The sequence below is a fragment of the Gorilla gorilla genome, chromosome 20 (assembly GCF_029281585.2).
Source record: "Gorilla gorilla gorilla isolate KB3781 chromosome 20, NHGRI_mGorGor1-v2.1_pri, whole genome shotgun sequence".
Lineage (NCBI taxonomy): Eukaryota > Metazoa > Chordata > Mammalia > Primates > Hominidae > Gorilla > Gorilla gorilla.
Window position 1 is genome coordinate 27550966 of NC_073244.2, and position 144179 is coordinate 27695144.

At 40.0% G+C, this 144179-nt stretch overlaps 1 protein-coding gene across 1 annotated transcript; it reads left to right on the plus strand.

Moving 5' to 3' along the window:
• The first annotated feature begins 15472 nt into the window (after positions 1 to 15472).
• LOC115931567 (zinc finger protein 91-like) lies at positions 15473 to 117151 on the plus strand. Its single transcript, XM_063701186.1, is given in 12 exon segments — positions 15473 to 15683; positions 31533 to 31659; positions 32164 to 32259; positions 50197 to 51599; positions 52031 to 52217; positions 75333 to 75628; positions 76972 to 77064; positions 99271 to 99397; positions 99820 to 99939; positions 100508 to 100603; positions 115569 to 116919; positions 116921 to 117151. Coding segments are annotated over 12 exon segments (3987 nt in total). The 5' UTR covers positions 15473 to 15680; the 3' UTR covers positions 117009 to 117151.
• The last annotated feature ends 27028 nt before the right edge of the window (positions 117152 to 144179 follow it).

Consider the following 144179-nt stretch of genomic DNA (forward strand, 5'->3'; position numbering starts at 1 on the left):
TAAGGGAGTGTCAACTTTTGTCAAACTTTTCTTCTGCAGCTATTTCTTTCTTTTTGTACTTTGCATCTATTTAAATGTTAGAGTTGTGAAATCACAATAAATCCTACATAGACAGGAAAAATCCTCAGAGACTACTATGAACATCTCTATGCCTGCAAACTAGAAAATTAGGAGAAAATAGATTAAATCCTGGATACACAAACTTCCAAGATTGAGCCAGGAAGAAACAGAAGCCTTGAACAAAGCAAAAATGTATAAAATATATAATGAAATTGAATTAGTAATAAAAAACCTACCAAGTGTGATTCAACATGTAAAGATAATAAAACCAAAAAAGATACGATTAACACAATAGATGCAAAAGAAAGCATTCAAGAAAGTTCAACATTCATGAAAATATTCTCCACAAAGTGGGCATTGATGAAACATACCTCAAAATAATAAGCCATCTATGACAAATCCTCAGCTAACATTATACTTAAGCAAAAGCTGGATGCATTCTCCATTAGAATAAAAATAAGACAAGAATATCCACTTTATCTCTTCTATTCAACATAGTTCTGGAAGTCCTAGTCAGAGCAATTCAACAAAATAAAGAAATAAAAGGCATCTAAAGCCTGGCGCAGTGGCTCATGCCTGTAATCCCAGCCCTTTGGGAGGCCGAGGCGGGCGGATCACCTGAGGTCAGGAGTTCGAGACCAGCCTGACCAACATGGAGAAACCCCATCTCTACTAAAAATACAAAATTTGCTGGGAGTGGTGGCACGTGCCTATAATCCCAGCTACTCAGGAGGCTAAGACAGGAGAATCACTTGAAGCCGGGAGGTGGAGGTTCCGATGAACTGAGATCATGCCATTGCACTCCAGCCTGGGCAACATAAACGAAACTCCATCCCCCCACCCCACCCCCCCAAAAAAACTCATCTAAATAGAAAGAGAGGAAGTTAAATAATCTTCACTGATTATATAATTCTCTACCTAGAAAACAAAAGATTTTGGGCCAGGTGCAGTGGCTTACGCCTGTAATACCACACTTTGGGAGGCCGAGGCGGGTAGATCACTTGTGGTCAGGGGTTCAAAACCACCCTGGCCAACATGGCTAAACCCCATCTCTACTAAAAATACAAAAGTAGCTGGGTGTGGTGGCGCATGCCTGTAATCCCAGCTACTTGGGAGGCTGAGGCAGGAGAATCATTCGAACCTGGGAGGCAGAGGTTGCAGTGAGCTGGAATCACACCGTTGCACTCCAGCCACTCCAGCCTGGGTAACGAGTGAAATTCCATCTAAAAAAAAAAAAAAAAAAAAAAAAAAAATTCACCAAAAGACTCCAAAGCTTAATGAATGACTTTAGCAAAGTATCGGGATACAAAATTAATATACACAAGTCACATTTTTGTATACCAATAACATTCAAAATCAAGAACAGTTTTATTTTATTTATTTTTGAGATGGAGTTTCGCTCTTGTTGCCCAGGCTGAAGTGCAATGATCTCGGCTCACTGCAACCTCCGCTTGTGGGGTTCAAGCAATTCTCCTGCCTCAGTCTCCCAAGTAGCTGGGATTACAGGCGCGCACCACCATGCCCGGCTAATTTTTTGTATTTTTAGTAGAGACGGGGTTTCACCATGGCCAGGCTGGTCTTGAACTCCTGACCTCAGGTGAGCCGCCCGCCTCGGCCTCCCAGAGTGCTGGGATTACAGGCATGAGCCACCGTGCCCGGCCAAGAAGAGTTTTATTTTGAATAACCACAGACAAAAAATAATATACCTACATATACACTAAATCAAAGAGGTAAAATATCTCTACAAGAAGTACAAAACACTACTGGAAGAAATAAGAGACAATGCAAATAAATAAAAAAGCATTCTATGCTCATGGATTTGAAGAATGAATGTAATTAAAATGTCTATGCTGCCTAAAGCAGCCTACAGATTAAGTGGTATTTCTATGAAACTATCAATGACATTTTTTATAGAATTAAAAAAAGAAGGCCGGGCGCAGTGGCTCACACCTGTAATCCCAGCATTTTGGGAGGCCAAGGCGGGCACATCCCAAGGTTCAAGAGATCAAGACCATTCTGGCCAACATGGTGAAACCCTATCTCTACTGAAAATACAAAAATTACCCTGGCGTGGTTGCGCGCGCCTGTAGTTCCAGCTACTCAGAAGACTTTGAGGCAGGAGAATCGCTTGAACCCAGGAGGCGAAGGTTGCAGTGAGCCGAGATTGTGCCACTGCACTCCAGCCTGGCGACAGAAGCAGACTCTGTCTCAAAAAAAAAAAAAAAAAAAAAAAAAAAAAAGCCGGGTGCGGTGGCTAACGCCTTTACTCCAGCACTTTGGGAGGCCGAGGCAGGTGGATCACAAGGTCAGGATATCAAGACCATCCTGGCTAACACAGTGAAACCCCATCTCTACTAAAAATACAAAAAATTAGCCGGGCATGTTGGCATGCGCCTGTAGTCCCAGCTACTCGGGAGGCTGAGGCAGGAGAACAGCTTGAACCTGGGAGGCGGAAGTTGCAGTGAACCAAGATTGCGCCACTGCACTCCAGCTTGGGTGACAGAGTGAGACTCCGTCTCACAAAAACAAAAACAAACAAACGAACAAAACAAAAAAGCTATTCTAAAATCTATATGGAATAATAAAAGAACCCTAATAGCCACGGCAACTTTATACAAAATGAATAAACCTGTAGGCCTCCCATTACCTGACTTTAAACTACTAGGAGTTGCAGTAACCGGTGTAACATGGTTCAGGTACAAAAATATACATATAGACCAATATAACAGAAGAAAGAGCCCTGAAATAAAGCTGCACTTTTACAGCCAACTTATTTTTGACAAAGTCAACAGAAATAAAGGGGAAATAACTCCCTGTTTAATTAATTGTACTGGGAAGACTGGTTAGTAATATGCAGAAGAAAACTGGACGCCTACCTCTTCCCATATAAAAAATGTAACTAAAGACATATTAAAGACTTATCTGTGAGTCTTCAAGCTACAAAAATTCAAGAACACCTAGAAAGTGCTCTTCTAGACACTGGCGTCTGAAAAAAAAAAAACTTAAAACTAATAAAAGTGAGTGCAACAAACATAAAAATCAAAAATTGGCATCTAATTAAACTAAAGAGCTTCTGCAAAGCAATAGAAACTATCAACGAAGTGAACAGACAAGCTACAATATGGAATAAAATATTCGCAAACTGCATACAACGAAAGATTAATATATAGAATCTATAAGAAATAGCCAGGAGCAGTGGCTCACACCTGTAATCCTAGCACTTTGGGAGGCTGAGGCAGGTAGATCACCTCAGGTCAGGAGTTCGAGACCAACCTGGCCAACATGGTGAAACCCCATCTCTACTAAAAAAAAAATACAAAAATTAGCCGGGCATGGTGACGCATGCCTGTAATCCCAGCTACTTGGGAGGCTGAGGCAGGAGAATCATTTGAACCCCAGGAGATGGAGGTTGCAGTGAGCCAAGATCGTGCCACAGCACTCCAGCCTAGGCGACAAGAGTGAAACTCCATTTCAAAAAAAAAAAAAAGAAAAAGAAAAAAAGAAATTTAATGAGAAAAAGGGCGGCGAATGATATGAATATGCATTTCCCAAAGGAAGACGTGAGAGCTGCCAATAAACATGCAAAAATTGCTCAACATCCCTAATCATCAGAGAGATGTAAACCAAAGTGACAATGTGATACCATTTCACAGCAGTTAGAATGGCTGTTATTAAAATGTCAAAAATTGGCTGGGCGCGGTGTCTCATGCCCGTAATCTCAGCACTTTGGGAGGCCGAGGCTGCTGGATCACCTGAGGTCAGGAGTTGGAGACCAGCATGGACAACATGGCAAAAGCCAGTCTCTAATAAAAATACAAAAATTAGCCAGCGTGGTGGTGGGCATCTGCAGTCCCAGCTACTTGGGAGGCTGAGGCAAGAGAATTGCTTGAACCTGGGAGGCGGAGGTTGCAGTGAGCTGAGATCGCACCACTGCACTCCAGCCTGGGTGATAGAGTGAGACTCTGTCTCAAAAACATAATAAAAAATTTAAAAATTGAAAATGTTGAAGTTGCGAAGAAAAGGGAATCTTTATACACTGTTGGTAAAAATGCAAATTAATTTAGCCTCTTTAAAAAGCAGTTTGGAGATTTCTTAAAAAACTAAAAATAGAGCTGCCATTTGACCCATACACCTCATTACTGGGTATCTACCCAAAGGAGAATAAATTATTTTTCTAAAAAGACACCTGCAGTCAGCCAGGTGCGCTGCTTCACACCTGTAATCCCAGCACTTTGGGAGGCCGAGGCGGGTGGATCACGAGGTCAGCAGTAAGAGACCAGCCTGGCCAACATGGAGAAACCCCGTCTTTACTAAAAATACAAAAATTAGCCAGGTGTGGTGGCAAGTGCCTGTAATCCCAGCTGCTCAGGAGGCTGAGGCAGGAGAACTGCTTGAACCTGAGAGGCGGAGGTTGCAGTGAGCCGACACCACACCATTGCACTCCAGCCTGGGTGACAGAGCGAGATTTCGTCTCAAAAAAAAGACACCTGCAATCAGATGTTTATTGCATCACTATTCACAATAGCAAAGACACAAAAGTAAACCAGGTACTCATGAAACTTAGATTGAATAAAGAAAATGAGGTCCTTATACACCTTGCAATACTATGCAGCCACATTAAAAAAATGAAGTAATGTCCTTTGCAGCAGCATGAATGCAACAAATGGCCATTATTATAAGCAAATTAACACAGATCAGGAAAACAAATACTACATGTTCTCACTTACACGTGAGAGGTAAACATTGGATGCACATGGAAACAGATGGGAACAATAAACACTGGGAATTCCAAAAAGAAGAAAGAAGGAAGGGAAAACAAGCCCTGAAAAACTACGTATCTACAAAATTAGCCAGGCGTGGTGGCACATGCCTGTAATCCCAGCTATTCAAGAAGCTGAGGCAGGAGAATCGCTTGAACCCAGGAGGCGGAGGTTGCGGTGAGCCGAGATCGTGCCATTGCACTCCAGCCTGGGCAACAAGAGCAAAACTCCATCTCAATAAAAAAAGAAAAAAGAAAAACTACATATCAGGTATAATGTACATAAGTACATAACTTGGGCAATGGGATTATTAAGTGCCCAAATGTCGGCATCATGCAGAATACCTATGTGACAAATCTGCACGCATACCCTCAAATGTAAAATAAAAAGAATAAAATGCTTTGGGCTATAACAACATCACATTTTTCTAGCTCTTGGTTAATAGCTGGAATTAGGGGTGAAAGACACGGAATTATATCCCCTTTGGGCATGGGGTGAATGTTTCTATTCCAGGTCACCCCAAATTTTATGAGCTAACATCTGTAAAAGCTCTTGGCCTATAGCCCAAGGTTTTCTTCTCAAGTATGCAGTTAAAATAAATGACTCTACATCTTTATTTTTTATTAACTGTACGTTAGACTATAGAGTTAATGTGTCACTCTGCTCTTTGGGGAATAAATATTAGTATACAACCTGTATTACTTTAATAAAGAAATTATTTCTTTAGTTTTGATTCTTCAGGATGATTCAATTCCCTGGTGAGAGAATAACTTACTTATTAAGGTAATAGATGTAGGGAAGACTCATTACTCTTAACCAACATCTCCCCCACCACCAGCCCCAGGCAATCATCATTCTACACTTTGCTTTTATTAGTTTGAATTTTTTAATATTCTACATAAAAATGAGATAATGTAGCCAGGCGTGGTGGCTCATGTCTATAATCCCAGTTACTTGGGAGGCTGAGGCTGGAGAATTACTTTAACCCTGGGAGGTAGACATTGCAGTGAGCTGAGATGGGGCCACTGCACTCCTGCCTGGGTGACAGAGAGAGACTCCATCTCAAAAAAAAAAAAGAAAGAAAGAAAACAAAACAAAAAACTACAACTACATAAACAACAAGGCACTTAACATGATCTTCAGAATTTGTGGGGGCCCCACAGATGTAACTTCCTGTTGGGGGTCTGGGTGCAGCTAGTTGTTGTAAGTTTCTGTGCTGCCCACTCATCCTCATGGAAACTGTGAAGCTGGGATGGAAATTTAAAGGGTAAGATGAAACATGATGACAGCAAGAAAGCTGAAGCTCTTAATAATGAATATTTTTTAAAATAATAAAGCCATAAAATAGTAAGGTGGCTAAATTACTTGCTGTAAACAAACTCACAATTTGAAAATAAAATTAATTTTTTGCCCATTTCAAGATAGTTGAGCAGGAGTTTCTGAATGTATGTGCTTGCTAGGTCTAGTTGGCATATTAAAGCCAACAATTTTTTTTTTTTTTTTTTTTTTTTTTTTTGAGGCAGAGTCTCGCTCTGTCACCCAGGCTAAAGTGCAGTGGTGAGATCTTGGCTCACTGCAACATCCATCTCCCAGATTCAAGTGATTATCGTGTCTCAGCCTCCCGAGTATCTGGGATTACAGACGTGTGCCACCATGCCTGGCTAATTTTTGTATTTTTAGTAGAGATGAGGTTCCACCATGTTGGTGAGGCTGGTCTGGAACACCTGGCCTCATGTAATCCACCTGCCTCGGTCTCCCAGAGTTCTGGGATTACAGGCGTAAGCCATTGTGCCCGGCCAAAGCCAACAATTCTTATTGAGAACTTTCTACTTCTGCCATTAACTGTCATTTTATGCTTTATATGTTGGGATTTTTGTTAGGTACAAATATATTTACAACTATCATATTATCTTGATAGATTTACAATTTTTTCAATATAACATGTCATTTGTCAGTTAATTACAACACTTTTGTCTTAACACCTTTTTTTTCTAAGTGTAGCCACCCCAGCTCTCTTTTGGTTACTATCTGTATGAAACCTTTTCATCTAACCTTTCATTTTAAAACTATTTGTGAGTTTAGAACTAAAGAGAGTCTCTTGTAGATAACATAAATTTCTCGAATCCGGGTGCAGCGGCTCATGACTGTTATCTTAGTACTTTGGGAGGCTGAGGTGGGCAGATTACCTGAGGTCAGGAGTTCAAGACCAGCCTGGCCAAGATGACGAAACCTCGTCTCTACTAAAAATACAAAAATTAGCCGGGTGTGGTTGCAGGTGCCTGTAGTCCCAGCTTTACTCAGGAGGCTGAGGCAGGAGAATCGCTTGAACCCAGAAGGTGAAGGTTGCAGTGAGCCAAGATCATACCACTTCACTCCAGCCTGGGTGACAGAGCAAGACTCCATCTAAAAAAATATAAAATAATTTTAAAAAAACATAAATTTCTCTTCAATTTATTTTATAGTCCCTCTCTCTATTAATATTTTCTATTTGCAGCATATTTAGGATAGGTAATTTAGATTTTCTAGGCTTTCTAATGCCTAGGCTTCCTCTAGGACTTTTTCTGTTCGTATCTGTTACTTATTCATAGGCCATATTTTCTTATTTCTTTGCATGCCTTGTATCTTGTTGCTGAAAACTGGACATTGTTCTACTATAATATAAAAACCATAAAATCTTATGTACTCTTATCCTTTGGGTTTTTGTTCCTGCTTATTTTAACTTGTACTTTTGTGCTTAGTTTTCAAAATTATTATTATTAGTATTATTATTATTTGAGATGGAGTCTTGCTCTGTCACTCAGGCTGGAGTGCAGTGGTATGATCTGGGCTCACTGCAACCTCTGCCTCTTGGGTTCAAGCAATTCCCTGCCTCAGGCTCCTGAATAGCTGGGATTACAGGCATCTGCCACCACGCCTGGCTAATTTTTGTATTTTTAGTAGAGATGGGGTTTCATCGTCTTGGCCAGGCTGGTCTTGAACTCCTGACCTCGTGATTCACCTGCCTCAGTCTCCCAAAGTGCTGGGATTACCGGCTAAAAGTTAATTTTTTAAAAATACTGTTTTTTGTTGTGTTTGGCAATAAAAATCTGTTTCTTTAGCTGAATGCGAACTAGTGATTTGAAAGAGATTTACCTCAAATGCCTGCTCACCTCAAATGTACATTTCCTAATTCTTGCAGCTGGGTTTACACAGCTAGGAAGATTACAACTTTGCCACTTTCTTCTCTTCTTGCATGTTTAGAGATTGAGGGTAAAGCAGAGATGAGAGAAAACATCTTCTTAGGTCTTTCTGAGCATTTGCCTGGCCTTTGACTGACCCTGAACATGCTTATGAGCTTCTAGATTCCTAGAAATATGTGGACAATTTTCAAAGCCCTAATCCTACAAGCACCTCACTCCTCAGTTTTTTCTCATATATACTACATGAGTTTTGCTTGCCCAAACTGATATTCTTTTTCCCAGGTATAATGAGTAGTTAATTTGTCCTTAAATATTTTTGCCAAAAATTCGGTTATTGATTCTAAATTGTTGTTTATGTTTTATGTAGGTGTTTACTGCTATGAATTTCTCTGAACAGTTTGCTGCATCTCATATGTTTGATAGGTTGTGGCTTCATTTTCATTCATCTGAAAATATTTTCAAATTTTTTTTTTCTTTGACACATTAGTTACTTAGAAGTATGTTTTATTTCCACATATATGTGAGTTTCTCAAACTTTCCGCATTTATTTATTTTTACTTTCTTTCTATGAAAGTCAGAGAACATACTTTGGGTTATGTTTATCCTTTTAATTTATTGATGTTTCCTTGCTGTATGGCCTACCATGCAATCTATCCTGAAGAATAACCTATGAGTACTTCTCTTTTTTTTTTTTTTGAGATGGAGTCTCACTCTGTCACCAGGGCTGGAGTGCAGTGGCACAATCTCAGCTTGTTGCAATCTCTGCCTCCTGGGTTCAAGCTATTCTCCTGCCTCAGCCTCCCGAGTAGCTGGGATTACAGTCGCCTGCCACCATGCCTGGCTAATTTTGTATTTTTAGTAGAGATGAGGTTTCATCATCTTGGCCAGGCTGGTCTTGAACTCCTGACCTCAGGTGATCCACCCGCCTTGGCTTCCCAAAGTGCTGGGATTACAGGCATGAGCCACCGCACCCGGCCACCTATGTGTACTTCTAATCCTGAGAGGAGATTTCTGTAGAAGGCTATTTATATTTGTTAACAGTTTTGTTCATGTGTTATATTTTCTTGCTGATATTCTGTCTAGTTTTTCTATTATTTAAATTCAGGTAGAAAAGTTTCTGATCTGACAACCTCGGCCATTGGATTTAATTATTTAACCCATTCATAGCCAATGATATTATCAATATAGTTGGATTTACACTGGCCATTATGCTTTTTGCTTTTTTTCTTTTTGAGATGGAGTCTTGCTCTGTCACCCAGGCTGGAGTGCAGTGGTGCTATCTCCGCTCACTGCAAGCTCCGCCTCCCAGGTTCATACCATTCTCCTCCCTCAGCCTCCCGTGTAGCTGGGACCACAGGTGCCCGCCACCACACCCGGCTAATTTTTTGTATTTTTAGTAGAGACGGGGTTTCACCGTGGTCTTGATCTCCTGACCTCGTGATCCGCTCGCCTTGGCCTCCCAAAGTGCTGGGATTACAGGCATGAGCCACCGCACCCGGCCTTTTTTTTTTTCTTTTTCTTTTCTTTTTTTTTTTTTGAGACAAAGTCTCACTCTATCACCCAGGCTGGAGTGCAGTAGCGTGATCTCCACTCACTGCAACTTCCACCTCCTGGGTTCAAGCACTTCTCCTGCCTCAGCCTCCCGAGTAGCTGGGATTACAGGCACCCACTAGCATGCTGGCTAATTTTTGTATTTTTAGTAGGGACAGGGTTTCACCATGTTGGCCAGGCTGGTCTCGAACTCCTGACCTCAGGTGATCCACCCACCTCAGCCTCCCAAAGTCCTGGGATTATAGGCGTGAGCCACCGTGCCCAGCATATTTTTATTCTTCCTTTACTGCTTTCTTTTATATTAGATACTTCCCATATAATATTTAAATTTCTATAGTGATTGTTTATGTTTTTGCAGTTACTTTCTTTTTTTTTTTTTTTTTTTTTGAGACGGAGTCTTGCCGTGTCGCCCAGACTGGAGTGCAGTGGCTTGATCTTGGCTCACTGAAACCTCTGCCTCCCGGGTTCAAATGATTCTTCTGTCTCAGCCTCCTGAGTAGCTGAGAATACAGGTGCCTGCCACCACGCCTAGCTAATTTTTTTTTATTTTTAACAGAGAGGGGGTTTCACCATGTTGGCCAGGCTGGTCTTGAACTCCTGACCTCATGATCTGCCCACCTTGGCCTTCCAAAGTGCTGGAATTACAGGCATGAGCCACTGCACCCAGCTACTTTCTTATTTTCTCTAGGCCTTATAACATAGATCTCATTATAATCTGCTTCATGTTTATATTAACTTAATTCCAATGAGATATAAAAATATTACCTCTATATGATTCTTTTGCCTTGATTTAGACTGAATTTAGTTTTTATCAAAATGTATAGGGTAAGCCCTAACCTGCAATGTGATTCTTTTTTTTTTTTTTTTTTTTGTATTTTAGTAGAGATTTCACCATGTTGGCCACGATGGTCTTGATCTCCTGATCTCGTGATCTGCCTGCCTCAGCCTCCCAAAGTGCTGGGATTACAGGTGTGAGCCACCGTGCCTGGCAGAGAACAGCAATTTTAGAAAGTGATTAAGGTTAAGTAAGTTTATATGAGTTGGATGGAAAAGCCATAGGCACTCAATGCCAGCTTGTGAAAGCAGCTGCAGGGGCTGTACTCTGCAGAGCCACAGGGGTGGAGCTGCCTAGGGCCTCAGGAGCTCACCCGTTGCATCAAAGTGGCCTAGATGTGAGACACCAAGTCAAAGGAGATTATTTTGGAACTTTAAGATTTAATGACCGCCCTGCTGGGTTTTGGAGTTTGATAGACCCGGAGCCCTTTTGCTTTGGCAAATTCTCCCTTTTGGAAGAGGAACATTTACCCAATGCCTGCACATCCATTGTATCTTGAAAGTAACTAACTTGTTTTTGATTTTACAGACTCATAGGTGGAAGAGGCTTGCCTTGTCTCAGACAAGACTTTAAATTGGACTTTTGAGTTAATGCTGAAATTGGTTAAGAATTTGGAAGACTGATGTGAAGGGATGATTGTGTTTTGAAATGCGAGAAGGGCATGAGGTTTGGGAGGGGCCGGGGCAGAATGATATCGTTTGACTCTGTATCCCCACCCAAATCTCGTGTCAAATTGTAATTGTATTAATATAGGTAGGGGTCCAGTTGTGTTCTGCATATGATCAGCCTTAAACTTTATTTTTAAAACAAAAAGCCAATTTTTAATGATAAATTATTTTGCTTCTTATTTTTCAGTTTGGAGAACCTCTAGTATATTTATAATATTTTATAATTTATTGAATTTATGATATCTTAATACATGAGATAATTTAAATACTTTATAATATTTCAAGTGTCATTTTTTCTTATTTCGTTATGAAAATTGCTAATAGATATATTTTTTTCTGGTTATCACAAAACTATCTGAAAATGTGACATTTGCCATTTATCAAATCTTCATTGTTAATACTTTACCTGAATGGGGGCTTGTAATATGTATTATAATTTTTCATGTTGTCTTAAATTAATTCAGTTTTATTATTTTATTTTAAAAAGCTAAACTTATAAAATTGGTTGTATATTAGTTTAGGTGAAATTGCTTAGTGATGAGAGAAAAATAATTTGCAAAATATAGAGACTGGATAGTTTTTTTATTTTTTATTTTTTTTTGAGACAGAGTTTTGCTCTGTCACCCAGGCTAGAGTGAAGTGGCTCGATCTCAGCTCACTGCAAGCTCCGCCTCCTGGGTTCACGCCATTCTCCTGCCTCAGCCTCCCGAGTAGCTGGGACTACAGGCGCCTGCCACGGCGCCCGGCTAATTTTTTGTATTTTTAGTAGAGGCGTGTTTTATAATTTATAATTTAGTGTTAGCCAGGATGGTCTCGATCTCCTGACCTCGTGATCTACCCGCCTCGGCCTCCCAAAGTGCTGGGATTACAGGCGTGAGCCACCGCCCCCGGCGGATAATTTTTTATAATAAAAATGTTCTTTATGTTTGCCCCTTACCATTTTTTTTTTTTTTTTTTTTTTGAGAGGAAGTTTTTGCTCTTGTTGCCCAGGCTGGAGTGCAGTGGCGCAATCTCGGCTCACCACAACCTCCACCTCCCAGGTTCAAGCGATTCTCTTGCCTCGGCCTCCTGAGTAGCTGGGATTACAGGAATGCGCCACCACGTGCGGCTAATTTTGTATTTTTAGTAGACGGGGTTTCTCCACGTTGGTCAGGCTAGTCTTGAACTCCTGACCTCAGGTGATCCACCCGCCTCAGCCTCCCAAAGTGTTGGGATTACAGGCGTGAGCCACTGTGCCCAGCTGCCTATACCATTTTCTTTGAAAGTTGAAGTTGTAACTCCCTAATTAGAAAACATTCATAAATGTGACTTGTAAATACTGAAATTTATGTTTGCTTTTTCTGCCTTCAGTAGAAATGGTGTTTTCTAGCATCTATGTCTTTTTAAAATAAAAGAGAGGATGGAAGCAGAATAGGTTGAAAATGCTATTAACAAAATGATGTTGACAGAGATGATCTATCTGGTCTACCAGGACATAAAAATTTCAAAAATCATAATCAGTACAAAACCTCTATGTCCGTTAATATTACAGAATATTGCTTGTGTTAAAATCATTTATGTTGGCCGGGCGCGGTGGCTCACGCCTGTAATCCCAGCACTTTGGGAGGCCGAGGCAGGCAGATCACAAGGTCAAGAGATCGAGACCATCCTGGCCAACATTGTGAAACCCCGTATCTACTAAAAATACAAAAAAAAAATTAGCTGGGCGTGGTGGCACGCGCCCATAGTTCCAGCTACTTTGGAGGCTGAAGCAGGAGAATCGCTTGAACCTGGGAGGCGGAGGTTGCAGTGAGCCGAGATCGAGCCACTGCACTCCAGCCTGGGTGACAGAGCGAGACTCCGTCTCAAAAAAAAAAAAAAAAAAAAAAAAATTATGTTAAAAACTCTGCCTCGCCGAGTGCGGTGGCTCACGCCTGTAATCCCAACACTTTGGGACGCCAAAGCGGGCGGATAACGAGGTCAGCAGTTAGAGACCAGCCTGGCCAACATGGTGAAACCCCGTCTCTACTAAAAAGACAAAAAAGTAGCCGGGCGTTGTGGCGGGCGCCTGTAGTCCCAGCTACTCCGGAGGCTGAGGCAGGAGAATGGCGTGAACCCGGGAGGCGGAGCTTGCAGTGAGCTGAGATTGTGCCACTGCACTCCAGCATGGGTGAGAGAGCGAGACTCCGTCTCAAAACAAACAAACAAACAAACAAAAAACAAAACAAAAAAACTCTGCCTCTCATGCATTTAGTAGAGATAAAGTCAGAGGGCAGAACCCTCCGCTGATCCTTATCAGGACACCTGAAGTACAGATGATATATTTCTGTTTTCTCTCAAACTCCATATTGGATACAGTTATTCTGCTTCTAATCCATATTATTACAGTAATGCACAGACACGGGATCATAAAAGAACTTGCAAGCTTTTTAAAAAAGTATTATATTTTACACATGTGTGTATGTATTTGTAGACAGCTCTGTCATCTTGGCCAGAGTGCAGCTCAATCAAACCTCAAAATTCTTAGCTCTCAGCCTCCTTGGTAAATGGGACTTCACGTACACACCACTACAGTGGCTAATTAAATTTTTTTTTTTTTTAGAGATGGGGTCTTATTATGTTGCCCAGGCAGCTCTTTTTTTTTTTTTTTTTTTTTTTTTTTGAGACAGAGTCTCCCTCTGTCGCCAGGCTGGAGTGCAGTGGCGCGATCTCGGCTCACTGTAACCTCCGCCTCCCGGGTTCAAACGATTCTCCTGCCTCGGCCCCCTGAGTAGCTGGGAATACAGGCGTGCGGCATCACACCTAGGTAAGTTTTTGTATTTTTGGTAGAGACAGGGTTTCACCTTGTTAGCCAGGATGGTCTCGGACTCCTGACCTCTTGATCCACCCACCTCGGACTCCCAAAGTGCTCGGATTGCAGGCGTGAGCCACCGTGCCTGGGCAATTCTATTTTATTCGTTGATCTTTTGTGGTGCTTTTACAATTTTACATCTATATATTATAAATCCAGTAACAGAGAGTCACAATTGTTGCTTTTAATAGTGATAGGCTGCTTTAAAACTGAAGGGTACAATTTAGTCAGATACTTTGGTGCTATGCAAATACAATGCTTATTTTTTAAGTGTTATTTACAATTTTTACAGTCCTCAGTTAACCTTGGATACAATAATAACTGGTGGTTTTGTGATGGTTTCTTTAGCATTTTATCTATGTTGATTAGTATTTGGAATTCTGTAAAAAAAAATTTCCCTATCCTTTTTTCTTTTTTATTTATTTAAAGTTTTTTGTGTATCAGTGTAAATGCATGGGTATTTATTTATTTGACTTGATTTATTTTATAGGTCAGTGCTCTAATTATTCATTTGGATGCTTACATTGTTCCAGGATGGACCATTGGGAGTTCTTTCAGGCTGGCTCCCTTTGACATGTTCCCATCATTTTTTAAAATTAAAAAAAAAAAAGAAAAAACATTTTGAGGCTGGGTGCGGTGGCTCACGCCTGTAATCCCAACACTTTGGGAGGCCAAAGCGGGCAGATCACCTGAGGTCAGGAGTTCAGGACCAGCCTGGCCAACATGGTGAAACCCCGTGTCTACTAAAAATATAAAAAATTAGCCGAGCATGGTGGCGCCCGCCTGTGATCTCATCCAGCAGTGCTTTACCTGTAATTATTTTATTCCTGCTGCCGTCTCCTCTTTCTTTGGCCACTATCTGTTCCACCCCCGGAACTGAAGAGAGATGTCGGTAGGGAGAGGCTCTTCCTTCACCTCTGGCAGAAAAGGTTTGCTTGGGCCCTTCACACCGCTGACATCAGAGCTGCACTTCAATGTGGCAGTTATTGGCCATGTGTGGCGCCTGGTCTGAAGTGCGATGCTAGAAAGGTAAAATACAGAGTTAGTTTCAACGATTTAGTTCCAAATATTTATATACTTTATTAATAATTACATATTTCTCACACATTAAAATGAAAATTTTTTTGATATATTGGGTTAATTAAATTGTTACAATCAATTCAACCTGTTCTTGTTTCTTTTTCAAGTTTGGCTACTAGAAAACTTAAAATTCATATATGGCTCACATTTTATTTCAGAGGATTACCTCCTTTCTAAAATCTCAGCCTGCCTGCTCAAAGACCAGAAAGAAGCCAGGAAGGTCATAAAATCTGAAATTTTAAAATAATTGTTATTATAAAATTATATTTTTTCCTTTGTGAAGAGCCATATATTATTTATAAATGCATATGACTTTACACACAAGTTTAAAGGCAAATTCTCTCTGGGGTGGGCCTGGCTCAGCTCTGGGAGGAAGCCCTACCTGAGAAGACTGCAGCCTAGGCTGTCACCCTTTCTTCACTCAGCCCAGCATCTGATCACATCTTCTGTCACTCAGGGCACGAGAAGGTGGGGTTTTAAACGTTATCCAATCAGCGACGCTGGGTTGGGAACCGTCCAATCAGGCCTGCAGCTGGAGCGGACAGGACGGCTTCGGGGATGTGGCGGGGCCTTTGTCTCTCGCTGCAGCTGGAGCTGCAGGTCTCGCCTTCACTGCCCTGTGTCCTCTGCTCGCAGAGGCCCAGCCTCTGTGGCCCTGTGACCTGCAGGTATTGAGAGATCCACAGCTAAGACGCCAGGTCCCCCGGAAGCCTAGAAATGGTGAGAGTGCCGGGTCCGACATCCCGAGAGAGGGGAAGGGGCGGGTTGTAAGCGGTGGGAAGTGGCTGTGGTGGGACTTAGGCCTCCCCGCAGTCAACTGTACAATCTGCGCCCGGAGTTCTCCTTGCTCAGCTCGGCCTCAGTCCCCTTAAGCCATAAGATGGCGGCTGCGCTGACTGCGGGACCCCGGGCGTCCTGTCTTTTCCCTGCGCAGTGACTGGGCCCTGACCTGGAGTCCTCTCAGGGCAGCTCTGGACCCTCAGCGGCGCGTCTCTCCCGGATTGTGCAGGGACCACTGGAGGGTCCCCGGGGGAGAATCCTGACTCGGGGTGCGGGTTTATGAATGGGAAGAGCTTTGGTCCGTGGGGTTCCCAGTTCCTCTTCTGTTGAAAATGTATGGGAGTCACCGTTAAAACACTAAAGCATTTAATCAAAGAGTGATTCAAATATTGTGGAGCACCCAGCTGTGGTTTGTAATTTATGGTTTATGGGCGGGGCTTGAAGTAAAGACTTTTATAAACAGCATGATGAAGAAAACCAAATTCAGTAATTGGTTAGGTTCAGATACATAGTTTCTTAATTTGTAAAATAAAGGTGAAAATTTCCTGGTTATGTAATTAGATGTTAATTGGCAGTTTATAGTTGGTTAAGGATGAATTTTGTTTCTCTCAATGTAGTAATTTACTAAAAATGCACCTCAGTTAGATTTTTTTTTTTTTTTTTAAGATGGAGTTTCGCTCTTGTTGCCCAGGCTGGAGTGCAATGGGGCGATCTTGGCTCACCGTAACTTCTGCCTCCCGGGTTCAAGCGATCCAATGCCTCAGCCTCCCAGGTAGCTGGGATTACAGGCATGCGCCACCACGCCCGGCTAATTTTGTGGTTTTAGTAGAGACGGGTTCCTGCATGTTGGTCAGGCTGGTCTCGAACTCCCGACCTCAGGTGATCTGCCCTCCACGGCCTCCCAAAGTGCTGGGATTACAGGCGTGAGCCACCGCGCCTGGCCAGATTTTTTTAAAAGTAGGAATCCAGGGACTAGAGACACCTCAGTCTAATTTCCCGCCGCTTAATTATTTTCACACTCCATGGGGAACTGATTTTCTGGTGCATTTTTCAACTGTGTCCCAAGCATGTCTTAAATCTAACCTCCCGTCCCCCATATCTCCAGCCTCACTCTGGCTTGCAGTAAGATATTAAATTTCCAGTTCCTCCTGGCATTCCCTAATGCCAGCTTTTCCTCCCTAATTCACGTTATCACCTGTTTGTCTTTTAGTGTACTTTTCTATACCGTATTTTAATTAATTATTTTTTGGCAAAGCTTTAAATGACGCTTTTTAAAAGGTTTGTTACCTGTTTGTAACTTTCCCATGAGAAGAAAGCAAAGAATAATCCCCTGACACTGTATTGTAAAATCTCTCTGTGCCTCTTCTTGTATCTTCTCTAGGTACAAAGATCTTGTAAGAATGTTTTTGGGTCAAGGTATTCCTTTGAAACCTTTATGAGGTGATGTGTCCTCAGCCACCCTTTAGTTTTTTTCTGGTCGTGGATTTCAGTACTGTCTGGGGATCAACCAAGATATCCACCATGGTTATGTCAGCTAAAGTGCCTAGTGAATATCAGCTTCTGGTTTATTTTCTTCCATAGGACGACCTGAGGTCTGGAGTGTATCCTCTCAAGGGAGCAAGTGGATCCCTGGGGCAGAGAGGAAGCTTCTAGTGTACTCTTACTTTGAAAAGGTAATCAGATGCTGGTACTGAGGGGAAAACACAGAAATAACATCTGCCTCCTGGATTGTCTAAGGGGGCAGAAATATAATGAAATAAATATAGTGAAAGAAAAAATAGTGTTAAAAAGAAAAAGAAATTGTGACAGAAAAAATAGTATCCCAAAAGACCAAAAAAGAAAAAAAAAAAATCAACCAAAAAAAAAAAAAAACACAAAAAACCTGACTCCAGCAGTCAGGATTTTTTCCAGCAGTTCCATTAGCACTTAAGTTTTCCCTTTTGGAGAAGAAAAAGATCCCCATGTCCTATGGTCTTGTAGATGCCTAATTCTGTCACCCATAGCCATCAGCAAGGTTAACTGAGATGGTGTAAGAACTTGCAAAGTAAAATGCCTCTGGAGCAGCCACCGAGAAATACTGCAGTGTCTCCTGAATGGGTGCTTCTTGAGCACATAAGTGAGCAGGAGTGGGTGGAAGAATCTCTCAAGTGACTGAATGGCCTGACTTGAAACATGAGTCACACACATCTGTTATTTAACCATGATTGCCACTTCTGGATTTGTCACCTTGAAGAGATTTGTTCACTTATTTTGACCTCAGTTTTTTAGCTGTAAATTGCATTATATTAGTAGGGCTTGAAAGGTAGGAAATTTTTTTTTTTTTTTTTTTTTTGAGACAGTTTCACTCTTGTTGCCCAGGCTGGAGTGCAGTGGTACGATCTCGGTTCACTGCAACCTCCACCTCCTGGGTTCAAGTGATTTTCCTGCCTCAGCGGGCCAGGCTGGTCTCAAACTCCTGACCTCAGATGATCTGCCCTCCTTGGCCTCCCAAAGTGCTGGGATAACAGGTGTGAGCCACCACGCGCGGCCAGCAGGAAAATATTTACAAAGGGCATAAAAGAGATGGGTTTTAGAAAAAGAAATTAATGCTTAATTATATATTCCATTTGTTAAAAATTTTCTTTTACCTTTTTCTTTCCCAGAGTGAATTTAAAAGGTTTCTCAGGTGTGTTTGTTTTTTATGCCTAGGTGAATTCAAACAGAATTTCAAGGCTTAGCTTTTAGAATGCTAGCTACCGAGGAAAAGAATAGGGAAAATCTCTATTCTATTTTGGCTGTAGAAAATGAATACATGTCCATAAGAAAATGTGGTAGATAATTGGTGAGTAAACATAGATTCATGAAAACATCAGTTCCTCTCTCTGCAGGATAGGATTTTTGACAGTGAATATCTGTGTTCACATCCTGTTATCTTGATTTCTGAGTTTCATGCTACATTTTATGAGATGAAACTTGGTACCACCTAGAAGTGTTCCCATATGACTAATTGTTTACTACATGATTTTTAATGAAAACAATACAATAATAGATATATTATCATAAAGGAGTAGATACTTTTGCTTTTCTTATTGAGGTATAAAATGTAAGTACCTTAAAATTTCCTTCCCTTATATGAACACTGTGTTTGAGTAATTTTGCTGGATTTTTCAAACACGTAGTTTCAAAAACCAAGTGAGTAACTCTAACATGGAAATTAAAGCTTGAGCCCAGTGTCTCAGAGCTAAGGCTAATATTGAGCCTACAAAAGGAGGTTATTAAAGGACCAGCTAGTTTATTTATGGGGGATGCTCCCCTGCAGATGTCCAGTCTGCTCACCCCAGCCATGGAAGAAGCCTTTCTGCTGACAGAGCCCTGGAAAGCTGGGGACCCACAGGCAAATGCAGTTAAGGTTAAGATGAAAGGGGACTGAGAGGGTCTTACTGATGATAAAGTTGTTATTGTTTTGAGGCAGTTTCTAGGCTTTGGAATATCAAACAAAATTAGGTTTATGTAAAAAAAAAAAATTGAATTCCAAAGGAGTATTGCAACAGGAAAAAGTACCAACTATAAAAATTTTAAGGATTGCATAGTTTAGGCCAACAAGGGCTTTCTTTCCTAGGGAGCAGCAAACAAGATTAGAAAGAAGGCGGGAGAGGAATGGCAAATGAAGGGTGAAAAGTCAGATTTTAAATCAGAGAATGTTTTACCATGAAGTCAGCGTGTTCTTAGAAGAGACATAAAATGAGGTTTTATGTTGACTCAGAATAGTTTAAAGTTCTGGGGCCTGTGAAAAATTTTATTTAGACCACTGAAGACAAATTCAGCTGAATCTTTTAATGGGAAAAAGAAGAAAATATGCAGAGTTCTTACTAGAACAAGGTCCCAATTCAAGCCCCACAAGAGGGTTCTTGATTTCGCTCAAGAAAATATTCAGGGTGAGTCCACACAGTAAAGTAAAAGGAAGTTTATTAAGAAAGTAAAGGAATAAAATAATGGCTTACTCCATAGGCAGGGCAGCACCGAGGGCTGCTGGTTGCACATTTTTATGCTTATTTCTTGATTATATGCTAAACAAGGGGTGGATTATTTATGCCTCCCAATTTTAGACCATATACAGTAACTTCTGATGTTTTCATGGCATTTGTAAACTCTTACGACGCTGATAAGAGTGTAGCAGTGAGGGTGACCAGAGGTCACTCTCGTCATATCTTGGTTTTGGTGGGTTTTATTTGACTTCTTTACTGCAACCTGTTTTATCCGCAAGGTCTTTAAGACTTGTATCTTGTGCTGACCTTCTATCCTGTCCTGTTACTTAGAATGCCTAACCATCCAGGAATGCAGCCCAGTCAGTCTCAGCCCTATTTTATCCAGCCCCTATTCAAAATAGATTTGCTCTGGTTCCATATGCCTCTGACATCTCCCCCTTCTTTTTAACATGGGCACACTTAATCCTAAGAGTTGTAGAGGGATGAAGATTCATTTTCTGTAACTACTTCATGCTGAACAGGGGTGATGATATTTTTGCCTAACTAGTCAGAGTCTTCTTGACCCTGAAAAACAAAACAAAGGATCAGTGACATTTTATGCAAAGTCAAAAAATATAACTTCAGTCTTCTATTAGTTCAGTCCATTCAGTTAATTCCTATTCTGTTTGATAGTCATGAACATTTCAGTTCTCCATGAATACTGAAAGTTTTTTCTGTATTCTAATGTCACAATTTCTAAAGTTACAACAAACTTTCATTTGAGAACATCTGTCAAAGTCTTAAGTTAACTATAAATCATCTTTTGAAGAGGATCAACACAAGATGATTGTCTGGATGGGAAAGTCTTAGGGCAGTCTCAGCAAAAAAAAAAAAAAAAAAAAAAAAACATGATCGACAAGGAAATTTGGTTAGCTCTGTGGCATAAAATAATTTTATGTAACAATTGTGATTATTAATGATATACACTTAGTCATTAGAATTACAGGAGTTTCCCATAATTTTGGAACACATACCAATAACATATTTACAAAAACAGTCCAAAAATAGTCAAACATGATTTCACATTTGACATGTTTTTATGTGATTTTTTATACTAAATGAGCCAAATTTTACTATTATATTTGTGTATTATTAATGTCAAACCCAATTCTTAATCTTTATAGACAAACCTATCCAATTTTAGTATTTGACCGTAAGGTAATATTCTTATAAACCTTTTATAACTCTTTACAAAGTCCTTGTTGTTAAAGAGTAGATCAGTGCTTTAAGAGAAACCTGTTGTTTTTATCTCAATGTTCAATTTATAGAAAAACTGAATAATACCCATTTAACTTTATATGTTCACACACAGAATCTCTTTTGCAATTAAATTTTAGCAAATCTTTCACAATTTGTTTAAACCTTCAGTTTTATTCTAATTTAAAACAATCCTTTAACCTTTTAATCCAGGCAAAAAACTCCACATTTCCATGTCTTCTTATAATCTTTTATCAAAAACACATTTCACTTTCTCTGCATACCTTGCATGTAAAACTGTTTTTTAGTAGTCAAAGTTACATGTTACAATGTTAACTCTTAACAACTTTTACTTTTGATGAAACCCTTGGTAAGTAAAGGACTTTAATTACGTACTAGGTGTGGAGTCCAGGACACAGACACAAGTGTATATAAGGTCTGACTCCAGTGTATTAATAGTTAGGGGGTGTGGCTAACTTGATGTGTCCCAGGCCTTACCTAGCCGTAAAGCAGGCAAGTTGTGCAGTGAACAGTGATAGTGGCATTTTGAGGAGTCTTTAAGAGGCCTAGTAACCTTTAAATTGTACAACATTTCTTGCATAAATTTCCTTTAGTGAATTATTTCATGACTTATACAGACCATCTATAATATGTTTGGACTCTCTGATTTGTCCTAAACATCCATCTTTTTAAATAACCAGTCATTTTATTTTAGAACAATAATTTACTATACAACATCTTTTCTTATATAAAATCTCTTTTCTTTATAACCTTTGTATATTTAGGGGGCATGGCTAATTCCATATGTCCCAAGGCCTTATTTGGAATCTACTGGCTTCAAGATAGGTAAATTGAACAATTTTTAAAAGTCAAAGAACCAATTTATGACCTTAAAGTATTTGGCAAATCTAATATCTGACCTATATAATTTAGATCAAATGGTTTATATTTTGAAGACATTTTTATTTTCCCAATGATCTTTAAAACTGTTTTTATTTCAAAAAGATTACTTGTCACATGAACTAAAAGGCATTGCACTTTTTACTTTTCTGGTAAAATATTTGATTTAAGCTCTTATTATTTTTAAACCAATTAATCAGGGTTCTTTTATATCATACACACAGACAGAAGATTCAGTAGTTGTAAGGTTTTTCTTTGTCAGTTTCTTAATTGGATTACTAGCCCACGACCAGGAAAGCATGTAGTTTCCATGGCTTAATAAGTAAACAGAGCTGGACAACAAAATGGATCCCCCTAAATTAAGGCTCCCATTTTTACATCAGATCTTGGATCTAAAAAGGAGAGAATCGTTCATCCCAAGGGAAGTCTTATTTCTCAGTGGGACATGGGGACACCTCCATACTTCCTAAGTGGTCCAGAGTATGTTTCTCTGATCCAAATGTGAAGAGCTGAGTTTTTCCCCATAATTGCCCTTAGCCATTCCAAAAGTATATTTCTCACCCAGTTATTACATGCCAAAGTTCTTTTATAATGTGAAGTAATTCCTGATACCCCCAAAAGTAAAAAACATCAGATAATGCAATGCAAAACAGAAGAGAAACTTAGATTTTGAGAAGGATCTATTCACTTCCAATTCCTGGGGTTTCATAAGGAAAAAGAGGTGTTTCCCAAAACAGGGTCTATAGTGTCTCTTCTGTTTTTCCCAAGGAGTCCCAGGCTGCTAGAGCTTGAATATCTGCATTTAATTAAGCTGACTTTTAACCATAGTGCTCTTTTAAAAAGTGCTTTTAAATTTCTTATTACCAGACTTCAGTCAGGTCAAACAGCCAATATCTCTGGCTTTTGAATTTTACCAAAAGTAACTTTACAGGTGTTCTGAAAAAGGAAACTTCAAGGTGGTTCCTGGAGGGGAAGAGAATCAACAAATGGTAAAGCTTACCCAAATATCAAACAAGAAAGTACTCATTCCCTAAGTTGAGAGTGGAACCCTGAACCTGGGCCACCATTAATGATGGTGGAGACCAAGAGAAAGTACTATCATGTGGTCACAAGGTCAAGCGTCCAAGGACATGACTGAGCACTTTGCTGGGCCATCCTGAACAGCAGCCTTAAAGGGTCCTAGGCCTGCATTCTATCCTAAGGTACCCCTCTTAATGACAGAACCATACAGAAAGACAAATTTATAGCACAGAGTACAACAGATTTGTTACAGCTTAAGACTAACCTCACAAATGCATCTCCAAATTAATTAGAACTTTACATAGGAGATAAACAGTAATTTTTTTTTTACCATTCATTCCATCAGTTTACATAGAGAGAGGCCAGAAGTCTGGTAAGAAATTTGTACCCTTTTGCCAGCATGCCAGGCTTCTGGGCTTCCTTTCCCTGGGTTGCCCTAGTGACGTGGCTGGCTGCACCACAGCCCTGGGGGCCAAGCCACAACACAAAGGAAAATTATCTTTTTCTATTCTGGCAATAGCAAAATATGTGTGACAACACAGACATTAGCTACTCTCCTTAGCAACCAATATCAAATGCAACTCTTAAACTTGGCCCCAGTTGGGCCCTGTCATATTAATTCAACCTCTGATCAGGAGTTTCAACTTGAGGCCTCTGGGCAAGATGGTTACTCTGAGTAATAGAAAAGATAAGAAAGGGAAAAGAGAGAAAAAGCATTGCCTGTGGCAGGGTGGGGAAGGCAAAGAGCTCAAGGGGCCAGAGAAAGACCTACCGATTGCAGTGATAATAAAAAGTTGAGGTGGCTGCTTCTTGGTAGGAAAGATTTTTTCCAGCCGTCCCAGTAGCACTTAAGTTTTCCTTTTTGGAGAAGAAAAATATCCCCATGTCCCATGGTCCTGTAGATGCCTAATTCTGTCACCCATAGCCATCAGCAAAGAGTGCAAGATAGATTAATCCAAAGAGAATAGCAATGAATATCCTGTAGTGTCAAACCAGTTCTTGCTGAGATGGATTTTACTGAGAGGTTTACCCAGGTATATGCACCCCACTCACCCAAAGTCAGCCATTTGGTGCACACAGATGATTTTCCTTTGGGTCAGAGTACAGTCCCTTTGTGGTTGCCAGAAAGTTGTTACTGGAAAGAAGTTCTGATCCAGACCCCAAGAGAGGGTTCTTGGATCTCGCTCAAGAAAGACTTCAGGGCAAGTCCATAAAGTGAAAGCAAGTTAATTAAGAAAGTAAAGCAATAAAAGAGTGACTACTCCATAGGCAGAGCAGTCCTGAGGGCTGATGGTTGCACATTTTTATGGTTATTTCTTGATTATATGCTAAACAAGGGGTGGAATATTTATGCCTCTCCTTTTTTTTTTTTTTTTTTTTTTTTGAGACAGGGTCGTGCTGTTTCGCCAGGCTGGAATGCAGTGGCATGATCTCAGCTCACTGCAACCTCCGCCTCCCGGGTTCAAGCGATTCTCCTGCCTCAGCCACCCAAGTAGCTGGGACTACATGCACGTGCCACCATGCCCAGCTAATTTTTGTGTTTTCAGTAGGACGGGGTTTCACCATGTTGGCCAGGATGGTCTCAATCTGTTGACCTCGTGATCCACCCACCTCAGCCTCCCGAAGTGTTGAGATTACAGGCATGAGCCACCACATCTGGCCTATGCCTCTCCTTTTTAAACTGCTATAAGATAACTTCCAGATGTTGCCATGGCATTTATAAACTATCATAGCACTGGTGGGAGTATAGCAGAGAGGAAGACCATAGGTCACTCTCATCGCCATGTTAATTTTGGTGGGTTTTATCCAGCTTCTATACTGCAAACTATGTTATCAGCCAGGTCTTTGTGACCTGTATCTTATGCTGACCTCCTATCTCACCTTGTGAGTTAGAATGTCTAACCATCTTGGAATGCAGCCCAGTGGGTCTCAGCCTTATTTTTACTCAGCCTCTATTCCAAATGGAGTTGCTCTGGTTCAATACGCCTCTGACAGAGTCTGTGTCTGGCTATGTGATAAATAAGAAAAGAGAGCACCATCTAAGTCATAATGGGAAGGGTGTTTCTTTCCATAAACTATTTCTAGAGAACACAAAGGATGAAGGATTTTATTAATCACAGCTATTTACCTAGATTATGTATGTGCTTCATTGTTCCCCACCTCTTTTCTTTGTCATGTACATTTCTTCCATTTGACTTTTCCTGGGTTTTACTTTTTATAATAAACTAGTAAACATAACTACAGTGTTTTGCTGCGTTCTGTGAGTAGCTTGATCTAATTATTGAACTTGAGGAAGTTTGTAGGAGTCCCCAGTTTTTAAACAGTAGCTCAGAAGCATAGATAGGCATATGCGGTTTGTGACTGGCATCTACAATGAGGGCAATGTTGTGAGACTAAGCCCTGAATCAGGGTCTGTGCTGACTCTGGGTGGTGTCAGAATTCAAATGTTAGACATTGAGTTGCTGTTGGAGAATTGCTTGGTGTTAAGCTAACTCTACAGATTTGGTGCCAGAAGAAAGATATCACAGAGGCCTGTCCTGGAATAAAACTCTTGGTATCTGGAAATGGGAGGCTCTGCTCTCCTGTACACAGGCTTTCACACTGCCCATTGTCCTGGGATCCCAGGCCTCCTCCCAGGGTGAGAGAGGATGAAAACTTAGAGGAAAGGAGCTCTGATGACAGACTCCCTTTTCCCACAGCTGCCACCACAGGATTCCCACCCACTCCCTAACATGCCCACTAGACATTGACATGTGCACACCACTCCCAGGACTAGGCACCACCCTCAGGAATTTCACCACAGCATTGTTGATTTTAGTGTTTCTTGACAAAAAGCCACAAAAGTGTCAAGTCTCCTGGCATATCCCAACCCCCAGACAGTGAATCTGCAGCAGCAAACTATTTTCCCCAGCAACCTAGAGTTCTGGGCCTCCTGTTCCTAATCTCATTTAACTGCATGGGCACAGAAATAAATCAGAGTCCAGCCCCACCTGGGCCACTATCTGTAAAACAAACAACTCTGTCCACTTACATTGCATTCTTCCCCACGCATGGATTTTTTTTTTTCTTTCAACTTTTCTTTTTGGTTCAGGGATCCATGTGCAGCTTTGTTATATAGGTAAAATTGTGTCATGGGGTTTTGGTGTAGATTATTTTGTCACTGAGGTACTAAGCATAACACCAAACAGGTACGTTTTCTGTTTCTTTTGTTCTTTCATTGTCTATTCTCAACTAGGCCTCAGTGTCTGTCGTTCTCCTCTTTGTGTCCATGTGTTCTTATTATTTAGCTCTTATCAATGAGAACATGCATTTGGTTTTCTGTTTCTGTTTTAGGTTCCTAAGGATAATGGTCTCCAGCGTCGTCTATGTTGCTGCAAGTAACTTAAACTTTTTTTTTTTTTTTTTTTTTTTTTTTTTGAGACAGAGTCTCTCTCTGTCACCCAGGCTGGAGTGCAGTGGTGCGATCTTGGCTCACTGCAAGCTCCGCCTCCCGGGTTCATGCCATTCTCCTGCCTCAGCCTCCCGAGTAGCTGGGACTACAGGCGTCTGCCACCACGCCTAGCTAATTTTTTGTATTTTTAGTAGAGAATTTTTAGTGTTAGCCAGGATGATCTCAATCTCCTGACCTTGTGATCCACCTGCCTCGGCCTCCCAAAGTGCTGGGATTACAGGCATGAGCCACCACGCCCGGCCTTGCAAATAACTTAATCTTGTTTTTGTTTAATTTATTTATTTTTTGAGATGGAGTTTTCACTCTTGTTGCCCAGGCTGGGTGTGATGGCGCCACCTCAGCTCACCACAACCTCCGCCTCCTGGGTTCAAGCAATTTTCTTGCCTCAGCCTCCCGAGTAGCTGGGATTACAGGCATGCGCCACCACTCATGGCTAATTTTATATTTTTAGTAGAGATGGGGTTTCACCATGTTGCCCAGGCTGGTCTCAAACTCCTGACCGCAGGTGATCCGCCCATCTCAGCCTCCCAAAATGCTGGGATTACAGGCTGAGCCACCACGCCCAGCTTGTTTTTTTTTTGTTTTTGTTTTTTTGTTTTTTTACTGGCCACATAATCTTCCATCATGTTTATATACCATACTTTGTTTTTATTAAATCTTCTATTTTATTTAATTAATTTATTTATTTGGAGACAGTGTTTCACTCTGTCACAAAGGCTGAAGTGCAGTGGTGCAATCTTGACTCACTTCAGCCTCAACCTTCCAGGCTCAAGGCACCCTCTTCAGCCCCCTAAGTAACTGGGACTACAAGCATGCACCACCATACCCAGTTAACTTCTTTTTCTATCATTTGTAGAGATGGGGTTTTGTCATGTTGCCCAGGCTGGTCTTGAACTCTTGAGCTAAGGTAATCCACCTGCCTCGGCCTCCCAAAGTGCCGGGATTACAAGTGTGAACCACCTCACCTGACCATACCTTATTATTTTAATCTAGTCTACATTAATAGGCAATTAGATTTGTTCCATGTGTTTGTTTTTTGTTTGTTTGAGATGGAGTCTCACTCTGTTGCCCAGACTAAAGTGCAGTGGCACCATCTCAGCTCACTGCAACCTCTGTCTCCTGGGTTCAAACAATTCTCCTGCCTCAGTCTCCTATGTAGCTGGGACTACAGGCACATGTAACCACACCTGGCTAAATTTTGTATTTTTAGTAGAGATGGTGTTTTGCCATATTGGCTAGGCTAGCCTCGAACTCCTGACCTCAGGTGATCCACCAGCCTCAGCCTCCCAAAGTGCTGGGATTACTGGCATGAGCCACTGCGCCCAGCGCATGTCTTTGTTATTGCAAACAGTGTTGTAATAAACATGCATATGCATGTGTCTTTATGGTAGAATAGTTTATATTTCTTTGGATATATACTCAATTTGGAGGTTGCTGGGTCAAACAGTAATTCTGTTTTCAGTTCTGTGAGGAATCACCACACTGCTTTTCACAATGGTTGAACTAATTTACCCTCCCACCAGCAGTGTATAAACATTCCATTTTCTTTGCAACCTTACCAGCATGTTACTGACTTTGGTTTTTGAGACAGTCTCACTCTGTCACCCAGGCTGGAGTACAGTGGTGTGATCTCAGCTCATTGCAACCTCCACCTCCTTGATTCAATAGATTCTCATGCCTTAGTTTCTGGAGTAGCTGGAACTACAGATGTGCGCCACCAAGCCTGACTAATTTTTGTATTTTTAGTCAAGATAGGATTTCTCCATATTGGCCAGGCTGCTCTCAAACTCATGACCTCAAGTGATCTGCCTGCCTTGGCCTCCCAAAGTGCTGGGGTTACCGCACCCAGCCTGTTACTTTCTAACAACAGCCATTCTGATTGGTGTGAGATGGTGTCTTATTGTGGTTTTTGTTAGTTTGTTTTTGGCATTTCTGTAGTGATTAGTGGTGAGCATTTTTTGCACATGCTTGTTAGCCACATGTTTGTCTTCTTTTGAAAAGCATCTGTTCATGTTTTTTGCCTACTTTTTAATGAAGTTTTTTTTTTTCTGTAAACCTGCCTAACTTCTTTATGAATTCTGGATATTAAACCTTTGTCAGGAACATAGTTTGCAAATATTTTTGTTTATTTGGTATGTTGTCTGTTTACTCCATTGATAGTTTCCTTTGCTGTGAAGAAGCTCTTTAATTAGGTCCCTGTTGGGAAAAAGCTGGGTGTTGGGAGGGAAACTGAGGCAGGGCTTGCATAGTGTCCTCTGGAATGTGTCTAGACCTGCTGGCGCCTTGCTTCTAGCTTTCCTAGGTTCTTATTCCCATTATCTCAAGTAGCAGAACATGTTCCTTATAATGCTAAACCATCACAGCTGTAGATCATGCGCCTGCTCTTTTGACCTCCACGTTCTCACCACCTGTTTCTTTGTTGGATTATCAGTAAATACCGTGGGCTCCCAGAGCTCAGGGCCTTCACAGCCTCCATAATGGTGATGGCCCCCTGGTGTTCCATCTTTTTTTTTTTGAGACGGAGTCTCGCTCTGTCACCCAGGCTGGAGTGCAGTGGTGTGATCTCGGCTCACTGCAAGCTCCGCGTCCCGGGTTCACGCCATTCTCCTGCCTCAGCCTCCCGAGTAGCTGGGACTACAGGCACCCACCACCACACCCAGCTAATTTTTTTTTTGTATTTTTAGTAGAGATGGGGCTTCACCGTGGTCTTGATCTCCTGACCTCGTGATCCGCCCACCTCAGCCTCCCAAAGTGCTGGGATTACAGGCGTGAGCCACCGCGCCTAGCCTGGTGTCCCACCTTTATATCTCAAACTGTCTTTTTCTCAATCCTTTGACTCCGCCGGACTTTGTCACCCCCACGACCTGATGTTGGGTCTGATCACCCCAAGAGGTCCCATTTGTCAATTTTTGCTTTTGTTGCAGTTGCTTTTGTTATCTTCATCATGATACATGTAGATACGTGTGGTAAGACAGTGAAACTCCAGGGCCTCATATGACTCTATGGTGAGGCCAGAATCAAGTATGAGGGCTTCAAGATACATTCCTGAGAGTTAAGTGCCACATTTGCACTAAAAGGTGGCTTCAGGACCTGTTCTGTTTGGGTTTGGTAGGGACAGGGCAGTGGCCCATATTCTCATATTTTCATTACTGTAGTAGAAATTGTTGGTGTCTGTGGCAGGGGAGGGCAACTGTGGACGGTAAAAGAGGAACATATATTTTTATTTCCGTGGAGCAACTCATTGTTCCTGAATCTCTTCTGTTATAAAGGAGAAAGATGAGTGGACTTTTTGGTCTTGGTCCTTCTGTCTGTGAGTGTGAGGCTAGTAGGTAAGCAGGTGGTGCTGATGCCTTTAAGGGACTTTTCTCAAGATGAAGTGTTACTTGTCCAGAGAATTTTATCTGAAAAGGATTTCTAGAGGAGGAGAAAGAGGAAAAATGCTTCTTTTCAGCTAAACATATCTCAGATCAAGAGCTGTGTCCACTCTGCCTCCTGGAGTGCCATGCGTTTAGTACTTGCAAACCTTTACTTCTCTACTTGTGTTTTCCCTCCCCAATGATTTTGTTTCACATACTTTTAAAAATTCTTGTGATAGTCAAGGATCTCTAAAAAATATTTCTATCCTATGTACGAGAGCCTTCTCTACATCATGGCTTCTTATATGCAATGCAGAATTCCTACCATGAATTTATGATCTGCCATATTAAAAGTGTTCCTTTTGTGGCTGCTGAACATGGGAAGATGTGGATACTCAAGATTCCTATTGGGGGAAAGCTGGGGTCCTTAGTAAAGATGGAGAACATATAATGTTGAGGTGTCGCCTGTGTTCTCCATTAGCTCTATGCAGAACAGGATTAAGAATACGCTTATTTAAACAGGATGGCATTTATTTATTTATTTATTTATTTTTATTTTTTGAGACAGAGTCTCGCTCTGTTGCCCAGGCTGGAGTGCAGTGGCGCAATCTCAGCTCACTGCAAGCTCCGCCTCCTGGGTTCATGCTTTTCTCCTGCCTCAACCTCCCAAGTAGCTGGGACTACAGGCGCCCACCACCACACCCGGCTAATTTTTTGTATTTTTAGTAGAGATGGGGTTTCACTGTGTTAGCCAGGATGGTCCTGATCTCCTGACCTCATGATCCGCCCGCCTCAGCCTCCCAAAGTGCTGGGATTACAGGTGTGAGCCACCGTGCCCGGCCTGTTCAGGATGGCATTTATTACCCAGGAAGTTCTGGAGAAAATTATCCAGAGATACCTGCTTTCTAGGATGCTAAAGAAGGACTACTTAAAATCATTACTAAAAATTATAGAACATGGGAGATATCTTGACCTTCGCATAAAACTGATTTTTCTTTATGGTTAAATTCAGTCTGTAATTGACTTTTTGAGGGGCAATATCTCAGCAGTGATGTTGTGTTCTTCTGTGTGCATCAGCACATCATAAAAATTTATTCTAGTGTTGTTGATGTTAATAATTTGCTTGGTTAAAGAGCTCTCTGACTTTTTTTCACTATAGAGTTAATTGTTTTTCTCTTTATTGTTAAGTATCTTTATGTAGCTAATAAACTATCACATTTAATCTGGCACCTGCCCTTTTTTCTTAGGTTTTTTTGTTTGTTTTTTGCACATATGTGTCTTTGGAAAATGAAGGCTCTTATCTTTGTTTACAGACCAAAAAAGTTGGGAAAAACACAATTTCTTTCACTTACTGAATGTCTGACAAAATAGTCTTCTGGGGTCAAAAACATTGGCATTGCTAGTAACCTTGTTAGAATTTTAAAAACTCAGACTTTATTCCAGATCTTCTGGGGAAAAAAAAAAAAAGCTTCACAACAGGATCTCCAGTTTATTGTACATATTTAAATTTGAGAGGTACCATCTAACTCAACATGTCTTTTTTTGTCTGAAAAATATACACAACTCATTATGATGTAAATATAGCACTCAAAAATGTATACGTTTGTGTCCTTAATTATATTCTTTATCATCCAGAAAAGTATTATATATGCACTGGTGTTGTGGATCTTATGCCATTCTCTGCCCTCAGAGTAATACATTTGAGAATATTTCTGTGTTAAAAATTATTGGATAATTTCAGTTATTCTTATAAGTCAGAACCAATTCTCTTTACTCTCTCATTTCACCTTAAGTCAAATAATAAATTCTGCCCATGGCCACTTGGTAAATATATGTGTGTCTCTGTGCTTGTGTTTTTCAGGAGACGTTGACATTTAGGGATGTGGCCATAGAATTCTCTCTGGAGGAGTGGGAATGCCTGAACCCTGCTCAGCAGAATTTATATATGAATGTGATGTTAGAGAACTACAAAAACCTGGTCTTCTTGGGTGAGAATAACTTTAATACATAAGTCTTAATATACCCTAAACGTTTTATGTCTCTTTTTTTGTAGAATTTTCTTTGGTAATTTATGCTTTGTATAAATGAGTTTCTGATCCCAGTTTTCAAGAAAATCTTGGTGATTTGTCTCTGTAGAAAAGAATTTCTTCAACATGTTTCATCCTGACCTGAACTTTCCACATTCCTGAGCTGATCTGCATCCTTCACTCTAGATTAGTGGTAATTCCAGGAATTTGGTGGCATAAAATATTGCCCGTATCTTAAAATCTATTTTCCACTGTCAATTTTTGATTCATGAGTACCAGGTAGTGAAATTAAGGACCTACAAATTTAAAATATTTTCTAAGTAGTTAGAGATGTGTCTCATTAATTAGTATTTTAGGATTAATTTTCTAAAATATTCTTATTATATCCTTTTTACTGAGCACAGTACTAGGTTGGTAACTAGAGAATGTAAGCAAGATTTATGCTATTTACTTTTAATAAAGCAGGTATTGCTGTCTCTAAGCAAGACCAGATCACCAGTCTAGAGCAAGAAAAAGAGCCCTGGAATATGAAGATATGTGAGATGGTGGATGAATCCCCAGGTAAGTGAGAGTGAACACAACAGATGACACAGATGAGAGGTACAAAGGTAAAAAAAAAAAAAAAAGCAAGCCAGCCCTTACAATGTGATTTGGGAAGCTGTGTTGCAAAGTATATAGTTTCTGGGAAGACTGAATATTTTCTTAAAATTTTCTCTCACTAAAGGGCATCTTCTGTCTTATGCTTTTAAATTCTCTAAGAATTTTCCTTTTCCTTGGGTGAACACACAAATATCTGCATAATTTTGAAAAACACTGTTTTTTGTTTTGTTTTGTTTTGTTTTGTTTTGTTTTGTTTTGTTTTGTTTTTTGAGACAGAGTTTCACTTTGGTTGCCCAGGCTGGACTGCAGTGGCGTGATCTCGACTCACTACAACCTGTGCCTTTTGGGTTCGACGATTTTCCTGCCTCAGTCTCCTGGGTAGCTGAGATTACAGGCGCCTGCCACCACACCCGGCTAATTGTTTTGTATTTTTAGTAGAGACGGGTTTTTACCATGTTGGCCAGGCTGCTCTTGTACTCCTGTCCTCAAGTGATCCGCGCACCTTGGCCTCCCAAAGTGCTGGGATTACAAGTGTGAGCCACCGTGCCCAGCTGGAAAACTCTATGTTACATTATTTTTTAGTTCTCTTTTTGCATCCTGTCTGAAATATGTGAGAGTAGTGGTTTCTGTTCCATTAGGGGTTTCTTGTTAATTTTTCTGCATAGTCCATCCTGTTTTTATTACTATAGTCTTAAAATATAGTTTGAAATTATAAATTATGATGTCCTGTCCCTCTGCTTTGTTCTTTTTTTTCTCAAGAATGCTTTGGCTATTTGAAGTTTATTGTAGTTTCTTGTAAATTTTAGAATTGTATTTTCTATTGTGAAAAAAATGCCACTGGAATTTTATTAGGAAGTTTATTGAATGTGTAGATGACTTTAGATAATATGGCACTTTAACAATATTTATTCTTTCAATCCATAGACATGAAATTTTGTGTTGTTGTTGAGACAGAGTCTTGCTCTGTCACCCAGGCTGGAGTGCTGTGGTGTAATCTCAGCTCACTGCAACCTCCACTTTCCGAGTTCAAGTGATTCTCCTGCCTCAGCCTCCCTAATAGCTGGGATTACAGGCATGTGCCACCACGCCTGGCTAATTTTTGTATTTTTAGTAGAGACGGGGTTTCACCTTGTTGTCCAGGCTAGTCTCGATCTCCTGACCTTGTGATCCGCCCACCTTGGCCTCCCAAAGTGCTGGGATTACAGGCGTGAGTCACCATGCCCAGCCGACATAAAATATTTTTAAATTTATTTTTGTCTTCTCTAATTTCTTTCATTGATATCTTATATATTTCATTGTAAAGATTTTTTACCTTGGCCAGCTGCAGTGGCTCACACCTGTAATCCCAGCACTTTGGGAGGCCAGGGAGGGTGGATCACCTAAGGTCAGGAGTTCGAGATCAGCCTGACCAACATGGAGAAACCCCATCTCTACTAAAAATACAAAAGTGGCTGGCCGTATTACAGGCATAGATTACATGCCTGTAATCCCAGCTACTCAGGAGGCTAAGGCAGGAGAATCGCTTCAACCCAGGAGGCAGAGGTTGTGGTGAGCCAAGATGGCACCATTGCACTCCAGCCTGGGCAGCATGAGCAAAACTCCATCTCAATAAAACAAAAAGATTTTTTTACCTTCTTGGTTAAATTGGTTTTCAGAAATTTATTATTTTAATACTATTATAAATAAGATTGTTTTCTTTATTGTATCAGATAGTTTAAGTGTATGGAACCATAACGTATGTTAATTTTATATTTTGCTAATTTACTGACTGTATTTATTAGTTTAGACAATTTTTTTGTTGTTGTTCAAGACAGAGTCTCACTGTGTCACCCAGGCTGGAGTGCAATGGCGCGATCTTAGCTCACTGCAACCTCCACCTCCTGGGTTCAAATGATTCTCCCGCAGCCTCTCAAGTAGCTGGGACTACAGGCGCCCACCACTACACCTGGCTAATTTTTTTTGTAGTTTTAGTAGAGACAGGGTTTCACTATGTTGGCCAGGCTGTTCTTGAAGTCCTGACCTCGTGATTTGCCCGCCTCGGCCCCCAAAAGTGCTGGGATTACAGGTGTGAGCCACCAAGCCCGGCTTTTTAGACAAATTTTAATGTACTGTTTATGGTTTTTTATATAATAAGATCATACGATCCACAAAAAGCAACTTTTTACTTATTTCTCTTCAATTCCAATGGCTTTTTAAAAATGTTTTTGACTAATCCTCGTGCCATACACTTTCAGTGCTACATTAAAATAGAAGCATTGACAATGGGCACAATATAGTTTTATATTGATATCTGTGAATTTGAAGGAGCAAACAACTTAAGCTTTTATTATCTGGTTTCAGGAGGTAAAGATCTTTTTCTGTTGTGTCCCTAGGGTAATGGGATGCCCTCTGGGTTTGTAGTGAAGAGGGGTTGTAGCTTGGTCACAAGACTGCTCAGTCTGCACTAGCATCCACCTTTAGATGGTTTGTTACAAAGGGCTTGGGTAATCGTAATTTCCATTTTATTTCTGGACAGATTATTCCTTAAGACTTTGATCTCTGTAGGGCAGACACGAGGGCAGTGTCTGCAGTTGGCTCCATATATAATGGCCCTTATATCAGGATGTGAATGGGTTTGCCTTTCACTGAGTACCAGAGAGGATTTCCTCAGGTCACTGTGTGGGTTTCTACTTAAGCAAAACTGGTCATGAACTGTGGCTCAGAGAGCTGGAACTGAGTCATTAAACTACTTCAGGGACTACAGTAAAAACCAAGGCCTGTAGGCCTGTCTGAGTGGCTGCAAATGGGTGTCTTCCTCCAGGTCTCTGGAAGGGCAGGACCTCTCTTAGATTGTAACTGGGAGGAGTTTGGGATGGTTACAGAGTTAACTTCAGAATTCTCTGTTGGACCAAGTTGGGTGGGCCATTTCTTGGTCTGTAGCCAATACCAGGGGTCCTGTAGTTTCTCACATGAATAAGTGCCTGTCCTCTGAAAAAAACACTCCTCAATCTTGGGCTTTAGCAGAGTTTCACAACTCCCTCCCTGGGTCTCAAAGCTCTTCTAAAGGCACTTACTTGGGAGATGGGATCTTGTTTATCATCCAGGCTGGTCTGGAAATCCTGGCCTGCAGCAATTCTCCAACCTCAGTGTACCATGTAGCAGTCATTACAGATGTGAGCCATGATGCCTGGCTGTCTCATAAAGGCATTTTTTTGTCAGGGATGACTGAAAAACTTTTTTGCTGTGGTGAGGATAATCAAATAGAGCACCTTTTATTTTTTCATGTCACTGATGCTACTCTTTCTATACATTTTTACTTTCTATTTTCCATTTCAAACTTGTCTGTAATTTTAGATTTGGACATTTAGGACAATATGCTAGAATTTACATGTTATGCCTAAAATAAATTAGATAATTGATAGGGACTCCATATTACTAGAATGGTTACTTAAATTTAAGTTTGCTGCAGGTAAAAAGGAATTATAGGATTTTCACCCACTTTCTTCAGCATATATCTAAATGATAATTTACTTGTAAATATTTGTTTTACATATCAGAGGCTCTAACCCTATTTTGAAAAATATAAGTTTTAATTTAGCAATGTAATGCTGTTCTTTGCTTAAGTTGGATTACAGCAGTTTCATTTTGTGTAAGAATAGCATATATTTAAAACATAAAAATTATCACATTTCTTTTACATGCTTATTAAAAGTTTCTCATTAGTATGTTCTATTTATAATTATACTGCATATTCTGTGAAATTTTACTGCCACATAGTGCATGCCAATTATTGGAAATACCTGCCTTCCATGAGTACACAAATATTGTAGTTATCCAGACAATTCTTTTTTAAAGGTATATTAATGTTGCATACCAGATTTGATGAGTAAACATGTCTCTTACTGTTGTGCAGTTTTCATGTTACTGTTTTTTCAGTGTAGGTTTCTTAACATCAGCTTATTGTGTTTTTTAGTTTTTCTTATATAATTTTAGCCAATTTGCAGTTCTGTTTGTATACTTTAAGTCAATGTGATGTTTAATTAAGAGAGAAATCAGCCATACATCTATCACAATCGGATTATATATGTGTGTGTGTTTATCTATAAATATGACCCCAATATTGGTTATGGCTTATCTTGTATATATTCTTTCTTAGCTGATTTTCAGTGGGTATTTTATCTTGTCTAAGCGAGTAGTCATGGAAATACTTTCATTATGTCTTATTATCTCCATGTGTCTAATGATGAATATATATTTCCTTTGTGTGAGAGAAACACTTTTTGTGATTTGAAGGTAATTTTTGAGAAGATTTGTAATTTAGTATTTTTTCCATTTTTCCTTTAGAAAAAGTAATTGTTGTAAAAACACATAACAGGCCTGGCTCGGTGGCTCACGCCTGTAATCCCAGCACTTTGGGAGGCTGAGGCAGGCAGCTCACTTGAGATCAGGAGTTCCAGACCAGCCTGGTCAACATGGTGAAACCCTGTCTCTACTAAAAATACAAAAATTAGCTGGACGTGGTGGCCTACGCCTGTTATTCGGGCTACACAGGAGACTGAGGCAGGAGAGTTGCTTAAACCCAGGAGGCAGAGGTTGCAGTGAGCTGAGATCACGCCACTGCACTCCAGCCTGGGTGACAGAGCGAGATTCTGTCTCAAAAAAATGAGAAGAAAAAACAGTAAAAACATATTAAAATTTAGCATCTTAAGTCTATTTAGGTGCACATTTCAGGGCCAGACGTGGTGGCTCACATCTGTAATCCCTGGATTTTGGGAGGCCAAGACAGGAGTATCATTTGAGCCCACCTGGGCAACATTCGGAGATTCCCTCTCTACAAAAATTTTTAAAAATATCCAGGCATGTTAGTGTGCACCTGTGGTCCCAGCTATTTGGGAGATTGAGGGGAGGATTACTTGAGCCTGGGAGTTTGAGGCTGAAGTGAGGCATAATTTTGCCACTGCACTTCAGCTTGAGTGATAGAGTGAGACCCTGTCTCAAAAAGAAGCTGTACATTTCAGTCATGTTAAATATGTTCACATTGTTATGCAAAAGACTTCTAGAAATTTTACATCTTGTGAAACTGAAACTCAATACCCATTTAAGTAACAAGAACCCATTTTACCTTCTCCCTGGCCCTTGACAAACACCGTTCCACTTTGTTTTTATGAGTGTGACTGCTTAAGATATCTCATATACATAGTGGAATCATATAGTTTTTATCATTTTGTTATGGGCTTATTTCCCATGACATAATTTCAAAGTTTATCTTAAAATGTGACAAGATTTCTTTGATTATATTTGATTTAATTATGATAATATTTGATAATCTTTGATTTCTGTGATATTTCATTGGATGTATATGTTACATTTTTTATGTGTTTGTAAATTAAGAGACACCTGGGTTGCTTCTGCCTTTTGGCTTTTGTGAATACTGGTACAATAAACATGGATGTTCAAATTTGTGTTCCAGGCCCTGTGCTTCATATTTTGGAAATATATTCATAAGTGAGATTGCTATATTTGATGATAATTCCATTTTTAATTAAGAAGCATTTATAACTTTTAAAATAATGGTTGCATCTTGTTTTCTACCAACAGTCAACATAGTTTTATTTTCATTGCATCATCAACAGATTTGGTGTTTTAAAAAAAGGTATAGTGGCCATTGTAATGAGTGTGAGGCAATTTTGTTTTTTCATTTTATTTATTTATTTATTTATTTATTTATTGTGATGAAGTCTTACTGTTATCACCCAGGCTGGAGTACAGTGGCGCAATGGCTCACTGCAACCTCCGCCTCCTGGATTCCAACAATTCTCCTGCCTCAGCCTCCCGAGTAGCTGAGATTACAGGTACCTGCCATCATGCCTGGCTAGTTTTTGTATTTTTAGTAGAAACGGGGGTTTTCACCATGTTGGCCAGGCTGGTCTTGAACTCCTAACTTCAGGTGATCCTACCTGACTTGGCCTCCCAAAGTGCTGGGATTACAGTCGTGAGGTGAGCGCCTGGCCTCATTTTTATTTTTATATGTTTCTCTGCAAATCATCAATTCTGCTTTTCTTTTCAAATGTTTTATCCCATTTGGGTATATTTTTTGATGAAAATTATTTTTTCATTTCTTTCTTTTTTTTTTTGAGACGGAGTCTCACTCTGTCTCCCAGACTGGGGTGCAATCGTGTGATCTTGGCTCACTGCAAACTCTGCCTCCTGGGTTTAAGTGATTCTCCTGCCTCAGCCTTCTCAGTAGCTAGGATTATAGGTGCCTACCACCATGCCTGGCTGACTTTTGTATTTTTAGTAGAGTTTCACCATCTTGGTCAGGCCAGTCTTGAACTCCTGACCTTGTGATTCACCCGCCTCGGCCTCTCAAAGTGCTGGGATTACCTGCGTGAGCCACCGCGCCTGGCCTTACTTTTTCATTTCTAAATAAAGTTATTCAACTTTATTGTTCAGTTTTAAGAGTTGTTCATATATTCTGAATATTAACTACTTTCACTTGTGAGTTCCATATATTTTCACCCACTTCCTAGATGGCATTTTCAGTCTATTGAATTTTTTTTAATGTGCAGAAATTCTGAAGTATAGTGTAGTTAAATATTTCTGTTCTTTCCTTTGTTGCATATGCATTTAATGTCGTATCTTAGGTAATGGTGCCAAGACCCATGTCAAGTTTTTTTTTCTAAGAGATTCGCTAGTTTTTTGTTTTTTTGTTTTTCTGTTTTTTCTTTTTATGTCTAAGCATTTTATTTGAAATATTTTTTGGCCAGGCGCAGTGGCTCATGCCTATAATCTCAGCACTTTGGGAGATGGAGGCGGGTGAATCACCTGAGGTCAGGAGTTGGAGACCAGCCTGGCCAACATGGTAAAACCCCGTCTCTACTAAAAATACAAAAATTAGCCGGGCGTGCTAGTGCATGCCTGTAGTCCCAGCTACTCGGGAGGCTGAGGCAGGAGAATTGTTTGAACCCAGAAGGTGTAAGTTGCAGTGAGCCGAGATCATGCCACTGCACTCCAGCCTTGGTGACAGAATGAGACTCCATCTCAAAAAAAATAAATAGGCGGGGTGCGGTGGCATATGCCTGTAATTCCAGCATGTTGGGAGGCCAAGGCGGGAGGGTCATGTGAGGGTCAGGAGGTTGAGACCAGCGTGGCCAACATATAGTGAAACCCCATCTCTACTAAAAAATACAAAACTTAGCTGGACATTGTGGCATGTGCCTGTAGTCCCACCTACTTGGGAACCTGAGGCAGGAGAATCACTTGAATCTGGGAGACGGAGATTTCAGTGAGCTGAGGTCGCACCACTGCACTCCAGTCTGGGCAACAGAGTGAGACTCCGTCACTCCAAAAATAAATAAATAAATAAATAAAATAAAATCGGGCCGGGCACGGTGGCTCACCCTTGTAATCCCAGCACTTTGGGAGGCCGAGGCGGGAGGATCACGAGGTCGGGAGTTCGAGACCAGCCTGACCAACATGGTGAGATCCCATCTCTACTAAAAATACAAAAATTAGCTGGGCGTGGTGGCAGGCGCCTGTAATCCCAGCTACTCAGGAGGCTGAGTCAGGAAAATCACTTGAACCTGGGAGGCGGATGTTGTAGTGAGCCGAGATCGTGCCACTGCACTCCAGCCTGGGTGACAGAGCAAGACTCCGTCTCAAAAAAACAAAACAAAACAAAACAAAAAAAACAAATATTTTTTGTATATGGTTCAAGGAAATGATTCAACTTTATCAGTGTTGTTATCCAGTTTATGGCATTATTTTTTGAAAAGATTATCTCTTCTCTGTTGTGTGCTCATGGCAACTTTGTGGAAGATCATGTAATCATATACAGAAGGCTTCATTTCTGGGCTCTCCACTCTTTTCTTTCATCTGTTTATCTGCCTTTGTGTCAGTACCATACTGTTTTTGCTATTTTAGCTTATGTATGTATGTATGTATGTATGTATGTTTTGAGATGGAGTCTAGCTCTGTCACCAGGCTGGAGTGCAGTGGTGCGATCTCGGCTCACTGCACCTCTGCCTCCCGGGTTCAAGCGATTATCCTGCCTCCAGCTCCTAAGTGGCTGGGCTTACAGGCACACGCTGCCACACCCCGCTAATTTTTGTATTCTTAGTAGAGACGGGATTTCACCATGTTGGCAAGGATGGTCTCGATCCCCTGACCTCGTGATCCACCCACCTCAGCCTCCCAAAGTGCTGGGCTTACAGACATGAGCCACAGTACCTGGCTTATTTTAGCTTTTAATATGTTTTAAAATTTGGAAGTATAATGCCTCTTTGTTCTTTTTCCTGGGCGTTTGGCTGGTTATAGTTCCAAATCAAATTTTTAAATTTGAGACAAGTTTTCTTTTTCTTTTTTTTTTTTTTGAGACGGAATTTTGCTCTTGTTGCCCAGGCTGGAGTGCAATGGCGCAATCTCGGCTTACCGCAACCTCCACCTCCCGGGTTCAAGCAATTCTCCTGCCTCAGCCTCCAGAGTAGCTGGGATTACAGGCATGTGCCACCACGCCTGGCTAATTTTGTATGTTTAGTAGAGATGGGGTTTCTCCATGTTGGTCAGGCTGGTCTTGAACTCCTGACCTCAGGTGATCCGCCCGCCTTGGCCTCCCAAAATGCTGGGATTGCAGGTGTAAGCCACCACACCCAGCCATAGACAAGATTTCTATAATGAAACTGTACTTTTGGGATTTTTAAAGAGCTTATATTGAATTTGTTTCCCACTGTAGTTTGTATTGACATCTTAACAAAATTAATTTTATTGACCATTGAACAAAAATACGTTGAAGAGTGTCTTTTATTTTTATTTTATTTGTTTTAGAGACAGGGTTTTCTTATGTTGTCCATGCTAGTTTTGAACCTCTGAGCTCAAGCAATCTTCCTGCCCAGCCTTCCTAAATGCTAGTATTGGAGGCATGAGCCACCGTACTCAACCCGTGTGTTTTATTTTTAGATATTCTTGGATTTGCCAGTTTTACTTTTTAATTTCTAGTTTTATTCAGTTTTGGTCAGAAAACAAAGTGTATGATTTTGGTCTTCTTATTTATTGTCGTTTTGAGACAGGATCATATTTATCACCCATGCTGGAGTAGATTGACATAAATTTGACTCACTGCAACCTCAGCCTCCTTGACTCAAGCGATCTTTCCACCTCAGCCTCTTATGTAGCTGAGACTACAGACATGCACTACCATGCCTCACTAATTTTTTTGGTTATTTGTAGTAATGGGTCTCACTAGACAGGGTCTCACTGTGTTACTCAGGCTGGTGTCAATCTTCTGATCCCAAGTGATCCTCCCACCTTCATCTTCCAAATTATTGGGATTGTAGGTACCAACCACACATCCAGCCGGTATTTAATAAGACTTATTATGTGTCCTAACAGAATACATCAGGTGCAAATAAGAACATTGTGTTGTTTCTTGCTTTTAACTGAAAAGTTTTGTACCTATCTGTTAAGACTAGTTGGTCTGTGGTATGGTTTGGATGTCTATGTCCTGCAAACCTCATGCTGCAATGTAATCCTCAATGTTAGATGTGAAACCTGGTGGGAGGTGTTTGGGTCATGGGGACAAATTCTTCATGAATGCCTTTGTGCTATCCTGGTCATGAGAAAGTTTTCACTCCATTAATTCAAATGAGAGCTGGTTCATTTAAAGAAACTGACTCCTTCACCTCACGCTTGCCATCTCTTACCATGTGATATGTCCAGTTACTCTTTGTCTTCCACCATGATTGTAAGTTTCCTGAGACCCTCACCAGAAGCAGATGCTGTTACACCCTTCTTGTACAGTCTGCTGAGCTGTGAGCCAAATAAACCTTTCTTTATAAGTTATACACTCAGGTATTCCTCTTTATGCAAAATAGTTAATACAGTCTATAATGTCTGTTTTCTGTTTTCTCATTGATCTTTTATCTGAATTTTCTATTTATTATTGCAAATGATGTCTTGATCTCTACAATTATGTTGCTATGTATTTCTTGCTTCACCTTTGCCAAAATTTGCTTTGTATATTTTGGAAACCTCATGTTATATATACATATACATATACATATAAATAGATATGATAGTTATAGATTCCTGGTAAATTGACCCATTTGACCATTATGTAATACTGTGTTTGTCCTATGCTAGTACTTGACTTAAAATATATCCAATATAATTATTACCACCTCACCCAATTGTGGTTACTATTTGCGTGGAATATAGTTTTTTTCCATTCTGTTACTTTCAACCTATTTGACTTAATGCTAAAATGAGTCTCTTATAGACAGCAAATTGTATGCTTTTTAACTTAAGCCACTAAGCCATCTTATTTTTTTCTTTTTATAAATTTATTTATTTTTGAGATAAAGTCTCACTCTGTCAACCAGGCTGGTTTGCAGTGGCATGATCATGACTCACTGCAGCCTCAACCTCCCAAACTCAGATGATCTCATTTTAGCTTCTTGAGTAGCTGGGTTGCAAATATTTGCCATCCCAAGCCCAGATAGTTTTTTGTACCTTTTTCTGTAGATACAGTTTTTTGCCCGGTTGTCTAGGTTGGTCTCAAACTCCTGAGGTAAAGTGATCAGATTCCTCAACCTCCAAAAGTTCTGAGATTACATTTTTTAAATAAGTAGTTTAATTAATTTATATTTAAAATGACTGCTTAAAGATATAAAGTTACTATTACCAGTTTCATTGTTGTTGTTGTTTTTTAAATTTAATTTAATGTAATTTAATTTTATTTCAGGATACATGTGCAGGATGTGAAGGTTTGTTACCTAAGTAAACGTGTGCCATGGTGGTTTGCTGCACTTATTAACCCCTCACCTCGGTAATAAGCCCTGCATGCATTAGCTATTTATCCTGATTCTCTCCCTCCCCTGCAACAGGCCCCAGCGTGTGTTGTTTCCCTCCATATGTCCATGTGTTCTTATTGTTCAGTTTCCACTTATAAGTGAGAACATGTCATGTTTGGTTTTCTGTTCCTGTGTTAGTTTGCTGAAAATAATGGCTTCCAGCTCCATCTCTGTCTTTGCAAAGTACATGATCTTGTTCCTTTTTTATGGCTGCATAGTAGTTTATGGTGCGTATGTACCACGTTTTCTTTATCCAGTCTGTCATAGATGGGCATTTGGGTTGATGCCATGTCTTTGCTATTGTGAATTGTGCTACAATGAAGATACACATCCATGTATCTTTACAGTAGAATGATTTATATTCCTTTGGTATATACCCAGTATAATGGGATCGTTGGGTCCAATAGTATATCTGGTTCTAGGTCTTTGAGGAATCGCCATACTGGCTTTCACAATGGTTGAACTAATTTACATTCCCACCAAAAGTATAAAAGCATTTCTATTTCTCCATAGCCTCACCAACATCTGTTGTTTCTTGGCTTTTTAGTAATCACCATTTTGATGGCATGAAATGGTATCTCATTGTAGTTTTGATTTGCATTTCTTTAATGATCACTGATGTTGAGCTTTTTTTCATGTTTGTTGGCCACATAAATGTCTTCTTTTGAGACGTGTTTCTTCTTGTTCTTTGCTTTTTAATGAGGTTGTTTTATTTTTGTAAATTTGTTTAAGTTCTTTGTAGACTCTGGATATTAACCTTTGTCAGATGGATAGATTGCAAAAATGTTCTCCCATTCTGTAGATTGTCTGTTCACTCTGATAATTTATTTTGCTGTGCAGAAGCTCTTTAATTAGATACCATTTGTCAATGTTTACTTTTGTTGCAATTGCTTTTGACGCTTTCATCATGAAATCTTTGCCCATGCCTATGTCCTTCCTGAATGGTATTGCCTAAATTTTATTTTAGCGTTCTTGTAGTTTTGGGTTTCAAATTTAAGTTTTCAATTCATCTTGAGTTAATTTTTTATAAGTGTAAGAAAGGGGGTCCAGTTTCAGTTTTCTGCCTATGGCTAGCTAGTTCTCCCAGCACCATTTATTAAAAGGGAATCCTTTTCCCATTTCTTGTTTTTGTCAGGTTTTTCAAAGATCAGATGGTTGTAGATATGCAGTCTTAGATTTCTGAGTTCTCCATTCTGTTCCATTGGTCTATGTGTCTGTTTTTATAACAGTACCAGGCAGCTTTGGTTACTATAGCCTTGTAGAATAGTTTGAAGTTGGATATCATGATGCCTCCAGCTTTGTTCTTTTTGCTTAGGATTCTCTTGGCTATATGGGGTCTTTTGGGGTTTCATATGAATTTTAAAATAGTTTTTTTCTAATTCTGTGAAGAATATCAGTAGTAGTTTAGTCAGAATAGCATGGAATCTATAAATTACTTTGAGCAGTATGGCCATTTTTACAATATTGATTCTTTCTGTCTTTTTGTTTGTGTCCTCTCTGATTTTCTTGTGCAGCGGTTTGTAGTTCTCCTTGAAGAGGTCTATCACTTCCCTTGTTAGCTGTATTCCTTGGTACTTTATTCTCTTTGTAGCAGTTGTGAATGGGAGTTTATTCATGATTTGGCTGTCTGCTTGTTTATGGTTGGTGTATTGAAATGCTTGTGATTTTTGCACATTGATTTTGTATCCCGAGACTTTGCTGAAGTTGCTTATTAGATGAAGAAGCTTTTGGGCTGAGACAATGGGGCTTTCTAGATCTAGGATCATGTCTGCAAACATGCCGTCTGCAAGCTTCTGCAGACAGAAGTTTGACCTCCTAATTGAATACTGCTTATTTATTTCTCTTGCCTGATTTCCCTGGCCGGAACTTCCAGTACTATGTTAAATAGGAGTGGTGAGAGGGCATCCTTGTCTAGTGCTAGTTTTCAAGGGGAATGCTTCCAGTTTTTGCCCTTTTAGTATGATATTGGCTGTGGGTTTGTCATAGATAGTTCTTACTATTTTGATGTATGTTCCATGAATACCTAGTTTATTGAGAGTTTTTAACATGAAGCAATGTTGAATTTGATCGAAGGCCTTTTCTGCATCTATTGAGATAATCGTGTGGTTTTTGTCTTTAAATCTGTTTATGTGATGAATTATGTTTATCGATTTTTGTATGTTGAACTAGCCTTGCATCCCAGGAATAAAGCTGACTTGATTGTGGTGGATAAGCTTTTTAATGTGTTGCTAGATTCAGTTTGCAAGTATTTTATTGAGAATGTTTGTATTAATGTTTATCAGGGATATTGGCTTGAAGGTTTGTTTTTTTGTTTGTTTTTGTTATATCTCTGCCAGGTCTTGATATCAGGATGATGCTGGCCTCATAGAATGAGTTAAGGAGAGGCCCCTCCTTTTCTATCATTTGGAATAGTTTCAGAAGAAATAGTACTCTTTGTACCTCTGGTAGAATTTAGCTATAAATTCATCTGGCCCTGGACTTTTTATGGTTGGTAGGCTATTGGCTATTTGTTACTGCCTCAATGTCAGAACTTGTTATGGGTCTATTCAGGGATTCAACTTCTTCCTGTTCAGACTTGAAAGGATGGATATGTCCAGGAGTTTATCCATTTCTTCTAGATTTTCCAGTTTTTGTGCACAGAGGTGTTTATAGTGTTTTTTGAAAGTTGTTTTTATTTCTATGGGGTCAGTGGTGATATCCCCTTTATCATTTTTTATTGTCTATTTCATTCATCTCTCTTTATAGCTAGTGTCTATTTTATTAATTTTGTCAAAAAAACAGCTCCTGGATTCATTGATTTTTTTTTTTTTTTGAAGGGTTTTTTTGTGTCTCTGTGTCCTTCACTTCCAGTCTGAATCTGGTTATTTCTTGTCTTCTGCTAGCTTTAAGGTTTGTTTGCTCTTGATTTTCTCGTTCTTTTAGTTGTGATGTTAGGGTGTCCATTTGAGATCTTTCTGGCTTTTTCATTTGGGTATTTAGTGCTATAAATTTCCCCATGAACACTGCTTTAACTGTGTGCCAGAGATTCTGGTACATTGTCTCTTCATTCTCATTGGTTTCAAATAGTTTTTTGATTTCTGATTTTTTTTTTTTTTTTTTTTTTTTTTTGTGACAGAGTTCGTCTCTTGCCGCCCAGGCTGGAGTGCAGTGGCGCAATCTCGGCTCACTGCAACCTCTGCCTCCCAGATTCAAGTGATTTTCCTGCCTCAGCCTCCCAAGTAGCTGGGATTACCAGCACCCACCACCATGCTGGGCTAATATTATGTATTTTTAGTAGACATGGTGTGTTTCACCATGTTTGCCAGGCTTGTCTCGAACTCCTGACCTCAGGTGATCTGCCCACCTCGGCCTCCCAAAGTGCTGGGATTACAGGTGTGAGCCACCATGCCCAGCCAAAGCCTACAGCACCCGGTATTCCCAGGTGGTCTCCCCTCCAAGTCCCAGCAAGGCCCAACCCTGCTTAGCTTCCGAGATTGGGCACGGTCAGAAGGGTGTGGCTGTGGATGCCAGCCTCTGATTTAATTTTATTATTTAGCCAGAAGTCATTCAGTAGCAGGTTGCTCAATTTCCATGTAGTTGTGTGGTTTCGAGTGAGTTTCTTACTCGTGAGGTTTTTTGTTTTGTTTTTGTTTGTTTGTTTGTTTGTTTGAGACAGAGTGTTACACTGTCACCCAGGCTGGGGTGCAGTGGCATGTTATGATTTCAGTTCTTTTGCATTTGCTGAGAAGTGTTTTACTTCCAATTATGTTACAATTTTTTTTCTTTTCTTTTTTCTTTTTTTTTTTTTTGAGACCGAGTCTCACTCTGTCACCCAGGCTGGAGTGCAATGGCACAATCTCGGCTCACTGTAACCTCCACCTCCCAGGTTCAAGCGATTCTCCTGTCTCAGTCTCCTGAGTAGCTGGGATTACAGGCACATACTGCCACGCCTGGCTAATTTTTTTTGTATTTTTAGTAGAGACGGGGTTTCTCTGTGTTCCCCAGGCTGGATTTGAACTCTTGAGTTCAGGCAATCCACGCACCTTGGCCTCCCAAAGTGCTAGGGTTACAAGCATGAGCCACCATGCCCAGCCATGTGATCAATTTTAGAGTAAGTGCCATGTGGAACTTAGAAGAATGTGTACTGTGTTGTTTGTGGCTGGAGAGTTCTGTAGATATCTGTCAGGTCCACTTGACCCACAGCTGAGTTCAAGCCTTGTTACTTTTCTGTCTCAATGATCTGTCTAATATTAACAGTGGGGTGTTAAAGACTCTCACTATTATTATGTGGAAGTCTAAGTCTCTTTATAGTTCTCTAAGAATGTGTTTTATGAATCTGGGTGCTCCTTGAATTGATCTCTTTACCATTATGTAACGCACTTCTTTGTCTTTTTTGATCTTTGTTGGTTTAAAGTTTGTTTTGTCAGAAACTATGATTGCAGGCCGGGCTCGGTGGCTCACGCCTGTAATCCCAGCACTTTGGGAGGCCAAGGTGGACAGATCACAAGGTCAGGAGATCGAGACCATCCTAGCTAACACAGTGAAACCTCGTCTCTACTAAAAATACAAAAAATTAGCCAGGTGTGGTGGCAGGCGCCTGTAGTCCCAGCTACTTGGGAGGCTGAGGCGGGAGACTGGCATGAACCCAGCAGGTGGAGCTTGCAGTGAGCTGAGATCGCACCACTGCACTCCAACCTAGGTGACAGAGCAAGACTCCATCTCAAAAAAAAAAAAAAAAAAAGAAACTATGATTGCAACCCCTGCTTTTTTTTCTGCTTTTATTTGCTTTGTAATTTTCCTCCATTCTTTACTTTGAGCCTACATTTGTCTTTTCATGTGAAATGGGTCTCTTGAATACAGCACACAAATGGGTCGTGACTCTTTATCCAGCTTGCCCTTCTATGTCTTTCAATTGAGGCATTCAGCCTATTACATTTAAGGCTAATATTGTTATGTTTGATTTTGATTCTATCCAAGTGGTGCTAGCTGCTTATTTTGCAGAGTCGTTGATGTAGTTGTTTTATAGCATCATTCATCTTTGTACTTCACTGTGTTTTTGCAGTGGCTGGTAATGGTTTTTTTCTTCCCATATTTAGTGCTTCCTTAATAGCTCTATCTAGCAAGGCAGGCCTGGTGGTCATGTATTCCTTCAGCATTTGCTTCTCTGAAAAGAATTTTATTTTTCTCCAGTTACAAAGACTTAGTAATGTTATTTTATTGTTTTATTTGATTCTTGTATCTTTGTTCCTCATTTTCTCTTTTTCTGTCTCTGTGTCTTTTTTATACTGATCTTGATATGCTTTTACTTCTTTCTTATTTTGTTTCGTGTATCTATTCAGATATATTCTTGGTGGTATATTGGGAATTACATAATACCTCTAAAAGATAAAACAGTGTATTTTAATCTGGTAAAAAATGAACTTCAGCTGGATTCATAAATTTTTTCTCATTATATCTGCCCTCAAATTTGTCATTGATGTTGCTAATCATATATTTTATGTTGTATATCATTAACAAATGTTTATAATGATTTCTATTCTTTTACCTTTCAAATTTTAGAGAATAATTAAAAATGTTTTTTGTGCCATTATTATAATGCTAAGAAATTCCATTTTTGTGTATGTGCATTTTTCCCTAGAAAATAATGTATTTTATATGATAAAATTATTATTTATAAAATTATTTTATTTAATCATATTATTTTCAGTAGAAGCAACTGCTTTCAGCATCTTTTATGTTTAGGGCATATGAAGTGCCAATATTTTTTCAGAATTTGGTTATTTTTGAAGGTTTTTTTCTTTTTATTGGGCAGGACTGGTATTATTCTCACTTGATAGCTATTTTTTTTAGGACTTTGACTATATCACAGTTTCCTTCTGGCCTGCAAAGCTTTTGTTGACAGTTCACTGACTATCTTATAAGACTGTGCTTGTAAATGACATGCCATTTTTATCTTGCAGCTCCATTCTCTTCTTGTCTGTGGTTTTTGAAATTGTGCTTACATATGTGTTTGTTATAAATATCTTTGTGTGTATCCTAATTGTTTGTTGAGCTTCTTCATTTTGACAATATTTTTTCTTTCAGAATTTTTGAGTTATATTTTCTTTTGATATTTTTTACCTTTACAATTTCTGTTTTTTGGATATTTTAAATATTTTTTTCTTATCAGTTTTTTCTGGTTTTCTATAGTTCTCTGTATTCCTGTTTTACTCATTGAGTATTCAATTTGTTTTTAATTTTTAAAATTAATATATACATCTTTTTTATGGTTTCTTTCTGAAAATTTTATAATATTTTTGATAAACCATTTTGCCCTATTTTGTATTCATTGTAATCTTTGATTAAAATTTAGACATTAAATAAAGCTACCTGACACAGTTTTTATCATGTAGCTTTCTCCAGGCATAGTCTGAAAACAATTATCTTGGTTAGAGATCCTGGTAGACTCTCAAACATGTTCTTAGAATGTATCTTGTCTAAAATTTTGTGTTTACTTTTTAGTTAAAGGAGTTTATTTCTGCTTCATCTTAATCAGTAACCATTTGCTCTGTTTTCTGTCTGTTGTACTGCAGTCTCTCTGCTGCTGTAACAATTACCTTTGGTCTCAAGACCCAAACTATAACTCCAAAATATACCACCATTTTTTTCAGCACTTTATGTTATGGGAGACCAGTTTCTGGAAAGGCCCCTAGAAGCAAGTAATATAGATGTATGTGCCAGTATTTTACTTGTTTATTAAAAAAGAAACCAAAAGTTAGCAATTTACTTTGAAAGGCAGTATGTTATATTGTTGAGTAGGAAGAACTGTGTTGGGCAAAGGTAATGGACTTTTCTTTTTCTTCTGTGTCTTTGCATTCCTGTGTACTCATCTATGTACTCACCTGGGGAACTTTACATGCTTATTTGTAAGTTTTCCTTATGTATTTTGGTCAGTATGCTTTTATTACATTTATATGTCTATGAAGGATTTAGGGCCTGTGGTATTTTATTATGGCATCTTGCTTATGTAGTTTGTATAATATAGGTTAGATTTGTAAAGTATGTTTATCAGAGTCTAGTAAGTTGAATAATTTGTTGTTTTTATTTCTTTCAGCTATGTGTTCTTATTTTACCAGAGACCTTTGGCCAGAGCAAGACATAAAAGATTCTTTTCAACAAGTGATACTGAGAAGACATGGCAAATGTGAACATGAGAATTTACAGTTAAGAAAAGGCTCCGCAAGTGTGGTTGAGTGTAAGGTGCACAAAAAAGGTTATAATGAACTAAACCAGTGTTTGACAACTACCCAGAGCAAAATATTTCCATGTGATAAATATATAAAAGTCTTTCATAAAATTTTCAATTCAAATAGACATAAGACAAGACATACTGGAGAGAAACCTTTCAAATGTAAAAAATGTGATGAATCATTTTGCATGCTTTTACACCTACATCAACATAAAAGAATTCATATTAGAGAGAATTCTTACCAATGTGAAGAATGTGACAAAGTGTTTAAGCGGTTCTCAACCCTTACTAGACACAAGAGAGTTCATACTGGAGAGAAACCCTTCAAATGTGAAGAATGTGGCAAAGCTTTTAAGCACTCCTCAACCCTTACTACACATAAGATGATTCATACTGGAGAGAAACCATATAGATGTGAAGAATGTGGCAAAGCCTTCTACCATTCTTCACACCTTACTACACATAAGGTAATTCATACTGGAGAGAAGCCCTTCAAATGTGAAGAATGTGGTAAAGCTTTTAACCACCCTTCAGCCCTTACTACACATAAGTTCATTCATGTTAAAGAAAAACCCTACAAATGTGAAGAATGTGACAAAGCTTTTAACCGATTCTCATACCTTACTAAACATAAGATAATTCATTCTGGAGAGAAATCTTACAAATGTGAAGAATGTGGCAAAGGCTTTAACTGGTCCTCAACCCTTACAAAACATAAAAGAATTCATACTGGAGAGAAACCCTACAAATGTGAAGAATGTGGCAAAGCCTTTAATGTGTCTTCACACCTTACTACACATAAGATGATTCATACTGGAGAGAAACCCTACAAATGTGAAGAATGTGGCAAAGCCTTTAACCACTCCTCAAAACTTACTATACATAAGATAATTCATACTGGAGAGAAACCTTACAAATGTGAAGAATGTGGCAAAGCTTTTAACCAATCCTCAAACCTTACCAAACATAAGATAATTCATACCGGAGAGAAACTCTACAAATGTGAAGAATGTGGCAAAGCTTTTAACCGATCCTCAAACCTTACTACACATAAGAGAATTCACACTGGAGAGAAACCCTACAAATGTGAAGAATGTGGCAAAGCTTTCAACCGATCCTCAAACCTTACTAAACATAACATAATTCATACTGGAGAGAAATCTTACAAATGTGAAGAATGTGGTAAAGCCTTTAACCAATCCTCAACTCTTACTAAACATAGGAAAATTCAGCAGGGCATGGTGGCTCATGCCTGTAATCCCAACACTTGAGAGGACTAGGTGAGCAGATCGTGAGGTCAGGAGTTCAAGACCAGCCTGGCCAACATGGTAAATCCCCATCTCTACTAAAAATACAAAAATTTGCTGGGTGTGGTGGCAGGCGCCTGTAATCCCAGCTACTCGGGAGGCAAAGGCAGGAGAATCGTTTGAACCTGGGAGGCAGAGGTTGCAGTGAGCCAAGATCGCGCCATTCTACTCCAGCCTGGGCCACAAGGCAAGACTCTGTCTCAAAAAAAAAAAAAAAGAAAAAAAAGGAAAAGAAAATACATACTGGAAAGAAACCCTACAATTGTGAAGAATGTGCCAGTGCTTTCCAACCAGTCCTCGAACCTTTTTAAGAAAATAATTTATACTGGAGAAAAATTCTACAAATGTGAAGAATATGGCAAAGCCTTTAACCAGTCTTCAACTCTTACTAGGCATTAAAAATTCATACTGTACAGAAACCCTACGAGGGTGAAAAACATGGCAAAGCCTTTAACAAGCCCTCAATTCTTAACAGACGTAACGTAATTTATACTGGAAAGAAACTCTGCAAACCAGAAAGATCTGGCAATGCTTTTGACAACACCTCAAACTTTTCTAACCATAAAAGAAATTATACTGGTGAGAAATCTTAGAAATCTGAAGAATGAGACAAAGCCTTTAAATGGTTGTCACACTTGATTGTAGGTAAGATAATTCGTACTGGAGAAAACACCTACATGTGTGAACAATGTGGCAAAACTTAACCAGTGCTCACACCTTATTGCACAGGAAAGCATTTGTACTTGAGATAAATTATACAAATATAAAGACTGAAAAAGCCATTAATGTATGTTCATATCTCAACACCAGATAGTTCATACTTAATAAAAGCATTATAAGTACAATTACTGTCAAAAGATCTTTCAGAAAATACAAGCTTTTGACCAGGCATGGTGGCTCAGGCCTATAATCCCAGCACTTTGGTAGGCCAAGGCAGGTGGATCATGAGGTCAGGAGTTTGAGACCAGCCTATCCAAGATGGTGAAACCCCATCTCTACTAAAAATACAACAATTAGCCGGTTGCAGTGGTGGTGCCTGTAATCCCAGCTACTCAAGAGGCTGAGGCAGGAGAATCACTTGAACTTGGGGAGGGAGAGGTTGCAGTGAGCTGAGACTGCACTCTAGTCTGGGCCACAGAGCAAGACTCCATCTAAAAAGTAAAAAAAAAGAAAATATGAACTTTACAATGAAGAATATTTATTTTGAAGATGAACGTTACAAATATAAAGTGGGTAGTAGTGCCTTGTATCACAGATCTTATTGTAGACATTTTTTGTAGAGGAAAAACTCTGAAGCACTTTGACACTTTGTTCAATATCAGGGAATTTATATTGAAGAAAAATCATGCAAATGTAGTAAATTTGGAAAAACACTTTTTCAAAAACTACAGCTTAGAAAACAGAGTTCATACTAGAATATATTTTTGCAGATGCAGTAAAAGTTAAAAAAAATTTAATCCATAAGTAAGTCTGTGTAAATATCAGAATTTATGGTAGAAATACTTAAGGCACTGACAACATCAGATATACTAAATCAGAGGGCTGAGTATAGAAAATTAAAGTTGGTAGAAAAATTATTTGTATATAACTTTAAGAGGATCAGAAGGTTTTTTGCAGTTATAATTACATTCAAAGTATACTTTATTTCTTGAAAAATATTACAGATTTTTTGAAAAGTGAATAATGATGTCATTCAACTCTGAAATTCCTGCCGTTTCTTCATTCCTATTGGATTCACATGTGAAAGCATGGGATCAATTATTGCTGTATCAAAGATATGAAAGATTCTTTCTTTGTTTTGTTCTGTTTTTTTGAGAGGGAGTTTTGCTCTTTCGTCCAGGCTGGAGCGCAGTGGCCTGATCTCGGCTCACTGCAACCTTCAATTTCCAGTTTCAAGCGATTCTCCTGCCTCAGCCTCCTGAGTAGCTGGGATTACAGGTGCATATCACCACGCCCAGCTAATTTTTATATTTCTAGTACAGACAGGATTTCATCATGTTGGCCAGGCTGGTCTCAAACTCCTGACCTTGTGATCCACCCACCTTGGCCTCCAAAGGTGCTGGGATTACACAGGCATGAGCCACTGCTCCTGGTAAGAGATTATTTTTATTAGGTGGGCATTATTTGTGATCTTTTCTATTGAAAAGTAAAGACATTAGAATGTAAGATGCATAATGAAAATGTAAGTGGAGAGGTTCTTTGGGGTTAACTTATAATATTGAGTGGTGCATGAGGTTGGTGTTCAGAGTAATATTCTGCATTATGAAAAAACATTTAATTTTATTTAAAATTTAGTAGTATATTATCATACTAATTGTACTTTTATATAAGATGCAGTACATTTTTAAAATTTTAGATTGTGTGAAGTTAATAGTTTAACATTTTTAACATGTTAAATACTATTGTGCATTCAATGAAGCATTATTATACCACAAACTTTACCCTGTTCCACCTTACTCAAGGGTATAGGTAAAAGATGGTAACGATATACTATTTAGTAACATAATGGATTAACATCTCTAGTAATTTTTTTTGCCAGTGGCTTTAAACTGCAAATAAGTTAAAGAATATTGTTTCTGTAGGTTAAATTTTTATTTTGTTTTTAATCATTTAAATTTAATTTTGGTGGGTACATAATATGAGTATATATTGATGCACTTTATATGGCATATTTTAGTACAGGAATACAATATATAATAATAGCATCAGGGTTAAGTGAGGCATCCTTCACCCATAGCATTTCTCCTTTGTTTTACAAACAATCCAAACCTACACTTTAAAAAAATTTTTTTTTGTTATTGTTCTTGTTGTTGAGATGGAGTCTCGCTCTGTCGCCCAGGCTGGAGTGTGCAATCTCGGCTCACTGCAAGCTCCACTTCCCGGGTTCACGCCATTTTCCTGCCTCAGCCTCCCAAGCAGCTAGGACTACAGGTGCCCACCACCATGCCCGGCTAATTTTTTGTATTTTTAGTAGAGATGGGGTTTCACCGTGTTAGCCAGGATGGTCTCAATAACCTGACCTCGTGATCTGGTCTCGATCTCCTGACCTCATGATCTGCCTGCCTTGACCTCCCAAAGTGCTGGGATTACAGGCATGAGCCACCGTGCCCGGCCACTTTTTTTAAATTTTAAAATGTACAATTAAATTGTTATTTACTATAGAGTTATTTTTATGGTCATAATACAAATTATATATGAGTATAAATAAAATTCATTTCTAAACTCTTAATATTTTTTCCAAATTGTTATATATATATTTTTGAACATGTGGCCTGTCTGCCTGCAAACATGCAGACTTTTTGATTCACATAGAGTTAAATATGTATTAGTCTAAAGACAAACTTTAGGTGTAAGAAAATTATGGAATAAGTGTGTGTGTGTGAGTATGAGTTTGTACCTATTTTCAGAAGAAAAGAACAATATGGGAATAAAAATCATTTTAATAAGGTGGCTACTATAAAACTAAAAACCTTAAAAAATACTGAAAGCAAATGTATACTTTGTGCTTTGTATTGAATTTATTACTGTACAATCCATGACTTACAGTTCTGAACCTTTTCATGCAAATTCTCTATATATACTTGCCTGGTACTCATGCTAGACCCATACTTTTTTTGTTTCTTACATATTTTTTTGTTTTATGGTTTAGGAAGTATTCATTATATGAGCTGGTCTGTGATTATAAGAATTTTTATGAAATTTAGTGCACACAAAATAATTTTTAGATGTAATTCCAAAAGTAGTGTATTAAGTTACATTTTATTTAGTGAGAGCACTCCATTTTGTTCTTTTAAGGGGAGAACAATATGTAAGTTTTCTTTTCTTTAGTGATTGTTGCTTTCACTTTTTATAATTGACATAAGTATGTTTATTTATTGAGTCAATTTGTTCAGGTAAGTACTGGGGGGCTTCATAAGTCATGAGGATGTTTTTATATATAAATGTAGCAAACATACATTACAGTTCTTACTGTGTAATCGATGCTCCATAATAATTCCCAAATATTCCTGCTGGAGTTAGTTTGTAATTTCAAGTCACAAATGAAAAATATCAATGGTGAAGAAATAAGATTGATTCTTCATATGGAGTGGACATTTTTTCCAGACTATAAAACTGAATCTTGCTGAATTTAAAGAGAAATTCTGGCCGAGGCAGATGGATCACCTGAGGTTAGGAGTTTCAGACCAGCCTGGTGAAACCCGGTCTCTACTAATAAACTACAAAAATTAACTGATTGTGGTGGCATCCACCTGTAGCCCAGCTACTCAGGAGGCTGAGGCAGGAGAATTGCTTGAACCCAGGAGGCGAAGATTGTGGTGAGCCGAGATTGTGCCATTGCACTACAGCCTGGGTGACAGAGCGAGACTCATAAAAAAAAAATAAATTCTGCTTCTTTTATTTTCTACTTCTCTTCAGATTTGTTTCTTGTATGTATTTTCCAACTATGTATGCATCACAGCCCTTCTGAGTTATAGCTACAGTTTTCTCACTGTTCTCTTCACGCCATTTCATTTCACATGGTACTTTGTAGATTTTGATGACAAAATTCTATTTTTAGTGCACTTAAAAATGGATTTTAACTGGTGAGTTCGCTTATCAATATAACATTCAGATTAGTTAATTAAGATAAAAGCCAGGTGTGGTGGCTCACGCCTCTAATCCCAGCACTTTGGGAGGCCGAGGCAAGTGGATCACTTGAGCTCAGGAGTTCGAGACCAGCCTGACCAACATGGTGAAACCCCGTGTCTACTACAAATACAAAATTAGCCACATGTTGTGGCGCATGCCTGTAATCCCAGCTACTCGGGAGGCTGATGCAGGAGAATCGCTTGAACCCAGGAGACAGAGGTTGCAGTGAGCCGAAATTGCTCCATTGCACTCCAGCCTGGACAAGAGCAAAACTCTGTCTCAAAAAAAAAAAAAAAAGATTAAAGGCGCACACTGTCCACAGGTAAGAGGATTAAATTAGCATTGAATTTCTTTGTTTTTAAAAGAAAAATCTTATTAGATTCTTATACAAAGTGTGGCAAATATAAAACTTGCTTGAAAATATGGAAATTAAATTTTTAAGAGAGTTAATAGTAAGTAAACGAATTTAATTTTCTTCTTTTATTTTTTAGAGACAGAGTCTCGCTCTGTCTCCGAGGCTGGAGTGCAGTGGTGTGATCTTGGCTCACTGCAAGCTCCGCCTCCCGGGTTCACGCCATTTTCCCGGCTCAGCCTCCCGAGTGGCTGGGACTACAGGCGCCCGCTACCGCACCCGTCTAATTTTTTTTGTATTTTTAGTAGAGACGGGATTTAACCATGTTAGCCAGGATGGTCTCAATCTCCTGACCTCGTGATCCGCCCGCCTCGACCTCCCAAAGTGGTGGGATTACAGGCATGAGCCACAGTGCCCGGCCACGAATTTAATTTTCTGTGATATAATTACAGCACAATTTACATTTCCATGCAGAATCTTTTAAGTGTGGTGGTAAAGATTGCAAAATAATAAAATGAACTCTGAATTTAAAATTTAGAAAAATATGTCTTTTCTATATTGATTTTACAATTTGGAGAAATTTGTCTTACTTTTTATATTTTTTCTTTTAGTGGGAGAAGTTTAGTCTACGGTTTTTATTTTTAGTCACCAAGCTGTAGCCAACTCCTGGGTCATTTTCTCTGAAAAACATTTAGAGATCATGACAAGTTTTGGATTAAAACATTCTGTTATTTTGCATGCAAACTAGTTTACTGTGTTCACAGACTGGCCAGTCATGGGACCATAAGCAACACCTGCCCCTTTAGTGGCTTTCATACCATTACCATCAGCACCAGAAACTCCAGGTGCCCCAAGCTTAAAGTAAAAATCCTAAAGTACATTGGCTTCTCCCATGCAATGTGCTGGGTCCAAACCATGCTGTTAAATATCAGAGTTCCTATGGTTATGACTGACAAATGACAATAGCCCCAAAATACATATTTTTGATACTATTTAGCCAAGATTACCACAAAGATACAGTATTTGACACATTCTTATTCTTCTATAACGTTTTGAAAATATTTTCTCTTGACAGATAAAAATGTGTACTTTTTCTGTAAATATTTTGAACATGCTGTTAAATATCAGAGTTCCTATGATTATGACTAAAAAATTAAATGACAATAGTCCCCAAACTATGTATTTTCATACTATTTAGCCAAAATAATCACAAAGACACAGTATTTGACACATTGTTTTTTTTTATGTTTTAAAAATATTTTCTTTCAACTTGACAAAATGTGTGCTTTTTCTGTAGAACATATTTTGAAATATATATACATTGTTATTATTTCTAGGTAATTAATACCTCACATAGTTAACATTTTTGTGGTGAGACCACATGACATTGTCTTATCATTTTTCAAAAATCCAAATACATTATTATGAACTATAGTCACGATGTTGTACAATAAATCTCTTGAACTTATTTCTCCTATTTGACTATAATTACGTATTATTTGACAGACTTTCCAAACCTCCATTTCTTCTAAATACCTTGCCATCTGATGGTCACCATTTTACTCTGTACATCAATAGGATTAAGATTTTTGGAATCCATGTATAGGTGAAATCATGAAATATTAATCTTTCTGTGCCTGGCCTATCCCAACTAATATAATGTCCTCCAGCTTAATCCATGTGATTTAAAATAATATAATTTTTTTCTTTTTTTTTTTTTTTTTTTAAGGCCAGGTGTGGTGGCTTACACCTGTAATCCCAGCACTGTGGGAAGCCAGGGCAGGTGGATTGCTTGAGCCCAGGAGTTTGAGACCAGCCTGGTCAACATGGAAAAACCCCATCTCTACAAAAAAAAAAAAAAAAAAAAAAAAAATATCAGCTGGGCATGGGCATGGTAGTGCATGCCTGTAATCCCAGCTACTCCAGAGGCTGAGGCATGAGAATCCCTTGAGCCAGGGATGCAGAGGTTGCAGTGAACTGAGATCGTGCCACTGCACTCCAGCCTGAGTAACAGAGTGAGACTCGGTCTCAAGAGAAAAGGAATTTTCTTATTTTAAAAATAATATTCTGTCGTGTATATCTACCACATTGTCTTCATTTACTCATTAGATGTTAAACTGTTTATTCTGTATTTTGGCAATTGTGAAAAGTGCTACAAACAGAATTGCAAATGTTTCTTCATTCTGATTTTATTTGTTTTGGATATATATCCAGTAGTGCAATTGCTGTTATGACATGGTAGTTTAAGTTTTTTGAGAAATCTCTATTTTGTTTTTCATAATGGCTGTCTTCATTTACATTCCAAACCAACAGTGTGCAAGCCTTCCCTTTTCTTCACATCTTTACCAACACTTTTTCTTTTTAATAAGAGTCATTCTAACAGGAATGAGTTGATATCTCCTAGTTTTGTTTTTTCTTTTTTGGCTTGCCTTTTTGTGATAATTGACATTGAGCATTTTTAAATATATCAGTTGGCCATTATGTATGTGTGTTCTTGAAAAATACTTATTTCAGCTACTTATTTTTAATAGTTACTTATTTTTGTTGTATTGTCATTTGAGTTTTTTTTATATTTTTGATATTAACCCCTTGTCACATGTATAATTTGCAAATATTTTCTCCCTTTTTTTAGTTGTCACATTCTGTTCATTGTATCAGATTCTGTGCAGCAGCTTTTTAATTTGAAGTGATCTGACTGACTTGTTCTTCCTTTTGTGTCCTGGGATATTTAGGTTAAATCAAAAAACTTGCTGCCCAGACCAATGTTATAGGACTTTCACTCTATTTTTTGGTAGTAGTAGTTTAAGAGTTTTAGGCCTTACATTTAAGTGGCTAATTTATTTTGAGTTTATTTTTACATATGGTGTGAGATGAGGGTCTCACTTTTTTTTTTTTCTCTGCATGTGGACATAAAGTTTTCTAAACATCATTTATTGAAGATACTGTTATTTCCCTTTAAAAAAAAGTCACCTGTATTTAAAATCAGTTAGCTGTAAATACACTGATATATTTCTGCTCTTTTTTTCTTCTGCTCCATTGGCCTATATCTCTGTTTTTATTCAAGTGACATACTGTTTTGGTTACCATAGTTTTGTAGTGTATTTCAAAGTCAGGGTGATACCTTCTTTTGTCTTGATTGCTTTGGCTATTCAGGGTGTTTTGTGGTACCATGTGAATTTTAGATATGCTTTTTAAAAATGTCTATGAAGTATGTCACTGGTATTTTGATAGAGGTTGCATTATATCTGCAGATCATTTTGTGTAATACAAATATTTAACTATTAAAAATGCCAGTTCATGAATGAGTAATATTATTCCATTTATGTGTTACTTAATTTGTATAATGTTCTTTAGAGTAGAATATAAGGTGTTTCAACTTTTTGGTTAAATTTATTTCAAACTATAGTTAGGTAGATGGAATTTTTTTGAATTTCATTTTGAGATAGTTACTAATGTATAGAAATGCTATGACTTTTTGATGATGTTTTTGTATTTTGAAAGTTTAATAAATTTTGTTTGTTTGTTTATTTTTTGTTGTTGTTGTTGTTTCAAATGGAGTCTCAGTCTATCGCCCAGGCTGGAATGCAGTGGTGCATTTTACTTTGCAAGCTTTTACACTGTCTCACTGGAGTCAGTTTGTTGTTGTTTTTGTTGCTTGTCTTTTGGGATACTGTAGCAGGATTGATAAGAAATCAGAGAGACTGATGGGGTTGTGGAGGATATTTATTGTTTAGGTGCACTGGCCTAGTCGGATTAACATCCAAAGGACTGAGCCCTGAACAAAGAGTTAAGTTACCCTTTAAGCATTTTGTGGGACGGCAGGGGGAGATCTGTGCAGGGAGAAGCATATTACAGAAGCGAGAAACAAAGACAGTTATTCAATTAATTGTGACATGCATTACATAATTTTTTACTTTCCAAGGAAAAACGTGTTTTACAACTTGAGTTTATCTATCTAGTGACCTTGCAGCTGCACAGCTAGAGAAACAGGGTCTTCAAAATGCCTGGGAAAGGAGGAGAGATAAGGCTTGCTAGCCACAGAAAAGCAGGCCGTTAATTTTTAAAGGACTCCAGCTCTTTCTCTTTCTCAGGAGGAATTGGGTTTTCTTACATACAACTGAGTTTCTGCTTACACATTCTTTAATTTCTTTTAATTTCTGTTCCAATACTATTTTTTTGGTCATAAATTTTTCACTTTTTTTTTTTTCTTTGAGACGGAGTCTCACTCTGTTGCCCAGGCTGGAGTGCAGTGGCGTGATCTTGGCTCACTGCAAGCTCTGCCTCCCGGATTCATATCATTCTCCTGCCTCAGCCTCCTGAGTAGCTGGGGCTGCAGGTGCCCACCACCACACCTGGCTAATTTTTTGTATTTTTAGTAGAGACTGGGTTTCACTGTGTTAGCCAGGATGGTCTCAATCTCCTGACCTCGTGCTCTGCCTGCCTTGGCCTCCCAAAGTGCTGGGATTACAGGCATGAGCCACCGCGTCTGGCCCCATTTTTTTTACTCTTTTTCTTTTACTATATTTATTTCACTGTTCTTCTGTCCCCTTACAGAATCCAGGGGGCAGAAATTATGTCTGTGTTGTCCCCTCATTATCAGCATCTGATTGGCTGACCAGCAATTTGTCTTCAAGAAATGAAAGCTGGGTTAGGTGAAGGCAATTTTAACAGCTTTTCAAAGTTAGAGTACACCAGAAGATTCCTCTTAGCCCCAGGGTATCCACTTGCTCCCTAGAAAGGATACACTCCATACTTCAGGTCATCGTAAGGGAGAAAATAAACCAGAAGCTGATATCCACCGGACATTCAAGCTGACATAAGCATGGCAGATATCTTGGTTTATCCCCAGATAGTACTAAACCCAGGACCAGCAAAAAACTAAAGGGTGGCTGAGGACACATCACCCCATAAATTTTCCAAAGCAGAACTTTGACCCAAAAACATTCTGATAAGATCTCTGTGCCTAGAGAAGATAAAACGAAAAGAGACACAGTTTCTACAATACAACATCGGGGGATTATTATTTGCTTTCTCCTCATGGGAAATATTTACAAACAGTCAATACAACTTCTTAAAAGCACCATTTAATGCTTTGCCAAAAAATAATTAATTAAAATATGATATAAAAAAGTACACTAAAAGACAAAGAAGTGATAATGTGAATTAGGAAGGAAAAGTTGGCATTTAGGAATGCCAGAAGAACCTGGAAATTTAGTATCTTACTGCAAGCCAGAGTGAGGCTGGAGATATGGGGCATGGGAGTTTAGACTTAAAAACCCTGCTTGGGACACAGGTGAAAAATGCAGCAGAAAATCAGTTCCCCGTGCTGTGTGAAAATAATTAAGTGGCAGGCAATTAGACTGAGGTGTCTCTAGTCCCTGGGTTCATACTTTAAAAAAAACTAACTCAGGTGCATTATTTTTAATTACTACATTCAGAGAAACAAAATTCAGGCTTCACCAACTATAAACTGCCAATTAAGCTCTGATTACATAACTGGGAAATTTTCACCTTTAATCTATTGAAGTAGGAACTTAAGAAAATAACAGAATAATAGCATAAGTAATAATAGTAAAGATTATAGTAATAGTAAGAGAAATAACAATAGCTCGTAGAATGAATTGCTGTATTAACCAAGGCTAAAAAGAATTTAAGTAGCCCCCTTGAAGTTAGAAGAGAATATTTACTGTCTGTCCCAAGAAACATTAACCATATCTACCTTCCACATATTTTGTAGGCTCTGTAAACTCTTGCTTCTTTCTTCCTTGCACAGCTGCAAGGTCACAAGACAGATAAGCATAAGCTGCAAACCAAGTTTTCCCAGAGATGTAAGACATGTTGCAAAAGTGTCACAGCAGCCTTTGTTCTCGTTTCTGTAAGCCTGCTTCCTGCTTCACACAGTGCCCACCTCAAAATGCTTAAAGGGGACTCATTTTCTTTGCTCTGGGCTCAGAGTTTCAGGACATGTGTCCGCTGTGCCAGTGTATACCTTAAACAAACACTTTCCTTCACTCCATTTCGTCTCTCCAGTTCCTTACTTTCCCACAGCAGTACAAATTAAGAAACCACGTAATTGTACCTAACCAATTACTAAATTTGGTTTTCTTCATTATGCATTTTACAAAATGTCAAGCGCATCCAGGTGAAGAGACCACCAAACGGGATTTGTGTGAGCAACAAGCCTGTTTATTCACTTGGGTGCAAGTGGGCTAAGTCCAGAAAGAGAGTCAGCAAAGGGAGATAGGAGCGGGGCAGCTTTCTCGGGAACAAGTCATAATGGTAGAATGTCATAAGGTGGGTTAACTAGTTAAGGCAGGAACTGGCTGTTCCACTTCTTTGTGATTTTTTGGCTGCTCCAGACTTCTTGGCTCCTGCAGGCCATCTGGACATATATGTGCAGGTCACAGGGGTTATAATGGCTGAGCTTCAGCTGAGGCCTGACATTCCTGTCTTTTTATTTTTAAAATATAAAGTTATAAGAAAAGATAAAGAAAATATAACTTTTTAGTGAGAGTCATTGGGGTAGGGGTGATATTTCTCAGGACTGCCTCAAGCATGACCAGGGACTGTGTGGACACCTTAAAGAAAATTTTATTACGAGTTAGTCCAGTAAGTTTCAGGTCTAGGGTGCATTTTTTATGTGGCTAAAAAGGTGCCAGTTAGCATATTTTTTAGCTTGGAACTGCCCTAAGAAAATAAGTTCTCTAAAAACAGTAATCAGGCATATTAGCTTTAATGTAGGTGGCGATGAGTTTTTAGACCAAGGAAGGAATAATGTTTTATGTACCAAAGCTTTTTGTCCCTATTTTCCATCATATGAATAGGATTCCCTGTTGTTAAGCCAACGACCTATTATATTACTTTTTTTCCATAGGTGTGGGTGGCAATGTGAATGGAGAAGTTCAATAGTTGTGATTGCAGATCCTATGCAGGAGAGATAATAAGTAAAATAATCTTTGTCTCCTGGATAAAGCTGAGGAAGAATAAATTTTTCATGATCTAAGAGCCACTTGACCTGAGTTGGAAAGACTGGTAGAGCAGGTTTTCAGAAGAGGAGTAGGTGGGGGTGATAGAGGAGAAAGAAAAATATTGGCCTTTTGGAGTGAGGGCTGGAATATTTGTGGGTGTGGAGGCATTTGCTGTTTCTTTTGCTGTTCTGTCAGCATAGGCATTTCCTTTAGCAATAAGATCAGTTGGTTTCTGGTGTCCTTTACAATGAATGACCCCAGCCTTGGCTGGCAGGAGAGCAGCCTTAAGGAGAGCCTTTATTAGAGAGGCATTGATAATGTAAGAGCCTTGTGTGGTGAGGAAACCTCTTTCAGCCCACATAACAGCATGGTGGTGCAGGATATGGAAGGCATATTTAGAGCCAGTATAAATATTGACGTACAGTACCTTTGCAAGAGTGAGGGCCCGAGTTAAGGCAATGAGTTCGGCTCGCTGAGAGCTACTGAAGTGGTGCAGAGCAGTAGCCTCAATGAAAGATGTGGAAGAGACTATAGCATAGCCTGCCTTTGCTGGTGAGTAGCAATTAGGCCTGGTGGCCTAATAAGTTCTCTTATTAGGCCAAGACATTTTAACAAAATTATCCACTACCCTGACTATTCCTGGAATACAGCCGCATCTCATTGCCGCCCTTCTTCCCAACCCAAAGCCTGTTTTGCATCCTCCCCTTGTATCTCTCCACCTTAATCTGCAAGTATGGGATACCTCTACTCCCTCTTTGGCAACTGACCATGCACCCCTTACCATTCCATTAAAACCTAATCACCCTTACCCCACTCAATGCCAGTATCCCATCCCACAGCAGGCTTTAAAGGGACTGAAGCCTGTTATCACTCACCTGCTACAGCATGGGCTTCTAAAGCCTACAAATTCTCCTTACAATTCCTCTGAATTACAATTCAGAGGACTATGCTGAGAACTGCCATCAATAAACCAAGTGTGATCAGGGTGAGGAATAGGAAAGATGGAAATATGGGGAAATGGAGTGAATGCCAGGTGGATCAGAGACATACAGTCATGGGGGTCAGGTGTAGTGTCAGGAATAATGTGGAAGGCTGGACTGAAGTCCGGGCCAGGAACAAGGGTAATTATGGGAGACTCAATAAAGAGCGAGTATAGCCAAAGAAGCCAGGGGGCAGAAAGTATATGCATCAGGTGTGAGGAAGAAAACAGATTTTGAATGTTATGAGACTTGTGGAGAGTGAGTTGAGCATAGTTTGTGATTTCGAGGACATCTTGAGCATAGTTTGTGATTTTGAGGACCTCTAAAAGTATTAGAGTGGTGGCAGTCACTGCACACAGACATGAGGGCCAGGCTAAAACAGTAAGGTCAAATTGTTTGGACAAAAAGGCTACAGGGCATGGTCCCGGTCCTAGTGTAAGAATTCCGACCGCACAGCCCTGCACTTTGGCTGTGTATAATGAAAAGGGTTGGGATGAGTCAGGGAGAGCTGGTGTGGGAGCAGTTTTTAGAGCTGTTTCTAAGGAATGGAAAGAGGAGTGGGGAGAGGATTTGGGATCTGTGGGGTCAGCTGTGTTTTCCTTTGTGAGTTTATATGACGGTTTTGTTAGGATGGCAAACCCAGGTATCCAAAGGCGAAAGTATCCAACCATGCCTACAAAGGAAAGGAGTTGATGCTTTGGTGGTGGGGAGAGGGGTCTGCAAGATTAACTGAACACAGTCTGTAGGAAGAGTGCATGTATGTTGACAAAGGACTATGCTGAGATATGTAACACTAGGGGAAGAAATTTGAGCCTTAGAGGGGGATAGTTGGTACCCCTTTGAGTAGAGATGTTAAAGAAGTAGGATACTGTTCTGATGGGAAGATTGGTAAGAGGAGCTGCAAAGAAGAAGGTCATCAACATATTGAATAAGGTGAGAAGCAGAGGGGTGGAAAGAAAGTCAATCATGAGAAAAGGCTTGGCTGAAGTAATGAGGGCTGTCCCTGAAGCCTTGTGGCAGTACAGCCCAGGTAAGCTGCTGGGACTGATGGGTGTCAGGGTCAGTCCAGGTAAAAGCAAAGAGAGGCTGGGATGAGGGGTGCAAGGGAATAGCGAAAAGGGCATCTTTAAGATCAAGAATGGAATAGTGAGCTGTGGAGGAAGGTATTGAGGACAAAAGAGTGTACGGGTTGGGCACCACAGGGTGGACAGGCAAAACAATTTGGTTGGTAAGGCACAGATCCTGAACTAACCTGTAAGACTTGTCCGGTTTTTGGACGGTAAAATGGGGGAATTGTAAAGAGAATTTGTAGGCTTTAGAAGCCCATGCTGTAGCAGGCGAGTGATAACGGGCTTCAGTCCCTTTAAAGCCTGCTGTGGGATGAGATACTGGCATTGAGTGGGGTAAGGGTGATTAGGTTTTAATGGAATGGTAAGGGGTGCATGGTCAGTTGCCAAAGAGGGAGTAGAGGTATCCCATACTTGCGGATTAAGGTGGAGAGTTACAAGGGGAGGATGCAAAACAGGCTTTGGGTTGGGAAGAAGGGCGGCAATGAGATGCGGCTGTATTCCAGGAATAGTCAGGGTAGTGGATAATTTTGTTAAAATGTCTTGGCCTAATAAGGGAACTGGGCAGGTGGGGATAACTAAAAAAGTGTACATAAAAGAATGTTGTCCAAGTTGGCACCAGAGTGGGGGAGTTTAAAGAGGTTTAGAAGCCTGGCCGTCAATACCCACAATAGTTATGGAGGCAAGGGAAACAGGCCCTTGAAAAGAAGGTAATGTGGAGGGGGTAGCCTCCATATTGACTAAGAAGGGGACGGACTTACCCTCCACTGTAAGAGTTACCTGAAGCTTGGCATCCATGATGGTCCAGGGGGCTTCCGAGGCGATCGAGCAGCATCAGTCTTGCCAAGGAGATCTGGGAAGGAGTCAGCCAGAGAGCTTTGAGCCAGAGCTCCAGGGGCCCTAGAAGTGGCTGCAATATTAGTTGGACAGTTTGATTTCCAGTGGGGTCCTGCTCAGATGGGACACGGCTTAGGAGGAATCCTGGGCTGTGGGCAGTCCTTGGCCCAGTTTTGCGGCACTTGAAGCAAGGTCCATGAGGAGGTTTTAAAGGAGTGCCCAGAGGCTGCGGTTTGGTTGTTCTGCAGTTTTTGTGTGCCAAAGGCATGGCTGGAGTTTGTCTTACAGTGGAGGCAAGCAGTTGCAGCTCTGAAAGATGTTGCCACTTGGCTGCCTCTTGTCTATTGTTGAACACCTTGAAGGCAAGATTGATAAATTCTTGTTGTGGGGTTTGAGGGCCAGATTCCAATTTTTGAAGCTTTCTTTAATGTCAGGAGGTGACTGGGTGATAAAATGCATATTGAGAATAAGATGGCCTTCTGGCCCTTCACAGTTTAGGGGCTGTAAAGTGTCTAAGGGTGGCCGCCAAATGGGCCATGAACTGGGCTGGGTTTTTATATTTGATGAAAAAGAGCCTAAATGCTAACTGATTTGAGAGAGGTTGGATAAAGAAAAAAGGAGAATTAACCTTGACTATGCCTTCAGCTCCAGCCATCTCTCTATGAGGAAATTGTTGGGCAGGTTGGGGAGGGCTAGTCACAGAATGAAACTGTAAGCTGGACCAGGTGTGAGGGGGGATAGAAGGATTATAGGGTGGGGGAGTGGAGGCTGAGGAAGAATTGCTTGGCATGGGGAGGAGCAGCCTGGGGAGGAGGGAAAAGTTCAGATGGGTCCATAGAAAAGGAGGATTTAAAGGACCCAGAGCTTGGGGTGGAGACTGAAGGTATAGACAGGAGAGAAAGAAGAAAGATTTGAGATGAGTCACGTTGGGAGCAGAGACTAGGGAGGGACCAATGTGTAAAGAATGCCTGGACGTCAGGCACTTCAGACCATTTGCCCATTTTTTGACAAAACTTATCTAGGTCTTGTAGAATGGAGAAATCAAAAGTGTCATTTTCTAGCCATTTAGAGCCATTTTCAAGTTTGTACTGGGGCCAAGCAGTGTTGCAGAAGAAAATAAGATGCTTAGGTTTTAGGTCAGGTAAGAGTTGAAGAGGTTTTGAGTTTTTTAGAACACAGGTTAAGAGGGAAGAAGGAGGAATGGAGGGCAGATTGCCCATAGTAAAAAGGTAAGTTTAGAGAAAAGAGAGGGTAGAGACACAGAGAGAGAGGGGTGGTACTTGCCACCCACAGGAGGTGGTACTTGCCACCAAGGTGAAGGATCAAGGCAGGCATCCCCGCGGTGATCAAACACATCTAGAATGTGGGTGAATAATCAGGCAGGCATCCCCGCAGTGATTAGACACCAAGGGAAGACTGTCTTCCCGAGTCTGTGACCAGCACTGGAGTTTTGGGTCCATGGATAAAACGCATCTCCTCTGTCTCTACCAGAAAGGGAAAGGAAATGAAGGGAAAGGAGAGATTGAAGGGTGGTGCCAAAATTGAAAGGAGAAAGAGGTTGAGGGATAGCAAGAGAGGTTGGAGAAGAGAATAAAAAGATGCTGCTTACCCGATTTAAAATTGGTGAGATGTTTTTTGGGCCAGTCTGAGGACCCGAGTTTGTAGGTGGATTTTCTCATGGAGCAAAAGGCAGGAGGACAGGAGATTCATTTCCCAAGGGAGGTCCCCCGATTCGAGTCATGGCACCAAATGTCAAGCACATCCAGGTGAAGAGACCACCAAACAGGCTTTGTGTGAGCAACAAGGCTGTTTATTCACTTGGGTGCAATTGGGCTGAGTCCGAAAAGAGAGTCAGCAAAGGGAGATAGGAGAGGGACAGCTCTATAGGGCTTGGGTAGACAGTGGAAAGTTACAGTTAAAAGTAGTTATCTATTGTTAGCAGGGGAGGGGGTCACAAGGTGCATGGTGGAGAGATCATGGGACTCATTGTCCAGAAGAATCACAGGACAATCACAGGGTCGATTGATCAGTTAAGGTGGGGCAAGGAAAAGTCACAATGGTGGAATGTTGTAATGTTGGTTAATCAGTTAAGGCAGGAACTGGCTGTTTCACTTTCTTTGTGGTTTTTTGGCTGCTACAGACTTCTTGGCTCCTGCAGGCCATTTGGACATATATATGCAGGTCACAGGGGTTATAATGGCTGAGCTTCGGCTCAGATGCCTGACACAAAACACTTTCCTTCAAGCCTCTCCCATAGACCACAAACTACAAACCATAGCTGGGTGCTCTACAATTCTAAAACCACTCTTTAATTAAATTCTTAAATATTTTGGAGTGACCCCCATAAAGTTTTAATAGGCAAAAGTAGAAGCTGGGAACCCCACAGAACAAAGTTCTTCCCATTCCTGGCACTCTCATCATTTCAAGGCTTCCGGGGGTCCCAGCGTCTTAGCTGTGGATCTATAGGGGAAGAAGACACAGAGCAACGAAGATGAGACCTGGAACCCAAGCTGCAGTGAGAGACAAAGGCCCCACCAAACCTGGAAGTCGCCCTGCTGGCTCCAGCTGCATGCCTGATTGGACAGTTCCCAGCCCAGAGTCACTGATTGGATAACTTTTGTTTTGTTTTGTTTTGTTTTGAGACGGAATCTCACTCTGTCATTCAGGCTAGAGTGCAGTGGCATGATGGCTCACTGCAACCTCCGCCTCTCAGGTTCAAGCAATTCTTCTCCCTCGGCCTCCTGAGTAGCTGGGACTACAGGCATGAGCCATGGCGTCCAGCCTGTATAACATTTAAAACCCCACCCTCTCAGGCCCTGAGTGGCAGAAGATATGATTAAATGATGGGCTGCAGCCCTCTCAGGCAGGGCTTCCTCCCTGAGGTGAGCTAGACCCACCCCAGAGGATATTTGCATTCAACCTTGCGTATAAGGTCATACACATTTGTAAATAATATATCATATGGCGGCCAGGCACGGTGGCTCATGCCTGTAATCCCAGCACTTTGGGAGGTCGAGGTGGGTGGATCACGAGGTCAGGAGTTCAAGAGCAGCCTGGCCAACATGGTGAAATCCCATCTCTACTAAAAATACAAAAATTAGCCTGGCATGGTGGGCAGCACCTGTGGTGCAGGTGGCACATGTGGGCTGCAGGAGCCAATCTGCTACTCTGGAGGCTGAGGTAGAGAAATGCCTGAACCCGGGAGGTGGAGGTTGCAGTGAGCAGAAATCATGCCACTGCACTCCAGCCTGGGCGACAGAGTGAGACTCCATTTCAAAAAAATATACATGGCTATACACAAACGAAAATAACATAATAACACATGTTTTAAAATTTCAGCTTTTTTTGGCCAAGCACGGTGGCTCATGCTTGTAATCCAAACACTTTGGGAGGGTGAGGCAGGAGGATCATGAGGTCAGGAGTTCCAGACCAGCCTGATCAACATGGTGAAACCCCACCTCTACTAAAAAATTAACTTTGGGAGGCCAAGGCAGGTGAATCACCTGAGTTCGGGAGTTTGAGACCAGTCTGACCAGCATGGAGAAACCCCATCTCTATTAAAAATACAAAATTAGCTGGGTGTGGTGGCACATGCCTGTAATCCCAGCTACTCGGGAGGCTGAGGCAGGAGAATTGCTTGAATCCCCGGGAGGTGGAGGCTGCAGTGAGTTGAGATTGCGCCATTGCACTATAGCCTGGGCAACAAGAGCAAAACTCCATCTCAAAATAAATTAGCCAGGTGTGGTGACGTGCGCCTGTAATCCTAGCCACTCAGGAGGCTGAGCCAGAAGAATCACTTATACCTGGGAGGCAGAGGTTACAGTGAGCTGAGATCATGCCACTGCACTCCAGCCTGGGTGACAAAGTGAGACTCCGTCTCCATGAAAAAATAAAAAAAAAAAATTTCAGCTTTTTTACCTTCCTGGTTTACAGTCCTTTGAATAGGCAGCCTGAGATTTTAAAAAGGAGGTAATCCTCTCAAATAGAATGTGAGACACATGTGAATTTTGAATTTTCTAGTAGGCAAACTTTAAAAAGAAACAAAGAACAGGTTGAATTGATTGTAAGAATGTAGTTAACCCAATATATCCAAAATATCATTTTAATGTGTGAGGAATATGTAATTATTAATGAAGTATATAAATATTTGCAACCAAATTTTTGAAAATAACTGCATATTTTACCTTTCTAGCACATTGCAGTTCAGACCAGGCACATTCCAGGCAGCCAGGAGCCACACATGGCAGCTCTGATGTCAGTGGTGTGAAGGGCCAGAGGTGAAGGAAGGGCCTCTCCCTACTAACATCTGTCTTCAGTTCCGAGGGTGGAACAGATAGTGGCCATAGAAAGAGCTGAGACCAGCAGGAATAAAATAACCACAGGTAAACCACTGCTGGCCACCTGTTGCCCACCTTCCTTTTAGAGATTAGGCAGTGAACAAAGGATGATGGGGCCACAGGAGAAAAAAACTCTACGTCTTCAGTTCTGTCCACACTCTTGAACTCCAATGTTTAGATATGGAGAAAATAGATTAAAGGCATTTATTTTGCTATTTGGCCTTGGCCCTAATTGTCTGGCTGTGGTTATCGGTTTTCTTGAGTGGTGACTGCACTCCTGTGCACTCCTGGAGTGACTGCACAGAACTTCAGGCGATCTGCGTGCCTCAGCCTCCTGAAGTGCTGGGATTACAGGTGTGAGCCACCACGCCCAGCCAAAATCTTCTACATATAAGTGTATGCCATGAGTGCACACAAGAGGCCTTTTTTGATTTCTGTCATTTGTAGAGCCATAAGAAAAAACAGTGAACAAAGAGTGTATGATAGCAAAGATGTCCTGATTTTTGATCTTATAAAAAAAAGTCTATCTGGGCCAGGTGCGGTGGCTTATGCTTGTAATCCCAGCACTTTGGGAGGCCGAGGTGGGTGGATCACAAGGTCAGGAGTTCGAGACCAGCCTGGCCAATATGGTGAAACCCCGACTCTACTAAAAATACAAAAACTAGCTGGACATGGTGGCACACGCCTGTAGTCCCAGCTACTCGGGAGGCTGAGGCAGAAGAATCGCTTGAACCCGGGAGATGGAGGTTGCAGTGAGCCACCACCACACCACTGCACTCCAGCCTGGATGAGAGAGCAAGGCTCTGTCTCAAAAAAAAAAAAAAAAAGCTGTCTATATCAATGTTGCCATCCACTTTTGAGAAGAAACTTTACTGGTTAGCTTTACCTTAAGATCTCCAATGGATATACAATTGCAAATGTTTGGAGGGGCCCTTCTGAGTCATGAGATTATTAACCCAAGGTTCAGGGTCCTGAAGTCTTGCTGCAGTGTGGATGACAAGCAGACTCAATCTCTGGGTTATAGATTATAAAGAGTTTTACTGTCCTCAGTTAGTAGACCATTAAAAGTATTCTTTACCTGGTGAAAATATGCTTTGCCGTAATGCACTGAAGTTTTGCTGCATTTGATCATATTAGACTTCAGTAGCAGAAGATACATGAGGTTCTATTATCTGGTGCATAAGACATCCAATGACTATTTTATAATAGTCAACACATTTTTTTCACTCTCAGTGAATCTGATTGTCATCAGTCTCAATTACAAAAACAATCCAGTCCGTTTAGTTAGCTTTGCTTAACACTATTTTATCAGGGCTGGGTGCAGTGGCTCGCTCCTGTAATCTCAGCACTTTGGGAGGCTGAGGCAAGTGGATAACCTGAGGTCAGGAATTCAAGACCAGCCTGGTAAATATGGTGAAACCTCGTCTCTACTAAAAATACAAAAATTAGCCAGGCATGGTGGCAAGTGCCTATAATCCCAGCTACTTGGGAGGCTGAGGCAGGATAATGGCTGAATTCGAGAGGCGGAGGTTGCAGTGAGTCGAGATGGCACCATTCGATTTATTTATACATAAATAGACTGTAACTTATTATTGTACCAACCACTGTGTTTTTAGCAATAAAATAACATCAAGTGTTCAAGCCATGTTCAAATAAGGCAAATCCCAAGCTGTAGTCAATCTGGCTGTTTCTACACCTCATGTTTATTTTCTGTATGTCCCTTTGCTTTTTCTGTCCATAAATCTGTTTTCATCATGGGGCTGTGCTGCAGTCTCTCTGACCCTGTTCTGGATTCACAGGCTGCCCAATTTGCAAATTATTCTATGCTCAAATAAACTCTGTTAAATATAATTTCTCTAAAGTTTTTTTCTTTTAGGCTGGGCACGGTGGCTCACACCTGTAATCCCAGCACTTTGGGAGGCCAAGGCGGGTAGATCACGAGATCAGGAGTTCAAGACCAGCCTGGCCAACATAGTGAAACCCCGTCTCTACCAAAAATACAAAAAAAATTACCTGGGCATAGTGGCGCGCACCTGTAATCCCAGCTACTCGGGAGCCTGAAGCAGGAGAATTGCTGAACCCAGGAGGCAGAGGTTGCAGTGAGCAGAGATTAGGCCACTGCACTCCAGGATGGGCAAAAGAGCAAGACTTGGTCTCAAAAAAAAAAAAAAAAAAAATTTCTTTCTCTTAAAAGTTTTCAAATTTTTTTATATGATGAAAAATAAATAATGTGTTGTTGGGCCTCGATTTCCTAAACTCATCCCTCAGCTATTTCCTTAAATTATTCTATGTCTTTTCAAAATGCTTCTTCAATTTCTTTTCTTTTTTTGAGACAGGGTCTCACTCTATCAACCAGTCTTGATTGCAGTGGTGTAACCAATCATGGCTCACTTCAGCCTTCACCTTCCTGGCTCAAGCAATCCTCCTGCCTCTGCCATCTAAGTAGCTGGGACTACAGGCATGCACCACCATGGCTGGCTAAATTTTATTTTATTTTATTTTTCATGGAAACAGCATCTTATTATGTTGCCCAGGCTGCACCGGAACTCCTGAGCTCACGTAATTCTCCCATCTCAGGCTACTAAAGTGCTAACAATACAGGTGTGAGCCAGCTAGTGCTTCTGCAATTTCTTGAGATGATTATTCCCAGTGATAAACAGTACTGAGCACAAATCTGAAAGGAATCTGGTTTCTTCTGTACAAGTGTCACTCTCCAGGATTTCAAGGGTCTAGGGCAGGGCAGCTACTTTGTAGTGTGATCTATGGAGGTACATGGGCTTTGGAGTCAGACAGAGTTAATCCTGAGTCTCAGCCCAGCCACTTAGTATCTGTGGGTCTTTGGACAATTTTCTTGATGTGAAAGAGTTCTATGAACCACATATGGAAAAGAGGTAGATTGGTACTAATTGCAAAATGGTGGCAATTTTTTATCTCTTCTGTATCCATGCCCATTGCCAGGTGCTTTTACAACTGTTTCCATCAAGATCCAGAATCTGTTTTCCAAACCCTAGATCTGGCTGGCCTTATTGGCTCAGAGCGGTAGAAACTTGTGAACATGACAGTGGGCTAGTTTGGGGCCCAGGCTCAAATGGTCTTGAATGCTTCTGTTTTTCTTTCAGGATGCTGCCATCTCCATGAATAAAGCCATGTTAGCCAGCTGGAAAATAAGATACCATGGGAAGGAGAAGCAAGGTGTCCTGTTGACAGCCCCAGAACTAGAAGCTCACCCCCAGAAGCACAGCTGGCTAGTCAACAAGCAGCTGATGATACATGTCTCAAAGAGCTCAGCTGAGACCAGAAGAACGGCCCCACTCAGCCTAGCCTAAATGGCTGACCATCTCAATTACGAACTAATAAGTTTTGGATGATTTGTTATGCTACAATAGCTAACTAATACATGCACCCAGTGCAGATAGGACACCAGGATTCAATGACAGGTTGATTACTAGTTACCTTCTAACAGTGGGCACCCTATAGGTACTGATTTTTTCCCCTGATTTAAAGTTGGGTGACTTGTAAGAGAATGTCGAGTAATGCAGAAATACACGTAGACATGTATGCATGTGATTGGTGCTTATACCCACACAGTCCCACACACCACAGGAGAAAACAGATAACTACGGCCTGACCATTAGGGCCAAGGCCAATAGCAAAATAAGTTTTGCCTTTAATCTGTTTTCTCTATATCTAAACATTTGAGGTCAAGAGTGTGGACAGATCTGAAGACACAGAGTTTTATTATCCTGTGGCCCCAACATTCTTTGTTCACTGTCTGATCTCTGGAAGAAAATGGGCAACAGGTGGCTATCAGTGGTCTCCTTGTGGTTATTTTGTTCTTGCTGCCCTCTGCTCTATCTATGGCCACTATCTGTTCCACCCTCAGAATTGAAGGGAGGTGTTGGTAGGGAGAGGCTTTTCCTTCACCTCTGGCAGAAAAGGTTTGCTGGGGCCCTTCACCTCCCGACATCAGAGCTGCACTTCAATGTGGAAGCTTTGGTCATGTGTGGCTCCTGAGTGACTGGAATGTGGCTGGTCTGAACTGCGATGTGCTAGAAAGGTAAAATACAGAGTTAGTTTCAAAGATTTAGTTTCAAATATTTATATGCTTTATTAATAATCACATATTTCTCACACATTAAAATGAAAATTTTTGATATATTGGGTTAATAAAATTGTTACAGTCAATTCAACCTGTTACTTTTTTTTTTTAAGTTTGGTTACTAGAAAATTTAAAATTTACATATGGCTCACATTTTATTTCAGAAAATTACCTCCGTTCTAAAATTTCAGCCGGCCTGCTCAAAGACCAGAAGCCGGGAAGGTCATAAAATCCGAAATTTTAAAATAATTGTTATTATATTCTTTTCATTTGTGAATAGGCATACAGTATGTTATTTATAAATGCATGTGACTTTACACACAAAGTTAAATGCAAATTCCCTCTGGGGTGGGCCTGGCTAAGCTCTGGGAGGAAGCCCTGCCTGAAAAGACTGCAGCCTAAGCTGTCACTCTTTCTTCACTCAGCCCAGAATCTGTTCGCATCTTCTGTCACTCAGGGCCTGAGAAGGTGGGGTTTTAAACGTTATCCAATCAGCGACGCTGGGCTGGGAACCGTCCAATCAGGCACGCAGCTGGAGCGGACAGGACGGCTTCCGGGATGTGGCGGGGCCTTTGTCTCTCGCTGCAGCCTGAGCTCCAGGTCTCCCCTTCACTGCACTGTGTCTTCTGCTCCTAGAGGCCCAACATCTGTGGCCCTGTGACCTGCAGGTATTGGGAGACCCACAGCTAAGACACCGGGACCCCCTGAAAGCCTAGAAATGGTGAGAGTGCCGGGTCGGACATCCCGAGAGAGGGGAAGGGCTGGTTGTAACCGGTGGGAAGTAGCTGTGGCGGGACTCAGGCCTCCCCGCAGTCAGCTCCACAGTCTGCGCCCCGAGTTCTCCTTGCCCAGCTCGGCCTCAGTCCCCTCCAGCCATAAGATGGCGGCTGCGCTGACAGTCGGGACCCCAGGCGTCCTGTCTCTTCACTGCACAGTGACTGTGCCCTGGCCTGGAGCCCTCTCTGGGCAGCTCTGCACCCGCAGCGCCGCGTCTTTCCCAGATTGTGCAGGGACCACGGGAGGGTCTTCAGGGGACAGTTCTGACTCGGGGTGCGGGTTCATGAGTGGGAAGAGCTTTGTTCCGTGGAGTTCCCAGTTCCTCTTGTCTTCTGTTAAAAATATATGGGAGTCACTACAAAAACATTAAATAATTTAATCAAAGAGTGATTCAAAAATTGTGGAGCACCCAGCTGTGGTTTGTAATTTGTGCTTCATGGGCGGGACTTGAAGAAAAGACTTTTATAAAAAGCATGATGAAGAAAACCAAATTCAGTAATTGGTTAGGTAGAGTTACATAGTTTCTTAATTTGTACAATAAAGGTGAAAATTTCCTGATTATGTAATCAGAGGTTAATTGGCAGTTTATAGTTGGTTAGGGCTGAGTTTTGTTTCTCTCAATGTAGTAATTTACTGAAAAATGCACGTCAGTTAGATTTTTTAAAAATAGGATCCCAGGGACTAAAGACACCTCCGTCTAATTGCCTGCCTTTTAATTATTTTCACAGTCCATGGGGAGCTGATTGTCCGCTGCATTTTTCACCTGTGTCCCAAGCAGGGTCTTAAGTCTAACCCCCATTCCTCATTTCTCCAGCCTCCCTCTGGCTTGCAGTAAGATACTAAATTTCCAGTTCCTTCTGGTGTTTCCAAATGCCAGCTTTTCCTCCCTAATTCACGTTATCGCCTATTTGTCTTTTAGTGTACTTTTCTATACCGTATTTTAATTATTTTTTGACAAAGCATTAAATGACGCCTTTTAAAAAGTTTGTTATCTGTAAATATTTCCCATGAGAAGAAAGCAAAGAATAATCCCCTGATACTGTATTGTTAAAACTCTCTGTGCCTTTTCTCCTTGTATCTTCTCTAGGCACAGAGATCTTGTCAGAATGTTTTTCGGTCAAGGTTTTCCTTTGGAAACTTTATGGGGTGATGTGTCCTCAGCCACCTTTTAGTTTTTTTCTGGTCGTGGGTTTCAGTACTGTCTGGGGATGAACTAAGATATCCACCGTGGTTATGTCAGCTAAAGTGCCTAGTGAATATCAGCTTCTGGTTTATTTTCTTCCATAGGACGACCTGAAATATGGAGTGTATCCTCTCAAGGAAGCAAGTCGATGCCCTGGGGCTGAGAGGAATCTTCTAGTGTACTCTTATTTTGAAAAGGTAACCTCTTGAGACATTAAAATTGTCTACGTCCAACCCAGCTTTCATTTCTTGGGGACACATTGCTGGTCAGCCAGTCCGATGCTGGCGCTGTTGGGAAAACACAGAAATAATGTATGCCCCCTGGATTGTCTTAGGGGGCAGAAAGATAATGAAATACATATAGTGGAAGAAAAATAGTGTTAAAAAGTGAAAAATTTGTGACAGATAAAATAGTATCCCAAAAGACCAGAAAAAAACAAAAACAAAAAGACCTGACTCTAGTGAGATGGTGTAAGAACTTGCAAAGTAAAATGCACCTGGAGCAGTCACCGAGAAATACTGCAGTGTCTCCTGTATGGGTGGTTCATGAGCACATAAGTGAGCAGGAGTGGGTGGAAGAATCTCCCAAGTGATTGAATGGCCTGACTTGAAACATGAGTCAGACACACATTTGTTTTTTAATCAGCACTGCCACTCCCTGGGTTTGTCACCTTGAAAATATTCGTTTACTTATTTTGACCTCACTTTTTTAGCTGTAAATTGCATTATATTAGTAGGGCTTGAAAGGTAGGAATTTTTTTTTTTTTTTTTTTGAAACAAGTTTCACTCTTGCTGCCCAGGCTGCAGAGGGATTGATCTTGGCTCACTACACCCTCCGTCTCCCAGGTTCAAGCAATTCTCCTACCTCAGCCTCCTAAGTAGCTGAGATTACAGGCACACACCACCACACCCAGCTAATTTTTTGTATTTTTTTTTTAGTAGAGACAGGGTTTCACCATGTTGGCCAGGCTGGTCTCGAACTCCTGACCTCAGATGATCTGCCTGCCTCAGCCTCCTAGAGTGCTGGGATTGCCGGCATGAGCCACTGTGCCTGGCAGGTAGGAAAATATTTACAAAGGGCATAAAAGAGGTGGGTTTTAGAAAAAAAAATAATATCTAATTATGTATCCCATTTGTTAAAAATTCTCATTTACCTTTTTCTTTCCCAGAGTGAGTTTACAAGTTTCCTCAGGTGTGTTTTTTTTATGGTTGGGTGCATTCAAACAGAATTCCAAGGCTTAGCTTTTAGAATGCTAGGTACCAAGGAAAAGAATAGGGAAAAATCTCTATTCATTCTGGCTGTAGAGAATGAATACATTTCCATGAGATAATGTGGTAGATAATTGGTGAGTTACATAGATTCATGAAAACATCAGTTGCTCTTTTTGCAGGGTGAATTTGTGACTAAATATCTCTGTTCAAATGCTGTTATCTTGATTTTTGAGTTTCATGCTACATTTTATGAGATGAAACTTGGTATCACCTAAAAGTATTCCCATATAACTGTTTACTACATGGTTTTTAATGAAAACAATAAAATAATAGATATGTTGTCTGAAAGGAATGGATACTTTTGCTTTTCTTATTTAAGTACAAAATGTAAGTACCTTAAAATTTCCTTTCCTTATATGAACACTGTGTTTGAGTAATTTTGCTGGATTTTTCAAACACATAGTTTTGAAAACCTTGTGAGTAACTCTAACATGGAAATTAAAGCTTGAGCCCAGTGACTAAGAGCTAAGGCTAATATTGAGCCTACAAAAGGAGGTTATGAAAGGCCCACCTATGTGGTGGCTCACGCCTGTAATCCCAGCACTTTGGGAGGCCAAGGCGGGTGGATCACGAGGTCAGGAGATCGAGACCATCCTGGCTAACACGGTGAAAGCCCGTCTCTACTAAAAATACAAAAAAATTAGCCAGGCGTAGTGGTGGGCGCCTGTAGTCCCAGCTACTTGGGAGGCTGAGGCAGGAGAATGGCATGAACCCGAGAGGCGGAGCTTAGGGTGAGCCAAGATCACGCCACTGCACTCCAGCCTGGGCGACAGAGCGAGACTCCATCTCAGAAAGAAACAAAGAAACAAATAAAAGCCCAGCTAGTTTTTTTCTGGGGATCCTCCCCTGCAGATGTCCCAGTCTGCTCAACCCAGCCATGGAAGAAGCCTTTCTGCTGACACAGCCCTGGAAAGCTGGGGACCCACAGGCAAATGCAGTTAGGATTAAGATGAAAGGGGACTGAGAGGATCTTACTGATGATGTTGTTATTGTTTTGAGGCAGTTTCTAGGCTTTGGAATATCAAAGTTAGATTTATGTAAAAAAAAATTCCAAAAGAGTATTGCAACAGGAAGAAGTACCAATTATAAAAACTTTAAGTATTGGAAAGTTTAGGCTGACAAGGGCTTTCTTTCCTAGGGAGGAGCAAACAAGATTAGAAAGAAGGTAGGAGGGGAATGGCAAATGAACCGTGAAAAATCAGATTTTAGATCAGAGAATGTTTTACCATGAAGTCAGCATGTTCTTAGACGAGACATAAAATAAGGTTGTATGTTGAATCAGACTGAGGATAGTTCAAAGTTCTGGAGCCTGTGAAAAATTTTATTTAGACCACTGAAGACAAATGCAGCTGATTCTTTTAATTGGAAAAATAAGAAAATGTGCAGAGTTCTACCAGAAAGAGGTCCCAATCCAAGCCCCAAAAGAGGGTTCTTGGATTTTGCTCAAGAAAAAATTCAGGGTGAGTCCATACAGTAAAGTGAAAGGAAGTATTAAGAAAATATCACAAGGTCAGGAGTTTGAGACCAGCCTGATCAACGTGGTGAAACCCCATCTCTACTAAAAACATAAAAATTAGCCAGGCTTGGTGGTGCACACCTGTAATCCCAGCTACTCAGGAGACTGAGGCAAAAGAATCACTTGAACCTGGGAGGCAGAGGTTGCAGTGAGCCGAGACCGTGCCACTGCACTCCAGCCTGGGTGACAGAGTGAGACTGTCTCAAAAAAAAAAAAAAAAAAAGAAGAAAGTAAAGGAATAAAAGAATGGCTTACTCCATAGGCAGAGCAGCCCAAGGGTTGCTGTTTGCACATTTTTATGGTTATTTCTTGATTATATGCTAAACAAGGGATGGATTATTTATGCCTCCCAATTTTAGACAATATAGGATAGCTTCCTAATGTTTCCATGATGTTTGTAAGCTGTCATGACACTTGTGGGAGTGTAGCAGTGAGGGCAATCAGAGGTCACTCTCATCACTTCTTGGTTTTGGTGGGTTTTATTTGACTTCTTTATTGCAACCTGTTTTGTCCACAGGTCTTTATGACTTGTATCTTGTGCTGACCTTCTTTCCTACCCTGTTACTTAGAATGCCTAACCATCCAGGAATGCAGCCCAGTCAGTCTCAGTCCTATTTTACCCAGCCCCTATTCAAAATAGATTTGCTCTGGTTCCTCTGACATCTCCCCCATCTTTTTCACAAGGGCACACTTAATCCTGAGGGTTGTAGAGGGATGAAGATCCATTTTCTATAACTACTTCATGCTGAATAGGGGTGATGATATTTTTGCCTAACTATTCAGTTTTCTTGACCCTGAAACAAAGGATCAGTGACATTTTATGCGAAGTCAAAAAGTATTACTTTCATCTTCCATTAGTTCAGTCCCTTCAGTTAATTCCTGTTCTGTTTGATAGTCATGAACATTCCAGTTCTCCATGTATACTGAACGTTTTTTCTCTATTCTAATGTCACAATTTCTAAAGTTATCACAAACTTGCACTTAAGAACATCTGTTGCCAGGCACAGTGGCTCCTGCCCATAATCTCAGCCCTTTGGGAGCCCAAGGCGGGTGGATTATCTGACGTCAGGAGTTCAAGACCAGCCTGACCAACATGGTGAAACCCTGTCTCTACTAAAAATACAAAAAAAATAGCTGGATGTGGTGGTGGACACCTGTAATCCCAGCCTAGTTTGGGAGGCTGAGGCAAGAGAATTACTCGAACCTGGGAGGCAGAGGTTGCAGTGAGCTGAGATTGCATCATTACACTCCAGCCTGGGCAACAGAGTAAGACTCCATCTCAAAAGAAAAAAAAAAATAGAACATCTGTCAAAGTTAACTATAAATCATCTTTTGAAGAGTACCAACACAGGATGATTGCCTGGATGGCAAAGTCTTAGGGCAGTCACAGTGAAAAAAAAAAAAAACCATGATTGACAAGGAAATTTGGTTAGCTCTGTGTCATATAATAATTTTATGTTAACAATTGTGATTATTAATGATGTTTTACCATGAAGTCAGCATGTTCTTAGAAGAGACATAAAATAAGGTTGCATGTTGACTCAGACTGAGGATAGTTATATTATCATATTAGTTATATTAGTCATATTAGAATTACAGGAGTTTCCCTTAATTTTGGAACACATACCAATAACATATTTACACAAATATAGTCCAAAAATAGTCAAACATGATTTCACAGTTGACAGCCTTTTCTGTGTGATTTTTATACTAAATGAGCCAAATTTTTACTATTTTATATTTGTGTATGATTTATGTCAAACCCAATTCTTAATGAATTTTTTTTAATTTTTTTTTTTTGAGACAGAGTCTCGCCCCATTGCCTAGGCTGGAGTGCTATGGCAGGATCTCAGCTCACTGGAACCTCTGCCTCCTGGGTTCAAGTGATTCTCCTGCCTCAGCCTCTTGAGTAGCTGGATTACAGGCGCACACCACCATACCTGGCTAATTTTTTTGTATCTTTAGTAGAGACTGGGTTTCATCATGTTGGCCAGGCTGGTCTCGAACTCCTGACCTTGTGATCGGCCCGCCTTGGCCTCTCAGAGGGCTGAGATTACAGACATGAGCCACCATGCCTGGCCTCTTAATGAATCTTTATAGACAAATCTATCCAATTTTAATGTTTGACCATAAGGTAATATTCTCATAAACCTTTTATAACTCTTCACAAAGTCCTTGTTGTTAGAGTAGATCAGTGCTTTAAGAGAAATCTGTCATTTTTATCTCAGTGTTCAATTTCTAGAAAAAATAATGCCTATTTAACTTTAGTCAGTATGTTGACACACAGAATCTCTTTTGCAATTAAATTTTAGCAAATCTTCCACAATTTGTTTAAACCTTCAGTTTTATTCTATCTAATCTAAAACATTCCTTTAACCTTTTAATCTAGGCAAAAAAATCCACATTTCCATGTCTTCTTATATAACCTTTTATCAAAAACATATTTCACTTTCTCTGAATTCCTTGCATGTAAAACTGTTTTTTAGTAGTCAAAATTAGATGTTACAGTGTTAACTCTTAGCAACTTTTACTTTTGATGAAAACCTTGGTAAGTAAGGAATTTTAATTACATACTGGGAGTGAAGTCTAGGACACAGACACAAGTGTATATAAGGTCTGACTCCAGTGTATTAATAGTTAGGGGGTGTGGCTAACTTGATGTGTCCCAGGCCTTACTTAGCTGTAAAACAGGCAAGTTGTACAGTGAACAGTCATAGTGGCATTTTGAGAAGTCTTAATTTAAGAGGCATAATGACCTTTAAATTGTACAACATTTCTTGCATAAATTTCCTTCAGTGAATTATTTCATGACTTATACAGACCATCTACAATATGTTTGGGCTTTCTGATTTGTCCTAAACATCCCTCTTTTTAAATAACCAGTCATTTTACTTTAGGATAAGAATTTACTATACAACATCTTTTCTTATATAAAATCTCTTTTCTTTATAACCTTTGTATATTTAGGCGACATGGCTAATTCCATATGTCTCAAGGCCTTATTTAGAATCTACTGGCTTCAAGATAGGTAAATTGAACAATTTTTAAAAGTCAAAGAGCCAATTTATGACCTTAAAATATTTGGTAAATCTAATATATGACCTATATAACTTAGATCAAATGTTTATATTTTGACGACTTTTTATTTTCCCAATGATCTTTAAAACTGTTTTTATTTCCGAAAGATTACTTGTCACATGAACTAAAAGGTGTTACACTTTTAACTTTTCTGACAAAATATTTGATTTACGCTCTTACTATTTTTAAACCAATTAATCAGAGTTCTTTCATATCACACACACAACACATGTAAATACATGTGTGACATGTATTAACTCCTGCTCGAAGGACACGTCGTCTCTTAATGAGGATGTCCCCTTTGTCAGCAGCTTTCTTCTCGGCCCGGGCCAACAGCCTCTGCTTCTCCTCTTGCTTTGTCTCTGGTCTGTACTTGTAGGCCAGCTTAAGCAGCTGAGTAGCTGTTTGGTGGTCCAGGCCCTGGGTGAACTGGTTAATCACAGAAAAACACTTTCAGCCGCCTATAGAGGATGGCTCTTTGCTGCTGCAACCTGATATAGTGGGGCCATTTCGGGTGAGGTCCCTTTTGGGCTGGATGTCCTGCCCAGTGCCACAATTCTTAGGCCTTTTCTCAAACAGGAAATTCACCACTTTCTTGGCCTCCTGCTTCTTCACAACAGCAGGGGTTGGAGCCACCTTCTTCCCCTAGGCCTTCTTTCCTTTTGGCATCTTGGGTCGGGGGAGGAGAGCTTCTTTGTCAGTTTCTTAATTGGATTACTAGTTTCAGCGTGGAGCCCAGGGCCAGGAAAGCATGTCGTTTTTATGGCCTAAGAAGTAAACAGAGCTGGAAAACAAAACAGATCCTCCTAAATTAAGGGTACCATTTTTAAATCAGATCTTGGATCTAAAAAGGAGAGAATTAGTTAATCCCAAGGGAAGTCTTATTTCTCAGTAGGGGTTGGGGATACCTCCATATTTCCTAGGTGGTCAAGAGTATGTTTCTCTGATCCAAATATGAAGAACTGAGTATTTCCCCATAATTGCCATTAGCCATTCCAAAAGTACAGTTCTCACCTAGTTAATACATGTGAAGTATCTTTTATAATGTGAAGTAATTTCTGATACCCCCCAAAGTCAAAAACATCAGATAACGCAATGCAAAACGAACAGAACCTTAGATTTTGAGAAGGCTCTATCCACCTTCAATTTTTGGAGTTTCATGAGGAAAAAGGGGTGTTTCTCAAAACAGGGCCTGTGGCACCTCTTCTGTTTTTCCCAAGGTGTCCCAGGCTCTGTTAGAGCTTGAATATCTGCTTTACTTAAGCTGACTTTTAACCACAGTGCTTTTTTTTTTTTTTTTTTTTGGAATGGAGTCTCGCTCTGTCGCCCAGGCTGGAATGCAGTGGCGCTATCTTGGCTCACTGTAATATCTGCCTCCCAGGTTCAAGTGATTCTCCTGCCTCAGCCTCCTGAGTTGCTGGGACTACAGGCGAGTACCACCACACTAGGCTAATTTTTTGTATTTTTAGTACAGATGGGGTTTCACCATGTTAACCAGAATGGTTCTATCTCCTGACCTTGTGATCAGCCCACCTTGGACTCCTAAAGTGCTGGGATTACAGATGTGAGCCAATGACCACAGTGATCAATGCTCTTTTAAAAAGTCCTTTTAAATTTCTTATTACCAGACTTTAGTCAGGTCAAACAGCCAACATCTCTGGCTTTTGAATTTTACCAAAAGTAACTTCACAGGTGTTCTGAAAAGAAAATTCAAGGTGGTTCCTGGAGGGGAAGAGAATCAACAAATGGTAAAGCTCACCCAAATATCAAATAAGAAAGTACTCATTCACTAAGCTGGGAATTGAATCCTGAACCTGGGCCACCATTATGATGGTGGAGACCAAGAGAAAATACTGTCATGTGGTCACAAGGTGGAGCTTCCAAGGCCATGACTGAGCACTTTTCTGGGCCATCTTGAACAGCAGCCTTAAGGGGTCCTAGGCCTGCATTCTATCCTAAGGTACCCCTCTTAATGACAGAACCATACAGAAAGACAAATTTATAGCTCAAAGTACAACAGATTTGTTACAGCTTACGACTAACCTCACAAATGCATTCCCATATTAATTAGAACTTTACATAGAAGATAAACAGTATTTTTTTTTCACCATTCATTCAATCAGTTTGCATAGAGAGGCTAGAAGTCTGGTCAGAAATTTGTACACTTTTACCAGCATGCCAGGCTTCTGGGTTCCATTTTCCCGAGTGGCCCTAGTGATGTGGCTGGCTGCACCACAGCCCCGTGGGCCAAGCCACAACAAAAAGAAAAATTATCTTTTTCTGGCCAGATCAAAATATATGTGACAACATAGACATTAGCCACTCTTCTTAGCAACCAATATGAAACTGGCAAGACTTAAACTTGGCCCCAGTTGGGCCCTGTCATTGTTAATTCAACTTAATAATCAGGAGTTTTATCTTGTGGTCTCTAGGCAAGATGGTTACTCTGAGTAATATAAGAAAGAGAAAAGAGAGAAAAAGCATTGTCTGTGGCAGGGTGGGAAGGCAAAGAGCTGAGGGGTCCAGAGAAAGACCTACCCATCGCAGCGATAATAAAAAGTTCAGGTGGCCGCTTCTTGGTAGGAAAGAGATTTTTTTTCCAACAGTCCCATTAGCACTTAAGTTTTCCCTTTTGGACAAGAAAAAGATCCGCATGTCCCATGGTCCTGTAGATGCCTAATTCTGTCACCCATAGCCATCAGCAAAGAGTGCAAGACAGACTAATCCAAAAAGAATAGCAATGAATGTCCCATAGTGTCAAACCAGTTCTTAGCTGAGACGGATTTTACTGAGAGGGGTCTCTAACTTTCTAAATCTTAGGAAGGAATATAACCTTTCTAAGCTCGGCCTCAAATCCAAGTTCAGTCAAGCATCCTTGTCTTTTATTAAGAGGAGCCTTTAACCCACTGTGTCTTAGGAGAGACTCTAATTCTCCTAAGTTGTGCCTCTAACCCAATCCCATCCTTTACTCAGGTATATGCACACCACTCACCCAAAGTCAGCCGATTGGTGCACACAGATGATTTTCCTCTGGGTCAGAGGTCTCTTAAGTATAGTCCCTTTGTGGTTACCAGAAAGATGTTACCGGAAAGAAGTTCTGATCCAGACCCCAAGAGAGGGTTCTTAGATCTCGCTCAAGAAAGAATTGAGGGCGAGTCCGTAAAGTGATAGCAAGTTAATGAAGAAAGTAAATAAATAGAAGAATGGCTTTCTCTATAGGCAGAGCAGCGGCTGCTAGTTGCACATTTTTATGGTTATTTCTTGATTATATGCTAAACAAGGGGTGGAATATTTATGCCTCTCCTTTTTCAACTATTTTAAGATAACTTCCAGACATTGCCATGGCATTTATAAACTATCATAGCACTGGTGGGAGTATAGCAGAGAGGACAACCACAGGTCCCGCTCATCGCCATGTTAATTTTGGTGGGTTTTATCCAGCTTCTATACTGCAAACTGTGTTATCAGCCAGGTCTTTATGACCTGTATCTTGTGCTGACCTCCTATCTCATCTTGTGAGTTAGAATGTCTGACCATTTGGGAATTCAGCCCAGTGGGTCTCAGCGTTATTTTTACCCAGCCTCTATTCAAAATAGAGGCTGCTCTGGTTCAATACACCTCTGACAGAGTCTGTGTCTGACTATGTGATAAATAAGAAAAGAGAGCACCATCTAAGTCATAATGGGAAGGGTGTTTCTTTCCATAAACTATTTCTAGAGAACACAAAGGATGAAGAATTTTATTAATCACAGCTATTTACCCAGATTGTTTGTGATTCATCATTCCCCACCTCTTTTCTTTGTCATATACATTTCTTCCATTTGACTTTTCCTGGGTTGTACTTTTTATAATAAACTAGTAAACATAACTACAGTGTTTTGCTGAGTTCTGTGAGTATCTTGATCTAATTATTGAACTTGAGGAAGGCTGTGGGAGTCCCCATTTTTTTTCTTTTTTGAGACAAAGTTTCGCTCTTGTTGTCCAGTTTGGAGTGCAGTGCCGTGATCTTGGCTCTCCGCAACCTCTGCCTTCCGAGTTCAAGCGATTTTCCTGCCTCAGCCTCCCTAGTAGCTGGGATTACAGGCGCCCACCACCATGCCCGTCTAATTTTGTATTTTTAGTAGAGATGGGGTTTCTTCATGTTGGTCAGGCTGGTCTCAAATGCCCGACCTCAGTTGAGCCACCTGCCTTGGCCTCCCAAAGTACTGGGATTACAGGCATGAGCCGCCGCACCCATTGGGAGTCCCCAATTTTTTTTTTTTTTATTATACTTTAAGTTTTATGGTACATGTGCACAACGTGCAGGTTAGTTATATATGTATACATGTGCCATGTTGGTGTGCTGCACCCATTAACTTGTCATTTAACATTAGGTATATCTCCTAATGCTATCCCTCCCCCCTCCACCCCACAACAGGCCCCAGTGTGTGATGTTCCCCTTCCTGTGTCCATGTGTTCTCATTGTTCAATTCCCACCTGTGAGTGAGAACATGCGGTGTTTGGTTTTTTGTCCTTGCGATAGTTTGCTGAGAATGATGGCTTCCAACTTCATCCATGTCACTACAAAGGACATGAACTCATCATTTTTTATGGCTGCATAGTATTCCATGGTGTATATGTGCCACATTTTCTTAATCCAGTCTATCATTTTTGGACATTTGGCTTGGTTCCAAGTCTTTGCTATTGTGAATAGTGCTGCAATAAACATATGTGTGCATGTGTCTTTATAGCAGCATGATTTATAAACTTTTGGGTATATACCCAGTAATGGGATTGCTGGGTCAAATGGTATTTCTAGTTCTAGATCCCTAAGGAATCGCCACACTGACTTCCACAATGGTTGAACTAGTTTACAGTCCCACCAACAGTGTAAAAGTGTTCCTATTTCTCCACATCCTCTCCAGCACCTGTTGTTTCCTGACTTTTTAATGATCGCCATTCTAACTGGTGTGAGATGGTATCTCATTGTGGTTTTGATTTGCATTTCTCTGATGGCCAGTGATGATGAGCATTTTTTCATGTATCTGTTGGCTGCATAAATGCCTTCTTTTGAGAAGTGTCTGTTCATATCCTTTGCCCACTTGTTGATGGGGTTGTTTGTTTTTTTCTTATAAATTTGTCTGAGTTCATTGCTGATTCTGGATATTAGCCCTTTGTCAGATGAGTAGATTGCAAAAATTTTCTCCCATTCTGTAGGTTGCCTGTTCACTCTGATGGTGGTTTCTTTTGCTGTGCAGAAGCTCTTTAGTTTAATTAGATCCCATGTGTCAATTTTGGCTTTTGTTGCCATTGCTTTTGGTGTTTTAGACATGAAGTCCTTGCCCATGCCTATGTCCTGAATGGTATTGCCTAGATTTTCTTCTAGGGTTTTTATGGTTTTAGGTCTAACATTTAAGTCTTTAATCCATCTTGAATTAATTTTTGTATAAGGTGTAAGGAAAGGATCCAGTTTCAGCTTTCTACATATGGTTAGCCAGTTTTCCCAGCACCATTTATTAAATAGGGAATCGTTTCCCCATTTCTTGTTTTTGTCAGGTTTGTCAAAGATCAGATGGTTGTAGATATGCAGCATTATTTCTGAGGGCTCTGTTCTGTTCCATTGATCTATATCTCTGTTTTGGTACCAGTACCATGCTGTTTTGGTTACTGTAGCCTTGTATAGTTTGAAGTCAGGTAGCATGATGCCTCCCCCTTTGTTCTTTTGGCTTAGGATTGACTTGGCAATGTGGGCTCTTTTTTGGTTCCATATGAACTTTAAAGTAGTTTTTTCCAGTTCTGTGAAGAAAGTCATTGGTAGTTTGATGGCAATGGCATTGAATCTATAAATTACCTTGCGGAGTCCCCAATTTTTAAACAGTAGCTCAGAAGCATAGATGAGCCTATGGGGTTTGTCACTGGCATCTGGAATGAGGACAATGTTGTGGGACTGAGATCTGAATCAGGGTCTGTGCTGACTCTGGGTGGTGTCAGAATTGAAATGTTAGACACTGAGTTGCTATTGGAGAATTGCTTGGTGTTCAGCAAACTCTACAGATTTGGTGGCAGAAGAAAGATATCCCAGAGCCCTGTCCTGGTATAAAACTCTGAGTGTCTGCAAATGGGAGGCTCTTCTCTCCTGCACACAGGCTTTCCCACTACCCATTGTCTTGGGATCCCAGGGCTCCTGCCAGGATTGAAGAGGATGAAAACTTCAAGGAAAGGAGCTCTGATGACAGACCCCCTTTTCGCAAAGCTGCCACCACAGGATTCCCACCCACTCCCAAATATGCCCACTAGACATTGATGTATCCACACCTCTCCCAGCACTAGGCACCACCCTCAGGAATTTCACTATAGCATTGTTGATTTTAGTGTTTCTTGACAAAAACCCACAAAAGTGTCTACAAGTCTCCTGGCATATCCCCACACGCAGACGCTGAATCTGCCACAGCAACCTGTTTTCCCCACCAAGCTAGGGTTCTGGGCCACCTGTTCATAATCTCATCTGCCTACAGGCACACAGAAATAAATCAGAGTCTAGCCCCACCTGGGCCACCATCTGTAGAACAAACAACTCCTTGCACCTACATTGCACTCTTCCCCACGCATGGATTTTTTTTTTCTTTTAACTTTTCTTTTTGGTTAAGGGGTCCATGTGCAGCTTTGTTATATAGGTAAAATTGTGTCATGGGGGTTTGGTGTAGATTGTTTTGTCACTGAGGTACTAAGCGTAAAACCGAACAGGTATTTTTTTCTGATCCTTTTTGTCCTTTTGTTCTGCATTCTCAACTAGGCCTCAGTGTCTGTCGTTCCCTTCTTTGTGTCCATGTGTTATTATTATTTAGCTCTTATAAATGATAGCATGCATTTGGTTTTGTTTCACTTTAGCTTTCTAAGGATAATGGTCTCCAGCATCATCTATGTTGCTGCAAATAACTTAATCTTGTTTTTTTTTCTTTTAATGGCCACATAATCTTCCATGATGTTTATGTACCGTACTTTGTTTTTATTAAATCTTCTATTTTATTTAATTAATTTATTTGGAGACTGTGTTTCACTCTGTCACAAAGGCTGAAGTGCAGTGGTGCAATCTTGACTCACTTCAGCCTCAACCTTCCAGGCTCAAGGCACCCTCTTACTTCAGCCCCCAAAGTAGCTGGGACTACATCCATGCACCACCATGCCCAGCTAACTTCTTTTTCTATCTTTTGTAGAGATGAGTTTTGCCATGTTGCCCAGGGTGGTCTTGAATGCTTGAGCTAAGGCAATCCACCTGCCTCAGCCTCCCAAAGTGCTGAGATTACAAGTGTGAACCACCTCACCCAACCATACCATATTATTTTAATCTAGTCTACCATTAATAGGCAATTAGGTTTGTTTTGTGTCTTTGTTTGTTTGTTTGAGATGGAGTCTTACTCTGTCAGCCAGACTAGAGTGCAGTGGTACCGTCTCACCTCACTGCAACCTCTGCCTCCTGGGTTCAAGCAATTCTCCTGCTTCAGCCTCCCATGTAGCTGGGACTGCAGACATGTGCCATCATGCCCGGCTAATTTTTGTATTTTTAGTAGAGACAGAGTTTTGCCATGGGATTACTGTACGCAGCCTATTATTGACTTTCTAATTACAGCCATTCTGATTGGTGTGAGGTGGTATCTCATTGTGGTCTTTTTTTGCTTGTTTGTTTTTTGCATTTCTCTAGTGATTAGTGGTGAGCATTTGTTGCACATGCTTGTTAGCCACGTTTGTCTTCTTTTGAAAAGCATCTGTTCATGTTTTTTGCCTACTTTTTTTTTAAGACAGAGTCTTGCTCTGTCCCAGGCTGGAGTGTAGTGGTGGGACCTTGGCTCACTGCAACCTCCGCCTCCTAGGTTCAAGCTATTCTCCTGCCTCAGCCTCCCGAGTAGCTGGGATTACAGGTGTGCACCACCACGCCTGGCTAATTTTTTTGGATTTTTTTAGTAGAGATGGGGTTTCACCATGTTGGCCAGGTTTCGAACCCGACCCCATGATCCGCCCGCCTTGGCCTCCCAAAGTGCTGGGATTACAGGTGTGAGCCACCGCACCCGGCCATTTGTCTACTTTTTAATGAATTTTTTTTTTTTTTTTTGCTCTGTATTCTGCTGCCTTGTTCTGTGAGTCTGTTTTTGTACCAATACCGTTCTGCTTTTGTTACCGTAGCCCTCTAGTGAATGTGGTTTGAAGTGGGGTAATGTAATGCCTCCAGCTTTGTTCTTTTTGCTTAAAATTGCCTTGGCAATTCAGGCTCATTTTGGTTCCATATAAATTTTAAAATAGTTATTTTTTAGTTAACAGTGTTTTGGTAGTTTGATACAAATAGCATTAAATTGGTAAATGTCTTTGGGCAGTTTGGCCATTTTAATAATATTGATCTTTTCTATCTGTGAGCATAACATGTTTTTTTAATTTGTTTATGTCATCTCTGACTTTTGTTGTTGTTGAGACAGAGTCTTGCTCTGTCACCCAGGCTGGAGTGCAATGGTGCGATCTCAGCTTACTGCAACCTCTGCCTCCCTGGTTCAAGCTATTCTCCTGCCTCAGCTTCCCAAGTAGCTGGGATTACAGTCACATGCCACCATGCCTGGTTAATTTTTTTTGTATTTTTAGTGAAGACAGGGTTTCACCATGTTGGTCAGGCTGGTCTTGAACTCCTGACCTCATGATCCGCCCACCTCGGCCTCCCAAAGTGCTGGGATACAGGTGTGAGCTACTGGGCCTGGCCACCTCTGACTTCTTTAAGCAGTATTTTGTCATTCTTGTTATAGAGATCTTTCACCTCCCTGGGTAGCTGTATTCCTAGATATTCCATTCTTTTTGTGGCAGTTGTGAATGGGATTATGTTTTTGATTTGGCTTTCGGCTTGGATGTTGTTGATGTAAACGGATGCCATTGATTTAGTACCCTGAAACTTTGCTGGAGTTGTTTATCAGTTTAAACAGCTTTTTGCTGAGACTATAGGGTTTTGAAGATATAGAATCTTGTCATCTGGACATAAGGATAGTTTGACTTCCTCTCTTCTTTTTTGGATGTCTTTTATTTTAATCTTTTTCCTGATTGCTTTGGCCAGGACTTCCAATTCTGTGTTGAATAGGAGTTTTGAGGGAAGGCATTCTTGTCTTGTGCCAGTTTTCAAGGAGGAATGCATCCAGCTTGTGTCCATTCAGTATGTTGGCTGTAAGTTTGTCATAGATGACTCATTATTTTGAAGTAGGTACCTTCAATGCCTAGTTTGTTGAGGGTTTTAAACATGAAGGATGTTAAATTATATTGAAAGTGTTTTTAGCATCTATTGAGATAATCTTGTGGGTTTTGTCTTTAGTTCTGTTTATGTGATGAATAATATTCATTAATTGTTGTATGTTGAAAAAACCTTGCATACCGGAGATACAGCCTACTTGATCACACTGGATTAACTTGATGTTCTCCTGGATTTGGTTTGCCAGTATTTTGTTGAGAAAGTTTTCTTCAGTGTTCATCAAGGATATTGGCCTGAAGTTTTCTATTTTTTGTTTTATCTCTGCCAGGTTTTGGTATCAGAATTCTATATAGAATTATGATATATATATATAGTATACAAAAAGAGTATACTATTCTTTTTGTTGTTGTTGTTGTTGGAGGCAGAGTCTCACTCTGTTGCCAGGCTGGAGTGCAGTGGCGCGATCTCGGCTTACCACAACCTCCACCTCCCGAGCTCAAGTGATTTGCCTGCCTCAGCCTCACGAGTAGCTGGGACTACAGGCCTGGGCCACCACACCCAGGTAATTTTTGTATTTCTTGTAAAGATGGGGTTTCACCATGTTGGCCAGGATCGTCTTGATCTCTTGACCTCATGATCTGCCCGCCTCAGCCTTTCAAAGTGCTGGGATTACAGGCATGAACCACCGCACCTGGCTGATGCTATTCTTATATAATGAGTTGAAAAGGAGTCCCTTTTACTCAGTATTTTAAAATAATTTTGGTAGAATTGATACCAGCTCTTTGTATATCAGGTAGAATTCACCTGCAAATTTGTCTGGTCCTGTTCTTTTTTTGGTTATTAGGCTATTTATTACTAATTCAATTTTGGAACTTGTTGGCTTATTCAGGGATTCTGTTTTGTTGCTGTTGTTATTGTTCAGTCTTTGGAGGATGTATCTTTGCTCCAAGGTTACAGTCCTAAACTTGGCCCAAATGAACTCTCTACTTATATTCATGTTGCCTCAGCCTTTTTTTTTTTTTTTTTTTAGGTAGACATATTACTTAGAGTATGCTAGAACAGCCTCTATGAGGAGATTTTTCCTTTGATTGTACTTTACTTGATGTAACACCCAAGGATGCAAGCCAGGTTGATCCCACCTAGAATCTGCACATAACATCTTGCTTCTGCCTGGCATTCACAAGACAGGGCCAGACTTTGGATTGAGAATATACAGAAAACCAATAGGAGGCATTTTCTGCATTGTGAGATGTCAACATAGACATCTGAAACCCCCCTTTGAGAATGTGGCTTTTTAAGCTTTTTAGATCTTGTTCAATGACCTGTTACAGTTATGTAAGAGGCTCCAGGTGTAAATAGAGTCTGATGACAGAATCTTTAAGTTTAAACAAGCATCTTAAGAGTGAGAGATCAAGGCCACAAAATATCCAGAACCATGACAACCACAACTATACCTACGTGTAAAATGTCATGCTGGAGCAGAGTATTCTTGTCCTTCCTCTTACCCAAAAGTGAATGAATCAGGATAGGTGATCCAGGTTCTGGAGCTCCGCCAGAGTAGTTCCATTTTCTATTTAGAATCAGCCTGAGTCTCTCCATCCTGGCTTATCAGTGGGCCCTCAGCCGTGGATCACTAAGAACCGTCTCACAATCACCTAGGCATCTTTGAGACATTTGAGGATGTCCAGGGCAGAACTGTGTCAGGCTGACAAGAGTGATTAATTCTGCTTCTCTCAGTATAAGAGAAAGAAGTAATCCTGTGTTTTTTACTCCCTTCATATAAGAGGTCACTTTAGTTGATACCAAGATGAGAGTTTCTCTAGTTTCCTAGTACTTAGGTGAAAGACAAAGAGGAGGTCTTGTGACAAATAAACTAATTGCTTCCATTTCATATGGTCATTCAAAACATAGATGAACCAGGTGCGGTGGATCATGCCTGTAATCCCAGCACTTTGGGAGGCCAAGGTGGGTGGATCACGAGGTCAAAACATCAAGACCATCCTGGCCAACATGGTGAAACCCCATCTCTGCTAAAAATACAAAAATTAGCTGGGCTTGGTGGCACGTGCCAGCTACTCAGGAGGCTGAGGCAGGAGAATCTCTTGAACCTGGGAGGTGGAGGTTGCAGTGAGCTGAGATCATGCCACTGAACTCCAGCCTGGTGACAGAGCAAAGTTCCATCTCTAAATAAATAAATAAATAAAGCAGTCATGATCCCTACCATCCAGGAACTTTTAGTCTAGACTAGCAACTGGGTACATGGTTGAATTAAGTATCGTATGGTTAGTACAATGAATAGATGTGTACAAAAAAACTTAAGCTTTATTTGGGCCACTTTTTTTGTATTGTTGTGACTTCTGATATCATCTGAAGGGATATTTATGGACAGGAGAATTGTTATTATTATTCGTGTTTCTTTTACCTTGCTAAGAATACATATATATCATCTGATAAAATTATCCTAGAAAACCTTGAGAGATTTGTTTAAGTTGCTTATTATTATATGTTATAACATTGAAAGGGCAGATTAAAGTTACATAAACTCTGGGATTTTAGTTTCTCTCAGGTAAGCTTAGGAAAAACTGAACTGGAAATACCCCAGTGGCATAGAGAACAGAATTCTACAGAGGGTCCAGTGCCTAACCCAGGTCTGTTTTGTTTGTTTGTTTGTTTGTTTGTCTAAGATGGAGTTTTGCTCTTGTTGCGCAGGCTGGAGTGCAGTGGCGCAAGCTAGGCTCACTACAACCTCCACCTCCCTGGTTCAAGTGATTCTCCTGCCTCATCCTCCCGAGTAGCTGGGATTACAGGCTTGTACCACCATGCCTGGCTAATTTTTGTATTTTTAGTAGAGATAAGTTTTCTCCATGTTGGTAAGACTGATCTCGAACTCCCGACCTCAGGTGATTTTCCCACCTAGGCCTCCCACAGTGTTGGGATTACAGGCGTGAGCCACCACACCAAGCGTTCGCCCCTTGTTTTTTGCTTTTTTCAGTTGGAGTCTTGCTCTTGTTTCCCAGGCTGGAGTGTAGTGGTGCAACCTCGGCTCACTGCAACCTCTGCCTCCCAGGTTCAAGCAATTCTTGTGCCTCAGCCTCCCAAGTAACTGGGATTACAGGTGCCTGTCACCACATCCAGCTAATTGTGTGTGTGTGTGTGTGTGTGTGTGTGTGTGTGTGTTTTCTTGAAATGGAGTCTTGCTCTGTCGCTCAGGCTGGAATGCAGTGGCATGATCTTGGCACACTGCAACCTCCATCTATGGGAGTCAAGCGATTGTCCTGCTGCAGCCTCCTGAGTAGCTGGGATTACAGGCACCTGCCACCATGCCCATCTGATTTTTGTATAGTTAGTAGAGACAGGGTTTCACCGTGTTGGACAGGCTGGTTTTGAACTCCTGACCTCAGGTGATCCACCTGCCTCACCCTCCCAAAGTGCTGCGATTACAGGCATGAGCCACTGTACCCGGCAATTTTTGTATCTTCAGTGGAGACAGGGTTTCACCATTTTGGCCAGGCTGGTCTTGAACTCCTGACCTCAGGCGACTCATCCACCTCAGCCTCCCAAAGTACTGGGATTACAGGCATGACCACCACACCCGACCAGATTCACCCTTTTTGGAGCCCTTATTTAGGTCTGGCCCCACCCTGGAGTCTTGCATCACAAAACTGATTTAAAAAAATGAGAGTTTTGGCTGGTGAATCCTGCTGCCTTTCTAGAGCTGGTGCTCACAATTTCAGAAACCCAAAAGCAGGTAAATGAGAAAAATAAACTGTATATATTGGGATCCTAATTTTTAAATTTTGTGTTAAAACCAGTGCTTACAGAAATATTCCATTTAGCAACTTGTTTTCTATTCCTGCAGATCCAGTAGTTGCTCCACAAGTAACAAAAAAGTAAATATAAACACAATAAAAATTTCTCTAAACTACATTAAATTCTTTCATTCTGTATCCCTCCTATCTGTCTATATTTAGCTTTTATTCTATACATTTTATTTTTAAAAATGACAGAGAAACAGATGAAGAAATAAAAATGCTGAACCCTTTATCTAAATCCTGGGAATTATTGAACACTTAGAGTCAACTTCCAGGGTGTTATGAGGATTAAATCACATAATGTGTTATTCCCCACATAGTGCTCTGTAACATACTCTTGAGCAGATAGTACCTGCTTAATAAACATTGCATTATTACATGTTTACATGTTGTTTTTCAAATGCAGAATTATTCTGAAATTGCTGCTTTCTGTTTCCTCTGTAAACTTTAAAGAGCCAGCAAAGAATACGAAACGTTTGGATGGAGATTGGTTGTCTCCATTTGTACCAGAAATATTTGTGTTGTGACAACAGAGCTGAGTGTAAGGGACTCTGTGCTGTGCCTGCTTTCTCTAACTACTGCTAATAATGAACCCAGGGGTAGCAACATCAGCATTGGCAGGGGACTTGTTTGAAATACCCATTCATGGACTTTTTCCAAACCTGCAGATTCACATTACATAGATTGGGACCAAAATTCCCAAGTAATGTTGGTTTTTTTTGAGACGGAGTCTCGCTCTGTCACCCAGGCTGAAGTGTAATGGCACGATCTCGTCTCACTGCAACCTCTGCCCCCCGGGTTTAAGCGATTCTCCTGCCTTAGCCTCCTGAGTAGCTGGGATTACAGGCATGCACCACCACGCCAGCTAATTTTTTATTTTTAGTAGAGATGAGGTTTCTCCCTGTTTGTCAGGCTGGTCTTGAACTCCAGACCTCAGGTGATCCGCCCCACTCCACGTCCCAAAGTGCTGGGATTACAGGCATGAGTCACTGCTCCTGATCCTATTACCAAGTAATTTTTAAGCTCATTAAAGCTTGAGAGGCAGTGCTTATCAGCCCACTTCTCTCATTAGGATTACATGGTGAAATCCTGACTCTACTAAAAATACAAAAATTAGCTGGGTGTGGTGGTGTGTGCCTGTAATCCCAGCTACTTGGCAGGCTGAGGCGGGAGAATCGCTTGAACCTGGGAGGCGGATGTTGCAGTGAGCTGAGATTGCACCATTACACTCGAGCCTGGTAAGAGCGTGAAACTCCATCTCAAAAAAAAAAAAAAAAAAATTGCAGAAATCTCTTTACTTGTGCCCTTTCCACAGTTTCTATTTATTGTTCTGGGTGGAAGCATCCATGTTGTTTTAATGAAGGGCCTCATGTGACTCTAAGCTGAGGCCAGAATCAAATATGAGGGCTTCAAAATACATTCATGAGAGTGAAGTGCCACCTTTGTACTAAAGGGTGGTCACAGGGCCCGTTCAGTTTGGGTTTGGTAGGGACAGGGCAGTGTGGTGCATATTTCCATTACTGTAGCAGAATTTGCTGGTGTCTGTGGCAGGGGAGGGCACCTGTGGACAGGAAAAGAGGAACACTTTTAATATGGCAGATCATATTTTTATTTCCATGGAGCAGCTCATTTTTTCCTGAATCTCTTCTGTTATAAAGGAGAGAAATGCATGGACTTTTTGGTCTTGTTCCTTCTGTCTGTGGGTGTGACACTAGTAGGTAAGCAGGTGGTGCTGATGCTTTTAAGGGAATTTTCTCAAGATGCAGGTGTTACTTGTCCAGAGAATTTTATCTGAAAAGGATTTCCAGAGAAGGAGGAGAAAGAGGAATAATGGCTTCTTTTCAGCTAAACATGTCTCAGATCAAGAGCTGTGTCCACTCTGCCTCCTGGAGTGCCATGTGTTTAGTACTTGGAAACCTTCTCTGCTTGTGTTTTTCCTCCCCAATGAGTTTGTTTCAGGTACTTTAAAAAATTCTTGTGATAGTCAAGGGTCTCTAAAAAATATTTGTTTCCAGCCGGGCACGGTGGCTCATGCCTTTAATCCCAGGATTTTGGGAGGCCGAGGCAGGTGGATCACTTGAGGTTGGGCGTTCAAGACCAGCCTGACCAAGATGGGTAAACCCCGTCTCTACTAAAAATACAAAATTAGACAGGTGTGATAGCACATGCCTGTCATCCTAGCTACTAGGAGGCTGAGGCAGGAGAATCACTTGAACCTGGGAGACAGAGGTTGTGGTGAGCCGAGATCACACCATTGCACTTCACCCTGGGCAACGAGTGAAACTGTCTCAAAAAAAAAAAAAAAAAAAGTTTTCCTATGTACCAGACCCTTCTCTATATCATGGCTTCTTATATGCAATGCAGAATTCCTACCATGAATTTATGATCTGCCATATTAAAAGTGTTCCTTTTGTGGCTGTTGAACATGGGAAGATATGGATACTCAAGATTCCTACTGGGGAAAAGCTGGGGTCCTTAGTAAAGATGGAGAACATATAATGTTGTGGTTTCATCTAAACCCAGGAAGTTGTGAAAAAATTATTAAGAGATACCTGCTCTCTAGAGTGCTAAAGAAAGACTACTTAAAATCATTATTAAAATTATGGAATGCGGGAGATATCTTGACCTTTGCATAAAACTGATTTTTTAATGGTTAAATTCAGTCTATAATTGACTTTTTGAGGGGCAATATCTCAGCAGTGATGCTGTGTTCTTCTGTGTGCATCAGCACATCACAGAAATTTGTTCTAGTGTAGTTGATGTTAATAATTTACTTGGTTAAAGAGCTCTGTGACTTTTTTTCACTATAGAGTTAATTATTTTTATCTTTATTATTAAGTATCTTTATACAGCTAATGTGCATAAACCATCACAATTAATCTGGTGCCTGCCCTTTTTTCTTAGGTTTTTTTGTTTTTGTTTTTTTTTGCATGTGTCTGTCTTTGGAAAATGAAGACACTTAATTTTGTATACAAGCCAGAAACATTGGGAAAAACACAGTCTCTTTCACTTGCCTAATGTTTGACAAAATAGTCTTCCTGGGATAAAAACATTGGCATTACTAGTGACCTTTTTAGAATTTTAGAAACTCAGACTTTATTCCAGATCTTCTGAAAAATATAAAAAAATCTTCATGGCAGGATCTCCAGTTTATCGTGCACATTTAAATTTGAGAGGTACCTTCTGACTCAACATGTTTTTCTTTGTCTGAAAAATATACACAACTCATTATGATGTAAGTATAGCACTCAATAATGTATATGTTTGCGTTTGTGTCCTTAATTATATACTTTATCATCCAGAGAAGTATCATATATGCACTGGTGTTGTGGATCTTAGGCCATTCTCTGCCCTCAGAGTAGGAGAATACCTTAGAAAATATTTCTGTGTTAAAAATTATTGGATAATTTCAGTTATTCTTATAAGTCAGAATCAGTTCTCTTTACTCTCTCATTTCACCTTAATTCAAATAATAAATTCTGCCCATGGCCACTTGTTAAATATACGTGTGTCTGTGTGTATGTGTTTTTCAGGAGACATTGACATTTAGGGATGTGGCCATAGAATTCTCTCTGGAGGAGTGGGAATGCCTGAACCCTGCTCAGCAGAATTTATATATGAATGTGATGTTAGAGAACTACAAAAACCTGGTCTTCTTGGGTGAGAATAACTTTAATACACAATTCTTAATATGCCCTAAACGTTTTATGTCTCTTTTTTTGTAGAATTTTTTTGATAATTTGTGCTTTGTATAAATGAATTTCTGATCCCAGTTTTCAAGAAAATCTTGATGATTTGTCCGTGTGGAAAAGAATTTCTTCAACATGTTTCATCTTGATCTGAACTTTCCACATTCCTGAGCTGATGTGTATCTTTCACTCTAGATTAGTGATAATTCCAGAAATTTAGTGGCATAAAATATCACTGCCCATATCTTAAAATCTATTTGCCATCACCAATTTTTGATTCAGGTAGTAAAATTAAAAACCTACAAATTTAAAATATTTTCTAAATAGTTAGAGATGTCTCTCTTTAATCAGTATTTTCAGATTAATTTTATTTTATTTATTTATTTTTTTGAGATGGAATCTCACCCTGTCACCCATGCCGGAGTGCAATGGTGCGATCTCGGCTCACTGCAACCTCCACCCTGGGTTCAAGCGATTCTCCTGCCTCAGCCTCCCAAGTAGCTGGGATTACAGGTGCACACCTCCACGCCCAGCAAATTTTTGTATTAGTAGATACAATGTTTCACCATGTTGGCCAGGCTGGTCTCAAACTCCTGACCTCAGGAGATCCGCCCACCTCACCCTTCCAAAGTGCTGGGATTACAGGCGTGAGCCACTGCGCCTGGCTAAAACACTTTTCTTTTTTTTTGAGACGGAAGTTTGCTCTTGTTGCCTAGGCTGGAGTGCAATGGCACTATCTTGGCTCACTGCCACCTCCGCCTCCCGGGTCCAAGCAATTCTCCTCCTCAGCCTCTGGAGTAGCTGGGACTACAGGCACCTGCCATCATGCCCAGCTAATTTTGTATTTTTAGTAGAGATGGGGTTTCACCATGTTGGACAGGTTGGTCTCAAACTCCTGACCTCAGGTGATCTGTCCGTCTCGGCCTCCCAAAGTGCTGAGATAACAGGCATGAGCAACTGTGCCCAGCCTTTGGATTAATTTTCTAAAATATTCTATCACATCCTTTTTACTGAGCACAGTACTAGGTTAGTAATTAGAGAATATAGGCAAGATTCATGTTATTTATTTTTAATAAAGCAGGTGTTGCTGTCTCTAAGCAAGACCCAGTCACCTGTCTGGAGCAAGAAAAAGAGCCCTGGAATATGAAGAGACATGAGATGGTGGATGAACCCCCAGGTAGGTGAGAGTGAAAAAAAGCAGATGACACAGATGAGAGGTCCAAAGCTTAAAAAAAAAAATGTGCCAGTCCTTACAATGTGTTTTGGGAAGCTGTGTTATAAAGCATGTAGTTTCTGGGAGGCCTGAATATTTTCTTAAAATTTTTTCTTACACAGGGACATCTTCTGTCTTATGCTTTTAAATTCTCTAAGAATTCTACTTTTCCTTGGAGGATCTTCCTTCAAGTCTACAAGAGAGCCAAAGCATATTGTCATAGCATATAAAAGACTGTCATACCATATAATCTGACTGCTTTTTTATTGTTTTGGGGGGACACACAAATATCTGTATAATTTTGAAAAATTCTTTGTTAAATTATTTTTTAGTTCTCTTTTTGAATCCTGTCTGAAATATGTGAGAGTAGTGATTTCTGTTCCATTAGGGGTTTCTTGTTAATTTTTTTGCATATTCCATCCTGTTTGTATTGCTATAGTCTTAAAATATAGTTTGAAATTATAAATTATGATGTCCCTCTGCTTTGTTCTTTTTTCTCAAGAATGCTTTGGCTATTTGAAATTTATTACAATTTCTTGTAAATTTTAGAATTGTATTTTCCATTGTGAAAAAAATACCACTGGAATTATCATGGGGAGTTTATTAAATGTATATATTACTTTAGATAATATGGCATTTTAACAATATTCTTTTAATCCGAGACATGAATTTTTTTTTTTTTTTTTTTTTTTGAGACAGAATCTCACTCTGTCATCAGGCTGGAGTGCAGTGGCACAATCTTGGCTCACTGCAACCTCCACCTCCTGTGTTCAAGCGATTCTCCTGCTTCAGCCTTCTGAGTAGCTGGGACTACAGGCATGTGCCACCACACATAGCTAATTTTTTGTATTTTTAATAGAGTTGGGGTTTCACCATGCTGTTCAGACTGGTCTCAAACTCCTGACCTTGTGATCTGCCCACCTCGGCCTCCCAAAGTGCTGGGATTATGGGTGTAAGCCACTGTGCCTGGCCAACATGAAATATTTTAAAATTTATTTTTGTCTTCTCTAATTTTTTTCATTGATATATATTTCATTGTAAAGATTTTTTACCTTCTTCGTTATATTTGTTCTCAGAAATTTATTTTAATGCTATTATTAATAAGACTGTTTTCTTCCTCTATTGTATCAGATAGTTTTAAGTGTATGGAACCATAACTTTATGTTAATTTTATATTTTGTTAAGTTACTGACTGTATTTATTAGTTTAGACAAATTTTTCTTTTTTTCCTTTTTTTGAGACACAGTCTCACTGTGTTGCCTAGGCTGGAGTGCAATGGCATAATCTCAGCTCACTGCAACCTCTGCATCCTAGGTTCAAGCCATTCTCCTGTCTCAGCCTCCTAAGTAGTTGGGGCTACAGGCACCCGGCACCATGCCCAGCTAAATTTTTTTTTGCATTTTTAGTAAGATGGAATTTCACTCTGTTGGCCAGGCTGGTCTTGAACTCCTGACCTTGTGATTTGCCCCCCTCAGCCTCCCAAAATGCTGGGATTACAGGTGTGAACCACCGCGCCTGGCTGTTTAGACACATTTTAATGTACTGTTTATGGTTTTTTTATATATAAGATCATATGATCCACAAACAGCAACTTTTTACTTATTTCTCTTTAATTCCAATGGCTTTTAAAAAATGTTCTTGACTAATTCTTGTGCCACATACTTTCAGTGCTACGTTAAAATAGAAGCATTGACAATGGGCACAATATAGTTTTATATTGGTATCTGTGAATTTGAAGGAGCAAACAACTCCTTAGCTTTTATAAACAGGTTTCAGGAGGTAAAGATCTTTTTCTGTTGTGTCCCTAGGGTGATGGAATGCCCTCTGGGTTTGTAGTGAAGAGGGGTTGTAGCTTTGTCACAAGGCTGCTGGGTCTGCACTAGAGTCCACCTTTAGATGGCTTGTCACAAGGGCTTGGGTAATTGTAATTCCCATTTTATTTTTGGACAGATTGTATATATTCTTTAAGACTTTGATCTGTAGGGCAGATACTAGGGCAGATTTCTGCAGTTGGCTCCTTATATAATGGCCCTATCAGGATGTGAATGGGTTTGCCTTTCACTGAGTACCAGAGAGGATTTCTTCAGGTCACTGTGTGGGTTTCTATTTAGGAAAAACTGATCATGATCTGCGGCTCAGAGAGCTGGAACTGAGTCATTAAACTGCTTCAGGGACCACAGTAAAAGCCAAGGTCTGTAAACCTGTCTGCATGGCTGCAAATAGGTGTCTTCCTTCAGGTCTCTGGAAGGGCAGGACCTTTCCTAGACTGTAACTGGGAGGAGTTTGGGATGGTTACAGAGTTAACTTCAGAATTCTCTGTTGGACCAAGTTGGGTGGGCCATTTCTTGATCTGTAGCCAAAACCAAGGGTCCTGTAATTTCCCACACGAATAAGTGCCTGTCCTCTGAAAAAACACTCCTCAGTCTTGGGCTTTAGCAGAGTTTCACAACTCCCTCCCTGCATCTCAAAGCTCTCTTAAAGGCACTTACTTTGGAGATGGGATCTTGTTTATCATCTGGGCTGGTCTGGAAATCCAGGCCTGCAGCCGTTCTCCAACCTCAATGTACCATGTAGCTGCCATTAAAGATGTGAGCCATGATGGCTGGCTGTCTCATGAAGGCATTTTTTGTCAGGGATGACTGAATAATTTTTTTGCTGTGGTGAGGATAATCAAATAGAGCACCTTCTATTTTTTTATGTCACTGATGTTACTCTTTCTATACATTTTTACTTTCTATTTTCCATTTCAAACTTCTCTGTCGTTTTAGATTCAGACATTTAGGACAATATGCTAGAATTTACATGTTATGCCTGAAGTAAATTAGATAATTGGTAGGCACTCCATATTACTAAAATGGTTACTTATAAATTTAAGTTTGCTGCAGGTAAAAAGGAATTATAGGATTTCACCCACTTTCTTCAGCATATATCTAAATGATAACATAATTTCTTTCTTTTCTTTTCTTTTTTTTTTCTTTTCTTTTCTTTCTTTATGAGATGGAGTGTCAATCTGTCACCCAGGCTGGAGTGCAGTGGCATGATCTCAGCTCACTGCAACCTGCACCTCCCAGGTTATAGCTATTCTGCTGCCTCAGCCTCCTGAATAGCTGGGACTACAGGCGTGTGCCACCACATGTAGTTACTTTTTTGTATTTTTAGTAGAGATAGGGTTTCACCATATTGGCCAGGCTGGTCTTGAACTCCTGACCTTGTGATCCACCTGCCTCGGCCTCCCAAATTGCTGGGATTACAGGCGTGAGCCATTGTGCCCGGCCCAACATAATTTATTTCTAAATATTTGTTTTACATATCAGAGGCTGTAACCCTATTTTGCAAAATATACGTTTAAATTTAGCAATGTAATGCTATTCTTTGCTTCTAAAGTTGAATTACAGTGGTTTCAATTTTGTGTAAGAATAGCATATATTTAAAACGTAAAATTTATCATATTTTTTACATGCTTATTTAAAAAGTTTCTTATTAGACTATTCTATTTATAATTATACTGCATATTCTGTGAAATTTTACTGCCATACAGTGCATGCCAATGATTCAAAATACCTGCCTTCCCTGAGTACACAGTCAACTGTTGTAGTTATCTAGACAATTCTTTTTTAATGGTACTTTAATGTTGCATACCAGATTTTATGAGTAAACATGTCTCTTATTACGCAGTTTCTTATTAGCGGTTTTTCAGTATAGGTTTCTTAACATCAGCTTGTTGTGTTTTTTAGTTTTTCTTATATAATTTTAGCCAATTTGCAATTCTGTTTGTATACTTTAAGCCAGTGTGAGGTGTAATTAAGAGATAAGTCAGCCATACGTCTATCACGATCAGATTGTATATGTGTGTGTGTTTATCTATAAATATGACCCCAATATTGGTTATGACTTATCTCATATATATTCTTTCTTAGCTGATTTTCAGTGGCTGTTTTATCTTGTCTAAGTGAGTAGTCATGAAAATATTTTCATTATGTCTTATTTTCACCATGTTTCTAATGATGAATATATATATATATATATATTTTTTTTTTTTTTTTTTAGACAGAGTCTCGCCTTTTCGCCCAGGCTGGTGTGCAGGGGCACAATCTCGGCTCACGGCAACCTCCACCTCCCGGGTTCAAGTGATTCTCCTGCCTCAGCCTCCTGAGTTGCTGGGACTACAGGCATCTGCCACCATGCCCGGCTAATTTTTTGTATTTTTAGTAGAGACGGGATTTCACCGTGTTAGCCAGGATGGTCTCAATCTCCTGACCTCGTGATCCACCTGCCTTGGCCTCCCAAAGTTCTGGGATTACAGGCATGAGCCACTGCACCTGGTCTGAATATATATTTTCTTTGTGTGAGAAAAACATTTTTGTGATTTGAAGGATATTTTGAGAAGATTTATAATTCTGTATTTTTTTCTGTTTTTCCTTTAGAAAAATTAATTGTTGTAAAAACACATAACATAACACATAACACACAACACATAACACATAACGGTGGGTCATGCCTATAATCCCAGCACTTTGGGAGGCAGAGGCAGGCAGATCACTTAGGGTCAGGAGCTCCAGACCAGCCTGGCCAATATGGTGAAACCCTGTCTCTACTAAAAATACAAAATTAGCCAGACATGGTGGTGTATGCCTGTAATTTGAGCTATACAGGAGACTGAGGCAGGAGAGTCACTTAAACCCAGGAGACAGAGGTTGCAGTGAACCGAGATCATGCCACCACACTCCAGCCTGGGTGAGAGAGCGAGATTCCATCTCAAAAAAAAAAAAAAAAAAGAAAGAAAAAGAAACAATAAAAACACATAACATAAAATTTAGCATCTTAAATCTATTTAAGTGCACATTTCAGGGCCAGACATGGTGGTGGCTCACGTTTGTAATCCCTGGATTTTGGGAAGCCAACACAGAAGTATCATTTGAGCCCCAAAGTTTGAGACTAGCCTGGGCAACATATGGAGATTTCCTCTCTATAAAAATTTTTAAAAATATCTAGGCATAGTGTTGTGCCATGTGGACCCCGCTATATGGGAGATTTAGGGAGGATTACTTGAGCCTAGGAGTTTGAGGCTGAAGTGAGACATAATTGTGCCGCTGCACTTTAGCTTGGGTGACAAAGTGGACCCTGTCTTAAAAAGAAGCTATACATTTCAGGGATGTTAAATATAGTCACATTGTTATGCAAAAGACTTCTAGAAATTTTACATGTTGTGAAACTAAAACCCAATATCCATTTAAGTGACAAGATGCCATTTTACCCTGTCCCCAGTGCTTGACAAACACCCTTCTACTTTCTGTTTTTATGAGTGTGACTACTTAAGCTATCTCATATAAATAGAATTATATAGTATTCATCATTTTGTTTCTGGCTTATTTCAAGTGACATAATATTTTCAAAGTTTATCTTAAAATGTGACAAGATTTCTTTGATAATATTTGATTTAATTATGAAAACATTTGATCTTTGATTTCTGTGGTATTTCATTGAATATATATGTTACATTTTTGATGTGTTTATAAATTAAGAGACACCTGGGTTGCTTCTGCCTTTTGGCTTTTGTGAGTAAGGGTACAATAAACATGGATGTTCAAATATGTCGTCTAGGTCCTGTGTTGGATAGTTTGGATATAGCTTCGTAAGAGTGGGATTGCTGTATTTGATAATTCCATTGTTAATTATTTAAGAAGCATGTATAACATTTTTAAATAATGGCTGCTTCCTTCTTTTCTACCAACAATCAGCATAGGCTTTATTTTCATTGTATCATCAACAGATTTTGTGTTTTAAAAAACGTGTAGTATATTTTTAAACATATAGCATAGTGGCCATTGTAATGAGATTTTATTTATTTATTATTTTTTATTTTTTGAGATGGAGTCTTGCTGTTGTCATCCAGGCCTGCTGTTGTCACCCAGGCAATGGCACGATGGCTCACTGCAACCTCCGCCTCCTGGGGTCCATAAATTCTCCTGCCTCAGCCTCCTGAGTAGCTGAGGTTACAGGTGCCCGCCACCATGCCAGGCTAATTTTTATATTTTTAGTAGAGATGGGGCTTTCACAGTGTTGGCCAGGCTGGTCTTGAACTCCTGACCTCAGATGATCCACCTCGACCTGCCAAGGTGCTGGGATTACATGCGTGAGCCACCACGCCTGGCCTCATTTTTATTTTTATGAGTTTCTCTATAAATCATTAATTTTGCTTTTCTTTTCAAATGGTTTTTCCCATTTGAGTATCTTTTTTGATGAAAATTTAGTTCAATTATTTTTTCTTTCTTTGTTTTCTTTTTTTTTTTTTTTTTTGGGAGTCTCACTCTCTCACCCAGGCTGGAGTGCAATGGCGCAATCTCGGCTCACTGCAACCTCTGCCTCCTGGGTTCAAGCGATTCTCCTGCCTCAGCCTCCTGAGTAGCTGGGATTACAGGCGCCAAAATTACTCTTTGTCTTCCACCATGATTGTAAGTTTCCTGAGACCCTCACCGGAAGCAGATGCTGTTACATCCTTCTTGTACAGTCTGCTGAACTGTGAGCCAAATAAACCTTCTTTCTTTGTAAGTTACACACTCAGGTATTCCTCTATATGCAAAATAGTTAATACAGTTTATAATGCCTGTTTTCTGTTTTCTTACTGATATTTTATCTGAATTTTCTATTTATTATTGCAAATGATGTCTTGATCTCCACAATTATGTTGCTATGTATTTCTTCCTTCACCTTTGTCAACATTTGCTTTATATATTTTGGAGCCCTTATGTCATATGTATGTATACATATAAATAGATATGATAGTTACAGATTCCTGGTAAATTGACTCATTTGACCGTTATATAATATCGTGTTTGTCCTATGCTGTTACATACAAGCATATGTCCTATGCTATTATATACAAGCATATTATATACAATATAATTATTACCACCTCACCCAATTGTGGTTACTATTTGCATGGAATATAGATTTTTTCAGTTCTGTTACTTTCAACCTATTTGACTCAATGCTAAAATGCCTCTCTTATAGACAGCAAATTGTATACTTTTTAACTTAAGCTACTAAGGCATCTTATTTCTTTTTCTTTTTATAAATGTATGTATGTATGTATTTATGTATGTATTTTTATTTTTATTTTTTTGAGATGGCATCTCGCTCTGTCACACAGGCTGGAGAGCAATGGCATCGATCTCTGCTCACTGCAACCTCCACCTCTTGGATTCAAGCGATATTCCTTCCTCAGCCTCCCAAGTAGCTGGGAGTACAGGCATGCTGGCTAATTTTTGTATTTTTGGTAGAGACGGGTTTCACCATGTTGGTCAGGCTGGTCCCAATCTGACCTCGTGATCTGCCCGCCTTGGCCCCCCAAAGTGCTGGGATTACAGGCATGAGCTGCTGCGCCTGGCCAATGTATTTATTTTTGAGATAAAGTCTCACTCTGTCATCCAGGCTGTTTTGCAGTGGCATGATCACGACTCACTGCAACCTCAACCTCCCAAACTCAGATGATCTCATTTCAGTTTCTTGAGTAACTGGGTTGCAAATGTTTGCCATCCCAAACCGAGATAGTTTTTTGTACTTTTTTCTGTAGAGACAGTTTTTTGCCCTGTTGTCTAGGTTGGTCTCAAACTCCTGAGTTAAAGTGATCAGCTCCCTTGGCCTCCCAAAGTTCTGAGATTACATTATTTTTATTAAGTAATTTAACTAACTTATTTTTAAAATGACTGCTTAAAGATATAAAGTTACTATTACCAGTTTTATTGTTGTTCTTTTTTTAAGTTTAATTTAATTTAATTTTATGTTCCAGGATACATGTGCAGGATGTGCAGGTTTGTTACATAAGTAAATGTGTGCTGTGGTGGTTTGCTGCACCTATTAACCCCTCACCTCGGTGTTAAGCCCTGCACGCATTAGCTATTTATCCTGATTCTCTCCCTCCCCGTGACAGACCCCAGTGTGTGTTGTTTCCCTCCATATGTCCATGTGTTCTTATTGTTCAACTCCCACTTATAAGTGAGAACATATGGTGTTTGGTTTGCTGTTCTTGTAGTAGTTTGCTGAAAATAATGGCTTCCAGCTCCATCTCTGTCTTTGCAAAGTACATAATCTTGTTCCTTTTTATGGCTGCATATTAGTCTGTGGTGCATATGTACCACATTTTCTTTATCCAGTCTGTCATAGATGGGCATTTGGGTTGATGCCATGTCTTTGCTATTGTGAATGTTGCTGCAATGAAGATACACATCCATGTATCTTCATAATAGAATGATTTATATTCCTTTGGGTATATACCCAGTAATGGGATTGTTGGGTCCAATAGTATATCTGGTTCTAGGTCTTTGAGGAATCGCCATACTGGCTTTCACAATGGTTGAACTAATTTACATTCCCACCAAAAGTGTAACAGTATTTCTATTTCTCCATAGCCTCCCCACCATCTGTTATTTCTTGATTTTTTAATAATCACCTTTCTGACTGGTGTGAGATGGTGCCTCATTGTGGTTTTGATTTCCATTTCTTTAATGATCACTGATGTTGAGCTCCACATAAATGTCTTCTTTTGAGAAGTGTTTCTTCTTGTTCTTTGCTCACTTTTTTTTTTTTTTTTGAGACTGAGTTTTGCTCTTGTCGCCCAGGCTGGAATGCAGTGGCGCAAACTCAGCTCACTGCCACCTCCGCCTCCCAAGATCAAGCGATTCTTCTGCCTCAGCCTCCTGAGTAGCTGGCATTACAGGCATGTGCCACCATGCCTGGCTAATTTTTTGTATTTTTAGTAGAGGTGGGGTTTCTCCATGTTGGTCAGGGCTGGTCTCAAACTCCCACCTCGGCCTCCCAGAGTGCTGGGATTATAGCCGTGAGCCACTGTGCCCGGCCTTTGTTCACTTTTTAATGGGGTTGTTTAATTCTTGTAAATTTGTTTAAATTCTTTGTAGACTCTGGATATTAACCTTAGTCAGATGGATAGATTGCAAAAATGTTCTCCCATTCTGTAGATCATCTGTTCACTCTGATGATAATTTATTTTATTTATTTATTTATTTTCAGACAGAGTCCTGCTCTGTCACCCAGGCTGGAGTGCAGTGGCACGGTCTTGGCTCACTGCAACCTCCACCTCCCGGGTTCAAGCAATTCTCTGCCTCAGCTTCCAGAGTAGCTGGGATTACAGGCGCCTGCCACCATGCCCGGCTAATTTTTGTATTTTTAGTAGAGATGGGGTTTCACCATCTTAGCCAGGCTGGTCTTGAACTCCTGACCCCATCCTCATCTACCCCCTTTGGCTTCCCAAAGCACTGTGGTTACAGGCGTGAGCCACCACACCTGGTGATAATTACTTTTGCTGTGCAGTAGCTCTTTAATTAGATCCCATTTGTCAATGTTTGCTTTTGTTGCAATTGCTTTTGACGTTTTCATCATGAAATCTTTGCCCATGCCTATGTCCTGAGTGGTATTGCCTAGATTTTCTTCAGGGGTTCTTGTAGTTTTGGGTTTCACATTTAAGTCTTTAATTCATCTTGAGTTAATTTTTTATAGGCATAAGAAAGAGGTCCAATTTCAATTTTCTGCATATGGCTAGCCAGTTCTCCCAGCACCATTTATTAAAAGGGAATCCTTTTCCATTACTTGTTTTTGTCAGGGTTTTCAAGGATCAAATGGTTGTAGATATGCAATCTTATTTCTCAGTTCTCTATTCTATTCCATTGGTCTATATGTATGCTTTTATAACAGTACCAGGCAGCTTTGGTTACTACAGCTTTGTAGTATAGTTTGAAGTTGGATATCATGATGCCTCCAGCTTTGTTCTTTTTGCTTAGAATTCTCTTGACTAGGCCAGGCACAGTGGCTCACGCCTGTAATCTCAGCATTTTGGGAGGCCGAGGCGGGTGGATCACTTGAGGTCAGGAGTTTGAGAAAAGCCTGGCTAACATAGTGAAACCCTGTCTCTACTAAAAATACAAAAAATTAGCCTGGCATGGTGGCACATTCCTGTAATCCCAGCTACTTGGGAGGCTGAGGCAGGAGAATCGCTTGAACCTGGGAGGCGGAGGTTGCAATGAGCTGAGATCATGCCATTGCACTCCTGCCTGGGTGACAGAGCGAGACTCTGTCTCAAAAAACAAAAAGAATTATCTTGGCTAAATGGAGTCTTTTGGGTTTTCATATGAGTTTTAAATTTTTTTTTTTCTAATTCTGTGAAGAATGTTAGTGGTAGTTTAGTCAGAATAGCATGGAATCTATAAATTACTTTGAGCAGTATGGCCATTTTTACAATATTCTTTCTATCTTTTTTATTTGTTTGTGTCCTCTCTGATTTTCTTGGGCAGTGGTTTGTAGTTCTCCTTGAAGAGATCCTTCACTTCCCTTGTTAGATTTACTCCTTGGTACTTTGTTCTCTTTGTAGCAATTGTGAATGGGAGTTTATTCATGATTTCGCTCTCTGTTTGTTTATTGTTGGTGTATTGAAATGTTTGTGATTTTGGCACATTGATTTTGTATCCTGAGACTTTGCTGAAGTTGCTTATTAGATGAAGAAGCTTTTGGGCTGAGACAATGGGGCTTTCTAGATCTAGGATCATGTCATCTACAAACAGAGACAGTTTGACTTCCTATTTGAATATCACTTATTTATTTCTCTCGCCTGATTTCCCTGGCCAGAACTTCCAATACTATGTTAAATAGGAATGGTGGGAGAGGGCATCCTTGTCTAGTGCCAGTTTTCAAGGGGAATGCTTCCAGCTTTTGCCCTTTTATATTGGCTATGGGTTTGTCATAGATCTTATTATTTTGATGTATGTTTCATGAATACCTTGTTTATTGAGAGTTTTTAACATGAAGGGATGTTGAATTTGATCGAAGGCCTTTTCTGCATTTTTGAGATAATCATGTAGTTTTTGTCTTTAGATCTGTTTATGTGATGAATTACATCGATTTTTGTATGCTGAACCAGCCTTCCATCCCGGGAATAAAGCTGACTTGAATTACATCAATTTTTGTATGTTGAACCAGCCTTGCATCCTGGGAATAAAGCTTTTTGATGTGCTGCTGGATTCAGTTTGCCAGCATTTTATTGAGAATTTTTGCATTGATGTTTATCAGGAATATTGACTTGAAGGTTTGTGTGTGTGTGTGTGTGTGTGTGTGTTGTTGTTGTTGTTGTTGTTTTATTTTGTTATATCTCTGCCAGGTCTTGATATCAGGATGATGCTGGCCTCATAGAATGAGTTAAGGAGAGGCCCCTCCTTTTCCATCATTTGGAATAGTTTCAGAAGAAATGGTACCAGATCCTCTTTGTGCCTCTGGTAGAATTCAGCTATAAATTTATCTGATCCTGGACTTTTTTTGTTGGTAGGCTGTTCCTGCCTCAATTTCAGAACTTGTCATTGGTCTATGCAGGGATTCAACTTCTTCCTGGTTCAGTCTTGAAAGGATGGATGTGTCCAGGAATTTATCCATTTCTTCTAGATGTTCCAGTTTATGTGCACAGAGGTGTTTATAGTATTTTCCGAACATTGTTTTTATTTCTGTGGGGTCAGTGATGATAGCCCCTTTATCATTTTTTATTGTTTATTGCATTTTTCTCTCTTGTTTTATTAGTCTAGCTAGCAGTCTATTTTATTAATTTTGTCAAAAAAACAGCTCCTGGATTCATTGAGTTTTTTGAAGGGTTTTTTGGGTCTTTATGTCGTCACTTCCACTCTGAATCTGGTTATTTCTTGTCTTCTGCTAATTGAAATTTTGTTTGCTCTTGGTTTTCTCGTTCTTTTAGTTATGATGTTAGGGTGTCCATTTAAGATCTTTCTAGCTTTTTGATGTGAGTACTTAGTGCTATAAATTTCCCTCTTAACACTGCTTTTTAGCTGTGTTCCAGAGATTCTGGTACATTGTCTTTTTTTTTTTTTTTTTTGAGACGGAGTCTCGCTCTGACTCCCAGGCTGGAGTGTAGTGGTGTGATCTCGGCTCACTGCAACCTCCGCCTCCCAGGTTCAAGCAATTCTCCTGCCTCAGCCTCCCATGTAGCTGGGACTACAGGTGCCGGCCACCAAGCAAGGCTAATTTTTATATTTTTAGTGTAGACGGGGTTTCACCGTATTGGTCAGGCTGGTCTCAAACTCCCGACCTCAGGTGATCTGTCCGCCTCAGCCTCCCAAAGTGCTGGGATTACATGTGTGAGCCACCACGCCTGGCTACATTGTCTCTTCATTCTCATTGGTTTCAAATAATTTTTTGATTTCTGATTTAGTTGTATTATTTACCCAGTAATAAAGAGGAGCAAGTTGTTCATTCAGGAAATTCATTCAGGAGTAGGTTGTTCAGTTTCATTGTAGTTGTGGGATTTTGAGTAGCTGGGATTACAGGCGCCCACCACCACACCCAGCTAATTTTTTGTATTTTTAGTAGAGATGGGGTTTCACTATGTTGGTCAGGCTGGTCCCAAACTGTGTCATGACTCTTTATTCAGCTTGCCCTTCTGTGTCTTTCAGTTGAGGTATTCAGCCTATTACATTTAAGGTTAGTATTTTTTATGTGTGATTTTGATTCTGTCCAAGTGGTGCTAGCTGCTTATTTTGCAGAGTTGTTGATGTAGTTGTTTTATAGCATAATTGATCTTTGTACTTCAGTGTGTTTTTGCAATGGCTGGTAATGGTTTTTTCTTCTTAACCTTAGTGCTTCTTTCAGGAGCTCTAGCAAGGCAGGCCTGGTGGTGATGTGCTCCCTCAACATTTGCTTGTCTGAAAAGAATTTTATTTTTCTCCACTTATGCAGACTTACTATTGTTATTTTGTTAATTGTTTTATTTGCTTCTTGTATCTTTGTTCCTCATTTTCTCTTTTTCTGTCTTTGTGTCTTTGTTGTACTTATCTTGGTATGCTTTTACTTCTTTCTCATTTGTTTTGTGTACTTATGCAAATGTATTCTTGGGGTTACCTTGGGGATATATAAAACCTCTAAAAGATACAACAATGTATTTTAATCTGGTAAAAAATGAACTTCAGGACGGGTGTAGTGGCTCACACCTATATTCCCAGCACTTTGGGAGGCCGAGGCAGGCAGATCACAAAGTCGAGGTCGAGACCACCCTGGCCAATATGCTGAAACCCTATCTCTACTAAAAATACAAAAATTAGCTGGGCATGGTGGTGCACACCTGTAGTCCCAGCTGCTCGGGAGGCTGAGGCAAGAGAATCATTTGAACCCAGGAGGTGGATGTTGCCGTGAGCTAAGATTGCACCATCCAGCCTGGCGACAGAGTGAGTTTGAGACTCCATATCAAAAGAAAAAAAAAAAAAAAAGAACTTCAGTTGCATTCAAAAATTTTTTCTCATTATATCTGCCTTCAAATTTGTCATTGATGTTGCTAATTGTATATTTTATGTTGTATATTCACTAACAAATGTTTATAATGATTTCTATTCTTGTACCTTTCAAATTTTAGAGAATAATTAATATTTTTTGCACTATTATTGTAATGCTAAGAAACTCCATTTTTGTGTATGTGCATTTCTTTCCCAGAGAATAATGTCTTTGATATGATGTGTTGTTTTGTTGAATCATGTTATTTTCAGTAGCAGCAACGGTTTTCAGCACCTTTTATATGTAAGGCATATGAAAAGCCAATGTACTTTTTCAGTCTTTGGTTATTTTTAAAGGTTTTTTTTCTTTTTACTTGGAAGGACAGATATGCTGATGGTATTATTCTCACTTGATAGCTATTTTTTCAGGACTTTGACTATATCACACAGTTTCCTTCTGGCCTGCAAAGTTTTTGTTGACAGTTCACCGGCTATCTCATAAGACTATGCTTGTAAATGACATGTTTTTATCTTGCAGCTCCATTCTCTTCTTGTCTGTGACTTTCGAAATTGTGCTTATATATGTGTTTGTTATAAATATCTTTGTGTGTATCCTAGTGTGTTTGTTGAGCTTCTTCATTTTGACATTATTTTTTCTTTGAGAATTTTTTAGTTATATTTTCCTTTACAATTTCTGTTTTTTGGATATTTTAAATATTTTTGTTATTCTCATTTTTTCTGATTTTCTATAGTTGTCTGTGTCCTTATTTTACTCATTGAGTATTCAATTTATTTTAAATTTTTAAAATTAATGTATACATCTTTTTTATGGCTTCTTTCTGAAAATCTTATAATTTTGGTGGAACGATTTTGCCCTATTTTGTATTCATTGTAATCTTTGATTAATATTTGGACATTAAATATAGCTACCTGTCACATTGTTTATAATGTAGCTTTGTCCTGGCATAGTCTGAAAACAATTATCTTGGTTTGAGATCCTGTGAGACTCTCAAACATGTTCTTTGAATGTGTCTTGTCTAAAATTTTGTGTTTATTTTTTAGTTAAAGGAGTTTCTGTTTCGTCTTAATCAGCAATCATTTGCTGTATCTGTTCCCTGTCTGTGGTACTGCAGTCTCTCTGTTGCTGTAACATTTACCTTTGGTCTCAGCAGAAATAAACTGCAATTCCAAAATATACCACCATTTCTTTCAGCACTTTATGTTATGGGAGACCAGTTTCTGGAAAGGCCCCTAGAAGCAAGTAATATAGATATATGTGCCAGTGTTTTACTTGTTTATTAAAAAAGAAATGAAAAGTTAGCAATTTACTTTGAAAGGCACTATGTTGTATTGTTGAGTAGGAAGAACTGTGTTGGGTAAATGTAACAGACTTTTCTTTTTCTTCTGTGTCTTTGCATTCCTGTGTACTCACCTGTGTACTCACCTGGGGAACTTTACACACTTGTTTATAAATTGTCCTCAAATATATTTTGGTCAGTATATTTTTATTAGATTTATATGTCTATGAAGGATTTAGGGCCTATGGTATTTTATTATGGCATCTTGTTTATGTAGTTTGTATAATATAGGTTAGATTTGTAAAGTATGTTTATCAGAGTCTAGTAAGTTGAATAATTTGTTGTTTGTATTTCTTTCAGCTATGTGTTCTTATTTTACCGAAGACCTTTGGCCAGAGCAAGACATAAAAGATTCTTTTCAACAAGTAATACTGAGAAGATATGGCAAATGTGAACATGAGAATTTACAGTTAAGAAAAGGCTCCACAAGTGTAGATGAGTATAAGGTGCACAAAGAAGGTTATAATGAACTAAACCAGTGTTTGACAACTACCCAGAGAAAAATATTTCCATGTGATAAATATGTGAAAGTCTTTCATAAATTTTTAAATGCAAATAGACATAAGACAAGACATACTGGAAAGAAACCTTTCAAATGTAAAAAATGTGGCAAATCATTTTGCATGCTTTTACACCTAAGTCAGCATAAAAGAATTCATATTAGAGAGAATTCTTACCAATGTGAAGAATGTGGCAAAGCTTTTAAATGGTTCTCAACCCTTACTAGACACAAGAGAATTCATACTGGAGAGAAACCCTTCAAATGTGAAGAATGTGGCAAAGCTTTTAAGCAGTCCTCAACCCTTACTACACATAAGATAATTCATACTGGGGAGAAACCATATAGATGTGAAGAATGTGGCAAAGCCTTCAACCGGTCCTCACACCTTACTACACATAAGATAATTCATACTGGAGAGAAACCCTACAAATGTGAAGAATGTGGCAAAGCTTTTAACCAGTCTTCAACCCTTACTACACATAAGTTCACTCATGCTGGAGAGAAACCCTACAAATGTGAGGAATGTGACAAAGCTTTTAATCGATTCTCATACCTTACTAAACATAAGATAATTCATACTGGAGAAAAATCTTACAAATGTGAAGAATGTGGCAAAGGCTTTAATTGGTCCTCAACCCTTACTAAACATAAAAGAATTCATACTGGAGAGAAACCCTACAAATGTGAAGTGTGTGGCAAAGCTTTTAATGAGTCCTCAAACCTTACTACACATAAGATGATTCATACTGGAGAGAAACCCTACAAATGTGAAGAATGTGGCAAAGCTTTTAACCGGTCCCCACAACTTACTGCACATAAGATAATTCATACTGGAGAGAAACCTTACAAATGTGAAGAATGTGGCAAAGCTTTTAGCCAATCATCAATCCTTACTACACATAAGAGAATTCACACTGGAGAGAAACCCTACAAATGTGAAGAATGTGGCAAAGCTTTTAACCGATCCTCAAATCTTACTAAACATAAGATAATTCATACAGGAGAGAAATCTTACAAATGTGAAGAATGTGGTAAAGCCTTTAACCAATCCTCAACTCTTACTAAACATAGGAAAATTCATACTAGACAGAAACCCTACAACTGTGAAGAATGTGACAATACATTTAACCAGTCCTCAAACCTTATTAAACAAAATAATTCATACTGGAGAGAAACTCTACAAATGTCAAGAATGTGGGAAAGCCTTTAAGCAGTCCTCAACTCTTACTAAGCATTAAATATTGGCCGGGTGCAGTGGCTTACGCAAAATGCCTCCCAGCATTTTGGGAGGCTGAGGCGGGTGGATCACCAGGTCAAGAGATCGAGACCATCCTGGCCAACATGGTGAAACCCTGTCTCTACTAAAAATACGAAAATTATCTGGGTGTGGTGGCACGTGCCTGTATTCCCATCTACTCGGGAGGCTTAGGCAGGATAATCACTTGAACCTGGGAGGTGGAAGTTGCAGTGAGCCAAGATTGTACCACTGCACTCCAGTTTGGCAACAGAGTGCCAAAAAAAATTTATACTGTACAAAAACCCCACAAGTGTGAAAAACATGGCAAAGCCTTTAAGAAGCCCTCAATTCCTAACAGACATAAGATAATTTATACTGGAGAGAAACTCTACAAATCAGAAAGATGGGACTACTTTTGACAACGCCTCAAACTTTTCTAACCATAAAAGTAATTATACTGGTGAGAAATCCTAGAAATCTGAAGGGTGAGATAAAGCCTTTAAATGGTTGTCACACTTGATTGTAGGTAAGATAATTCATACTGGAGAAAACGCCTACATGTGTGAACAATATGGCAAAACTTAATGCTCACACTTTATTGCTAGGAAAGCATTTATACTTGAGATAAATTATACAAATATAAAGACTGTGAAAAAGCCATCATTATCTGCTCACATTTTACTCAACACCAGAGAGTTCCTGCTTAATAAAAGCATTATAAGTGCAATTACTGTCAAAAGATCTTTCAGAAAATATAAGCTTTTTTAGTGAAGAGTATTTATTTTGAAGTTGAACATCACAAATATAAAGAGGGTTGTAGTGCCTTAACTTGTATCACAGATCTTTTTGTAGACATTTTCTTCTAGAGGAAAACTCTGAAGCAGTTGATCAAACTTTGTTCAACATCAGGGAATTTATACTGAAAAATTGTGCAAATAAATTTGGAAAAAATTTTTCAAAAACTACAGCTTAGAAATCAACAGTTATACTAGAATATATTTTTTCCAGGTGCAGTAAAAGTAAAATATTTAATCCATAATTAAGTCTATGCAAATATCAGAGAATTTATGGTAGAAATATGTAAGGTACTGACACTTCAGATATACTAAATCAGAGTGCTAAGTATAGAAAATCTAAAACTAAAGTTGGTAGAAAAGTTATTTGTATAGAACTTTAAGAGGATCAGAAGGTTTTTTGCAGAGTTATAATTCAAAGTATACTTTATTTCTTGAAAAATATTACAGATTTTTTGAAAATTGAATAATGTCATTATTCAACTCTGAAATTATTTCCTGTTGTTTCTTCATTCCTATTGGATTCACATGTGAAAGCATGGGGTTAATTGTTGCTACATCAAAGATAAGAGAGATTCTTTTGTTTGTTTGTTTGTTTGTTTTTTGAGACTGAGTTTCACTCTTTTGCCCAGGCTGGAGTGCACTGGCATGATCTCAGCTCACTACAACCTCTGCCTTCTGGTTTCAAGCGACTCTCCTGCCTCAGCATCCCAAGTAGCTGGGATAACAGGTGCCGGCCACCATGCCCAGCTAATTTTTGTATTTCTAGTAGAGATGGGGTTTCACCATATTGGCCAAGCTGGTCTTGAACTCCTGACCTCATGTGATCCGCCCTCCTCAGCCTCCCAAAGTGCTGGGATTACAGGCTTGAGCCACCACACCCAGCCTGTAGCATATTTTAATAGGAGAATATAATAGTAACGGGGTTAAGTGAGGCATCCATCATCTGTAGCATTTCTTCTTTGTTTTACAAACAATCCAATTCTACACTTTTTAAAAAAATTTTTAAATGTACAATTAAATTTTTATTTACCACAGTGTTATTTTTATGGTCATAATAAAAATTATATACGAGTATAAATGAAATTCATTTCTAAATTCTTAATAAATATTTTCTCATGCCAGGTGTGGTGGCTCACGTCTGTAATCCCAGCACTTTGACAGGCTGAGCGAGGGAGTGGATCTTGAGGTCAGCAGTTCGAGACCAGCATGGCCAGTATGGAGAAATCCCGTCTCTACTAAAAATACAAAAATTAGCCAGGCGTGGTGGCATGTGCCTGTAATCCCAGCTACTCAGGAGGCTGAGGCAGGAGAATCGCTTGAACCTGGGAGGTGGAGGTTGCAATGAGCCAAGATCACCCCACTGCACTCCAGCCTGGGCAACAGAGCGAGACTCCATCTCAAAAAGTAAAATATATTTTCAAGTTTTCTATATATTTTTCTTTGAACATGTGGCCTGTCTGCCTGCAAACATATACAGACTTTTAGTTTTGATTCACATAGAGTTAAATACATGTTAGTCTAAAGACAAATCTTAGGTGTAAGAAAATTATGGAGTTAAGTATGTGTGTGTGAGTATGAGTTTGTACATATTTTCAGAAGGAAAGAACAATATGGGAACAAAAATCATTTTAATATGGTGACTACTATAAAACTAAAAACCTAAAAAATGCTGAAAGCAAATGTATACTTTTTAGTTTGTATTGAATTTATTACTGTACAGTCTGTGACTCAGAGTTCTGAATCTTCCCAAGCAAATTCTCTGTATATACTTGCCTGGTACTCATGCTAGACCCATACTTTTTTTGTTTCTTACTTTTTTTTGTTTTATATTTTATGAAGTATTCATTATGTGAGCTGGTCTGCGATTATAAGAATTTTTATGAAATTTAGTGCACACAAAATAATTTTTAGATGTAATTCCAAAAGTAGTGTATTAAGTTACATTTTATTTAGTTAGAGCACTCCATTTTGTTCTTTTAAGAGGAGAACAATATATAGGTTTTCTTTAGTGATTGTTCCTTTCACTTTTTATAATTGACATAAGCATATTTATTGAGTCAATTTGTTCAGCTAAGTACTAGGGAGGCTTCATTAGTCATGAGGATGTTTTTATATATAAATGTAGCAAACATATATTACAGTTTTCACTGTGTAATAGATTATCCATAATAATTCATAAATACTCCTGCTGAAGTTAGTTTGTAACTTCAAGTCAAAGATGAAAAATATCAGTGGTGAAGATTGATTGTTCATATGGAGAGGACATTTTTTTTCCAGACTGTAAAACTGAATCTTGTTGAATTTAAAGAGAAATTCTGGCAGAGGCAGATGAATCACCTGAGGTCAGGAGTTTGAGACCAGCCTGATGAATATGGTGAAACCCAGTCTCTACTAAAACTACAAAAATAGCCAGGCATGGTGGTGGGTGCCTGTAATCCCACTCGGGAGGCTGAGGCAGGAGAATTGCTTGAACCCGGAGGTGAAGATTGGAGTAAGCCAAGATTGTGCCATTGCACTACAGCCTGGGTGACAGAGCGAGACTCCGTATCAAAAAAAAAAAAAAAAAAAGCCAGGCGTGGTGGCTCACGCCTGTAATGCCAGCACTTTGGGAGGCCAAGGTGAGCGAATCACTTGAGGTCTGGAGTTTGAGACCAGGTGACCAACATGGAGAAACTCCATCTCTACTAAAAAAAATACAAAATTAGCCTGGTGTGGTGGCGCATGCCTGTAATCCCAGCTACTCGGGAGACTGAGGCAGGAGAATCGCTTGAACACGACAGGTGGAGGTTGCAGTGTGGCGAGATTGCACCATTGCACTCCAGTCTGGGCGACAAGAGGGAAACTCCATCTGAAAAAAAAAAAAAAAGAGAAATTCTTTTATTTTCTACTTCTCTTCAGATTTGTTTGTCTTACGCATTTTCCAACTATGTATGCATCACAGCCCTTCTTTTTCTGAGTTATAGCTACAGTTTTCTTACTGTTGTCTTCATGCCATTTCATTTCACATGGTACTTTGTAGATTTTGATGAGGAAGTTGGTATTTTTAACGCACACAAAAATTGGTTTTAACTGGAGAGTTTGCTTATCAGAACAGTTAAGATAAAAGGCAGCCAGGTGTGGCTCACGCCTGTAATCCCAGCACTGAGGTAGGCCGAGGCGGGTGGATCACTTGAGGTCAGGAGTTTGAGACCAGCCTGACCAACATGGTGAAACCCTGTGTCTACTAAAAATACAAATTTAGCCACGCGTGGTGATGCACACCTGTAATCCCAGCTACTTGGAAGGCCGAGGGAGCAGAATCGCTTGAACCTGGGAGGTAGAGGTTGCAGTGAGCCGAGACTGGGCCACTGCACTTCAGCCTGGGCAACAAGAGCGAAATTCTGTCTAAAAAAAAAAAAAAGATAAAAGGTGCAATACTGTCCACAGGTAATATAATTAAATTAGCTTTGTTTTTAAAAGAAAAATCTTACTAGATTCTTATACAAAGTGTGGCAAATATAAAACTTGCTTGAAAATACAGAAATTAAATTTTTAAGAGAGTTAATGGTAAGTAAACAATTTTAAATTTAATTTTCTATGATATACTTACAGCACAACTTACATTTCCATGCAGAATCTTTTTAAGTGTGAGTGTTAAAGGTTACAAAATAATGAAATGACTTCAGTGGATTTAAAATTTAGAAAAATAATGTCTTTTCTATATTGATTTTACAATTGGAGAAATTTTTCACTCATTTTTTATATTTTTTTTAGTGGGAGAGGTTTAGTCTACAGTTTTTATTTTTAGTCACCAAGCTGTAGCCAACTCTTGGATCATTTTCTCTGAAAAACATTTGGAGATCATGACAGCTTTTGGATTAAAACATTTCTGTTACTTTGCATGCAAACTAGTTTACTGTGTTCACAGAGTCGCCAGTCATGGGACCATAAGCAACACCTGCTCTTTGAGTGTCTTTCATACCATTACCATCAGCACCAGAAACTCCAGGTGCCCCAAGCTTAAAGTAAAAATCCTAAAGTACGTTGGCTCCTCCCATGCAATGTGCTGGGTCCAAACCATGCTGTTAAATATCAGAAGTTTCTATGGTTATGATTAAAAAATTAAATGACAATAATAGCCCCAAAACGATATATTTTTGATACTGTTTAACCAAGATTATCACAAAGACACAGTATTTGACACATTGTTATTCTTCTATAATGTTTTATAAATATGTTAATGTGACAGGTAAAATCTGTACTTTTTCTGCAGAACATAATATTTTGAAGTATATAAATTATTATTTCTAGGTAATTAATAATTTATCTCACATTGGTCAGACATGGTGGCTCATGCTTGTAATCCCAGCAATTTGGGAGGCTGAGGCAGGCAGATCACATGAGGTCAGGAGTTCGGGACCAGCCTGGCGACCATGGGGAAACCCTGTGTCTACTAAAAATACAAAATAAGCAGCGTGTGGTGACACATGCCTGTAATCCAGCTACCCTGGAGGCTGAGGCAGGAAAATGGCTCAAATCTGGGAGGTGGTTGTTGCAGGGAGCCGAGATTGCACCACTGCACTCCAGACTGGGGGACAGGGTGACTATCAAAAAAAAAAACTTTACCTCATATGGTGAACATTTTTGTTTAGAGACCACATGACACTGTCATCATTTTTCAAAAATCTAAATACATTATTATGAACTATAGTCACCATGTTGTACAATAAGTCTCTTGAACTTATTTCTAACATTTGACTATAATTATGTATTATTTCACAAACATGTTTCCAGCCTTCCATTTCTTATAAATAACTTGCATCTGATGGTCACCATTTTACTCTCTACATCAATGGGATTAAGTTTTTTGGAATCCATGTGTAAGTGAAATTATGAGACACTAATCTTTCTGTGCCTTATCCCAACTAATACAATGTCCTCCAACTTCATCCATGTGATTTAGAATAATAGTTTTTGTTTTTTTTTAAGGCCAGGAGTGGTGGCTCACACCTGTAATCCCAGCTCTGGGAGGCCAAGGCCTTTGGATTGCTTGAGCCCAGGAGTTTGAGACCAGCCTGGGCAACATGGGAAAACCCCATCTCTACTAAAAATACAAAAACAACAAAACAAAAACAAACAAAAAACACCTCAGTTGGGTGTGGTGGTGCAGGCCTGTAATCTCAGCTACTCCAGAGGCTGAGGCATGAGAATCCCTTGAACCATGGATGCAGAGGTTGCAGTGAACTGAGATCGTGCCACTGCACTCCATCCTGGGCAACAGAGTGAGACTCGGTCTCAAGAGGAAAAATAAGGCATTTTTCTCATTTAAATAATAAATAGTATTCCATTATGTATATCAACCACATTGTCTTTATTTACTCATTAGATGTTGAACTGTTTATTCTGTATTTTGGCTATTGTGAAACAAGTGCTGCAAACAGAAGTGCAAATGTTTCTTTATTCTTATTTTGTTTTGGATATATACCCAGTAGTGCGATTGCTGTGTTACATGGTAGTTTTTTTGATAAATCTGTATTTTGTTTTTCGTAATGGCTATCCTCATTTACGTTCACACCAACAGTGTGCAAGGATTCCCTTTTCTTCACATCTTTACCAACACTTTTAATAAGAGTTATTCTAACAGGAATGAGTTTATATAGGGATTTTTTTTTTGGCTTGTCTTTTTGTGATAATAGTTAACATTGAGCATTTAAAAATATATCCGTTGGCCATATGTATGACTTTTCTTGAAAAATATTTATTTCAGCTATTTCCTTTTTTTTTTTTTTTTCTTTTTGAGATGTGGTTTTGTTCTTGTTGCCCAGGCTGGAGTGCAATGGCACAATCTCGGCTCACTGCAACCCTTGCCTCCCGGATCAAGTGATTCTCCTGCCTCAGCCTCTCAGGTAGCTGGGATTACAGGCAAACGCCACCGCGCCCAGCTAATTTTGTATTTTTAGTAGAGACGGGGTTTTTCTATATTGGTCAGGCTGGTCTCGAACTTCTGACCTCTGGTGCCCACCTCAGCCTCCCAAAGTGCTGAGATTACAGGCATGAGCCACCGCTTCCGGCCTATTTACTTATTTTTAATAATTTTTTATTGTTGTCATTTTAAATACATTTTTGATATTAACCTCTTGTCACATGTATAATTTGCAGATTTTTTCTCCCATGTTCTAGTTGTCACATTCTGTTGATTGTATCAGATTTTGTCCAGCAGCTTTTTAATTTGAAGTGATCTGACTTATTCTTCCTTTTGTGTCCTGGGATGTTTAGGTTAAATCAAAAAACTTGCGGCCAGGCGCAGTGGCTCACACCTGTAATCCCAGCACTTTGGGAGGCCGAGGCAGGTGGATCACGAGGTCAGAAGTTCGAGACCAGCCTGACCAACATGGTGAAATCCTGTCTCTACTAAAAATACAAATATTAGCCGGGCGTGGTTGCGCGTGTCTATAATCTCAGCTACTCAGGAGGCTGAGGCAGGGGAATGGCTTAAACCCAGAGGCGGAGGTTGTAGTGAGCCAAGGTCATGCCACTGCACTCCAGCCTTGGCAACAGAATGAAACTCTGTCTCAAAAAAAAAAAAAAAAAAAAAAAAAAAAAAATTTGCTGCCCAGAACAATGTTATAGGGCTTTTGCTCTATATTTTGGCAGTAGTAGTTTCAGAGTGTCAGGCCTTACATTTAAGTACTAATTTATTTCAAGTTTATTTTTACATATGGTGTGAGATGAGGGTCTCAATTTTTATCTCTGCATGTGGACATAAAGTTTTCTTAACATTTATTGAAGATTCTGTTCTTTCTCTTTAGAGCCACCTGTAATTTAAAATCAACTGTAAATACATGGATATATTTCTGCTGTTTTTTTCTTCTGCTCCATTGACCTATGTCTCTGTTTTTATTCAAGTACCATACTGTTGGTTACCATAACTATGTAGTGTATTTCAAAGTTAGTCACTTCTTTTGTCTTGATTGCTTTGGCTATTCAGGGTCTTTTGTGATACCATATGAATTTTAGATATACTTTTAAAACTTTTCTATGAAGTATATCACGTATTTCGATAGAGGTTGCATTATACCTGTAGGTCATTTTGTGTAATACAAATATTTATTAATGTCAGTTCATGAATAGTCCATTTATGTATTTCTATTCTTTAGAATGTAAGGCGTTTCAACTTTTTGGTTAAATTTATTTCAAACCATAGTTATTGTAGATGTAATTGTTTTTGAATTTCATTTTGGTATAGTTATTTGTGTAGAGAAGTGCTATGACTTTTTGATGGTGCTTTTGTATTTTGAAAGTTTAATAAATTTTGTTTATTTATTTATTTATTTTGAGATGGAGTCTCGGTCTGTCACGCAGGCTCGAGTGCAGTGACATGATCTCGGCTCACTGCAATCTTTGCCTCCCTGGCTGAAGCGATTCTCCTGCCTCAGCCTCCTAAGTAGCTGAAACTACAGGCGCCTCCCACTACACCCAGCTAATTTTTTTATTTCTATAGAGATGGGGTTTCCCTACATTGGCCAGGCTGGTCTTGAACTCCTGACCTTGTGATCTGCCCACCTCGGCCTCCCAAAGTGCTGGAATTACAGGCAGGAGTCGCTGCACCTTGCCTGTTTATAATTTTTAAGATTTACTAAAGTCTTAGGCTTTTTTATACTTCAGATTATGTATAGGGATAAAAGAAAACTATACAGGAATAATTTAACTTCCTTTTCTTCAATTTGGATGCCTTTGATTTTATTCTCTAATTTCTTTGTCTTGGATATTTAGTACCATGTTTAGTAAGACTGACTAGAGTGGGCATCCTTGCCTTGTTCTAGCTCTTAGAGTAAAAGCTTACAACATATCCCTGTTTAGTATGTTGTTAGCAGTTTTTTGGTTATATATGGCATTTATTGGCTGAAGTGCATTTGTTCTATACCTAATTTTTTCAGAGATTTATCATAAGGGAATGTCAAATTCTGTCAAACTTCTATTGTGCATCCATTTTTTTCTCTTTGCACTCTGCATATATTTAAGTTTTAGAGATGTGAAATCACAACTAATTCTGCATACATACAAAAAAGTCAGAGACTACTATGAACATCTCTATGCATGCAGAATAGAAAATTTGGAGAAAATAAATAAACTCCTGGAAACATACAACTTCCCAGGATTAAACCAGGAAGGAACAGAACTCTTGAACAGGGCAAAAATGTATAAAATATATAATGAAATTGAATTAATAATTTAAAAAACCTACCAACTATAAGGAGCCCTGGATTATATAAAATCACAGCCGAATTTTAACACATACAGAGATGAGCTGGTATTACTTCTACTGAATGTATTACTGAATGTATTCCAAAAAATCCAGGTGGAGTTCCACCCTAACTCATTATATAAAATCTGTATCGCTGCACGAGGTGGCTCACGCCTGTTATTCCAGCACTTTGGAAGGCCGAGGTGGGCGGGTCACCTGAGGTCGGGAGTTTGAGACCAGCCTTCCCAACGTGGTGAAACCCCATCTCTGCTAAAATACAAAATTAGCCAGGCGTGGTGGCACATGTCTGTAATCCCAGCTACTCGGGAGGCCGAGGCAGGAAAATCGCTTGAACCCGGGAGGTGGAGGTTGCAGTGAGCCGAGATCGTGCCATTGCACTCCAGCCTAGGCAATGAGTGAAACTCCATCTCAGGATAAATTAATTAATAAAATAAAATCTGTATCTTCTTGATACCGAAGTCTAGTGAAGACAACAACAACAAAACTATAGGCCAATATTTTGGGTGAACATTGAAACAAAAATCCTCCATGAAATAATAGCAAGCTGAGTTCACAGGCAAATCAAAAAGTTATTTTGCCACACTCGTGAACTTTATATCACATGTGCAAGGATGTTTCATCATATACAAGTCAATAAGTGTGTTTCACCATACAATTAAAAGCAAAAATTTATATGATTAACACAATAGATGCAGAAAAAGCATTCAAGAAAATCCAATATTCATTTATGAAAATATTCTCTAAGCAATGATGAAACATACCTCACAATAATAAGAGCCATCTATGACAAATCCTCAGCTAACATACTGAACAGACAAAAGGGGCATGCATTTCTCATTAGAAAAAAAATAAGACTATCCACTCTAAACAATTCTATTTAACATAGTTCTGGAAGTGCTAGATAAATCTAACAAAATGAAAAAATAAATGGCATCCAAATAGGAAAAGAAGAAGTGAAATTACCTTCACTCATGATATAATTCTCTACCTAGAAAACTTTAAGGATTTTACCAAAAGACTCCTAAGGTTAAAAATGACTTCAGCAAAGTCTCAGGATACAAAATTGATATACACAAATGAATAGCATTGCCTTACACCAATAACATTCAAGCTGAGAACAAAATCAAGAACAGTTTTCTTTACAATAGCCATAAACAAAAAATAATATACTTAGAAATACACCAAACCAGGGAGGTAAAATATCTCTACAAGAACTATAAAACATTACTGAAAGTAATCAGAGACAATTCAAATAAAAAAGCTTTCTATGCTCATGGATTTGAAGAATGAATATAAAATGTCTATGCTGCCTAGAGCAGCCTACAAAATAAGTTTGTTTGTTTTTTTATCAAAATGTCGATTACTTTTTTTTTTTTTTTGAGACAGTGTTGCTCTGTGGCCTAGGCTGGAGTGCAGTGGTGCGATCTTGGCTCACTGTAACCTCCACCTCCTGGGTTCAAGTGAGTCTCCTACCTCAGCCTCCCAAGTAGCTGGGATTACAGGTGCCCACCAGCACACCTGGCTAATGTTTATGTTTTTAGTAGAGATCGAGTTTTGCTGTGTTGGCCAGGCTGGTCTCAAACTCCTGGCCTCCCAAAGTGCTGGGATTACAGGTGCGACCCACCATGCCTGGCCCAACCCCATATTATTTCTGGTAACAAAGCACAGAAACATGATTTCTCGAATTTTGCCAGGATTTTAATTCACAAAAGAAAGGTGAATGCCATTAAAAGGTGTTTAATACACTCCCACCAGAAACAAGAGGCAAGGCAGGCCCTGGGGGGCCTCACAAAGGCGGTCTTATGCAAGGGTGAGAAAGCAGAGTTATCAGGGAAGTGGGACTATTGCTTTATGAACGTGATGATTGGAAGTAAAAACGTGGGGCTTTTTCCTACTGAATACAAAGTAAAATAATGAATGCTGGTGTCAGTGGTTGGGAATAACAACATTTGCAGGCTCATAAGAGCTGCCTGACAAAAAGCGTGTAAACAACTGATTGCTCCTGTGGCCCTGTGATTCAGCAGGTTTATGGAGCAGTTAAGAATCGCAGATGTCAAATGGCCAACACAGAATCTAACGACATGCTTAATACAAATTATTATTAGTAGAAATGCTGAATTGCTTCATTTCTGCAATTTCTGCTGCTTCTTAAGATGCTTTTAATGAATAAAATCTGCCTTAAAATTTGATACCTGGTAACTTCTCTCTGTGAGTTTTGAATTGGCTGATGTAACCAAAATGCCAGCTCTTGCCATCTAACTACCATTAAAAGGAACTTCTAAAGCTCCGAAGTGGTCAACAGTTTCACTTCCAACTTTTTTAAAAGATACATAATTCTCTAAAAAATTTTTCTTTATGGCCGATTGAATAGTTGGGCTTTGGCTGATTACTCATTAGCAATAGAATTATGTATATTTTGCAAACTCTAATACAGAACACTTAATATATCAGACAACCATGATTATGATGTATATACCTGGTATAAACAATCTTTTTTGCATATTGAATTCTGCATTTTTTTCTTCCTTGATATGTATGAGATTCACCAGTACCAGTTTTTCTCTTGTGGTGGCATAGAGTTGATTGTCATTTGCATTATCTATTAAAAACCTGTGGCAGCTCATGGTATTATTGACCATATGTTCTAGTGTCTTCTTGCAGATTTAAATATTTTATTGCAGTGTAAAGTTTAATATTTAGATGTGTGATACATCTTTGGATAATCTGTAATTAAATTGATCTTTTGTAATGGTGATGGTGATTAGCACACACTGAAAATCCAGCAAAGCAATTATTTTTCTCTTTTTAACTGGAAATCATATTTGTAAGTTGTGGTAGATATTATCATCAGTGTATTCATGATTCGATTTATATTTTGTGTATCTGGTTATAAATTTTATATAGCATTCAATTTGACAAAATATAAATCTATTTGATTTGAATTTAATGGTGTGTGTGTGTGTGTGAGTGTGTGTGTGTGTACTTCCTTGAACTTTAGGAAATTCTACAACTCTTATACAGATATGAATGTATCAGGCTTATATTTTTTGCAAGGCTATATATACATTTCTTCTGTTTATTAAAATACTGGAATTGGTGTTATGTAGATATAGTTGTAGATATCAGAATAAAAATGGAATGTTGTGAAAATTACAACTTAATAAATATTTATGGCAAATAAATACAAGATAAAAATTATACATCTTTACAAGGTAGTTATTTACAATTGCTTAGAGCTTCCTGGCCAGCCAAGGCCTATCTTCTTCAAGACTGTGCTGAGGCCTGGCACGGTGGCTAATGCCTGTAATCCCAGCACTTTGGGAGACCAAGGCAGGTGGATCACCTGAGGTCAGGAGTTCCAGATCAGCCTGGCCAACGTGGCGAAACCCAGTCTCTACTAAAAAAAAAAAAAAAAAAAAAAATTAGCCAGTCATGGTGGTGTGTGCCTGTAATCCCAGCTACCCAGAAGGCGGAGGCAGGAGAATCACTGGAACCCAGAGGACAGAGGCTGCAGTGAGCCAAGATTGCACCACTGCACTTTAGCCTGGGTGACAGAGCAAGACTGTGTCTCAAAAACAATAATAAAAAGATTGTGCTGAAATTGCACCTGCTTGGTTACAGTCTCTACTGGGGAGAAATAACCCTGACCGAGAATGATCAAAAAAAGAATAAATTTTTGGCAGAAAAATTCTCTGTGTAAAAAAACAGAGTTGTATAAAAGAAAATTATGTTCAGAGAAAAACAAATTGACCAATTTTACCACAGTTATTTTTAAGAAAATAAACGCTTCAAAGTCAAATTAAATTTATTTAAAAATTGCAAATATAGTGGTGAATGAAATTAAAGGTCTCAGTCTTCACAGAGTTTACATTGTAAGGTTTGAAAAATAAAGACAATTTGAGAATAAATAATTCTTCATATAATGCTGGTAGCATAGGTAAGTTGGTACTACATCCTGGAAGAGGGCTCCCCAATGCCTATACAAGCTGAAGATACAAATACACTTTAGTTATATTTGTGGTTAAATATCTACATAGTTACACAAATTTTTCTTCTAAAAATGCACAAGACTGTTTATAGAAGCACTGACCAATCTGGAAAATCACCAAAATGTTCATAAAAAGTGGAATAAAGAAATTGTAGTGTATTTACAATGTAGTGTAAATACATTGCAGTGATTTACAATGGAACATTGTAGATCAATGAATATAGAAAGCACAACTTTCAATATTCACAACTTTCAAAGCAAAGCACAACTACAGGCAGCAACAGAGATCTATCTCACAAACAATGTTGAGCAGAATACGCTAGCCAAAAATGAGAATTTACTGTATTAATCCATTTATTTAAAGTTCAAAAACAGGCAAACCTCATTTATTGTATAAATAGTTAGAATATAAGTTACTCTTAAAGGAACAGTGATTGAAAAGGAGAATAAAGTGTAGCAGGATTTTTAAGGAATCAGAGAGACCGATGGGGTACAGGAGGATATTTATTAATTATTTAGGTGCACCGGCCCAGTCGGATTGACATCTGATGGACTGAGCCCTAAACAAAGAGTTAAGTTACCTTTTAAGCATTTTGTGGGGCAAGGGGAGATCTGTGCATGGAGAAGTGTACTACAGAAGCAAGAAACAAAGACAGTTATTCAATTGAGACATGCATTACATCATTTCTTACTTTTCAAGGAGAAACATGTTTTGCAACTTGAGTTTATCTGTCTAGTGACCTTGCAGCTGCACAGCTAAGGAAAGAGGGTCTTCACAATGCTTGGGAAAAGAGGAGAGATAAGGCTCACTAGCCACAGAAAAACAGGCAGTTAATTCTTAAAGGACTCCAGCTCTTTCTCTTTCTCTGAGGGAAATGGGTTTTGTTACATACAACTTAGTTTCTGCTTATACACTCTAATTTCTTTTAATTCCTGTTCTGTTCCCCACTTTGGTGCATTTTATAACAGAGGTGTTAATAGAAAGCACCACTATTTGCCACCTTCTCACAGAGCTGATCTGCTCCTTCTGGTAGCGGCTGATATTTTGTTAATACCATCAACTGCACGGTAATGTGTCGGGTTACTATTGCCTCTATAGTTGACTGAATACTCATAATAAACAGGGGTAAAAGGCAAGGGAGGATGAGGCAGATGCCAAGAATAAGCAAGAACCCACCAATGAGGATTTTGAATCCTCCAAAGGTTGAGAACCATCCTCCAAACAAGGAATCTGGGGGACCATCCAGACCAAGTCTGAACTGGAACATGGGCCAACCTGCGCATTCTAGCTATGATTTCCATGACAGCTTGGTCATTATCATCAATTTCTAGGCAACAGTTGGTTCAATTAAATTTTCCACATACTCCTCCTTCTGAGGCTAAGAGGTAATCTAAAGCCAATCTGTTTTGATATATAGCATTTCTCATTTGTTTTGCTTGTATTGCCAATAAATCTAGTGCTCTTGATGTTTCATTGGTTATAGTTTCTAGGACTGCCTGCAACCTTATGATGAGGTTGAGCATATAGATTGGGTTGTGGTACCCCTGTGACCCATCTTGCGCCCAGGTAGCTGGCCCATAATATTTCATGATTCAGGCCATTCGTTTTCTTTCCAGTTGCCTATGTCCACATCGTTTTTGATATTTGTGTCTATTTTTGTGATTATGCTTCTGCTAGTTCTTCCTTTATTTTTATCATAAACTGGATATCCTAAGAGTTCCTGTTGCTTTAGAGGAATTAGAAAGAAGGATGGCTTGACTGTTCCTAACACACATGCCCCTGTCCATTTAGCTAGCAGTTGCTGATATGCCTGTGCTCCACAGATCCAATACAGGCCAGAGGGTGCCTTTCAAGGATTTGGAGCCTCTAGCTGATGCCAAGAGTGGCTTATAGTAGACAATCAAGAGAAAGGGTTTGGATCTGGTAAGTAGGAGTCAGTCTGGGTGTTTCTTCATAGTTTTGTTTTTAGTCTCATCATAATACTGTTGCCCTAGGCAGGTTGTTTCTCCTACTGCCTCTGTGAAAGCCTTTCCCCATTGAGCGATACAATACCTTCCAATTATGGAGGTTTTTAACAACCAGACACTGGCTAAGGCTGTTGGTTCACTGGCAGGGTTAAGCGAAGTGAAGTTATCTTATGGTATTAATTATTTTGCCTCCCATGGCCACTAGTCCCCCATATTATTTCCTCCACATACACAGCATGAGGAAATTCCTAAGCTGCCAGCTATGTTTTCAGCTAGTTGAGCAAATAAGTTTTTTGTTGATGGGGGAAGCTCAGGCACTGTCTGATCAAAATGCCTGGAATTGTGGACCTGGAATTGTGAGGTTGGATGCATTCGAGTCCATCTAGTCTTTTTGACAATTAGTAGTGGAATTCCAAGGCCTGCTCTTTTTCTATGAACTCATAATAGTGCTGTCTGTCCTGTAGAACAAAAAGGTAGCTCTGGCTTTAAGACAGTAAAATTTAAAGGATTGCATATTCTTGTCTTACAATCTGGTTTGTTTGACATACCACTTAGCAGAGCAGTCCTTCCTGAATAAAGGTGTTGGAGCTGTATTTGTGTAGACCACGGAATGTTACAGTCTGAGCATCTGATTTGTGGTTCTCCATACAGATGTTTAGGACTGCTGCTAAGCCTCTCTTGTGTCAAACCACTGCAGACTGCTTCTGTTTTTTTTAGGATTTGCACATATGCAGCATGGCAGGCATCAAAGTACAAGGAAATAGGCTCTTTATAGGAGGGAGGGGCTTCTTTGGTTCAAGCTATAAGCTCTCCTTCTTTTTCTCCCTCTGATTTAATACGTACCTCAAACCAGAATTCATAGGGTAAGAGCTTAGGGTCATAACATAAATATAGCTGATTATTTCCTGGGTCACAGACTGAATAGGTGGTCTGCTTGTATGTGCAGGTTCCTAACTTGGTTCCTGTACATTCATAGTAGGTATGGTACAGTAGAGTTTTGACTACGGTATTCCTTACCCAGGTAGTATGTACACAGTGTGGGCATCCTTCTAGAGATTTCTCCCCTTTTAGTATAGGCAGAAATGGTAACAACATCAGTGTATGTAATAGAAACATGCTTATACTACACATGTGCATGGCAAACCTTCCTCTGGGCATAGATATTTGCTGTAATAACAACAGAACAATCAGTATTGACAGAATTATAACTAGGCTTATAAATTGTATCCACATTTACTTATCTGGAAATGGTCCTCTTAGCTTCAGCTGTGCATAGACTAGTCAGCTTCTGGGATGTGACTAGAGTAGAGCTTGCAGGATCCTCAAGCTTCAGCCACGCGTAGACTGACCAGCTTCCACTGTGATCAGAGCAGGGCAGTTGTCCTTCTTACTGGTGGTTGCATTTTGCCGTAGGACTATTCAGGTGGGGCGATCTGTGTCTTGTTGGCTAATTCACTGGTCGTCGTCAGGAGTCACTGCTGCCACTGGTTTCGGCTGGCTATGGTGAATCGAAGGTGTGACACCTGCGACTTTAACAGCAGTGGGAGTAGACATAATTACAATATGGGGCCCATCCCATAAGGGCCCCAGGGTTGTTGGATTCCACCTTTTAACCCAGACAGAGTCCCCTGGCTTATGTGGATGCACTACATCTCTTAGACTTATAAGTATCCTTTCCCTTACCCAGCCTTTTACCTCCTGCATTGCCACTCCTCAAGCCTGCATCTGTGTTCTAAGGGTTAGCTCTCCTAACTCCTTTAAATGCCTTCTAATTTGATTAATGATTGCAGGTGGCCTTCTGAACAATATTTCATAGGGCAAATACCCAGTTTGTTTTGTAGGTGTACACCTCACCTGGAGGAGGACCCTGGGCAAGACCTGATCCCATCATAAGTGAGTTTCCTGGCAAAATTTTTTAGTAGCTGTTTGAGTGTCTGATTCATCCGTTCCACCTTCTCTGAACTCTTTGGTCAGTAGGCTGTGTGCAATTTCCATTTGATCTTTAAAAGTTGAGTCAACTGTTGTACTACTTCTGCCGCAAATGCAGGACCATTGTCTGATCCTAGGGTTAAAGGCAACCCAAACCTTGATATGATGTCTTTTAGTAGCACCTTTGTCACCTCTTGTGCCTTTTCAGTTCTGGTGGGGAAGGCCTCAACTCACCCCGAGAAGGTGAAACAAACAGTAGCATATACCAGTAACCTCCTGCTCAAGGCAACTCGGTAAGGTCTACAAGCAGGTTCTCACAAGGCACAGCTCCCATTTCCTGAATTCCTGGGGGTCGAGTAGGTCCTTGTTTTGGATTAGATATTGTTCGCAGGATAGACATTGTTCGCAAACAGCACGGGTGATGGCAGAGAGCCGTGGCACATAGAAGTGTTGACCTATCAAAGTCTCTAGGGCCGTGCTTCCAGCATGTGTTCCTTGATGGATCTGCTTCACAAACCTTGGGGCTGTTGTCTCTGGGACAGCTAGCCTCCCGTCACAGAACAGCCACCATCCACCTTTAATATATTTTCCTGTTTCCTGGCCAAACCAAGCTTTTTCAATTGAAGAGTAATTGGGTACCTCTGGCAAAGGGGGTTCTATAAAGAGAGGCATTGCTAGAGTTATTTCTTCAGGTAAAACCTTGCTCATTGCTGCCCACCTAACTTCTTGGTCTGCCCTCCTGTTGCCCTGTGCCTCATAGCTTTTCCTAATTTGGTGTCCTTTGCAATGAATGAGAGCCACCTTCTCTGGAGCCCATATGGCTTCTAATAATTGCAAAATTTCCTCTTTATTTTGTATTTCTTTTCCTTCAGTAGTCAGAAGTCCTCTCTATTGTATATTGCCCCATGGGTGTGCAGGGTTGCAAAAGCGCAGTTTGAGTCAGTATATATGTTTACTTTTTCCCGTTGGCCAATAACAGTGCTCTGGATAATGCTATTATTAATTCAGCCTTCTGAGCAGAAGTCCCAGAAGGTAAGGCTTGAGCCTCGACCACCGAGTGTTGGGTCACTACTGTATATCCTGCATATCGCACCCCATTTGTTATGAAACTGCTACCATCAGTGAAGTATTCAACATCTGGGCTCTCCAAGGGGGTATCCCTTAGCTCTTCCTAGCTCGAGAACATTTTGTCCACTGAATACAGTGCAACAGTGGGGAAGGTCCTGCCAGCAGCGAGGCAACCCACCATTCTTCAAAGTGGGCTCCTCCACAGGCAGCAGGGTAGCTGGGTTCAAGAAATTTACAGTCTGTAGTGTTATCTGGAAATTTTACACAGAAGACTTTGACACTTTAGCATTCTAAAGTTGGACAGGCAACGATGTCCTCTTTGGTCCATTAAGGAGACTACAGCATGTGGCACCCCAATTTTTAACTTCTGACCTAGGGCTAGCTTGTTGGCATCTTCTATGAGGATTGCAGTAGCTGCCAATGCCCTGAGGCAGTGGTGCCAACCTAAGGCCACCTAGTCCAGTCTTTTGGATAAGTATGCTACCAGCCAATGTAAAGAGCCCAACAACTGAGTTAAGACTCCGACTGCCATTCCCTTTCGTTCATCCACATGCAAAAGAAGGGTTTTTCTTACATCTGGCAACCCACATACTGAGGCCTGGATGAGAGCTTCCTTTATATCCTCGAAGGTCTTTTCTTGTTCCTTTTCCCATAGGAGGGGCTCTCTTTCCCTACCTTTGGTAGGCTCATGTAAGGGCCTTGCTATAAGGGAGAAGTTTGAAATCCAGATTCGGCAAAATCTCACCACCCCTAGAAATTCCCTGACCTGCCGCCTTGAAACTGGGGTGGGCAATGCACATACAGCCTCCTTGCGTGCACTTCCAAGCCTGCATTGGCCTTGGGATACTATGAATCCTAGATATGCAACCTCCCAAAAACAGACTTCTGCCTTGTCCTTGAACACTTTATAACCGGCTTCACACAGCAGGTGAAGAAGCCTCTCTGTTCCTTGGAGGCATTCCTCCCTCTTAGGGGCAGTTAATAGCAAGTCATCAATGTATTGTAATAGCACAGAATTGTCACTAGATGGCGCAATAGCCTCAAGGTCGGTAGCCAAAGCCTTCTTGAAGATAGTGGGAGAATTCTTAAACCCTTGTGGCAGCCTTCTCCGGGTATACTGCGATTGCCCCCACTGGAAGGCAAATATAGGCTGACTTTGGGGAGCAAGCCTCAAGCAAAAGAAAGCATCCTTTAAGTCCAGACATGTGAACCCCGCGGCCTCAGCAGGAATATGTCACAACATTGTGCATGGGTTGGGTACTGTGGCATGGATAGTGGCAGTGATCTTGTTTACCACCTGGAGGTCCTGTACTGGCCTGTATTCACCATTTGGCTTGAGCACGGGCAGCAGAGGAGTATTCCAAGAGCACTTGCATTTCACTATAATCTCATGTTCATAGAGCTGATTTACATGTTTTGTTATGCCTTCAATTGCCTCTCTGGGTAATGGGTATTAACGGACTCATACCAGGGTAGCATGAGTGTTAAGCTCTACTACCACCGAGGGTCTGTTTAGAACAAGTCCGGGGGGTTGTCCTCGGCCCATACACCTGGTACCTTGAAAAGCATTCCCCACGTATTGTGTAGGTCCAGCTCCAGCAGCCTCCTGGTACACAGTTCATAGAGCCGCCATTCCTCAGCTATTAGGAGAGCTAGAGTCAATACCATTGCCTTTGGCTTCCCTATCTCCAGGGTCATATTCCCATTAGGTGTAAAGGAAATTTGTGCTTGCATAGTTTCTGGAGTCAGTCTCTCCCCAACGAGGGCACTGGACAATTTGGCATATATAGAACCTCATGCTGCACTTCTTGTCCTCCAATAACACATCTCCTGGATTTGCAAAAAGGACCCTTTTCTTTGGCCCCAGTAGCCCTTACAATAGTAGCACAGTTCTTTGTGGGGGGGTTAATTGGGTGAGTTACCACAGAGAAATCAGCTCTAGTGTCGACCAAAAAATCCACTGATCAGCCCCCTATTTCCATAGAAACCATAGCCACCCCCCGACCCCGGGGCCTAAAAAGATGGAACGCGGTCTCTCAGTCCTCAAAATTCTTGGCCCCTGCTAAGCCAATCAGATCAGGATCTGCCTTTGAGGCACCATGACTAGCAACAGAACGCCGCACTCGGGTGTTAGACCATTGACCATCATCTCCATCCTTTGCCTTTTTGGGACACTCATCTTTCCAGTGGCCTATTTGCCTGCACTTTGCACATTGGTTCCTGTCCAAAGGGGACAGGCTTTCCTCTCCCAGTCATGTCTGCCCTCTTCCTCAGCCTCTGCTTTGGCCACGCCCTCTAGCAAATCCAGGGTTACTTTCTGCTAGTGAAGCAGCTGTAAATTGAACTGTGTCTTTATTTCTGTTTCTGGTTTTTCTTTCTTCCTTTCTCTCTGCCTCTTCTTCCCAGTTTATATATACTTTGTTTTCTATTTCCAGGAGAACACTAATATTTTTCCCTGCAAAGCCTTCCAGCTTCTGAAGCTTTTGTCTTATGTCTCCCTGTGCTTGCCTGACAAAGGTCATATTTATCATGTGTTGGTTTTCAGGAGCCTTTGGAATAATTGGAGTGTACAGCCTATATGCCTCACAAAGTCTTGCAAAGAATGCACTTGGGCTTTCATCAGGCTTTTGGTGCATTTCTGACATTTTACTCATATTTGTTGCCTGCCTTCCTCCTGCTATTATCCCATTCAGGAGTGCCTTTCTATATAGCCGCAGCCATTCCATGTCCCTTGCCTCATTTGGGTCCCAGTTAGGGTCCTCATTTGAGTATCGCTCCAAGGCAAACTGGCATGGGTTAGGGGTGGCCTCTGGGGCTTCCCCTTCTAACCAGCTGAGAGTTGCCTGATTAACTCTCCTACACTTCTCTGTATTAAATAAAGTTAGCAAAAGCTGTTGACAATCCGGCCAGGTCAGGTTATGTGTTATAATAAAAGCATTCACCAAATCAATGAGAGCCTGAGGCTTTTCTGTATAGGAGGGGTATGCTGTTTCCAATTTAAGAGATCAGTAGTGGAGAAAGGCTGATAAACATAAAGCCCAGGGCTACCTTGCATCTGCCTCTGGTCATCATAAACTTGTGTCCTTGTCTCTTGAATTGGCATCTGCAAAGCCCATGGTAGGCCTTAGTGGAGGCACCCAGCTTCCTCGCCCTGTCCATCTTCCCTGTTTTTATCTAATGGGGGCTTCTTTTTCTCTGGGTGGGGGAGACTGAGCCTCACTTTCCTCTGAATCCGACTCTCCAGATGCTCCTGACTCTGCCTCCTGCCTTATTCTGGCCAAAGATGGGTAGACTGGCACATATGGGGGTGGACATTCCCTTTCCTCAGGTGGGACCTGAAGAACTGGTTTCAGCTGAGGCTTTGGGGATTCCTTTTCCTAGGAGACACTAGGAGCTTTAGGTTTCTCTGTTTACTTTGGTTGTGCTGCCTGAGCCACTAATGCCTTGCAATATTCCTCTAGGCAGGGCTGTCGCCACTTGGGGCGAGTTTGCACCACATTGAGCCAAGAGTCTATATAGGGAAACTGGTCTGGGTATCCTGGTTGTCCTGCAACTCCAGTGACTACCTTAAACACACGGCCAATTAATTCCCTGTCTATTGTACCTTTAGAGGGCCACCCCATATTGAAAGCAGGCCCATCTATCTCACAGTATGTCCTTAACTTTTGAGCAACAGGTTTCATCCCATAATCACCTCTAAATCCTTTTTTAAAATTCTTTATCATGCACTCCAAAGGAGTTGGTTTCAATGCTTTCCCTCTCATTTCCTCCCTTGCAGTGCACTTTCACTCTCACTTTCACTCTCAGGTCCACCAGACCAGGTCCTATTATGAGAGTTTTGGATGCTGCTTAGTCAGGAACATGCCTTCCCCTGTCACAGCCTGCTGCAGCTGTGAAGCTGGTCCTTTCAGCCGTATGCAGCATCCTAGGTCTGATGTCCCCTGCACTCATGTCAGAGCACACAGCCCATGCTAAGGGATCTCTGCCTCCCCATGTCACTCCCTGCATTGGCCTCTCCTGAGACCATCTCTTTCACACACTTTCACACACCTCCCATGCCCCAAGATTCCTCATTGGATGAAACTAGCCTCTCTCATGTCCTGGGTGAGCCTCTCTCATGTCCTGGGTATGTTCACGTGCACCCTCACCACTCCCAGTTGGGGTGGCAAGCCACTCTTGCCACCCTGCCAGCAAGCTCTACCTTGCTGCACTTGCTGCACTATTAGCCCATTTCCTCATTTTTTTTCCAGTTCCAGTGTTAGTGGGGACTTGAGGTGCATCCAAATTGGCAAGCCACTCCTGATGCCTCCAGCCACTCTGGGTTGGATTAGTGTTCATTCTCCGGGAGGTGATCAAGCTCCCCTTCATCCTCATGGGACGGGCTTTGCTGCCTTGGGCACTTGCTCTTTATCGCAGTTCCTGAAGTGCTGGTATCATCCTGCAGCCCCATTCCCAGTTCCATTGCACTGCTGGGCAGGGTGCCAGAATGTGGGGAGAGCTGGTTTCTATCCAGTTGAAGCTCCCCCGTGGTGTGCCTTGGATGCTGGGTCTCTCCTAGCCCCATAGCTCTAGTCTCACAGGCAAAGGAGACAGTAAATCTGTCATCTCCAATCCCAGGCAAGCCCCCCACCCCCAAGAAATGTAGTGGGATTTTTTAGGAATCAGAGAGACCATTGGGGTTCAGGAGGATATTCATTAATTATTTAGGTGCACCAGCCCAGTCAGATTAACATCCAAAGGACTGAACCCTGAACAAAGAGTTAAGTTACCTTTTAAGCATTTAGTGGGGTGGGGGGAGATCTCTGCAGAGGGAAGCATACTACAGAAGTGAGAAACAAAGCCAGTTATTCAATTGAGATATGCATTACATCATTTCTTACTTTTCAAGGAGAAACATGTTTTGCGACTTGAGTTTGTCTGTCTAGTGACCTTGCAGCTGCACAGCAAGGGAATCAGGGTCTTCACAATGCTTGGGAAAGGAGGAGAGATAAGGCTCACTAACCACTGAAAAACAGGCAGTTAATTTTTAAAGGACTCCAGCTCTTTCTGTTTCTCAGGAGGAATTGGGTTTTCTTACATACAACTGAGTTTCTGCTTACACACTCTTTAATTTCTTTTAATTCCTGTTCCAAAAACAGGGGGAGTGCCCAGGTTGTTCACACTCTTCCATCACTGCATGCTGGGTTCCTGGTATATGCATTGTGTAAACATTCATCAAGCTGTTCTTTTATAATGTATGTATATTTTGTGTGAAATTAAAAACATACCTTTTTGATTTTTTATTTATCCTTTTTTATTCTTCAGTCACTTTTTGACACACACTTTTCTGGAAAAATGATAATTTTATCTAAATTTTTAAATGTAATAACATAAAATTGTTTAAAACAATATCATGTTTAAATCTTTTTATTATTATTTTTTTGAGATGGAGTCTTGCTCTGTAACCCAGGCTGGAGTGCAGTGGCACAATCTTAGCTCATTGCTACCTCTGCCTCCCAGGTTCAAGCAATTCTCCTGCCTCAGCCTCCAAAGTAGCTGGGATTACAGGTGCATGCCACCACGCCCAACTAATTTTTGTATTTTTAGTAAATATGGGGTTTTGCCATGTTGGCTAGGATGTTCTCAATCTCTTGACCTCGTGATCCACCTGCCTCATCCTCCCAAAGTGCTGGGATTGCAGGCATGAGCCACTGTGCCTTAATATACAAGGTATCTAAAATAAACTACAGAAAATGTACATGATAAACTATTGAAAGATTGTCTTTTGATATCATAAACATTATAAGGATGCTACTGTCAAGATTTTTATTAAACATTGGATTTATGGTCCCAGCCAATGCATTAAAATGAGATCAGTTTTACAACTATACTTTAAAGTGTAACAAGTCAATAAGCTAGTACCTAAACAATTGGTTCTACCTGGGTAGATTGGATTCCCACACAGCAACTGACACGACAATTTTTCACATAGATTGAGAATTTAAAACTTTTAGGAGAAAATACAAGATAATATTGTTGTTATAACTGTGGGTGTAAAACAATTTCTTAAACATGGCACAATATAAAAACTTGCATAAACATATTTATAAATTAGATGAAATTTTAAAAACTTTTGACTATCAAGAATTTAGAAAAACATGTTTGAATAAAGATGGTGGAAAGGCAAATCATAGCCAAGAAAAAATATGTAAAAAACACATATTACAAAAATTAGTATTTAGAAAATATGCACTACAGAATATGTATTAATATACAAAGAAATGAAATACATTAAAAATGGACAGATGGCACATCTTAAAACACAAATGACCAATTAACCTCTGAAAAATACCAATTTATTTAGTGACTATGGAAATGCTAATTAAAACTCTAAATGATATACTTTTCTGATTCTCCATTTTGTCAAAAAATATGTCTAGTAATTCCAAGAGTTGATAAAAATAAAATAATTGGAATTCACAAATAACCACTGGCAGTAGAATTCGTTTATAAATTGATGTATATTCACACTGCGGCAGTAAAAATGGACAACTATAGCTATGCAAAGCAACATGGAAAAATATAAACAATTGTAAATAAAAAAGCAAGTCACAGATGAAAACTTGTAGAATTGATCTAAAGTCAAAAAACAAGCAACACTGAAACGTATATTGTTTATAGATAAAATTGCATAAAGTAGGCCAGGCACCATGGCTCATGCCTGTAATCCCAGCACTTTGGGAGGCCAAGGTGGGTGAATCACAAGGTCAAGAGATCGAGACCGTCTGGCCAGCATGGTGAAACCCCGTCTCTACTAAAATTACAAAAATTAGCTGGGCATGGTGTTGCATGCCTGTAGTCCCAGCTACTCGGGAGGCTGAGGCAGGAGAATTGCTTGAACCCAGGAGGTGGAGATTGCAGTGAGCTGAGATCATGCCACTGCACTCCAGCCTGGCAACTGAGCAAGACTGTCAAAAAAAAATTGCTTAAAATAAATGACAATATGAAATTCAGATACTGGTCACTTTTGGGTTAGGAGGTTGTTTTTTGTTTGTTTGTTTGTTTGTTTGAGATGGAATTTCACTCTTGTTGGCCAGGCTGAAGTGCAATGGCACAATCTCAGCTCACTGTAACCTATGCCTCCTGGGTTCAAGTGATTCTCCTGCCTCAGCCTCCCAAGTAGCTGGTATTACAGGCATATGCCACCACGCCTGGCTAATTTTGTATTTGTAGTAGAGATGGGGTATCTCCATGATCATCAGGCTGGTCTTGAACTCCTGAACTCAGGTGATCTGCCTCCCTCAGCCTCCCAAAGTGCTGGGATTACAAGCATGAGCTACTGTGCCCAGCCAGGTTAGGAGGTTTATAGGAAAATTCAGAGGTATCCACTTCTCAAGAATGCGTGATGATTTTATGAAGTTACACTGAAAGTTTCATGAGAGTAGAGACCAATACCTTCTTTTCTATTTTATTTTCTAAGGCTGCCAAAAGGATAGCATATTGTGTGTGGTCAACACACATTTATCAGTTAAAAGAATGAATACATATTCTTTATAAAATGTGAAACTATGCAAATCAAGATTTTATTATTTTTATTTCCTATAGTTAACAGAATCAAATAGAAAATAATAAAGTATAAAATTCAGAAAGCACTATTGAAAGTTTAATGTTAACCTAGCACTTGCAGGTAAAAATATAGCAAAATTTTTAGTTTCCACATTTGTGACCATTATAATTACATCAAAATTGCCCCATGAGGAAGGAACATGAAATCTGACTTCAGTAGAGCACAATTTAAGAGGAAAAAGCTGAAATAAAAAGAAAAAGAAAAGAAAAGTATAAAAATTTGATTGGGTCAAATCTCTGTTATTCTCCATACTTTTTTTTTTTTTAGAAAATAATTTTTACCTCTGCTTATGCAGAGTGAGGCTGGCTGGTGGAACCTAGGCCCCTCTGTCCCCCTCAGGTGGCAGTGGCTGATCTCTGGTCAGGCATGAGGGGTGCCTCCATGTATGAGTTCAGTCAGGGTGTGGAAAAAATTATAGAGAAAGATGCTAACCTTCTTGGAAGGCCAGGAGGTTTTTGCAAAGCTTCAGGAAGGAACGAGCCAAAGGTAGCTGTTCTTTCCCAGCGGTAATTAGACAGATGTAGATACAAAGGAATGTAGGGGAGCTTATCTAAAGACCTTGTTTACTCATGTTGTCCTAAGACCGACCTTTGATCATTTGTGGGCAGACCTGCTCTCTACTGGGGGACTGACAATGTTAATTACTCACTAATGGTGTTTACTCGAGACTTTAGTCATTTAATCTGTAATAAATAAATGTAAACTTCACCGGCTTATGGAGGTGGGTGCTGCTCATTCTGTTAGCACAGCCTCTTAGCTGCAGTGACAGGTAAAATATCTGTGTCAGTGTACGTCTTTCATCCATCACTGTGTCAGGGTCTGTGGGTCAGACCCAGCACTGCCATGCACTGGGCCTGAGGCTGCCCAGCCCAGCTGCTCCTCAGTCCCCTGGACTCTTCCATGGTATCTCCAAGCCCCTGCATCATCCTATCTGTCTCTCTGATGAAAGGGGAGGTGGCAGCATAAAGATGATGGGGAAACTGCCCCACATGCCGAGGAAAGCTTGCCCAGCTGCACGAAATGCTCTGGTTGATGGGTTTCTGCGCACCAAGCTGGGCCATGACCAAGGGTTAGAGTGGAGGCGTACCAGGGTGAGGGTGCTTTGGCTGCTGCAGGAGCTGCCCTGCTGGCAGGAGGCAGCAATAGCCATGGTCACTGAAAACAAGGCTCTGCTGATAAATCTCAGACACCAGGATCAGAAGAAACCGGAGAAACTGCTGGAGAGCTTGAGCCAAATGGACAGACTGTTGGAGCAGCTGAGGGTGAAGCTGCATGAACATCACCAAGGATAGAAATGGAAATAATGAAGGAGTCTGGGAAATAAATGATAGAAGATAAAATACAGCCGTGAACATGGTAAGGTGATGATGATTCCGGTCCATTGGATCCCACCATCTCCAAGGCAGTAAATCTCATCAGAGTCACCACCCAGCAAGTTACCACCACAGCATTTCCTGTTTGTTCCTAAATAAATAAAGGTGATTCTCATCACAAGGGCAAATACAAATAGTACTCTATTATGTTTTTAACTAAACTGTAGGGGTTTCATTTACTTTTTCTAAGTTCTCATA